This window comes from Lygodium microphyllum, chromosome 15 (genome assembly GCF_053477565.2).
Source record: "Lygodium microphyllum isolate KBCC chromosome 15, Lygodium_microphyllum_v1.1.10, whole genome shotgun sequence".
NCBI classification, from domain to species: domain Eukaryota; kingdom Viridiplantae; phylum Streptophyta; class Polypodiopsida; order Schizaeales; family Lygodiaceae; genus Lygodium; species Lygodium microphyllum.
In genome coordinates, this window is record NC_141149.1 from 136,207,864 (window position 1) to 136,352,042 (window position 144,179).

Consider the following 144,179-nt stretch of genomic DNA (forward strand, 5'->3'; position numbering starts at 1 on the left):
GCGTGTAGCAGATAAGGCTCCTTCAGTTCTTCCTTCAGTTACAATTCTTGCTACATCTGGTAGTGACCTCCCTGCTTATCTCACATGTAATAACCTGTTCAGGGCACATAGAGAGGGTTCATTGGACATATCAGTCGCTTCATTGAACAGTCTAGTGTTAGGAGATGCCATTCCATTCCTATGTAAAGATATCCAGAGTTCCATTGAACTGTTAGTGACGACCTGTGTTCAACGGCTGTATGCTTCCTTTTATGAAGAACTGATACAGTCCAAAGACCAGTTGCATAAGGCAACATCAGAGTTAGCCTCTGCTAAAGACACATTAGCAGATATGTTTAAGCAGATGGAGCAACAAACCCATATGATTGAGACCCAAAGAGAAGAGATATCTTCTTTGAAGATTCAATTAACAGAAGCTCAATCAGAGGTCACTAGAATCTCAGAGGAGAAGGAGAGGATGTCCAAAGAAGTGCAAGAGTTTCAAACTCTTTTCGATGTAAAACTCTCAGCCTTATAGACTGCTACTGACACAGTGGAATCACAAGCTTCCCAAATCAAGCAATTGTAAGACCAACTAGCACAGTCACGGTCTGTTCCTCCAAGCTCTAATGTTTCTCTGATTCCTTCTCTCTCAGAGCAGGACTTGGCAGTTCTCCAGAGACAGGCTACCTTGTGTCCTTTATTCCAAGATAAAGTGGAAAGATTGCAGTCCAGGATGGATCTGTTATGGTCTACATTTGAGCATTTCCAGGAATATGTTCCTCCGGACCATTCTTTCTTTGTCCACTATCAATTGCAAAAGTTGGCCTTTTACATGAAGCTTTCAACGATGGATCTTCCTCTTCTAGAGGATGGTTGGACTGGGGCTTGGTCTCCTAAGTTACTGACAGAAGTGGTCCGTATGGTGTTTGAAGATTCTGTGACGACGGATACCATGTTGCTGTCCCTTATGTATCTACGGGGTGATCTGTTGATTCCAAATGAAGTAGATATGGCATGGTATGTGGGAGACGTGGTTTTACAAGCTGTTTTGTATGTCAACTATTTGGAGTTGCGTATAGATGACATGTTCCAGAGTTACTCCTCAAAAGTGACCACTTGCCCTGATAATTCCTGGCACTTAATGATTAATTCTGTGGTCCTGAATCAACGACAGAACACAGCTTCTACTTATGTACAGAGCACTAACCAACTAAGGGTGGATCTCTTAGCTCACCTTTCAAAAAATAATCCATTTGATTCAACCTTTTTTTATGCCTATCAGAGAAGATCTATCTTAGGTCCCTCTGTCCTAGCCTATTGTATTACCAACAAATGGCTCATCGTTATGATATCTATCTTTCCCTCTATCAAACTAATTCAACAGCAATCTTACCCCTTCCTTTCCAACCTCAATCTTTTCCTCAAATTCCCATATTTACATATTGCTCTTTTATCGAAGATAGAGTATTTTCCCCTTCTCTACCATGCCCTTCTCCATCTATCCATGTACCTTCTACCTTTCCTATTTATCAATTAACACCCTTCCTAACTGATTCTCTAAAATTTTCAGCCACTCCTTCTTTAACCTATTCACCCTTTTATGATTTTGCCTACCTATCTCGTCATTTACTTTTACTTATTCTACTTCCCTCTCCTGCCACTTCTATCTCTCAACCCCCTCAGTTGGTTAGTGAATATGAAGGGTTTGATCAGCAGATTCCCAGAAGAAGAGGATGGAGCTCGAATGATTCTCTTACAGGACCTCAGATTAACTGGCCAGTAATTCTAGGAGATTAGAAGCATATCAGAACTATCTTCATTTTGCTCATCAATATTCACAATCTCTAGATCCTTCAGTGAGATTGACAGCTCATTTTGCTTGGTATCTAGCATACATGCATAGGCATTCCCATAATGATCAAAAGGCTATTCCAAAGCTTTGTATGAATGTCAATGTGAACATTGACTCCCACTAGTTGGATGTCCTGTATTTTCACGCCCTACGTCTTCCTAACAGATACCTTGTCTTGTTAGAAAGGATATGCTGCTTGCAGTTCTTTCAAAATCCTCCAAAGACATTTGTAGATGAATCCTTCTCCATGGATCGTTTTCAAAACCACCAAGCCTTCAAAAGGGATCATCTTCATTGATGCCTTTGCAATGTATCTTGGATGATTCTTAATGATATATCTCTTTTTGGAGGTGTCATTCAGATGGTTGTGTTAGTGTTTGTATGTGTTGTATTAATTGTATGTGATGAGTTCGTGCTGATTAAGAATAACTTGTTCGAGAGCTCTTTTTAAAAGATTGATGGTGGATGAAAAGCCTATGGTGGAAAGTTGAAAAATACCTCTTATATCCTTAACAAATTTGTTATGGTTTTTAAAATGATTAATCAGATGATTTAATGAATAACGGACGTTTTCCTTTAGTAGTATTTTTCTATCAGATACAGGTGATAAGTTGGGGGCGTGGTTTGGATAGATTATTGAAAATCCTACGGAAGAAAAAATTGAGCTGAACTTATATTCTTATTTTCCTCAGGTCGCGAGGACGCTTTCTTTCTAAGTATGGGGATATGTTGAGAGTGGAAAAAGACTGAATTTTTTACTGATTTTTGTTGTTTTTGAGGTCTGAATGATTGATTTTTGATGGATTTAGAGTGATGTATAGTTATTAATGGAAGTATTTGAGAATGTTTTGGATTATATTGATTATGTTTTGGAAGTACATGATGATTCTCAGTGGAGATATGAAGTTCTGTGAGGTTCTGATAGGTTCTGATTGGTTCTGTATACCTTCTGTATAGCTTCTGTTTTGTTCTGATTGTCTTCTATTTGAAGCATGAATTGATGATTGATGAAGATTGAGATCTTTTGAAAGCTTATTGAATAGTTTTTGATAGTTTGGAATGGTTTGAGTATGAGTTATGAGGTTCTGATGACCTTTTGTAGACCTTCTATAGAGCCTCTGTCTCTGCTCTATCTTTGTACTGTAGCTGTTCTGGTGCTGTACTGTAACTGTTCTGTAGACCTTCTGTAAGTGTTCTATATAATGTATGTGTGACTTTGGGAAAATTTTCTAACCTTTGGAAAGGATAAATCTAAGTTCAAAAGAGCTAAAACAAGTGGAAGAAGTAGCTGTTGAAGACGGAAGAGAAGACTAAGTGACAGTGACAGTAGTGAGCTGTGAAAAGACACTGTAGTGGCTCTGGTGACTCTTCATATCAGACATACCTCTTGGGAGGTGCATCCAAGACCTAGGAATGATTATTGAGAGTTATTATGAGAGTATTATAGTGAGGAGATGATGTACTATTGATGGAGAGAGAGAGAGAAAGAGAGTCAGAGATAGTCAATTCTATCAAAACAGTGTAACTATATATGAGAGATTGAGAGAGAGAACTATGAAGACATTGAAGATGAATACTATGTGATTGATTTCCATTCAAAGATGGTGTATTCCTTTGTGTTCTTTGTTATATTGATGGATTATATGAAGATGTTGAAGATTATGGTTGATTCTATCAAATCCGTGGGAGAAATCTACTATGATGCTGCATGAAGAATTGTTGTTTTCTTTGTTTTGATGATCAAAAGAATAAAATAAAAGCTTGTTGATGTTACAAGATAGATTTTCTTGCAAGAGAATTTCCTTTTCCTTGGTGTTCTTGTTAGGGCTCGACATCGGTTAACGACATAGCATCACAAGAACTAGCTACAAGTGTGTAGTCCTCATCGGAGTCATCAGTTTGCATGACATTTATCTCCTTGATTTTCACACTAGATTTCACAGGCATAATGCTGCGATCAGAGGAATTTTTCTGTACTTTGTCTTGCCCCTTCTCTTTGCACTTCTCATTGTGTAACTCATGATATTGTGGGTGTATATGATCCTTTTTGCTGCAATGATGACATGTCATATTAGCATTTCTCCCACGAGACTTGCTGCGTGACTTACCACGCGACTTAGACCTAGACTTCTGCTAGTCTCTACCACAGCCATTCCCACGGTCATTCTTGCCATTACCATCTCTGCCACTAACAGCCAAAGCATGTGACACATGAGAGGTATCCAAGTTTTTACAGTTGATCTCTTCCTACAGAAGAGCACTCTCTACATCAGGCAAGTTCAAAATAGTAGTAGGAGCACATAAGGCAGTGCGGAATACATCCCATGACTCACTTAGAGTCCCAAGCAAAAACAATGAAGTAACCTCATCATTAAAGGCAATACCCTATGAAGTCAAGTTCTTGAGAATAGTATGGAACTGGCTCAAATGAGCAGACATTGTCATATTCTCCTTCATGCGTGGCTGCTCGCCATGCATCCTTAGTTGCTTTATCTACGATTTTTGTATCAATACCTGCCAAACTTGGCTCTTCCAATAGGCATAATTTGTATCATCAAGCTTAGTGATGTTGAAGATAGCACTGTCAGTGGAAGAAAAACTCATCATGCAGTCCAAAACAGTGCAGACAGTTCAAAACTGCTTGCCATTTTTTGCTGTAAACAGCCAAAAATACCACCAAAACCAAGGCAAAATGACCATGAACTGATAGCTAATGATGCTGCCCATCAAGTACCATCAAAAGTGCATAAAATCAAGATGCTTCAGCATGAAAATTCCACATCAGTCCATACATAACTGCTTGCTGTAATAAATAACAGCCAGGTACAATGAGAGTAAACTGTAGGTAAAATCAATGCACCAAGTCAACCATTTACTGTCAAAGCATAACCAGTATCAAGCGGAAATAAATCAGCATATGACAATCATACAAACATCGAGCAAACACCCAAGCATGTCAAACAAATCTATGAGTAAGCCGGCATATCCCCTGTGCAATAGGGCAAAGTGTACACAACACTAGTAAAACCTGACACAAAGAGGTGTATGCTCAGGGAGTGCGAAGCCCAAATCAGCCCAAGTACATGTATGCCGACTACGGCATATCAACCATGCAACATCTAAGAGAAGAAGATCCCAATATCAGAAGACTCAAAGCTCAATAGCATAAACCACCTACTCAATGTCTGTTAAACATCCAACAATGCTTCCACTAGCACAAAAGCCATATGGATCAAGCCAAGAAGCTCAAGAAGGGCATATGAGAGCACCAGACGAAAGATCTAAAACCAGACATCAATAAGACATCATGAGCATATAGGCTCAATAGCCTCCAATTAGAGCATCCATAGACATCAATTGTATCCCAAATACAACTCTAGCAAGCCAAGAAATATCCCAAGTAAGTTCCTAGAAGCCAGATACAAGCCAAGACAAGGCATTAGTAGCAATTGGCTCCAAACAATGTAACTAGCATGTAGTAGTGGCATAGGCTAAGTATGTCAAGATCGGTTAGACATAAGTAACATACATGTCATATGTATATCGAAGATGGAGCATCAAATGCATTCCAAAGCCGATCTCAAGTTCAAATGAAGATCGGAACCAAAGACAAGCTCGATGTCGTACCCTAAATATCAATACTTCATTGCATATTCCAAAGACATAGCCCGAAACCAATAGGGATAATCAAACTGGAGGTAAAATAACATGTCAACCAAGGTAGCATAAATCCCAACCAACAACAAGGTGTCCGCATCCAAATCAAGGCTCAATAGCTCTCAAATAGCATATCCAGGCATAAACCAGGATGACTGTGGGAGCTTTCACTCAACCGCCAAGACCCACGGACCGCTTATTGTTTCAAGCGTTCCAAGCAAGCTCTAATGGCTATCTCTCACCTAACCGACGTGCCGTCGATCCTACGAGTGTTGTGAGTTTACCTTGATGCCCGATCGAGTACCTTCCTCTCTCTTGCACCCCGGTAGCTCCACGATTCTTGATGCTAGCTCAAGCATCCTCAAGTCTCCTTCATCTCCAAGCTCCATCCTCCATAGCCGTGCGCGCAAGAAAAAAAGAGAGAAGAGAAGAGAAGAAGAGGAGAGGAGATGGTGAAGAGCTTCACCCTCTTGATCCCTCACTCTCACACATACTCGCTCCCTCACACTCTCACGCTCCCTCTCTTAAGAGCACACACAAGCAAGGAGGAGAGAAGAAGAGAGGAAGAAGAAGACTCCTTTTGCCACACACCAAAGAATGAGCTTCTCATTCTCTTTTTCAACTTTATATACAAATCCCTAAATCCTTTTTAGGCGGTCATTCCTCTTTTACATGGCCGGCCGTAGCCTAGGCCCTTTTTCCCATTTCCCACCATTCTAATTTATCATATTCCCAACTAATGTCTACACTTTGCACAGGAGCGAGCCTGGCACTCTTTTACACAGATTCGAGGGTGCTTCCGCATTTTAATGGTGCGCCTCTTCCTCTTTCATTGCCTTGGCCCGACACCGAAGCTTCTTGCGGGTCGTGTCCGATCCTTTGAATTTTTCAGGGATTGGTTACCGGTCAAGGTGCCTTTTTCTGTTTTTATCCTGCGCCTTTTTGCTATTTTCTCTTCTTTCCATTTTCCGCTCCTTTGTGCTATGGAATCACAGTTGAAAACACGATAACATTACCCCCTTCCTAGCCAAGTGCCAGTCCCATGGCACTGCGGAGGGACATGGTGGCAAGTTAGGTCGGCTGTTAGGCGGAATAGGTAGGTGGGTGGTTAGGGATGATGACCAGGAGAGATGCCAGCATGCTTTAGGCTCGATGGAGATACTTGGCGTCTGTCACATGGTTGTGGCACTGGTTATGTAGCCGGTCATCTTTTGAGTATGAGAAACGCTTGAAGCAATAAGCAATCCCTTAGGATGATGGTATTGGAGGGATTTATTCTGGAGAAACCCCTCGAATGCTGTCTGGTTTGAAAACCCGCGGTTTTGATTGAAGACCCTTGTCTTTAATTTGAAGGTCTTCAGCTTTGAGTTGAAGGTCTTCAGGCCGGTGGAATCAATAAGCGATCCATAGATCTTGGGGCATTGGGCATGGATCATTGGACGATGAGGTTCCAAGATCTATGCCAATGGCAGCTCTGCCTTGACTTGATTCAATCAGGGTGGCCATCAACAGGCAGGGGGCCAGATGCCGGTACAGAAAAAGAAGTGTTGATATTAAGGGAAGCTGTGGGCGATCCTCCTCTGCGGGTAGCCACATCTTGAAGTGCGAACATAACCTGCAAGAAAAGTTATGCACTCCCTAAGGGGTGTGTCTGTCTTGCTATGTAGTGCGTGGTGAGTGTGGCAGTGGAACTGGGAAATGGGTCTGACCTTGGGTAAGCCCTTGGTAACGTCCCACACTTGAGGACCCAGTTTGTGCTTTGTTGGCGGTGCAGTGCAAGTCTTAGGGTGACAGGTCTGAAAGTCCTGCCCTTGATGTGCCCTAAGTGTGAAGTGGGGGGGGGGGGGGGGGGGGGGGCGCTAGGGAGGATCCTAGGTGCGGTGATTGTGGTGCGTCTTTCTTTCTTCTTCCTCTTTTTAAAAAAATATATATATATAATAGCATGAGGAGGCGTATACATGGAGGCAAGTGGTACAAAGGGCATGACAGGAGTTTACTCCTCGTCATCTGAATGGTGGGTAGGGGTTGGCGGAGGGCGGGGGGCCTTGTTAAGGAATTTTCGACTCAACAAGTAGCCTTTGATGTGGAGGCGGGTTTTGAGGGTGGTAGTAGAAAGGAAGGGGTGGTTGCACTGGGTGAATTTGTTGTCATTCATGTCTTAGAGTAGTGCACCATAGAAAGATGGCAAAAGAGAAGCACGCATCATGAGGCGAGTCATGGTGTTGCTGTCTATGGCGTTGGGGTCAAAATAGAGGAGTGGGAGGTGGCGTTCTTGGGGTGCGTGCTCTTGGTGGACTAGGATCCTAATTAGCCTAAGATAATTACAAGTGGTGATGAATGCGGGGTCGGGACAAGAGGTGAACTCGCTAAGAAATTTATCTATAGAGCTATACAAATCGGGGAGGGTGAAGAGAAGGGCGTCCCTATGGAAGGTGCTATTGGTATTGTAGATAACGGGGAAATCAAACCTGCCGTGGATGGACGGATTGAAGTCTACCCCTACCCTTCGAGGATACGGCATAAAAGTGGGGTTGTTTCTCTCTGAAGGGAGGGTGTTGCAAAATGCCATCCACGCATCAAGGTTGACGTAAAAAATGTGTCTTCTCCAGGTGGGTTGGCAATTATAGCCTTCCACTGATCTAGGCACCTGGAGGACTTTGTCTTGCCAAAACTCGTGGTCCTCGGCTCCCCAAGCAGTTGGGTGAGCCTCACGCTCCGCTAACCACTTGGCTTTGAGCCTTGCCCCCATAGCAATGACGTCCTCTACCAGTTGAATGGGCAGTACCCTATTCAAGGCAGTGGGAAACTCAAAGCGCAAGTCGAAGGGGTCGTGGTTATACTCCTGCTGTTCCCAGATAATCAATTCGGCACGGAATTCGGCAAGGGAATCTTGGGTGCGCAGTAGGAGAGGGGCAGGCTGTCTTGGAGCGGGTCTGGCATTCAGCTTTCTTCTTGCCTTCTCCACCATCTCTTTCCTACGGTTGGTTTGGGCTGCTCTTCTCTCGGCAGATGTATCAGGGGGCTACACTTGGGCTTGTTGTGGCTGAGGGGGTGGTGGGACGTATTCCTCCTCCTGAGGTCCCAGATCGAACTCTGGTTCACCCCCTTCTGCTTGCTCGTCTTCTTGTGCTTTTGCCTCTGTGAAACCGAAGTCATCTATCTCCTGCGCCGTCAGGCCTACCTGTGCAAGATATCTCCTTTGCTCCTCTAGGCTCTGCGGCGGCGGGCCTCCTAGCTGCAGCGGCATGTGCAGGCCTGCTGTGAGAGCTCTGCGCGCTATGGTTAGTTTCCTTTGCAGATGATCATTGGCTTCATCTCCTTCCGATCTGGTGGAGTGGAGCAGTATATTGAGGAAGGTGCGCTGTTGGGCTATCATGGAGAGTTGGGCCGCCTCCGCCTGATTCTCAGCCAGCACCTTGTCTCCTTCGGCCTTGGCTAGCCGGTATGCTAAGTCCCGTACTCTCTACTCATTGTGATCGGCCCATTCTTTTGCCCTTCTTTCCATATCTTCCAAGCTCTCCCCCTGATGGAGGGTCATTGCCATGAGCTGTTGCTGCTGGGCCTCGAGCTCACGGTGCAGGCGGGACTGCTCCTAGCATTCATCTGCAATCTGCGCATTGAGCTAGTCCAGCTTCACCTGCATCTTTCGCACATGTTCTGCCCTTAACTGGTCCAGCTCTGCAGCCTCCTGTCTGATCTTGTCAAGCTGGCTTTGCGCTTCCAGGTTGACTACAGATAACTGATCATTTTTGCGCCGAAGGTGGGCATTCGTTTCCCTCTCCCCATTGAGACGCTCCATCAAGATTTTTCTTCTTCCCTCCCAGGCAGTGTCACGTTCCTTCAGGGCTTTTAATTCTTCCGCCTCCTTAGTGCTTGCTTCCTCCCTGAGCACAGCAATTTCCCTTTGATATTCTGTTATCTGCTTCGTTCTCTCCAACTGGAGGGCGACTTGTGATTCTCGTTCCGCTGCCAGCTCCTTCACGGCTATCCTTCTTTCTTCCCTAGCCCTTTGCAACTGCGAGAGCAGTTCCTTCACATACTCGTTGTATTGGCCTGCTGGAGGTGGGGAGTGGGGCATGGTCATAGTGGTGGCGACATCTTCTATTTTTTGCCTTTTCAGCTCCGGCCTTCTCTAGTTCAGCCGTGGCTGCCCTTTTGGCTCTTGAAGCTGGGGTGGCCACAGCCGCTTCCCTTGCCATCTCCCTTTCCACCAAAAATTGTAGCCAAGTGACCACATTGCTCTCGTCGACTTTTGGGGTGGGCCCTTGGGTGGCGATGGCAAGGGGTGTCGTCATGATAGGAGTGGCTGGCATGGACGGTATGAGGAGGGGGGAAGCTGGCCTGATCAGGTCCTTTCCTTTTCCTTCTGCAGGGGGCAGGGGCGCAATTTTCGGCACACCGGTACTGGGACCAGGTGCCTCAGGTTGGTGCGGACCCTCTGCTCCTTCCTCGTCTCTTCTGTGATGTTCCTCGATGGAGCGACGGGTTGCCAGCTCCAATTCTTCCTCTTCCTTCCTTCTCAGCTCCTCCTCGGCCTTCTTTTTTCTTTCCTCCTCATCTCTCACCGACTCCCTTCGAGCCCTTTCCAGATCTTCATTCTCTTTCTTCTTTCGCTCCTCCTCTCTTTTTCCATGTAGGGCCTTGGTTTGTCATTCCGCATGCCTTTGTGGTGTAGCCTGGGATTCTCCCTCCTCGTCGACGTCCGTTTCCATCTCATCAGACGACCTCTGCTGCTCTTCTGTGTGGGGCAGGGACTGTGATGGTGACTCGCCACTTTCCTCATCACCTCCCTCTTTGTCTTCTCCTGCTTGTCCTTGCCCTATCACTTCTTGGATGATTGCCGTAAGGACACCTCCAAACCCTATGGTGGAGGCCTTGGAGGATGATGCCTTGCGGGTCGATTGGGACGACGGGGACTCTCCTACCACGGCTCTTCCTCCCGTCGCCAGGGCCTTCGCTGAAGCCTCAATTGTCTTTCTCACGAACCCATTAAGTTTCACCTCATCCAGTGATTGCGCCGCAATGCTGTCGAGTAGAGGTACATTGATTCGGGTCATAATGCTGTTGTACCTCTGGCTTGAGAACAGGCGTGCACCATCTTTACCTGCAGCTGAATTTCTTGGTTGGGGATTTCCGCCAGGCTAATTCCGTCATTGGTGTGAACCTTCACTTTATCCATCCCCAACATGGCATAGATGTTTGTTTTTGACTTCCTTTCCACCTTTTTTGGCAGTCCTAGTGCCCTTTCCACCAACTCGGGGGTTAGCTCGATTTGCACTGTCTGGTAGCTTCCTTGTCACGCACCATGACGGTGCCCCTATTTCTGTTGAAGGTACGCAAGAAATCAGCGCACAGGGTGTAATCTATCCTCCAGCCCACTGCGTCCAGGTACTTCTGTAGGTGGCACTGCTCTATGATTTGATGTATCGCTGGTTCTTCGATGACTACGTCTTCCAGGTTGAAGACGTGGCAGAACTTTAACTGGTTGAAAGCTCTTGTTTCCACCGTGAGGCCGTACTTTACTTGTTCCTCCTCCGAGAAGGGAAGGTTGCATGCTTTGTCCTGGCTTGCCATGGTCGCCACCTGCACATTTAGTCAGTTCTATTTTTAGTATTTTTTGGCAACTAATTTGCTGGAAAAACAAAAGCATAGTAGATTTTATTGAACATAGCCTTAACTTTGCCTTTCAGACTTCTATCACCACCTTTTACTTTCGCATTTCAATTTTAAGCGTTTCACACTTGGTTTACTTTTTAGATTTTATTTCGTTTATCCCCTTACTACCCCTTCCCCCCTTTGGAAAAGAAGAATCCATCCCAGGATTGGAGGTTGTGGGGCCAAGGCGTTCATCTTTATTTGTGTAGGAGCCAAGCGTAGAAGTTGGGGTTATATTCCAGTTGAGCAGTGCAGTCCAGATCAAAGGGTCGAATTCCTACATGTGTGATGTACATGAGGAAATCACCGGAGTCGACCCGACTTGCGATGGGAGCTCTTCCTCTGTTAAGAGGCGATCGAGATAGGGGTGCCCTGTGATATGTTCGTCCATGGGTCGACCCCGAAGAGTAGTTAACACTCTATACGAGGTAGGCGCGACGTAGGTGGGATCATACTCGGTCGTTTTGATGGCTCAGCATTGTTCGGCGTCGGTCATTATGCAACATCTGTCGACTTTCCATTGCAACCTAAGAGCATAGCACTGCCTCAAGAAGGGTGATCCCGTATAAGCCAAGTGGGATAACCTTGCGATCTCTTGGTCGGTGATGGCAGATGTTGTCTGTGGGTCAAATGATGTGATGAGACGTTGCTTAATGGCTTGCTCTTTGGAAACCTCGCTAGCGAGCAACTCAGCCGGCAGAGCGAGAAGCATGTGCAAAGGCGAATTCAAAAGTCTCCCAAGAGCAAGGCATATTGCACACGTTTGTTGCAAAGGGTTCTGCTAATAGACCCAAGTCCAGGCGGTCATAGTTGAGGGCCAGTGCAACAAAGGTGGCATGGAGCTATTTGATGCAATCCACCACATCATCTCCAATGTCCTCTGCAAGGTCAGCAGGCCAGCGTTAGAAATGACTTTCGTTCATAGGAGGGCATAAGGCCGACGGGTGGTTGAGGTCTACTAGAATTAGAGGTTCTGACTATACAGAGTTGCGGCTGGGAGTCCTTTTGAGTCGGCAACCTGGCTGTTGGCAAGATGGATGGGTCGGGTTTGGTCACAGCAGCTGGGCTGCTGCAGTCAGCTAGGCTGCGGAGCGGCGGGTTGACTTGGTCGGATGATGCCACTTGTGGTGGTGGCCGTTGTTTGGGCCGATAGGTGTGTGCGACTCTCTTGGGCTGACGCGTAGAGGAGTCGGATGGCTGGGGTTCTGGAGAGCACTGCGGCCCATGGTCTTGAGGCATCGGGGGACATGGGCTGATCAGACTTGAGATCGGCGTAGGACTAGTGCTTTTGGCAATAGGGACCTTAGGGATCCACAGCGAGGCATTCCCTTCATAGTAGCCTTGCACATGCAGGAGGATTTCAGGGACCCATATTTGTTTAATCACGCGGCGCTTCCGGTGATGGCGTCTTGGTTTCCTAGATTTAGAGTTGTAGGTCTTATGCAGACATGCACGTCTAGGCCTAGGCGGTTCTCGAGGCTGTTTAGGTACCCATTGCAAGCAAGGCTGTTGGGGTTTTGCTTTGGTTGCTGCGGCCTGCGGTTTATGGGGATCTGGGAGCGGCAGATATGCATTACCCCCCTCCTTAGTCTTGCCTATGGCTATTTCTATTGGTGGTCCTGTGAACGGTGATGGTGTTACGAGGCCCTTGCTGAAAGCTGTGACAATGCGCACGTTGCCGATTTCTAAGTGGATGCGTTGCGACCCATAATCAACATTGCAGTGAGTCTGCTTTTTAAAGGTTCGCCCGAGCAATGACTCCGCGCCTGCATCCGTGGTACTTGGCAATACGTAAAATAGCAGGGGGACAGTTTCAGACTCGATAGAAATGGCGACTCTGCATGTGCCGAGAAGCGCGTAGGATTGAGCCCCGTATGGGCTTAATTTGGCCGTCGTGAGATGAAGTAATGGTTTGTCGAGTTGGATCCAATGCTTGTGCGTTAAGACATTGAAATCTGCCCCCTCATCAATCAAGGCGTTGAAGGAGCACGTTTGCTTGGCAGTGACCGTGACACGGAGGTAGGCGGGTTCTACAGGCTCCTCCTCATTCTCGTAGATCTCAGTAATTGTGGCCACTCGTATTTTGATAGGCGGTTTTACCATTGGTGGCTCATGCAAAGGATGAGTGGGAGGGTAGTACTTCTTGACATGGCTGCCATTAAAGAAGCCTATTCCTTCACCATCCAGTGTCTCAAGCTTGACATTACCAGTTTGGCTGATTGCCCGAACCTTGAAGGGTCCGAGACCTCTGAATTTCATCTTTTGCTTATGTCCTTTAACTGAGTAGAGGAGCACTAGGTCACCCTGCTCAAACTCCCGTTGCTTGACATGTTTGTCAAACCAGCTCTTGCGTCGGGCTTTCTCGCAGATAAGTGCGTGGGTGGCTAGAAGACGAGTCTCTGATAGGCATTCCAGCTCGACCAAGCATTGCGTCCATGCTTCCTTCCCTTCCCATCATTCTTGGAGCGCTATTCTTAGGCTAGGGACGAAGAATTCTAATGGGAGAATGGCTTCAGTCCCATAGGTCAGCCTAAAAGGTGTTTGACCGATGGCCGTTTTATAAGCTGTTCGATAGGCCCACAACGCTGCCATCAACTTGTTATCCCAGTTGCTTCGTGAGGCTAAGACTACTTTAGTCAGGACGTTGATGAGAATTTTGTTGGTTGATTTTGCCTGGCCATTAGCCTGAGGGTAGTATGGTGAGGACCGCGATGGATGATAAGAAAGGCGGATAGGAGATGGGCTATCACTTCGTTGATGAAGTGTGTTCCTCGGTCGCTAACCAGTTCGATGGGGCAACCGAAGCGTGAGATTACTTGCTCCCATAAGAACTTGGCAATCGTCCTAGCATCGTTTTTTCGTGTGGCTCTCACCTCTGCCCATTTCGTGAGGTAATCCATGGCCACCACGATGTACTTGGCTTGTGAGTATTGCGCCACGGGGCTGATGGGTCCTATGAAGTCAATCCCCCATTTTTCAAAGCGTTGGCGAGCAATAACAGGGGTTAACTCCATTTTATCCTTACAAATCGGGACTTTTGTCCGTTGGCACTCGTCACAATGCTTGACGAATTGCTTAGCATCGCGGAAAAGTGTGGGCCACCATAGCTGGGATTGTAGCACATTTCGTGCTGTCGTGTCTCCGCTAAAGTGTCCTCCTGCAATGCCACTGTGCGCCTCTGAGAGCACATCATGCATCTCATCTCACACACGCACCTACGCAGCAATCCGTCTTGCCCCAGTCTATAGAGTTGGCCTGCAATCAGCTGGTAGGGCTGGATTCTCAGGATCAAGCGCCTAAGCCGTGCCCGTTCTATTGGTCGCTCGGGTAGTCCGTGCTCGAGCACTTGGACTACGTCGTCTGCCCAGTACGGTGTCAGATCGGCCCTAAATAGGTCTCCTTCGCTGGACATGTGGAATAAGTGGGCGTCAGGTAACTCGTCCATGATGCCTTGTCGAGCGGCTTCTCCTGTGGGTATATGGGACATATGATCAGCCATGTAATGTTGTTTTCCCTTTCGTACCACCCGAGAAATCGAACTCTAGGAGCAGGAGGAGCCATCGAGCTATACGTCCTGTAGCACAAGGCTTGTTCACTAAATAGAGCAGGGCTTGATGGTCCACGAAGAAGGTGAAAGGGGTGGCCAACAGGTAATACCGGAACTTCTTCACGGCGAACACCATGGCTAATCCCTCCCTTTCCATTGTCGAATAATTCATCTCCATTTCAGTGAGTTGCCTGCTAGCAAAACTCACTGGGTAATGTAGGTTATGCTCACCAGGTTGGCATAGCACCACCCCCATGGCAAACTTAGAAGCGTCAATGTGTACGTGGAAGGTAATGGTCCAGTCTGGGGCTCGTAGAATCGGTGCAGTTGTTAGAGCATTTTTCAATTCTTCGTATGCCCGTTGGCATGCCTCGGTCCACTCGAAGACAATTAGCAACTTGTACAATGGCCTAGCGATCAGTGCATAGTTCAGTACAAATTGCCGATAGTATCCTGTGTGACCTAAGAAGCATTGAACTCCCTTGCAATTACTTGGGGGTGGAAGGTCAACGATAACCCTGACCTTCGAGAAGTCCGTGGCAATGCCGTTCTTCGACACACGTGTCCTAAGATGCATCCATGCTTCACCCAAAACTGACATTTCAAGGGGTTCAGGGAGAGACGATATAAACGACACCGTTTAAAGACTATGCGGAGTTTGTCTAGGTGTTCAATCCAGGTCGAATGGACACATAGGTCGTCGACAAAGATCTCTAACTCCTTGCGAAGCATGTCCTTGAAGAGGGTGCACATGAGGCGTTGAAAGGTGGCGGGGGCATTGGTTAACCCGAAGAGCATGACTACGTACGCAAAGACGCCCCGCTCAGTGGCAAAGGCGGTCTTGTGCCTGTCTGCAGGATACACTTGCACATGGTTGTACCCTGAGAAGCCATCCAGAAAACTATAGGCTTCCTTGCCTGCCACTCTCTCAAGCATGTGCTCAGTTTACGGCAAGGGATAGTTGTCTCTCTTTGTAGCAGCGTTCACCTTTTTGTAATTGACGCACACTCGGATTTTGCCGTTCTTCTTCATCACAATGACTATGGGTGATACCCAGTCTGTGTGCTCAATTTCGTAAATGAATCCAGCTCTCATTAGCTTGTCAATTTCCTCCTTGACAGCATGGGTGTTTTTGGATTCATGGGGTATGGTCGCTGTTTGACCGGCGTTGCGTCCGATGTCATGGGTATGTTGTGAGTCACAACACTCGAATCTACCCCCCGTAGCTCTTCTAAGGACTAGGCAAATATGTCCATGTATTCCCGCAAGAGAGCGACAAGACTCAACTCTTCCTTACCAGTTAAGTCATCGGCAATGAACACTAGTTGGGGTATCTCCCCTTCCAGGGCTAGGTTAACCTCCTTGACCTTGGCTAGTCCTTCGATCGGTTCGCTTGTCTGCCCTTGACGCTTGGCACCTAGCAGCAGAATCACTACCCTATCCCCTTTTTTGAATTTAGTGAATCGCTTAGGGAGGTCCTGCGGCTTTCGCTGCCCTTCTGATCGTGTATCTTTGGGGTGCTTTGCTCTATCCTGGTGTGATCGTCTGCGTCTCAAGTGGACGGGTAAGTCCCCCTTGGTGCATCGAGTCATGGGCGGCCTAGGGATCTCTGGGTCGCTATCCGAAGTAACTTCCGATTCAGAGTCAAACCCTCCATCTTCGTTGAAAGAGGCAGTCTCCCCTGGTGGAAGCAATTCGGATGGCGATTCGGTTCTAAGTATTGATGTCGTTCCTGCTAGGGCTAGGCCTGCTTGCTCCAGGTCTATGGCCCCCATACATTCCAACCACGCACAATCACATTCCATGCGCATGACTCCTTGCTCTAGTCTAAGGGCCTGCCTTTTCTGTGGCTTGGCGTCTGCTTGTATCTGCTAAATTTCTCATCCATCCGTGTCGTACTCTATGGTATCCACCTCACCCTCGCTCTCACCACTGAAGGATTGGCAGTCTTTGTATTCATCGCAGGAATCTTTGTCGTTCAACTGCCCATCGTCTCCTAGGGCTTGGAATGCCCCGTCTCGTTGGTCGGGAATCAGGGCCCAGTTATACATGAGGTTTAGCTCATGCATTCTAGTCCATTGCCACTTAGGATCCTCTAAGAGATCCTGGAGCAGTTTGAAGTTGGCAGCTGGGTTACCCGCTAGCTGGTCTGCTAGATATTCCAGTACCCCTTGGAGTTCCCTTTTGTTGGATGGTACTTGGAAGGTGACAGGCTTAGGCCTTTGATGGAGGCTTGCTGCCATCATGTAGACAGGTGTAGAGAGTACTTCGTTTGTCTTGCCAATTGTTTTGATGGCCTGCTCATACGCCTCATGGTCTGAGAATGGTAGGTCAAGTGTAGCGAGAATGTACATCCAATCCCGCTCGTCCTCTGGGCATGGGATATACTTAGTTAAGGACCCATAGGGTTCCTTGACCTGAGTGTTCCCTTTGAGCATAGCAGAGATGGCATCTAGGTCGACTGGTGAGGCCTTCCAAGTGTCCATCTCTATTCTTACGGCGTCAGTTCGATTGCCAAGGAAGATCAGGCTGTTACCCCAATCTTCGATGACCCTAGCATTGCGCATCCAGGGTCGGCCCAATAGGATATCATAGTCCACTCCCTTCATGACTATAAAGTCGACAGAGAACTGGACACCTGCGATCTTTACTGGCCAATTCTTCAAGACCCCGAATGGCTTCACTCTCATACCGTTTTTGCTAGCGTGACATTAAACCGAGCAGCTTCGACAGGCGAGTTTCCCCAAGTCCGCAGCACTGCGTGGCTAAGCACACTAACCCCGACTCCGGTGTCTATAATTCCCTTCCTTGTTGTGTCACCCAGGGCTAGGACCGGCAGGACTGCATGCATCTCAGAGCCCTCCCAAAAGGCGTTGACGTGCAAGGATTTAGGCACGGAGTGTAGCGTCAGACTTGGCAATTGTGTTTCCGCATCCTGGTCTGGAGGGTCTGCCGTGGTTTGCTCTTGCGATCCCTCGACCCACTGCTTGAAGTCTTGCCATAGGGCAGGGTGCTGCTTAAGCAGGTCCCCCAGGCTAAGTGTTACAGGCATGGTCACCAACATGGTCAAGAGGTTGTCAGACACTCGTCCTTCTCTTAGCCTAGACTGTCCTGGCCATTGGCTGCGTCCGTTTTGCGGTTCTGTTGCGTCTAGACATAGTCTCAGCGGCCCTGCTTGTGGCGCAGTGGCCTCGGCCGACTTAGGTTGAGGTGGCGACATTGGCGCGCTCATGTTGGAGGGATCATCGATCTCGTCCTCTATGATGGGTTCAACATCTTTGAGATGTTGCTGAGCCTCCCTCACCCATTCCTTCACCTTTTCTATGGCCTCTAATTGCCATTTGGGATGCGGATATTCCCCTATCTTAGCGCTTCCCTTTTGGGCTGTTTTAGGGGCCGAAGTCTCTACCTCTGCATCTGAGACTTTCCTCCCATTAGGTAAGGTCGTAGCACTGTCGGTCTTTAGTGCGACCTTAGCTTCCGATCTCTTCTTTCTCCACCTACGGCTTTTCTTTCCTACTAAGGTCGCGTCAAGATTGCTAGGTCCTGGCAAAGAGATGTCGGCCTGCTTCATTTGGGCTCGGGTCATAACTCGCAGGGGAATAGGTGTGGCCTTCCCATCGGGGTTTTCAACACCAAACAGCACCAATGGGACGGATGGCAAATTAGCTGAACCAGAGGACGACTTCCGCTTTGGGCAGTCTATGAAAAGATGGGTGATTCCGCATTATGCGCACCTTTGGTCAGCTTTGTCCCTGTTTTGCTGCTCTCTTTCAGGGCAGCGTGATGAGACATGACCGGGATGTCCGCAAGTCCAACAAGTGACCGGATCCTGTGCCCTCCTAGGCCTCTACCCCATCCTCATCCTAACGCCATCACCGGCACGGGTCGATAATCCATGAGGACCGCGTTGCCCTCGTCGTCATGCGAGACGTAAGGGTATATGTAGGTCACTTTGTCACTGGGCTCCTCCACGTAGTGTACGGGAGCGTCGCTCGGTGGGTGGGTCACATAAGGACCAGGCGGTCTAGGAATGCCGGTAGGATTTATGTCCATTCTAGGGACAGCTGGTTTCATATCGTTAGGCACAGGTAGGGCTAACGGGGCTCCCCTTCCGAAGAATGGCTGCGGCCTGTTAGCTGGATAAGGTTGGCCATAGGGTTGCGCGTATGGTAGTCTTCGTGGTAATCTGCAGTGTACGGCATCGTGGCCGAACCTACCGCAGTTAGCGCAAGGTCTTGACCTAGGGTCTTGACACTCTGCTGGCAAGTGGTTTCCGCCACAGTACACGCACTGGATGTGCGGGCGTGTCGGTCGTCTCAACATGTCTTGTATTTTGGCTAATTCCATCTTGACCTTAGCTAAGCCTTGGTCTCGGTGGTCTTCCCCTTATCTTGGGATGATGGGTTTGACCGCTCACTAGAGGTTGATGTTCGATCTAAGCTTCGCGGGTTAGTCTCTTCCAGAGTTGAGCTCCTAGAGCTTCGCTCTTTCAGCTGGTCATCGACTCTGATGGCTTCCTCAAAAACTCTAGCCACCATGTCTCGCTGCAAGCTTGAATTGTCTGCCAATGCCTTATATAACTCCTCATCTCTAATTCTGCTAATGAATACAGTTGAAACTGCTCTGTCAGTTGGTCGCTCGCCTAAGGGGATTCTCTTAAAGAGACTTCTCACGTGGGTCACATAGTCACGGATGTCCTCCTTCTCCTTCTGTTTGACATTCATCAAGCGTACTAGCAGGTTATCGCAGTATCCGGGCTCGGCGAACCTCTTGACGAAGAGATCCTTGAGATTATTGAAGTTGGCTCATTCCACGGCATCTAGGCTTGTATACCACGTCCTACCCTTATCGCTTAAGCAAAGTCCGAATGCTTGCGAACGTTGAGTCTGGTCGTTGAGGCCGTTGGCTTCGCAGACTTGCTCAAACTGCTCAAGGAAGCTGTACGGATCGTCATGTGGTTGGTACTTGTCGAGTTGCTTGGCAACAATCGGTATTTTGGCCTGGCTGGTTTGCCCCTAATCCTGCAAGCAAAGACTTCGCTAGTGCAGTGGCACTTTGCTCTACTGCGGTGTTATCGAGCAGCCGTTTCATGAGGAGCTCGCTCAGCATCAGGTCTCCCTCTAGTGCTCTCTCATGGTCTGTTGTTGTTAATCCCTATTATACTCAGCCATGCCTTGCAATGCCCTACGGGCTAGCCTTCTCTCCTCCTCTAGGTCTGCAATGATTGCCTCTACCGTCCTGCCACAGTGCTCGTACCGGCGTGTGCATCGTAACTGCTCACCATCTGCTGTATAGCGTTTGGGAACACGCTCACATCGAGCTCCTCGATTGACCGATGGTCTGAGCTTTCTTCCGTCATGGTCGAATTCTTGTGCCTCACTACGCTCTCGATCAGGTTAACTAGTCGTGACAGATCCTTGTCGTTGACGCTCCTTGCTTGGTTCTATCCTGCACTTCGCGCGTTTGTCTATGTCTTGGGTCCTCTCCTATTGGTGGGTTTTTTGAGCGATTTATCTGAGTGAGTTCCTTTAATTACTGAATACAATTCTCAACTCATGGTCACTCGTGAGTGTGTTGTTCCTCATGCACTTGTGCTCAATCAGGCTTTCAGCTTTCCTAAGTGTACTTCAAGTGCGGAAATTCAACATGAGTGCTGCAAGCAATTTCCCGGCGTCTTACTCACTCTCGCTCGTTTCGGGCCTGATAGGCTTTGTTACTCAAGTCCTGGCCGTTCTAATGGGTTCTAGGGTCTGTGCTGCTTCTCGTTGTTCGCTAGGGGGTAGGTCGCTGGGGAATACTCCAGTGTGTCCCTTGGTCTTGACTCTTGCGTCGGAGACTGCCTACAAGGTGTTAGCCACGTCGTCCTGGAGTGGGTTGCGCTTCCAGTCGCTCGTGGGGGTCAAGTTCTGATGTTTTCCCTTTTTTTTTTTGACTCTGGGAATCGGACGTCCGATTTACCAGTGGTTCGATTCTGGGAATCGGACTAGGTGTGTCAGGGTTGAGTGGTAGTCTCAGAGTCCGAGTGTCCGATTTTCAAAAATCGGACGGCAAGTGTTCAATGAATCGGACAAGGGTGGTCCGATTTTGGGTGGTCTGATTCGTCCGAATGGTCCAATCGGACGGGCTGGTCCGAGTGTCCGATTCTGGTGGTCCGATTATGGGCGGGTCCGAGTCTGGGACTCGGACCGGGCAGGTGGTCCGATTGCTGATGTGGCCTAATTCGTCCGATCGGACAGGGAGGGTCCGAGTCAGAGCGTCCGAGTCTCCGAGCGTCCGAATCGGACGGAGTGGTCCGATCGGATGGCGGGCTGTCCGAGCGTCTGAATCGGACGGTTTGTCTGAGCGTCCGAATCGGACGGGGTGGTCCGAATCGTACGGTTTGTCCGAGTGTCCGAATCGGACGGGGTGGTTCGATCGGACGGTTGTCCGAGTGTCCGATTCTGGGAATCGGACACTGAGTCGAACGCCTGATTCCACCAGCCTGACGAACTTGCGAGCACGGATTTGCCCAAAGATCTCCAGATACCTATTACTATTGACCACGAAATTCACCAGCAATGGAGTTGGAGTGGTGAGGGAGAGATCTATGTACCTGGGGATCGCTGAATGCATTGTCACTCCGTGCCCTGGTCGATCAAACGGTCGCCAGGCTCTCTCTCTCTCTCTCTCTCACTCTCAGCAGGCTGCAAATGAGGATTCTCTTGCCCTTCCAGAACTTATACCCTGCTGGTCATTCCTTGAATACTACAGATCACTCTCCTAGCGTTTCCTACACATTTACATGCGCATTTCCTCCATTTTTCCCTTGTTTTCACCGATTTTCTCCCTGTTTCACAGCAGCAACCCTTTGCCTCTCGGATGTGATTTCCTACTGTTAACCTACCCTAAACACAACATAAATCGAAAGCAAAACACTGAACTAATTTTTCCATGTTTTCCAATCATCAAACAACCAGAATATCCAAAATACTTACCTGTTCTGAAGATCGAAAACAACCAACTTCCTACCTATCTCAAGCTCCGTTTCGGGGATGAATACGTTACTTCGATGCTCGATATAAGGCGCGCAAGTGCTCAAGCTTGAATCCGTTGGTCTCGGCAACGGAACAAAATGTGGGAGCTTTCGCTCAACCGCCAAGACCCATGAACCGCTTATTGTTTCAAGCGTTCCAAGCGAGCTCTAATGGCTATCTCTCACCTAGCCGACGCGCCGTCGATCCTACGAATGTTGTGAGTTTACCTTGATGCCCGATTGAGTACCCTCCTCTCTCCCCGGTAGCTCCACGATTCTTGATGCTAGCTCAAGCATCCTCAAGCCTTCTTCATCTCCAAGCTCCATCCTCCATAGCCGCGCGCATAAGAAAAGAAGAGAGAAGAGAAGAGAAGACGAGGAGAGGAGATGGTGAAGAGCTTCACCCTCTTGATCCCTCACTCTCACACACACTCACTCCCTCACACTCTCACACTCCCTCTCTCAAGAGCACACACAAGCAAGGAGGAGAGAAGAAGAGAGGAAGAAGAAGACTCCTTTTGCCACACACCAAAGAATGAGCTTCTCATTCTCTTTTTCAACTTTATATACAAAGCCCTAAATCCTTTTTGGACGGTCATTCCTCTTTTACATGGTCGGCCGTAGCCTAGGCCATTTTTCCCATTTCCCACCATTCTAATTTATCATATTCCCAACTAATGTCTACACTTTGCACAGGAGCGAGCTTGGCACTCTTTTACACAGATTCGAGGGTGCTTCCGCATTTTAATGGTGCACCTCTTCCTCTTTCGTTGCCTTGGCTCGACACCAAAGCTTCTTGCGGGTCATGTTCGATCCTTTGAATTTTTCAGGGATTGGTTACCGGTCAAGGCGCCTTTTTCTGTTTTTATCCTGCGCCTTTTTGCTATTTTCTCTTCTTTCCATTTTCCGCTCCTTTGTGCTACGGAACCATGGTCGAAAACACGATAACAATGACCAAGCATCAATACATCCAACAGGACACTCGAATGTCAACAAAGAGCATTATGCATAAGCCGTCCTTGATAAAACCTTGCTGCCTAAACAATGTACAACGGTAAACCCCTGCATAAATCGAGCTATGGAAGCTCAAACCAAGTCCCAAAACATCTCAAAACATTGGACAAACATTTCTAAAGTATATGGGTATCAAATACCAAGCCTCGAAAGTATCACATAAGCTAAGAGGATGACATTTTCTTGCTTTAAATCAACTCAGATCTGTTATAGAAAATATTGTGATTAGAATTTGATAGATCTGACATTGCCATCGCGTCCGGAGTGTGCCAAAAGTTAGGCTTTTACCTTGGCTAAATTGGGTTCCGGATACCCGAGATATGAGAAAAATGGGATTTTTGAGTCAGATTTTGGAACATGCGCAAAAAAAACGTGAGCTGATTGTGGGGCTTGTTGGTTATGCTGAGGATAAGGGGGCAAATGGGGGCATACAAGGTGCCCAATGAAGCCAAGGAACACCTGCAAAGAGCTTATGAGGACCGGGGAGAGGTGGGAGATGAAATCTTACCTCGGGGGGAAGAAGCCATGGTTGGCATTAAAGCTCCAAGTTCTAGGTCTTCAATCCGAGCTGAAGTAATGCCGGGCCAAGCTCCATGATCAAGCTCTAATCCAAAGTTTTGATATCAGTTAAAAGGTGAGAAGGATCGAAGCTTCCTTGAAAGTGAGCTATGGCAGAGAGCAAGAGCAAGAAGAGAAAGAGACACAAATGGGAACTCCAACAGTCACAATGTGTGACTGAGCCTTCTTTTATTCAAACTGTCACTAAAAAAATAAAGAATAAAGTGACAGTGACGAGCGCCCACCACCTGCAGTGTGTAGTGGCGGATACTGTCAGCGTAATAATATACGGGCGACTAGGCAGAGGTACTTTTACCCCCAACAAAAATATGATATTAGCTTCTTTGATAACTAAAATGTCTGGAAAATAGAGGGGCTTCATTAGGAAAAACTTGAATTTCAATGGATCTTTGGGAAATCCAGCTGGAAAAATTACACATGGATGGTTTTCGTTTATGTGGACACTTGAGCCGTCGATATATTGCTTGCAAGCTATATTATTGCAACCAGTCGATGTATCGTTCCCCTAATCCTAAGTCTCTAAGGGATCCAAAGGTGATGCTTTTGGCTCTTTGTGGTGCGATGCTAAGGTGCGTTTGCTTGCGTCGACTGCGTCCATCCTCGATGGGTCACTTTGCCTTTGAGGTAATACGTTGAGGACGCTGTGAGCAAGGCTTGGAATTGATATTGAGGCGAAGCAACCCTGTGGAGATAGACGGGGCCAATCGCTTGCCAGACGGCCGCTGGATCATCGACTGTGTAAGACTCTCTCTCTCTCTCTCTCTCTCTCTCTCTCTCTCTCGCTCAATTCTAAAAGGATGATAAGCTGCACGTGTTTCTAAATTCGCTGTTTTTTGTGCTTTTTGTACCCGTATAATATGAACCTGTTATATTCACAGGGCAACAGAAATTGATCAAGGTCCACCATGTTGATGCAAGTAGGGGGAATAGAAGGCAGCCGGCCTACCTTCTTTGAAATGGCAGCAGCCCAACAACTGCCTGCCAGCTTAAGAGCAGCTCTGCTTTATTCTTTGGGGGTGAGTTTGCCAGCTACACGGTCTATGACCAGTAGAATTTCAAATAGTAAATATATTTGCACCATTTAGCTGTGAGTTCTTTTCATATTGAAAGGTTGTACTAGCGTTTCTGTGGTTACCAGTCTGCTGTTGCTCGCATGTTTTGAGTCCTAATACTTCTTTGGTGTGCAGTATCATAAATGAAAATGGCGGTTTGATCAATTAGTACGCACGGAGATTTAAAATAGGAGAATTTTTAGTTAAGAAACTGCTTAACGACTCCATATTCTGCAGATTTTTGCCCAAAGGAGACCTATTCTTCACAAAGTATTGGATCACAGTGACGAAACCTTTGGACTTCTCATGCTTGTGCTTGAAGCCCACAGCCTACGTACAAATGGTATGACCGTATATCTGAATTTATGGTGTTGTTTTGTTCCCATGCTCTACTGAATTGCTTCTTCTTGTGGGCTTGATACTTTGATGGATTCTCCCTTATCATTGGCAAGTTTTGCTGTGCACATGCCTTTATTTCATCAATGGATATTTTCAATGCACACATCACATTGTGCTTTATTAGCTTCATGTGGTTGCCACCTGGAACACTGTGTCATACTCATTGCTGACTCCATTTGTTACAGATGCATCCTTTGCAGAGTCCCTGTATGGGTTACGCAGAAGGCCAGCTGGCATAAAGATACCAGTTAATGATAAAACTGTGGACAGGGCTTCTCTAACAAGGCGACAACGAGTGCTTTCACTTTTGTTCTTGGTAGTTCTTTATGTATACCATTTCATTGGAACAGCTGGATTGAGCAATTTTGCACAAGCTTATATGTGAGGCTGCTGTGCTATAGGTTGGCTTCCCTTATCTCAAATCCAAGATTCAGGGTTTGTATGATGCTCAAAGAGGAAGTATGCTCCAAGCAGCATTATGGGGAAGGGGGGATGTAGACCAGATGGATGATGATTTGCTCAGCAGGGAATCACAAACAACTGAGGCCATTGCTGTGCCTGAACAAGATAGTTCTTGGCATCAGGTTTTGACACAAAGGGCGAAATCTGCTCTTGTTCGACTCTATCCATTGATTCATGCGACTCATGAAGGTAAGCCTTTCATGGTTCAGTTTTTTGGTTATAGATGGACATAAGACAATAATTTTCAAAATTTTTGATTCAAATCCAATCATCTTTTGGCGAAAGAATTGTATTAGTTTCTGAATCTTGCCCATATGTATAATGGGCCATTTAGGTCTCTTTCTTTGGGGTTTTTTTTTTTTGGAAAAAAAGGTATTACCAAAGGTACAACATGAAACTATGTGGGCTTAATAACATGATTGGAGCAGAGAGTAGCTGCATCACACGTACATAACTCTCAGGGTGTCTAGTGAAAGAAACCAAAGAAGGCAAGGGGTATAGCTCTATCGGGGGTTGCTGCCTTGTAGTGGAAAGAAGACTCAAGAGTCTATGCTATCCTTGGCTACAAATGAATATTTGTCTAAGCTCGTGATAGTACTGCAAGTCTCCCTTTTTTTGGTAAGATAAAGTATTACTCAAAGTCCAACACAAAAGTGCATGGTCTCAATAGTAGGAGTGGAGTACACACAAGGTCTCTTAGGGTGGTTTGGGCGAAAGAGGCTAAGATAGGGGTTGTAGCTCCACTAGGAGTTGCCATCCTATAGTATGAAAAGCATGTTGTCGTGTCCCAAGGTATGAAGGAATATCTATCCAAGGTCCTGATAGTACTGAGAATCTCCGGAGGTTCACAAAATGAGTGGGTAATGGAAGACCAAAGCTTGGCAAGAGTGGAGAAATGCACCAAAGTCCTTGTTAATCATTTTCAAGATCGACTATAGCAAAAAGTAAAAAAAGCAACGAGTAAACTGTAGTTGAGGGAGGGGGGTATGATAGTGGTTATTGATTTCTGGTCAAACCCTAACTCTACTTCTCGAAATGCTAAGGGAAGAGCTTGTCAAAAGGCTGTGTAGGATACTCTAATCCTAACCAATGAGTGGGGTATTAGTGTAAAAGACTTTGAAAACATTAGGTATGTAACATATCAAAGTGTTATAATTCTCTTGGCCACGTAGTGGGGAGGGGGGCCCTTTAAGTATCTTAACCTTCATGGAAGACTAAAGCTCAAACCTTTAGAGATGATAGACAAATGGACTTGAAACTTAAGACACATATTGTAGTAATTATGGTGAGAGAGCGTGGCGGGGATAGGCTCTTTAGATGTTGGAATGCCGTCTTTGGAATGGAATTGGCTCGTGGTGTGTCCCAAGTTGGGGGATGTTTGTGTTTGTCTTAGCAAAGGAGACCTTGTGAGAGTGCGCAACGGAAGAAGGAATACGAACGCAGAGAGAGAAATCAAAGAATGAAGGAAGAAATATTGCATTGACTAAAAATGCATGCTGAATACAAAGATTTGGATTGATCAGTCTCTGCACGCAGCCTGAAGCATCAATGAGAGCACTAGATCAGGCTGAAATGAGTGGCAGCACCAATGTCGGAGAGGAACGGGAGCAAGGTGTGTTGTAACCTGCAGAAGAGAGTGAGAAAAGAATGACTGGGGGTCAACTATATATAGCCCCATCTCCTGAAAGTTGGGGGACTTGCTGGCGGCCAGCAAAATTGGTTGACTGGGTCCAAAAAATCGGCCAACTTGCACAAAAATGCCCTAAAAGGGCTATTGGCCACCCGAGAAAGAAATGTAGCCAAACACACATTCTAAATAAACAGACAGAGCTCCTTTGTCTCTTGCAAGACTTTGACAGAAGCTCGCAATCAGATGATAGACTGACACGCTAAATATTGTAGGCTAACATCCCCTCTTAAATCTTGGAAGGGTTTGAAGACCTAACAATCTCATGTGATGAAGCAAAGAAGCCTGGGGCAAAGGCTTTGTGAAGAGATCAACCGCATTCCCCACTGGGGAAAGTAGGCCACCGCCAACTCCGAATCCACGATCCACTCTCAAACATAGTGGTATTGAACCTTAGCGTGCTTTGTGCGAGATGAAACACAGGATTCTTAGCCAAAGCAAGGGCACTCTGGTTGTCCATGTGAAGCTCCGTAGGTCCTATCGGTGGAAAGCCAATCTCCACCAACATGTGGCGGAGCCAAATTGCCTCCATAGCAGTCAAACATAAAGCTTGATACTTAATCTTTGTAGAAGAAAGAGCCACAGTAGGCTGCTTTTTGCTGCTCTAAGAGATGGCTTCCGAGCTAAGGGAGAAAGCATAACTTGTAGTGGATTGTGGCGAATCCACATCATGTGCCCAATCCAAGTCACTCCATCCAGAAAGAGTGACCCCTCTCCATACATGATCCCGTAAGATCGAGTCCCTTGCAAATACCGAAGAACATGCAAGGCAGCTCGCTAGTGATCCTTTGTAGGTGTTGTCATGAAAGACGACAAAGCCACCGCAAAAGAAATATCCGGCGGAGTGTGAATAAGCCAGATAAGAGAGCCAACAAGGCACCTATAACGGGTAGCATTTGGTAGGGGAACTCCATTGGCCACAATCTTGGACTCAGGGTCCATGGGGCAAGAAATAGACCGACAGCCGGCCATACGAAACTCTGAAAGAAGCTCGGAGATACACTTATGCTGGGAAATAAAAATGCCATGTGCCATCTGATAAACCTTCAATCCAAGAAAGAAGTGAAGGATACTAAAACTGGCCTTCCTTCTCGGATAGGGTGGTAAATAACTTGATTAAGCACTATTTACAGCAATTAAAAAATTCGCAAAATTGAAATGCACACTTTACTATATAATCTTGGACATCGGACATCCTATTGGCCCCAAATTTGGCGCCCCTTTCGGTATTTATTTAACTTAATTGAAGAAAAAGTTGATGTACAATGGGATTCTCCCAATCCCTTTCGGTATTCTAACTGCTCTTGCTGTCCAAAATGACTAGTAAGTATTCAACCTGATTTGCCCCTTGGTTTGGGCAATCAATTGTAAAAATAGCTTCAGCCTTGTTGAATCCAAGTCTTGGAGCTTCCAATTTTTGGCATGCTTCCCGAGCCTGCTGCTAAATCCTAATTTCTATTGCAAATTAGGGTTTACAGCAAAGAAATCTGAAATTTCTTAGCCTTTGGTGATCTCAATGCTGTAATCTTTGGAGCAAGGCTGTAGAAAGGTTGGGAGATGAGAGAGAATATTGAGGAGAGAGGAAATTCAGACTTTCTTCGTGAAGAACCAAGAAAATCTGTCATTTATTACTGCTGCCCTGTTTCAGCAGCTGTTACTAAACCCTAATTTTTGTTGTAAATTGGGGCTTGCAATAGAGAAATTTGCAATTTTGCAAGCTCCAAGGGTCCAAATGCTGAGATCTTTGAAGCAATGTTGTGAAATGGTTGGGAGACCAGAGAGAAAGCTATCGAGAGAGAAAATTCAAAGTATTGTCGCGAATAATGACTGAAAATCAGTTAAATGCAGGTTACTAAGCCTTCTTTAGAAGAGTCCAAAATGCGTGAGAAGCACAAATAGTTGATATCTGTGGGGCAGCAAGTGCAAATGCATGGCCAACTTGGTAGTGCCAATCCATGGGGACATGGGCAGCAAGGCAATTATGCACATGCCAGCATGGGACGGCAAGGATACTTTGGTGGTGGTACTATCTTCATGCTATGATTGGACAGACACTGCATACAGGAATGTATGGCACAAATCCCTATTGTATGCTGTCACGAGGATGTGAAAATTCGATGCTTTGCTTATGTTTAATTGACATTTGATTAAAGGATTAATCAAATGTGTAATTAAAAGATGCACATGTGCTGCACATGTGAGGTGCAAGCTACTTTCTCACAGTTGAAGACCAAAGGACCCTGTGAAAAAGATGGGTGTCAAAGGCAAAAGTTGTAACAAGTTACACTTGTTAGATTCTAGGTGAATTTTGGTGTCAGTTTGCCCCTAGGACCATTAATTGGCCATTAAGTGTCAGTGGTGACACTAGGGACTAGGCATTAATTAATGGATTAATGCTTGTCCAAGGGTCAATTAATGCATGGGACCACTTTGGGTTGCAAATGGCCTAGCCAATTAATTTTTGGATAGGCAAGGTCAATTTTTTGGGCATGGATTAAGGGCTGAATTAATTAATTCTGAAAATTAATTAAATGGCTGGAAATTGCTGAAAATGGATTAAGAAAGCTGCTACTTGGCAAAACTTTCCCATGCAAGTGGGGGAAAGGTTAAATAGGGCTGAAGGGAGAGGAAAATCTCGTTTTTTCATTTTGGAGCTGTTGGGAAGAGGTATTGGACTGTTGCTGCCAGCTTTTGGGGCCATTTCCCAGCCATTGGAGACCATTTTGGTGATGGAGATTGCATATTCTTGACCTTGGGAAGCTGACAATTGCTGGTGATGCACTTTCTCTTGAAGATCACAGTCTCTAATGCTTCATTGTTGTTGGTGCATCCGTTTGGGGCTGTTACAGCAGGGCAGCAACTGATTTTGATTAATTCTTCGCGACAAATCTCAAAATTTTCTCTCTCTACAGCATTCTCTCATTTCTTTCAGCCTATGCTCAGCCATTCTCAGCAGTTCTCAGCCATTCGGAGGAGATCTCAGCAATTTTTGGTGGGCTGATCTGTAATTACTGCAGTAAACCCTAATTCACAGCAGAAATTAGGGTTTAGCAGCCACCTTGGGATCCGTGCCAGAGATTGAAGGCTCAAGGGACTGAAATCAGCAGCTGATAATTGAAGATTATCAAGGGATTTTAGGAGTGAGCCCATCCTGAATTGATTTGGGGCAGCATTTGGCCAGCCAAGGGTCAAATTGGAGAAGAAGTCGTGGGTGAAACAAGGGGCAAATGACCCAAAAGGGTTGCTGGACATTTATGACAGCAAGAGCAATTGGTTAGCAGGAGGAGATTGAAGAATCTCAAGTTGTACTCCTTCCAATTGAATGAAAGCTAAAGAAATACCGCAAGGGGCGCCAATTTTGGGGCCAACAGGGTGTCTACTGTCCAAGAATGTTATGGTAAAGTGTGTATTTCATTTTATGTGCATTTATTTATTGCTGTAATTAACTCTTAAATTAGGTTATCACCACCCATTCCAAGAAGGAAGGCTGGTTTCATATGCAATAGCCAAAGCATGGCTCACAACACCCAATGTATCTAGGTAATGCAAGTGGAATGCCTAATTCCATGTATGGCAGCATAGGCATAATGCTTGAGGCACAAAGCAGGCCATATGGATATGTATCGGCATCCCCAGGTACTGTTGGAGCACAAGGATTTGGTGCTGGTCATGTAGGTGCTTCAGATAGTGCTGGTTTTAATGTAAATACAGCCAATGCATCCTTTTTGCTGCAGCCCATTTATGATAACTTGACTCCCATAGGTCCCCGGAAGGACTATGATGAAGGTTGCAAAAGTGTGAAGTTTGAGCCTTAGTGGTGCACAAGATAGGCTGAAAGCACTTGTTTTTATTCAACAGTTTGATGCAGCCTATTCTGGAGGCAACTTCACATAGGCATCTAAGATACGCAAGGCAGCCACATTTTTGACGGGAAATGCATTGTAGTGGTGGTTTACACCTCTTATTCAAGGGAAGTTACCTACCACTTGAGTCCAATTCAAGCAAATGTTTTCTTCAAATTGGTGGACAAGTACCTTTGAAGTAGACATTATGACAGCTTGGAATCAGTTGAATTCCAAAGTCTGCAAGAACTTGGATCAGCATAATAAGAAGTTTTGGGATGCATTGTTGCCAGTTACTTCTTATCGCACAATATCCCTCCATGAGCAGGTGGAGAAGTATATTTGTGGTTTGCCAAAGGCTATTCCGGATTTTTGCATTAAGTCCACAGTTTTCAGCATGTCTCAGCTTATAGAAACTGTTACTACAGTCGACACATGCTGCGTGGAAAGGATGCAAGATTCCATGATGATGAAGCCAAGTCACATGTCAAAGAGGCAAAGGTTGAGAAAATGGGCAAATCTTAAAATAAAGCTGAAAATCAGGGCAGATCTGAAAATAGGGTTGGAAAGAGGAACAGATCGTAGAGAAAGAGTGGGAAAAGTGATGCACGACGTTTAGGAGCTGATGGCTGCAAATAAATGCTATATTTGTGAATAGGAAGGGCATATGGCACGCAACTATCCTAATAAATATCAAGGTGAAAAGGATGATAATAAGGGAAAGAAAGGCAAAACCATTGTTGGTTTAGTGCTTGATGTAGTGGCAGATCAGCCTAAGCAAGATAGTACTGAACTTTGCAGGACATGGGGCAAAATCAAAGATTGACATACATTGATTTTTCTTGATCTAGGGGCATGATAAAATTTCATCTCTCTTGATATGGCAGCTTGTTTAGGCATCAGAGAGGATGAGATGGGGCCCATGTGTGGGATTGGTATGGCGTGCAAGGGACATGCAGAGTTGGTCACTCGTATCATTGGAAAGCTTCGTTTGCACATTCAAAGTTATGTGGACAACGAAGAGTTTTATATTGCTCCATTGGAAGGATGTGATGTCTTGCTTGGTATGCCTTGGTGTCATCGCGTGCATGCAATGATTGATACTCATGATATGATTGTGACCCTCTTCCATAGAGGCAAAGTTCATACTTTGGATGTAAAATTGAAAGGGGAATCTGTCCCTTTTGTATCTGCTTTTGCTATTTAAAAATCATCTTTCAGCTTACTAAGAGAGCAGTTGATCATCATAGGCGTGCTTTGCACTTTGCAGAGGGCGATTATGTATTGCTGCGATTGGAAAAGGCACGGTTGAGAAAGATGAAGGGCAACAAGCGATTGTATCCAAAGTTGTCTATGAGATACTATGTGCCATTTCAAGTGTTGAAGAAGATCAACGATGTGGCGTATCGGCTGAAATTACCTCCACATCGGCGGATACACAATGCCTTTCATGTTAGTTTGTTGAGACCTTTTCATGGTGATGTCCCAGAGGATATGTTTCCTGAAATTTAGTTGGAGGTTGAAGAGCTAGATGAAATACTGGTACCAAAGCAGATTTTGGCACACAAAGAGAGGAAGATCTCAAGGGTAAGGGTTCTAGAAGGTACTTGGTGAAGTTTTAGAATTATTCACCAATGGATGCCAAATGGATGGAGGATGATGACTTGGCAGACCATCTGTGAAGAAAACTGCTAGGGTTTGTACTGAGGACATACAGAGTGTACGACCACGACAGAAACATAAAGAGACAGACACAGACACAGAGGGCAAAACTCAAACCCTAAACGCAAAACTCAAAACTTAAACCCTAAACGCAAAACCCAAAAACTCAAACACAAACAGAAGAAGGGAGAGAGAGAACACAACTCTGAAGTGAATGAATGCTGTAAATGAATGTAAGAGTGTACAATGTGCTCAAGGGCAGAGCAATGTCGGAGTGTGATGTTCACCGGAGACGGATCCCAAATCTGTGACCACCAGTCAGAGTTTAGGAGTGCTGAATAGTGAATGGCAGCAGGCTGGCCACCAAAATGCAGCAATCTAGAGGTTGGAAACCGGTAAATGCAGTAGTGTACCACGGATCGAAGGCTGGAAACAATGTCTGATGTAGTTGGCGATGATTGGATGATCAGATTGCAGTAGATGATGATGTCGCTAGCAATTGACGTCAGCATGGATGAAGGCGCCAGCAGTAGGAGTAAACACGGATGGAGTGGCAGCAGTCTCGAGGGTTGGATAGCCACGTGGGAGATTGATGGCTGAAATTTGCACGTGGAGTGAGAAACCTGCACAGACGGGGATAGGTTGAATGTGGGCAGCCTGTTTATTTATAGATGTGGAAGGGCAACCCAAAAATTAGGGTTTTCACTAAACTCTCTTAAACCGCTCCCCGTTTTTGGGGTTTCCATTGAACTCTCTCGAATCACTCCCCGTTTTAGGGGTTTACTCTAAAAGAGCATTTTTTAAGTATGTTTTGGGGCTGTTTAAGAGGCTAATCAGCATGTAATGCATGTTTTAGCTCAACACCCTCTCTGAGGCCCAAAATTGAGCTGAAAGATTAGACCAGCTATTGCGATGTTTCTTGACTCCAAGGCATCCTACCCCAAAGTAGCAAAGGCATCAGACAAAGGGTGCATGTCGGCTGCCCAGTGGCTTACCAAGACTACAGAGGCAATGGTTATCTTACCAAGGGAATCCAAGTAGTCACCTGAGAGAGGACACGGCATTGGACAAAGGGTGCACGTCGGGTGCCCAATGGCCTACCAAGCCCTACAAAGGCAAATGAAACTACATGAAACTTTTTTTTTGGTGAATAAGTGAGGTAAATTTTTTGGATGCGGCAGATTGAGTAATAGTGACCCAGAAGATGAGAGTAGGGAGGGTATACCCAACACATCACAAAACAGTACAAGCTAATCCATCCACTTAGGGTGTCAATGACGAGGAAAAATAGGTGATGAGGTATCCATGTGATGGAGGATGGTGATGTGGTAACAACAGCCGCCGGTGGAAACAGCTTAGGATCCACTCAAGTGGTGCTTTGCACAATGAGATGCAAAGTATGCTACATGCTGAAGAATGCTCATGCAGCGGGTGCCACTTGGATAGTGTTTCTCATGGAAAAATGTTCACTTGCCGAAGCGCCCTAGTACAAAGATGATGAAATTATGCAATGCAAAGGGTAAGGTACAACAGTGGGAGGAAGCCGACGTCAAAGACAAAGTGCTGAAGCTTGTGGAATACCAAGAAGGGTAGGAATCCCCTCTCAACGTGGATGTAGATGCTGAAGAAGGAAGAGGAGCCTGATGTCAGTCTTCGTATGGTACCAAGAACCATAAGGAATGAAAGAAGATGAAGTGGATGAAGCACCCTACTAGAAGAGCAAGGTAGAAGTCACCTTCATGATAGCATTGAGAGAGATGTTGCACGATCCGCCTCGGGAGGGGAAACTGCCATGCTGGAAGAAGAGCAAGGACTTCTAGGATGATGAAACCATGAAAGGAACGGTGCGCATCCCCACGTCTCTAGCCTAGGTAGGACCAAAGCAATTTGCAAGTTAGCCCTTCATTGAAAGACAAAACCGTGCAAAAGAGATGAGAATCTGCAAACATAGAGGTAAGTGATGAGATGCTCCAAAGCAAAACATAACAGAAAAGAAATCTTACTCAAAATAAATGCAATGAATGTGTATGTGTGACTAAATGAGTCGGAAGACAAAAGAATAGAAAAGCTAAGGACAATGAATCCTATGGGTCCGACTCTAAGAGTGCAAAAAATGAATGCTAGACTGAGCTAGGGTATCTGAAAGGACCTAGAGACATGCTAGTCTAAGAAGGTGGCCACCATTGCGTACGTCCAGTAGCAGGGTTTTTGCCAAGGGAACGCCTGATGAGATGGGAAGGAAGGTGAGATAGATACATGAAGTGCAATGGGATCGGAATCTGCAGACCGATCAGCCAGTCCCTTAGGGGTAATGAAAGAGATGGGATGTTGAGGTTGTACTTGAGCCACATGTCTAGTAGCAACGGCGGGTGCTAAAGGAGCAGATGAAGTAGGAGCGGAAGGTGTAGCCCCATTGGACTGTGTAGTCGCAACGGTTTGTTGAGACTTTTTAGGTGGAAGACCTTGGGCCTTGAAGCAACACTTCTCGTCCATATGGCCTGCTCTCTGGCAGTGTGTGCAAAATCCGTTTTTCTTAGGGAGCTGCTGCCAGATAGGTCTAGATTCTTTGGTTCCATTTGAGGAAGAGGAGTCTCCCTTTGATTGGCTTGCCTTCGTATCTTGCGAGTTCTTGCCACTGGTGGTTTTTCCTCCCGAACAAGAGACAACCAACCCCCTTTGCTCTGAATAAGGTTGTGATGAGATTTCTTGTGGACTTGATCATGCAGCCTCGCGTAATGCAGGAACTGGCACTCAAACTCATAGAAGGTTGGTAATCGAGGTTGGGAGATGATGTGTTGAATGAAATTGAAGTACTTTGCAGGCAACTTATTCAAGAAGAATGCAACTTGATTGTCATTTGACTTTGGAGAGCCACTAGTGGCGAACTCGGCAAGTAATCGCCTATATTCAGCGAGCTTGACTTTCAGATCATCCCCTTTCTTAATAGGGAACTCTTGAAGCTCAAAGTCGAGATTGATGCCCCGAGTACGATCATGACCTGCATAGCAGTCGAGAAGGTGACTCCAACGCTCTGACACGAGCAGGAAGTGCTGCAACTGAGAGTGAAACTCAGGAAGCAATCCCCGCATTAACTCAACATTGGCTATGGCATTGTGGGCTCTCCATTGACGGATGTAATCAGGGTGAGCTAGTTGAGGGTCCGGTATAGGCTCTAGACCAATGAGAGGTCCCAAAGACCCTGAGACTCAAGCACTTGTTGCATGAAATTAGACCAAGTGGTGAAATTTGACCCGTCAAAACGTGTCTTATCCGTGAAGGCATTCTTGGACGTTGCAACAGAAGTTGTAGTACTCGGAGATGGATACTTTGTAAAAGTGTAGTGGGGATAGGATGGGGGAGTGTAGTACACTTGGGAATGGGCCCCAAAGTGCCCACCAGGCATGGGGATAGTGTGCAAGGTGGATCCATAGGTAGGGATGGGCTAACTAGGCATGGACATGGTAACCACATGAGGAACCCAAGGAGGTGGAATGGGAACACGGGAAGTAGATGGAAATTCCTGTGTAGGTGTAACCCAAGGAGAGTGTGAAGATGCACCATAAGCCGAGGATGGAAACCCTTGCGTATGAGTGGTCATATGAGATGTGAAGTTGGGGATAGTGAGGGGGATGCCCATCACAGTCGACCCAGGAGTTATGGGTGCGCTCATATGCTGAAAGGTGAGAGACACTGTGTTAAAGGGTGGCATTCCCCCTAACGAAGTACCATGGAGCAAAGAGGTAGAGAATGGGGTGGAGAAGGAAAAGGTGCTAGGAGTGGAAATGGAAGATCCAACCCCTAGGGTGTGTGATGTAGATGTGGAGTATAATCCAAGGTTTTGAAAAGATGGTGGGATGGGAGGGAAGTGAGAAGTGTATGTGATATTCTTAAATGAAACAGAAGTTGTAGATGTACTTGAATTTTGTTTGCTTCGTGAGCCCCCTCTATTGAAGTTGACATACGCAAAACCATCCGGATCCTGTACCTCAAAAGAAGAAACATGCGAGGGTTTTGATTCATGCAACACAAAAGAATTGTACAAACTTGACATTGGACGTGGCTGAGATGATGAAGATGGATTGCCAGACGTTTCGAATGCCGTATGTCCTCCACGATTGGAGAGGTGGCCAACCTCACCAACCGGTCCGAATGTGGTAGCAAAATTCGTAGGAGGGGTGTAAACATCACCGTAGTTGTTGCAATAGTACTCAAAGTCCTCCTTTGTCATGTTAGTAAAATCTGGTGAAGGTGGAGTGTCATCCTCCTCATCGAGTCCATAATGCCGTCTCAGGGCTTCGAATGATGGAGAAGCTTGATAAGACATCATAGGAACTGGAGAAGGTGTCTGGGACATTGTGATTCGGTTATGAGTTGTATTGTGTGCTTCGCACAAAGACTAGCTCTCCACAATATCCGTAGGATACTCTTTACAAGAGTATCGGCTACTATACCATGTGAAAAAAACTGCTAGGTTTTGCACTGAGGACACACAGAGTGTACGACCACGACAGAAATACAAAGAGACAGACACAGAGGGCAAAACTTAAACCCTTAACGCAAAACTCAAAAACTCAAACACAAACAGAAGAAGGGAGAGAGAGAACACAACTTTGAAGTGAATGAATGCTGTAAATGAATGTAAGAGTGTATAGTGTGCTCAAGGGCAGAGCAATGTCGGAGTGTGATGTCCATTGGAGGCTGATCCCAAATCTGTGACCACCAGTCGGAGTGTAGGAGTGCTAAATAGTGAATGGCAGCAAGCTAGTCACCAAAACGCAGCAGTCTGGAGGCTGGAAACTGGTAAAGGCAGCATTGTACCACGGATTTGAGGTTGGAAACTGCGCAAAGTCTGCTGTAAATAACAGGCTGACACAATGTCTGATGTGGTGGATGATTAGATCGTAGTAGATGATGATGTCGCTAGCAATTGACGTCAGCATGGATGAAGGCACCAGCAGTAGGAGTAAACATGGAGTGGCAGCAATCTCGAGGGCTGGACAGCCACGTGGGAGGAGGCTGATGGCTGAAATATGCACGTGGAGTGAGGAACCTGCACAAACGGGGTTAGGTTGAATGGGGGCAGCCTATCTATTTATAGATGTGGAAGGGCGCCTCAAAAATTAGAGTTTCCACTAAACTCTCTCGAATTGCTCCTCGTTTTAGGGTTTCCACTGAACTCTCTCGAATCGCTCCATGTTTTAGGATTTTACTCTAAAAGAGTATTTTTTAGTGTGTTTTGGTGCTGTTCATGAGGCTAATCAGCAAGTAATGCATGTTTTAGCTCAACACCATCCTTAGTTGTTGCAGCTTTACCTAGATGCCTTTCAGTTAGAGCCAACTTTAGTTCGGGCTCTGTTAGGTTCAACATAGCAAGGGTCCGGAGTATTGCCTGATGCTCAAGGGGAAAGTAGCACTTTCATTTCTCTAGTTATGGACAGCTCTCGTATGTAGTGGATCTCGGATATATTCAGCATGCATCCAAGTTACTGCGCTGATAGTATGTTTGCCATGAGGTTACTACTTAGTATACTAGTCACTGTGAGATGTATGCAGACGAGCTGGACTATACTTTTGCATCAGCTTATGATCAATTTGGCATGAATTTACCTCAATTTTGAGGCAAAAATCATGATAAGTTTCAGTCCAGTTTTTGATCAGCTTGAGAACAGTTAATGGTCACTTTTTGGATTAGCTTTGCCTGAGTTTTTGCATTGATTGCTGTTCGGTTTTTGCAATGAGTTTGGGGTCACATTTGCAGCAGTTTGTGATTAGTTCTTAGATCAACAAGTGATCAGTTTATTATCAGATTATGCTCAGTTTTCAATGGTTTACATCTGGTTCCATGGACAACAACATATGTTATGATGCCATTGATGTTATAGCCATGGTTTATGCTTGGTTATGCTATGCTATTGTTTGGTTTTGATAGATGAGTTGAGCTTATGAGAAATGGATATATCACATGATAATCTGGCACTGTTTTTGAGATTCTCTGTGAGTCTTATGCTATGTTATGTTGGCTGGTAATTTTCAGCATATGTTGGGTATATGGAATGGTTGAACAACATTGTGCAATGTTGTGTTGACTATGATGCCCTATGGAAATTCTAGTGTAGTACTTTGCTTTCGATGCATTTGGCATTGCAATCGAGGACGATTGGAAGGATTTCAAGGGGGAGGGTTGTCATAAGGACATGTATTTTTGAAACCTCACTTAACATGTGGATTAATTTTAAATTACATGATTAAGTAAATGTTGCACATGTGAGGTGCAGTTGGGATTAGAGTAAATTTACATGATTAAGTAAATGTTGCACATGTGAGGTGCAGTTGGGATTAGAGTAAATTTACGAGCATGGGACCCGAGGAAATTACGGGACCCAAGCATATATACTTGGTGGTATCTGGTGCCAATTGTTGGCCTAGGTCATTCATTTGGTCGTAAGTGTCAGATGGTGACACGAGGAAAGTGGTGTTTAATGATACCTAATACCAATTTGATGGTCAAAGATGGCATAGAGACACTCGAGAATGAAAGTTGTCGAGTCAATTTAATTATTGGCTAGTCAGATTATTTTTCAAGGCACCGAAATAATTATTAGATTTATTTTCAGTATTTAAAGACTGAAAATTAATATTTAAATATGGATAATGCTGAAAAAACCATTTGGGAAGGTTGCCGCTTGTCAAAACCATTTGAGAAGGCGGCCACTTGTCAAAAATGCCCATTCAAGGTTGAAAAAAGTCTTTAGAGGTTGGAGAGAAGCATTTTTAGGGTATTCAACTTGTAAGAGAGAGGGAGGAGATGCTGCTGGTCTGGTCTGCAGCCATCAGAGGACCTTCTGAGGCAGCCAAGGGCAGGAGAAGACCAATCAACAATCGGTGACAACATCTACAGGCTGTTGAGATAGCTCAGTAAATGATTGGTTTTCTTTAGTTCTTTGCATCTACAAGCTATTGTGGCAGGGCAACAGCTGCATTTGACTGATTTTCAGTCATTCTTTGCAACAAAACTCTGAATTGTCTCTCCCTACAGTTTTCTCTCTCATCTTCCAGCCATTTGACAGCCTTGCTTCGAAGATCTCAGCATTTGGACCCTTAGAGGCTGAGAAATTAGCAGTAGCCTCGGGAAGCGTGCCAAAAATTGGAAGCTCCAAGACTCGGATTTTTTCAGGGTTGAATGTGAATTTCAGCTATATTAGGTGGTGAACTAGCCAACTATTGAATTTGGGGCATTTTCATCGTCTATGGAGTGGGTGAAGGCCAATGAAGTGCTTGAATCAAGGGGCAAATTAGATTGAAGACTTGCTTGTCACTTTGGACAGCATAGGGAGCTTGGATTGTGAAGAGGATTGGGAGAATCACATTTTTAAATAAACTTTTTCTTCAATAAGGCTAAAGAAATACTGAAAGGGGTGCCAATTTTTGGGCCAATCAGGTGTGCATTGTCCAAGATGAGTAGGTAAATTTGTATTTTCAGATTTGCATTTGTCGTCTGTTGCCGTAATTAAGTTGTAATTAGGGATTTACTACCCATCCACAGAAGGAAGGTTGGTTTCATTGCATGCCATCCATGTATTCCATATATGCCTTGCAAATGCACATCACATCCAAATGTACATTTCATGTATTCTATACATGTTAGCAATCTTGCAAATATATAGTTGTAGAGCCTAGGTGCAAACCATTGATGTGAATACCAACTCACCGTGACTAGTACACCCAATAGCGATCCAATGGGAGAAATACTATCAGCGTATAGCCTCTAACTTTAGTTGTCTCAAAACCTCCACTAGGTTCTAGGCCTTTTTTTCTCTTGAGTATTGCGATGCTTTATAGTTTTACATTGTTGCAATTTCAACTTAACTAATATGCAACATTGCATCCAGTTGACTAGCCCCACATATGTACCTTACATGCGAGGAGCACTAGATACATTAGGCACCATTCTTATTTGCATACTTTGGACCATTGCAATGTGACTTTGCATGGGAATTTACATACTATCAGGCATACCAAGATACAATTTCCTACACATTGCATGTATGAATAGCTGCATTTTTTCTCATGCAAGCATGATTAGTTGCATTTTTTGTCATGACAAAACTCTATACGGACCATTCACATAATTAGCATTAATACCATGAGTTCCAAACATAGGGGCCTGGATATATGCATCGTCAAACTTGCCAGTTTGTATCCCAACATCATGCCGACATTGCTATACATGGGGTTATGTATATTACTAGCCATACCTTGATACATTGGGCCTTGCATGCTGTGCATTGTTTGTTGCATACCATAAGGAGTTGTGCCATATATCTCCTCATATGGTCCTTGACCCACCATAGCATGGAAACTAGTGTTACTGGCATAGTACCCTGGTTGCCCCATCATTGCATACGTGCCATGTTGTCCTAAAAGCATTGGATTGACACTTCCAAGTTTGCCTTGCGTCTGCATCAATTGCCCCACTGGCATCTTGGAACATCATGTTGTTGTATTGGCTCTTCCTTTAGTGTATCTTGCTATCGCGAAGCTCTTGAAGACAATTTCCTCTTCTTGCCTTTGCTACCCTATTTTAAGGAGCTCAAAAAGTGCATAAAACAAGGATCTTTTGCCAATTGCACAAGCATTTCAGCTCTTGTCCTTAGTTGATCTTTACCTTGATCATTAAATTCCTCTTTCTCTTGGTGGTCATTAGCCTCTGTAGGCCTAGAAGGACCCACATTTTGGTCTAACCCAACATTATTAGCTTGCTTTCCATGCTGTAAGTTTGTTCTAAGATTAGGCATTGCATTTTCCCTTTCATTATGTGCATTTTTATAAATGAGATGCATCATCACTGCCTGATCCCATCTCACTATTTGCAGACATTCTTGTTGTAATTGCTCAGCTGAATATAATTTCAGCACTAGAGCAATGCTTCTAACCTTTAATCAGGTGTCTTGGGCCCACCAAGTCAAGGAATTTGATGATATCCCAACGAGATGGAACCTTGGGCTGCTGCCACTTGCTCTTGGAGGGATCCAAATTGCTGTCACCTATTGTAGGAATGGTTCATCGCGGCTACAAGCTACATCAACAGCCTCTCCTTGCTCTCTTATAGCTTACTTTTTCCCCACAATGGTTGGAATAGACTTCCATCAGTGCTTAAAAACGTTTTTTCCACTTGCATGGGTAAGTTTTGCCAAGTGGCAGCCTTCTAATCCTATTTTTCAGCATTATACAGCTTATTAAAATATTTTTAAAATATTAATTTTAAAATTAATTTAATAAATTTTCTAGTGTTTAGAAAAATAATTACACTAGCCAATAATGAAATTGGCTAGGCCAATTTGTCTTTCAAGTATCCCTGAGTAGTTATTTATTCTTAGATTGGCATTAATTAATTGATTGATGCCTAGTCTCTAATGTCACCATTAACATTAGTGGTTAATAAATTGATCTAGGCCTAAATTTGTCATGAGGCATCACTTAGTACTTGCCATACATAACTTATTACAACTTTTACCTTTGGTTTCACATTGTGAAGTAATTAACTTGCATCTCATATTTGTAAGTCACATTTGTACATTTGATTAACTTTTAATCAAATACTAAGCAAAGCAATAAAATTTCATGTCTTCATGATAATAGCAAGCTTGTAAATTCATTATAGCCCTTTCTCCTCGAGCTCTTCTTCCATTTTAAGAACAAAAAGTAAGCCATATGGATGTAGTGTTGTTTATCAATGAAGAAAGGTTAATTTTCCTTGTTTCTATTCACATATTGTAAAGAAAGCAATTGTTTTTATTGCATAGTAAGTGATGTATGTGTGTATGTACACTTACATAATCTTGTGGGAGTGAACTCCTCACTCTTTGGTTGATTATAATTGAGCTCTTTCTTGAAGGACTTGGTTTGAGAAATACATTTTTTTTTTTTTTTTTTTGGGAGGAAGGTTATTTATCATCAATCCTCAATCTTGTCTCCATTTCCATGGCTGGAATTTTTTGAATAATTGTCACATTATTTGTTTTCTTTATTTCTTGAAGTATATTGTTTTGAAAACAAATGAATATTATAATTGTTGAGTGTTCGTTAGTTGGGGCATTTACAAAGATAGTGTGGATTTTGGAATCATCCAAGTTGGTTAAAGAGGGATTTGACATTTACATGTAAAAGCTGGAAAGGAAATATAGGCAATAACTTTAATGGCTACTAGCAGTGGGCATTTTCTTTCTCTCTTGGTGATTTAGTGTCAATTATGTGCCTTTTGAGCATTTGACTTTGATATTAACTGTCATATTATTTTGTCCATCGGCTGTTGTAAAAGTGGGAGCCCTTATATCATTATAAGCATGTAAGTTAAATGCCAGTGTTTAATATTTTCTTTTTCTCTTGCGACTTTCTTTAGATAGGTCTATCGTTTATATATCAGCTTTTGTACCTGTTGGACACTACAAGTTTCTATACACCAGCATTGCAGATCCTGGGTCTACAAGTGTGCCGTGCTTCAGGACAAGAATTGGTATTTAACTTAAAGAATGCACGTTGCTTCAGTATTTGTATATCACGTTTTAGCAAATTCATCATTACTGTATTTTTTATATGTGAGAAATACTTTTATTGCTAGAATTAAGCATATTTCAAATCCAAGTCTACACTAGTTTTCCATTGATGGTCATTTTGCAAAAGCCATCTTCCTTAAAGAATGCATGCTGCTTCAATATTTGTATATCTTGTTCCAGCAAATTCGTCAATGCTGCATTTTGCATTTTTGAGGAATCGCTTTTTATTGTTGAAATCGAGCATATTTCAAATCCAATCCTACAACAGGTTTTCATTGATGGTTATTTTGCAAGTCTTATTTTTCAGATGGATGCCTCTTCCCGTATTGCAGATCGAAGGAAGCGTGAACTTGAAAGTCTTCGTGGTCCATGGTTAGCACAGGTATGGATTGTTTGGACTTGAAATTTTCTATGAAGCTAGGCAATTAATGATGTTCCTTCATTCAAACCTCCTATCAAGGAGAGATGGGCAAAAAGAAAAGACCAAATGCCCAAAGTTCTCTAAGACAAAAAGTACCCACAAAATGCAAATGCCATGATGGCGGATGGGTCAATAAAAATACCACAAGGATGCAATGTTGGTTGGGTCAATTTCCAATGAGAGAGAGAGAGAGAGAGAGAGAGAGAGAGAGAGAGAGAGAGAGAGAGAGAGAGGGGTGTGTGTGTTATATTAACGTCCTGTGGAGGCCAAAATCGACCTAAAGGACAAGATCCTGTACATCATAGTTTGTACTTCCACTTTGGATGCCAAAAGGCAAAATCAAGTTAGAAACGGAAAAAAGAAAATTTTATTAGAATTTCTTTATGTGGTTGAGATGGCGTACGTGATAGATAATCTTGTCTTTAGCTTTTTTGTTTGGTTGGTTTGTTCTTTTATTCTTTGACTTTGTTATTTGTTTCTATTAGCTTCTCTTTTAACATTGTATTCTCTTGTTGTAGCTGTTGGACCATATCCACTAGGTATTGCACCCAAGGGAAAGGCTCGGTGGTGGGCTTGTTGAAAACTAAACTAGCTATGGAGAAGAGAGAAACAAGAAGAGAGAGAGTAAACTGTGTGAGCTGAAACGATAGAGTGTACTTATTGAACTAAAAAAGATACATTGAAAGTACAACCTTAGGTCTAAGGTAGACCAAACCTCTAACTCAATTGAAGTTAGCCAACTCTAGAATTAACTCTAAATGTGGTGACACAACTTCTTAACTTAGTTGCGTCCACACTGCAAATTGACTGACTAAAACATTGGGGACTGCCTATGGAATTGCCACATTCTAACATCCCCTTACACTGCCAATGTGATGGAAGTATGGGAAGATCAATCACCAAAGGGTAGCAAGTTCAAGAACTTAAAAAAATCCTTAAACTTCTCAGGAGGAAGTGTTTTGGTGAAAATGTCGGCAACATTCTTATGTATAGGAATATACATCAAATTGATCTCTCCTATATAGCATTTCTTTTTTTTCGTAAATCCTATATAGCATTTCTCTTTGACATAATGGTAATGTACCTCAATGTGTTTTGTGTGAGCATGAAACAAAGGATTTCATGCCACTGCAATAGCAGGCGTAGGACCCCCCAAAGAAATCTATAGATCAATCAACAATCTATATAGCCATACACATTCCGCTGTTGTGATGAAGGCTGCCCTGTACTCAGCCTAACAATACGAGGTAGCCATTGTAGGTTGTCTTTTACTTAGCCATGAAATGCATGAACAGCCCATACAGTAGTGTCCACTAGTAGTCTACTTAGTGTTTGAATCACTAGCCCAATTTGAATCCTTGTAAGGTTGTAATTGCAAGGCTTCCCCCGAAATAATAAAGCATATGACTGAGTACCTTGCAAATATTTAAATATCTGCTTGACAGCTTAGTAGCTTGTTAATGTATTGTTCATTGGTTGTGCATAAACTTGCTCACTTGAGATATTGCAAATTGTATGTTAGAATGTGTATTATAAAGGTAAATAAGACAGGGAATAGCCTGGATATAAATTGCAATATCAGGCATCTCTTCACTATCATGCATGGACAGCTTGAGCCCAAGTTCCATAGGAGCCTTATCCACATACTACAATTGTGATGTGATGATTCCATGTTGATTTTGGCTGAATTGAATCCCTCAATAGTGTAAACAACCCATATCTAACATAGCAAAAGTATGTTTTAGCCTTGAATGTGTAATTTTATGTTCTTTTTGTTCGGTGAGCAACATATCATGATAATCAACCTTTGATTTCTTTCCGTGCCAAGCCTCAAAAAGTGTGATAGTGTTTAGTGCCTTTGTTGGTGCATAATTCAAGGCATGATTTGCGCACTACAAGCCCTCTAACCAAAACTTATGTGGTAGCCCTTTGCTCTTAAGCATACATTTGGTTATTTCCATGAGTATGCAATTCTTTCTTTTAGCCACTCGATTCTGTAGAGGTGTCATCCTTATAGTGGTTTGATGTGTAACGCCATGCTCAAGCAAAAATGTCTCAAATGCACTAGATATATTCCCCCCAACCCCCCAAAAAAAAGAAAAAAGAAAAACCTGTGCGCAGAGTTTGCACTTTCAAATTTGTTTTTGCTTTCAATTTTGCAACCAAGTGTTTGAAGTGCATAAATACATTCAATTTTGCCTTCAAATCGTACACCCAACTGTACATAAATGTAACAAAACAAATGACCATCAAGTGCTCTAGTTTGCATAGGAACACACACATCAGAGCGCATGAGCTGCAATTTTTAGACAGCATAACTGCACCATCCTTCTTAAAGGTAAACTTGTGCATTTTGCCAAGAATGCAACCCTTACAAGCATGGGGAGGTGAAGTACCTAAAGTAGGTAAAGCATCAACCATCTGACATACCTAAAGAGTTGTGAGACTGCCAAAGACCATTTGACCATAGTGAGCATGCCAAATCCTTGCATTTTGCATAGCAGACGTAAGAGTGCTAACTGCTAGAGCATCATGAGAACTCCTCTCATATGTGTCCAACAAAAATAGGCCCTTACACAAGGTACCTTACAATTGAAGAGTGTAGTCAAGCTCTATCATCGACAATACACTTGTCATCCTCAAAGATGACCTGAAATGCATGCTTATTGAAGCTGAAATGGATAATAAATTCTTTGTAATACCAAGCATAAATGAGATATCTAGAAGCATGAAATCTAAACCATTTGCAGTAGTGATCATCATTGAACCAATGCCCCAAACATTATAACTGTTGTTATTAGCACATGTAACTCGTTTCCTTGCAAGGGCTGAATGCAATGATGCAAAAAAACACTTCTGTGAAGTGATGTGCTTGGATGACCATTATCAAAATACCAAGTATGCTATGTTTTAGCAACATTGAATGCACTATTAGCCATGGATGTGTTTGCATGTCAAGAATGCATAGTCCTGTACAAACTTGGATGTAGCATCCTCATTCGAAGACTGAGTGTTGGATGTCTCCTAGATAGCCAAACTGGAGTCCTTCTTTGCCAACCTTTTCCTGCATTTATCTATGTAATGTCTTGGTTTTCTCACAGTAGTGGCATTTTTTCCTTTTTCTTTGTCTCCTCAGTGTCTTGGGCAGCCTTGTTAGATTGCTGTCCTGTATGAGCAAGGCCATTAGTGATGACAAAGCATCTGCTTCCATCGAATCCCATGTCACCTGATCTGTTGTAGGAGAAACAGTGGCAGCAATAGGAGCAGCTACTGTCCTCTAGCACTAGGCTGAGGTGTTTGAGGTGCAAGCTTACTCGGTCTTGTCAAATCACCTATGACATAGTTTCGAAGGATCTAATGAGTAGATAGTGTACCATAAAATTCTATAGAGGATAGTCGGTGCCATCTAGCTTGTGGTTCTAAGTGAGGACTCCCAAAATGCTGCTTTGATCTCGGGTATCTTGATTTGACATTGCGCCAAATTAATGCACAAACTTAGCAACCAAACGCTTCAAAGTTGAAGTGTGAAATGTACTCAATTGAGTACCAAGATTTCAACATGGGATACTAAAGTAAGTACAAAACTATCAATCTTCTTGAAAAACGTATCCACTCTATATAAAATAACACCCAATCTGCAATTTATAACAATTCAATGTTGTACAACTGCGTATACCTTGAGATGCATGCCAAACATTAAATGCGGCAACTTAATGTTGAAAATCGCCACTTTTCAATACAGTTTTCCAAATTTGAAGAAATTTCTCTGCCCAATGCTATATAAATAGCAAGGCAATGCTGTTGCAACACCTGTCCATTGCTTTGGGATATATGCTACACAAAAGCTCCAAATCTTGGTGAAAAATCCAAAAGGAATTTTAGAGATTTTATAGGTACAACTCGAAATTCGGATGGAATGTCACCTCAAGATGCATGTTCACAGCAACTGGCAACTTCAAGGTACCTTGGATATGTGCCGCATGTGAAAATCACAAAAGTCCCAAATTTCTTGCGCATATCTCAAGGAAATTGCACAATATTGATACTTTAGGTGAAGATGTGTACGTAGGACTTCGATTCGGGCAAAAGCCCCAAGTTTTTGATGACTTGGTGGTCTTGGCCAAAGGTGGTGAAGATGTGTTGGGCTGATTTTGAGCGGGCATTGGATAGTAGAGGTTGAAACGGCGGTAATCAGGGCAACACAATGGCTGTAGGATGTGCAAAAGGTGGCGGTATTGCAAGAGGCATGGCTGCATAGCTATAACTAGGTGGATTAGAGTGTGGTGTGGCTTGGTGGGACTGATGGGCGGCTGCAGGATAGGAGGCGGTGCTGGTGGCAGAGGTGCAGTCAGCGAGCAACAATGTGTTGTAGGTGGCTTTTGAGCTGTGCGGTAGTTGTTGGAGCTAGGCGGGCTGGCGGATAGACTGCACAAGCGACATTGGTGGGATTGGCTGCTCAGGTAGAGCATATGCAGGAGTAGGGGTGACGTTTGTATGGTGGCAGCATGCAGGATAGCTGACAATGGCAGAGCTAGAGGCTGGTTGTGCGTCCTATCAGTGGAGTAGAAGACAGATGCGGAGCTGTTGGCGGTTTAACCAGCTATTGGTGGGCAGCAATTCGAGTTCGGCAGCTCCTCTTCTTCTTCCTCTTCCTTGGGGATTGAGTTGTTGGTTGAAGGACTTGGGACAGAGTAGCATTGGTTAACAGTGGCTGAATAGAATGTGTGCGTGTATGGTTTTGATTTCAAAAGTTGGAAAACTAAAGCGGCACTGGAGGAGATAGAAACAAGAGAGTGACAGTAGAACTATAGAGTGTACTTGTTGAATTGAAAAAGATAAAGTGAAAGTACAACCTTAGGTCTAAGGTAGACTGAATCCCTTTTCATGATCTTGTGAGAGTGAGAACTACTTATCCTCACTCTTATATTGATTATAACATAGCTCTTCCTTAACGACTTGGATTGCATAGAGAGAAATTTCTTCAGGAGAGAGGGCTCTGTCCATCTTTAACCCTTAATCTTGTCTCCATTACGTTTATATTTCCATGGATGCAAATTATTGTATTCAACTTTAACTATTTATTCTATCTCTTTTTTGAAATATTAAGTTTTGAAAATGAATGAATATTATTATGTTGAGCATATTACATTGTTCGGTGCGATTACAATGATATTAGAGCCTTGGCTTAATCCTCACTCCAATATTGATAGTGCTTATAATTATAAGTTTATTTGTTTTTAGCCCTTGCAAGGAGTGCTTGAGTATATTTTTTTCCCTTAGAATCCCAATGGAAGATTTGATTGCTGTCCTGCAAGCTATTCAAAGGTTTAAAGAGGAGAATCAACATATTCACGAGCAACTTCTTAAACTAGAAAGAGTTGATAAGCCAAAAGAAGTCAAGAAAAGAGTGCATTTGCTAGCCAATCAAAAAGCCAAATTACTTTTGGAGGTGTCGTGGAATAAGAGAATGGTTCCATTCTAGTTCAAGACAAAGAAAGAGATCTTGAATGGTTCCATTTTTTTCTTGAAAGTCATCCGATGTCTTTTTTGATTGACCCTAACGAAGTAATGAAAAGTCACATGCTTTTCTTGGAAGATCTTGTTATTGATAAAATCGTCAACATTCTTTATCCTCGCCACTATCTTCATCCCCATTGACTAGTCATCAATAGAAAGTTCCAAGGAGGTATGTATTTTAAACTTCGTACTACTCTTAATAATTAGCATTGTTCTAGTCTTAGGGAACTCATTAACCATATCGAGATATGGAAAATGGAGCATTATGACAACAAATCATTCCAAAAGAATGATAAGAAGAGAGTGGTTGTTCATGAGTATTTAGCCCTAAAAGAAGGACAAAAATATCAGCAAAAGTAGCCATCAAATCAAAGGAAGATGAAACTCTATGCACCTTCAAATGCTCCTTAATTATGCTCCAATCTATACACACAAGCCAAATTTTAGAAGATCCCTATATTCTAGGAGATTCCTAAATTTTAGAAGCCTTGGATTGGTCTAAAAATGTTAGTTCTAAAACATAGGATGACATTCTAAAAATAGTAAGTTTTGCTTATTAAATTTGGTTGTTTTTATTCTTGACAGTACTCAACGAAAAAAGAGAGACAAATATCAGGGCACTTTTCACACAAGCTTTCAAGTGTCTTGCTTGTCACATCTCATGACACGTGGTCGAATACTTGTCTTGTGCTACTCCACATTTTCCTTTTGTACTAGCTCTTCCCTTCTCATTTCATTTGAAAGGGAACTTATTTTCCTGAATTTTACACCATTTTTCTTGGCTGTAAACTCTTACATAGTAGTTGAGGAGTGGCCCATTCATCTATATCATTATCCTCAAGTCTTCCACCATCAAATATCTCCATATTCCCTCTTTTTTAACTGCTGTGTTATTGGACAAGCTTGTAGATTCATTATAGTCCTTGCTCCTTGAGCTCTTATTGCATTTCTAGAACAAGAACCAAGCCATATCAATGTATTATTTATCAACCATGGAGAAGAATTGATTTTTTCTCTTTCTACTCATGTCTTGTAAAGAAATCTCTTGTTTTTATTATATAATAAGTAATGTATGTGTGTATGTACATCTTTTCATGACCTTGTTAGAGTGAGAACTACTTTTTCTCACTCTTTGGTGGATTGTAAATTAGCTCTTTCCTAAAGGACTTGGATTGAGCAAGAATAAATTCGTTCTAAAGGGGAGGGGAGGGGGTTGCTTCATTTTCAACCCTCAATCTTCTTTACATTACTTTTACATTTTCATGGTTGTAAATTGGTATATTCAACCTATTTGTTCTCTTCATTTCTTAAAATATTAAGTCTTGAAAGCAAACGAATATTATAATTATTGAGCTTACTACGCTGTTTGGGATGTTTACATTAAGATGTAGATGGCAGTCTCTGAATGCATTTCACAGCAGCAAATGCAGCCTCAGATGGCCGGATCAGTGTGAATGGAAGAGGAAGATGTAGATCAACAATAGCGCAGATCAGGCTGATGATGTGGCAGTTGTACAGATACAGAGTGCAGCAAAATACAGATTAGAGTTGACATGGTAGATCAAGGTGGTGCAGTCTGTAGCTAAATGCAGCCTCTAGGGCGTTGTGGACAATAGGGCGGTGTCAAGCGTTTTTGTTAAAACGCAATTCAGCTTAAACATATTGGGAATCTTTCCTAGATGAAGAGTTAAAGGTTACAATGGCATGGCTTGGGAGTTTTTACTAGCACAAGATGCATTTCAGACTTTGGTGGACACTAGTGAATGTTGGAAACATTGATTTGTCAAAAATGAGGATATACACGAATGTTATAAAGTCTCCGACACAAGGAAGAATTCTAATTAAGTAAGAAGTGTACAAGGTTTATTAACTCTTAAATGCATGGTAAAGATGTGTGTTTGGGTGTAGGCTTTAAGCCTCAGAGAGTATTAGGAGTCGCGTTTAAAAAAAAGAGGCCTTAAAGGGTAAAAATCCTATCGTTTGGAAAAGCCTGTAAAGCTTAAGGAAAGCTTCAAAAAGCTTTTGAAAAAAGAAAAACGCGAATGGATGAAAGCAAGAAACGCAGATTGCGACGAGGATATAAAAGCATGCAAGAGCTAGTGATTTGGGAAGCTGATTAGAAACATAAAAGCGTGGCAGTGATCTGATGACTTCATCAAGCTGATACGAGGCATAAGCAATCATTATTGTGGCACTATATTATAGTTATTGATATGATGTCGAATTCGGATGAATCCTAATGTTGACCAGCTTCGGGCTTAACCTGTGACAAGTTTTCAGGAGTTATAGAAGGCAAGGACTTTTGATATGGAAGTTTTGGTGCTCTATACATTGTTTGAAGTTTGCGAATTGAAGGAGAGCATGTGGGGTTGCTTGTCATCTTTAGAGCATGAATGAAGGGTGGAGTTGAGAGAAATAACATTATTGACAAAATCAAGAGTTGCTCCATCATCACCAGCTAAGTATTGTCTTGTGGAACATATAAAGCATACTACCTGCCGAACAAGGAGGACACTTGGACGGGAGATGAAGGAGACATAGAGTTAGATCTTGAAGTGGACGTATGGTTGATCAACGAGTCACAACAAGAGTTGATGGCCGAGACCGAGGACTATGTATGGCAGCGAGCAAGTTCGTCTCGAGTGAATCTCAAATGGTGATTATGAAGGCTTAATACGTCTAGGAGTGGTCGTTAATATTCTCAGGGGAATTGGAGTAGGCGTGTCTTAAAGAAATTGGTCATTTGCATTAGGCTGTAAAGCATCAATGATGGAGATCAGTTTGTCATCACATGAGGCATCATGATGAAAGAAATTTTATTTTTGGCCTGTTCTATAGGGATAGATTAATCAAGGAGATCGAGGCAGACAGTCATTACGCGCAGTGAGAGATAGAGAGAGTGCAAGAGAGCAGAGTGGAGAGTGAGCACGTTTGTAGGTACAATGAAGAGTGTACCACTTTATGCGTACACATATAAAATGCACGATGGTCCTTTATTCCCAACAACCTCCCCCCTAAAGGCAATGTGCCTTAAGAGGAGAAAAGAATCAGCTAAGTCTAGGTATGTACAAAGCTGAAATAAATATATCTATCCAACTCCCATCATCTGTCAGCTATGAGCAAACTGCTCTGCTGGAAGACCCTTCGTGAGAAGGTTTGCAGGGTTATCATTTGTATGCACTTTGACAAGCTCAATGCTCTTGCTGTCAAGTATATCTCTAATGAAGTGGTACTTCACCTGTATGTGCTTTGTCTTTGCATGAAAGATAGGATTCCGTGCTAGCATGATAGCACTTTGACTATCACAATGGAGAACAGGTAACTCTGAGATGCCAAGCTTTCCCACCAGACGTGAAAGCCATAAAGCCTCCTTGCATACCTGAGTGGTAGCCACATACTCTGCCTCTGTAGTAGACAATGCAACACACTTTGGTAGCCTGGAGATCCAAGAGACTGCTCCTCCTGTGAAAGTAAACATATACCCAAAAGTGGACTTCCTGTAGTCCGCATGATCAGCATAATCTGCATCCGTAAAGCCAATAATAGATGCCTTTTGCTTTCCAAAGCAAATGCACAACTCCTTTGTGCCTTTGAGGTATCTCATAATACCTTTTACTGCATCCCAATGCTTCTTGCCAGGGGTTACCATGTATCTGCTAACTACTCCCACTGCAAAGGCAATGTCAGGACGTGTAGCAACCATAACATACTTCAAACTGCCAACTGAAGCATATGGTATCTTGGCCATTTTAGCCTTCTCATCATCAGATGTAGGGTTGTCCTCTGCACTGAGTTTCACATATGGAGGCAATGGAACCCCAATTGTTCCCCCCCCAATATTGAAATGCTGCAATACTTTGGAGATATACACCTGCTAAGATAGATAGAGTAAGCCTTTCGATCTTTTTTTGAGTATTCGCATGCCAAGAATGCGATTTGCATCACCAAGATCCTTCATGTTAAAGCTGCCATGAAGACTTTGCTTCAATGAATCCAAGGCATGAGTATCCTTGCCAGCAATCAGCATGTCATCAACATACAAAACCAAGATAATCAGGCTGCCATCTCCTGCCTTCTTGGTGTACAAGCAGTGATCCACTTGGCTTCTATGAAAGCCTTGGGACTGCATGAATGTATCAAACTTATGATACCATTCTCTTAGTGCTTGTTTCAGCCTATACAAACTCCTTTTGAGTTTACATACCATTTTTTCTTTCCCTTGTTTAACAAACCCTTCAGGTTGCTGCATATATATGTCTTCATGCAGATCACCATGTAAAAACATAGTCTTTACATCCATCTGTATGAGCTCCATATCTTGAACTGCAACCAAGCCCAAAATGGTTCTCAATGTAGTCATCTTGACTACAGGGGAGAAAATCTCATCAAAGTCAATTCCATGCTCCTGCTTGTACCCCTTTGCAACCAATCTTGCTTTGTACTTGGGTGAGGAACCAGAAGTGACCTTCATCTTGTAACCCATTTGCATGGAAAGGTTTTCTGCCCTTTAGGCAACTGTACCAAGTCCCAAGTGTCATTTTTTTTAAGAGATTCCATCTCTGACAGCATGGCTTTATACCATTTCTTGCTGTCCTGTCTGTCCATTGCTTCCTTGAAGTAGGATGGTTCACCACAGTCTGTCAACATGACATAATCAGCGACATTAATTGCACCAGGAACAAATCTGTCAGGTTGTCTAGTAGCCTTAGACGATCTCCTAACCCAATGGTCATTGTTTGCTGGCTGTTCCTACAAATTTCCATTTTCAGCATGCTGTCCTAGCATTTCAGCCTGCAAATCAGTATTAACAGCTTGCTGTCCTGGCTGTTCCTGCACATGTAATGGCTCATTTTCATGGGCAATAGCTGGCTGATCATTTCCAGCATCATTTCCTATATTCACAGGTTTATTTACAGCAGGTATTTGCTACTATACAACGAGCACATTTTGCTGTCCAAAAGGTATTCCTTCCCAGAATGCAACCCAACGGACCTCCTCAGTCTTTTCAGGCTGTTTGTGCATGCGATCTTCCCGGAAGATAACGTCATTGCTGTGTACTACTTTCCTTTTCTCCGGATCTTAGAATTTATACCCCATTTCACTCTCATCACCATATACTAGGAAAATGCATTCACACGACTTTGGCTCAAGTTTGCTGCGTTTTTCTTTACGAATGTGCAGAAAAGCCTCACAGCTAAACACTTTCAAATGAGCATATGAAGGTGGCTTGCCCGATCACGCTTCTTGGGGAACTCCCTCCCCCAAAGACGTGTTTGTTGACCGATTAATTAAGTTAACGGCTGTTATAACAGCCTCTGCCCAAAAACCATGGGGTAATGCAGCATGAGACAGCATCGTACGGACGTTATCCTGTATGGTCCGGTTCATACGGTCTTCGATTATGAGGGGTAGTGAGATCCCTCTTTATCCCTTTGCTGTCACAAAATGCCTGAAAGGCCTTAGACACATATTTTCCACCATTGTCAGAGCGAAGACACTTAAGTGTCTTATCTGTCTGATTTTCAGTCAACACCAAGAATTTTTTAAATCTGTCAAGCACTTCATCCTTGCTACGAATAGGGTAAACCCATACCTTCCTTATAGCATCATCGACAAAGGTGACAAAATATTTCTTTCGCCCTAAAGATAGTCCTGGCATTTGACATACATCCGAATGTACTAACTCTAGAGGAGAAGATTTCAAGGAAAGAGATTTTTTATGTGACGTCTGTGCATGTTTGCCATAAATGCAATGATCACAATGCTCAAAATCAGCATAACGAAGAGAAGGCAAGCAACCTAAACGAGAAAGCACTTTCATTACTGTTTGACTCATGTGTCCCAACTGGCCATGCCATAAAGAAACGCTTGGCTGCTCGGGGTCACGGAAACAACATGGCCACGCACACTAGATACATGAAGTGGATACAAAGTATCACTCTTGCAATCTCTAGCAATAACCTAGATCCCTTATAGATCTTCCATTTTCCATCACCAAAGGTGGTATGAAAACCATCATCATCTAGGTGCCCTGTGCTAATCAAGCTCTTCTTGAGCTGAGGTACATGTCGTATATGCTGAAGTGTAAAGACAGAGCCATGCTGAAACTGTAACTGTACACTGCCAATACCTGCAATCTCACATGCATAGTTGTTCCCAAGATGGACAACACCATGTCGATCCCATGTATAGGCGGAAAACCACTCATGATGAGGGGTGACATGAAAGGTAGCACCTGAATCAAGAATCTAGGTATGCATGCTATCATCTGTATCTGCAAGTAAAGCATGTGCACCAAAGTGTGAAGAGACAAAGAGTACATCACTCCCACTGTCATTGTCATGAGTGAATACATTCACCTCTTCAATTTTTACACTGCTCTTCATAGGCTGACTGTCATTCTTCTCTTCCTTGCTATTATCTGTCTTTTTGCCTTTTTCTTTCTCTTTCTTCCATTTGTAGAAGTCACGTTTAAAGTGACCCTTCTTTCCACAATGATGGCATTCAACATCTTTGCCACGTGATTTACTGCGTCCCTTGCCATCATATTTGCCCTTTTGCTGTGATATGCCCCTAGTATGCAAAGCATTGGAAGACTTACTGGATGTATTGTTCTATTGATTCATCTCTTCCATAAGTAGAGCACTCTCTACATCAGCATACAAAAGGATCACATTAGAATTGCTCATAGCAGTCTTGAATGTATCCCAACTCTCTGGAAGAGTGCAAAGCAAGAAAGTAGCCTCAAATTCGTCATCAATCATGAACTTCAAGGCAGCCACTTGGCTGAAAATGGAGTTAAACTCACTCAAGTGAGTAGACATTGCTGTACCCTCTTTCATACGCAAATCCATAAGCTTTTTCAGCCAATACACTTTGCTTGCAACACTCTTCTGTGCATACAGTTGTTCCAGTCTAGTTCATATAGCATATGCAGAATCCAAACCTTCAATGTTGAAGAGCAAGGCATCAGAAATCGATAGTTCTATGGTTGAGTGTGCAAGCTCATTCAACTCATCCCAATCGTCCTGATCCATGTCCGCGGGCTTTGCCCCTTTGGTTTTGATCGGCTTTGTCTGCTTCTTTTGTAACAGGATATTGTAGCACTGTTTTTGCCAAACTGCAAACTTGTGTGCACCTTCAAGCTTCTTTATGTGCATCAGATTACTGCTGTCATTGCTGCCAGCCATGATTTTCAGCCCAAATGTGACCAAAAAACCAGTAAATGCAGGCCCAAACTGTCACCGAAGTGACCAAGGTACAAACAAGTACCAATCAGCAATAAATGACCATGCAGAAGTACAGATTTCAGATCTGTAATTAAATTTTCAGAAGCACCAAACCAAGTGCTACAGCATTATCCAACTGATTACAGCTGTTCCAAGGGCATGTGCATCACATTAGATGAGAAATCCCAAAATTTCAGCTGCAATTTCTGTTGTAAGTAACCACGGTCATAAAATTTGACATGAACAGTCAAAAGCCCCAAAATTTTGTGCTCAAAGCATCAAACACACATCTGCATTTGCTCTGTCATGCATAGGACTGTCCAATTTTGCCAAAATAAAGCATTTTCAGCAAAACCCCCAAATTTTACCAAGTGTTGATGTCCAACTTGCGCGGAATTCAACTTGCATGTACATAAAAAGACCAAATGCAGAAATTTTGCCCAAATTGCAAAAGCTCCAAATTGCACGGTGTCCAATGTGCATCAATGTCGAGAAATCGGGTAAATTTCAGCCCAATTTGCGCATGTACATGAAAAGCCCCAAATGTCGGTGACAAAATGTCACAAAATTTCTGCAATTTCTGAGACAAATATGTTTGCTTGCATCACATTCCTCAAATCTGGGAAAAGCCCCAAATTTTGTGGGTTCAATGTTGAGAAATTTCACTAAGATGAGCCAAATTTCGACAATTTTGGCGAAATCCCCAACTCAAATGCGAACAATGTCTGCAATTCTGACGCAGATGCCTTAATTTTTCACAAACAGTACTCAGTTTGGAGAAGCCCTAAATTTCTGGGCTAGAATTGCACAGATCTGAGATTTTGTGCTTGCGTGTTCGAAACCCCGTCAATGGGTAAAAGAAATTTAAAAAAAGATTAAAATTTTTAGAAAATTCAGACGGGTCCGTTGACCCACAAGGCGTCGCCGTGAGCCTCGCTGACAGTTCCATCCGTCGCGCGCCTGCTGTCGCCATGCAGGTGTCGCTCGTCGTGTTATGCCTGCAATCACCGTGGTCCACGCTGTGACCAACTGCAGCCCGTTACTTGCCATGCAGCCAGCTCGGCCAGCAATCCGCCAGGGACTCCTGCTCGCACCTGATTATCCACGATGCCTGCAGCTCACGACTAGCTCGACTTTTTACTGACGCTCTTTACCTGCGACTGCAACGTGGAATTGCTACTCGTTTCCTGTTTGTCGACGGTCACACACTCAACAGCAGTACACGAGCTGCCTTTGACCTCGGAGAGCGTGCATTCTGCGCTTTGATACCAGTTTGTAGGGATCGATTAATCAAGGAGATCAAGGCAAACTTATGCGCAGTGAGAGACAGAGAGAGTGCCAGAGAGCAGAGTAGAGAGTGAGCACGTTTGTAGTTACAACGACGAGTGTACCACTTTAGGTTTTTAGATAGATATATATATATATGAAAGTACAATGTGCTAAGGGTGTGTTCATACCCGTGCACATATAAAAGGCATGATGGCCCTTTATTCCCAACATGTTCCGCAATTGGACTGATAGATTGTAGCCTAGTAGATGAGCAACAATGTTGATGATAGAGAAATTGGCACGTGATGTTAGCTTGCAAGCATATTAATGTAGTCCATGGAGTGTTAATGGACTGCTTCATACTTTGTTTTGGTGGGCTGGAAGCCACTTATGTTTAAGATTTTGAAAGTTAGAAGCTTGTTAAGAAGTTCAATTATTACGTATTACAAGTTAAGAGAGATTTTGGTAGCTATTTTTCTTCATATTGATTTTTTTTTTGAAAGTCTTACGATATGTTTTTGCCAGAATGCATTTCTTTTATGCTAAAGATTTTATCTATATAAGATTCTTGTTGTCTTTGATGTACTTCCAAAAGAATTGGAAGGGAGACTAACACCAAGCCACAAAGATTTACCATTGCTTTTTTTTCTCGTGTGACTTGGGTTGTGTGACAGGATTATTCTCGATCGCCACTCGTGATATAGGGGCAGCAAATGAGCTTGTTCGACAGCATTAGAAGGTGAGAAAATACTAAACGCAGGCTGGACAACAATATGTAGCAGTTGCCACAAATGGTAGATAGTTGGTGGCAGATTGGAACTAGGCTTGAGCAGTAGTAAAAGGGTGGAAGAACATGTACGAGATAGTAGACAACAATAGGGAGCAGCTAAGCTAAGATATGGTCCATGTACAATGTGTGGATAGTAGATGTATGGCACCTTCAAAGTGCAAAAACGAGATTAAAGTTGAGTGGTGGATAGTGTGTTTATTTATAGAGGACCGGGTCCTCCAAGTATGGCACCTGCAAACTGCAAAAGTAAGATTAAAGCTGAGTGGTGGACAACTTGTCTATTTATAGATAACTGGGTCCTCCCAAATTAGGGATTGGCTTATGGGACATAGACTCTTTCTGGGAGATATTTCTTTCAATGAAAGTTTTGGTAATTTTATTAATGAAGCTTGTTTTGGGGTCATTTGAAGTGGCTAATCAGCATGTAAATGAATTTTACCAGCCCAAGCCCATATCTTTCTCTTTTCTTCAAGGCGTTCCACCTCAAAGTAGTTAGGGCATCGAGCAAAGGGTGCACATTGATTGCCCAATGACTTACCAATACTACAAAGGCAATGGCTATTTTACCAAGGGAGGTTGAGTGATTGCCCGAAGAGACCAAGGCACCAGACAAAGGGTGCTAGTTGGTTGCCTAGTAACCTACCAGTATGTGCAGTGACGGATGAAACCACAATGGACTTTGTCTTTGCTTCTTTTAGGAAGGGCTTTGTAACCTTAGTTTGATTTAGCATTAAGTGTGGATTTTCAATCAATTTCTATCCTATTGAGTAATCTTGGTTTTCAATCAAATTTCATAATTTTTTTTGTAAGGGCTTTGTAACCTTAGTTTGATTTAACATTAAGTATGGGTTTCCAATCGGTTTTCGTTTGTAGGGAAGAATAAAGGGATGGTTAAACACATCACATCACAAAACAAACTAGCTATCTTGACCACCATTGAATGTTGGTGATGAAGAAATTCATGGAGGGTATATAATGAAGGAAAAAAGATATGTGGAAGTAAGGGGAGACTGCCCTAGAAGACTGCAATGTGAGTTGCTGCAAATATGGAATATCTAGAGTCGACCACTCATTGATCGAAAAAGGATAAATACGCATAGATAGATGGTTACAAGAATAGAATACCAATGCATGGTTATACAAGAGGCAATGCAAATCATCATGCTCATGCAAAATGCTATGCAATAGTGCCGCTTAGATAGTGCCCTTGTAGGGAAATTGTTCACTTGTCTAAGCATCCTTTTACAATCATAGTTATCTAGAGAATATGGATAATGTTACAATGTATAAATAAAAAATGAATGTGTAGTAAAGACGAATTAACATCCTGTCACCTTCAAGAGAAGAAAGCCTCCCTCTCTCCCTCTTTCTTTTCAATGTGAAAGAGAAAGCCAGAGGGAATCACTCTCTCCTCGTGAATTGGAAGTAGGGGAGGGTGCTGTCATGCCAATCCTGGGTAGCCAGTACGGAAGAACTGGTTGATTAACCGCTTCGGTCAATATGTTTGTAAAATCATTGGATATAGATACAAAGTTCAAACTCTAGGCGGATGGTGTGTAGCTCAATCTACTCTCTGGTGAAGTGGAAGTGAATATCAACATGCCATGTACGTGGACTGATGATCAAGTTACCAACTAGTGCTATGGCACTCTAGTTGTCGTAGTAGAGGATAGTCGGTGAAGAACATGGGAAGTGAATAACCACTAGTAATCCCCTTAGATACACAGGCTCTCTGGTGCCATCAAAGAGGGCTCAATATTGTGCCTTGGGTGTGGAAGTAGCTACTATCTCCCACTTACAACTTGACTAAACTTGACTAGGAAATGAGAGTTATGCCCAAAGAAAAGATGTAGCGATCATGAGAATGTTGGGTGTTCGAATCTCTAGCCCAATCCAAATCAATGTACCTCTACAAAGGCATACCATGACCATATGTTAGACCATTGAAAAAAAATACACCAAACATATCTCAATACAGATATGCAAGCAATCCAATGTGACATTTTAGGTGCATTGAAATATTGATTGAGTATTTAGATAGAATATGCAAGATTTGGCCAAGTATGAATAAACTAAAGAAGTTTCCCTACAATAGACCTATAGATGTGCTCACCAAATAGCTCATCTAGGAAACCCTTAGAAAGCTTTGCAGTGGGATTAAGAGGTGTTGTCACAGGTCGTGTTCCATTAGTGCAATACTGCTCAACTAACTGAATGATGTATTGCTGTGAGACAAAATACTATTCTCAGGTCAAACTACCTCCATCCTTAAGAAATAGGACAATTGATTAAGGCGTTTGCTGTATGGTTTATAAAGTATATCCAAATGTATTGAGAAAAGTCATCCGCTATAAAAAAGAAGTACAGTACGCCATTAAGGGCGGCAATGGATGTCGGCCCACAAAGATTAATATGGATTAATTCAGAGGTGGCTCGACTATTTGTGTGGTCTACTCCGGGAATGGAGTGCGGTGCAACTTCCCTAGTTGATGGGTTGGACAGACATAGTTTAAGTGTGGAAGGCCCTCAGTTGTTTGATGGTGTAGCAACTCATAGAGCGAGTCACATCCAAGGTGTCTAAAGCGATAATGATAAAGACACTCATTGGTTGTAGGCTTGCATGTGGTGGCTAAAGCTTAGAAATAATGGAACTTTGAGTCCTTGGCTAGGATGATTGGGAAAGAAACTAGGTCATTATGTGGAGGCCACTAGGCTGTGCCTTGCCACAAGCAATCACTAAAATAGTTTGAGTGTCTAGGACCTTGAGTATGGTCGTTGTAAAGAAAACTGCTTGCTCCAATTGGGAAAGTTGTTGAATGGAGAATAAGTTCACCCCAAGTTGAGGAACATAGTATACATCTTCTAGTAAAGCAAAAGATTTCAGCCCTCATTAATATCAAACTGACACGACCTAGACCATGGATCTAGACCAAGGAGTTGTTTTGAGATCGGACATTCTTGGCTATAGGGGCTTGGGAGACTAAAATGTCCTGGATAGGGGTCATATGATGGATGGCTCCATTATCCACGATCCAAATAGGAGATGATGTACTCGGTCAGGTAGAGTGGGCCTTCATGTTTGCTAACATGCGAATGTGGACTAAGCTCAAAGCCTTTGATGTCTCCACGGAGATGAGGTGAGCCTCATGTCCATTAGACCAATTAGACATGCCCTTTGGAATTGAGAACGAGGTTGGCTATGAATGTCTTACTAGTGCCAGTGTAGGTTTGGCTTCTCCACTATCTCTAATTTTGGTTACCACTATCCTATCTCCCCTGTTGGGATTTACTTAATTGAGAGGCGGGGATTCGAGTCTTTTATTTTGGTTACACATCTTGACCCTTGTAAAAATGGCTTTTTGACAATGTTGGCAATACCAGTTTTTCTTTATTGCATTTTGTCACGCGGGTTTTAAGGACAAATAGGAGGTCTTGGGTTTTGCACTTGTTTGGTTTTAATGTTGATCATAGTTGCCTCTGTACGACGTACGATAGTGTCGATACGATACGTATCCGTACGAATTTGTACGTTTTTCAAGGCCTATTTGGGCCACTTGGTTTGCACGTCCTTGATCCTGCGTCTCACGTTTCCTGTGCTCCCGCCTTTACTCCTGCACATTTCCCCTGCCTGCGTGACACTTTTTGGCGGGGGGTGGGAAGCCTTGGATACCTCATCCCACCCCCTTTTCCAAGCCCTCTTTGGATTCCTTCCAGCTGGCACCCCTTGTTGAGAAACCCTTCACCCTTTACCTGCAATTTGCGTTTTTTGTGTTTTTGCGTTTAGGGTTTTAGTTCCAAAAAGGGGCGCCATCCTAGATTGACTGTGCCTATTTATAGGCCACTCTCTCATTCATTCCTTACGACTGATTCACTCAATCCGTCACCTCTTGTCTCCATCCTCTCCACTGCTACACCCCTTTAGGAGGATATTGTGGTTCGTGGTTGTCTTCATCATCTTCCTCGTGCTACGGCACCCTTGTTCCCTTGTATCACATTCACTCCATGATTCAAATCTTCAGTCTACTTCTTCTTTGACTTCAGCGGTAGTCCCCCCACCTCCCATCTCAGAGGGGGAACCTATTGCAGATGAAGTTCTTCACCCATCCTCTACTTTCTTGGGGTGGTTGTCTTCGACCAGTTATCTCTTCTACTGATACCCAGGATCTTCAGGTACGACCTAGATCAAGACCTCGGAGGTTCAGTTGCGCCTTGGTGACGATTCCTTCGTATTTCTTCTAGCATGGATGCACGGAGCTAGTGGCTTCTCTCCCGAGGATGAGTTTCGGGTTTTGCAGTTCACTTTGTCTACTGTTCTTTACTGCAGGTTGCCTTTTCGATGAAAATCTTGGATCTTAGGGATCCTCTACATATTCTTCGTCCTCTTCTTCTTATTTTGGTCACTTGGTCAGCATGGAGTAAACTCTTGAGATCGAGTATGGGCATATCCTTATGGTTCTTGGCACTACACAAAGTCCGACATTCCTCCTATGCATTGTATGTTTTCATCTTTTTTCTACTAGGGCGCTTGGGCAAGTGAACAATTTTGCCATGAGGGACACTATCGAAGTGGCACCTGTTGCATGAGCATTCTTCAACATGTAGCATTCCATCTCTACCTCACTTTTCTCTTCTTCCCTCTTTTTTGGGCTTGAGAGGGGGTGTTGAGAAACCCTTCACCCTTTATGCGGAGTTCACTCAGTCCGTCACCTCTTCTCTCCATCCTCTCCACTGTACTCACATCCCTTGAGGAGGACATCGTGGTTCGTGGTTCGTAGCTGTCTTCATCATCTTCCTTGTGCTACGGCACCCTTGTTCCCTTGTATCACATTCACTCCATGATGCAGATCTACATCATTCCATTCATCAGAGTTTCTTCTCTCTTCTTTTCTCTTCTGTTCTCTTCTCCATGTTTGCCGAGTTCACCCTGTGTTCCTCCCTGCAAACCCTACTGTCTCTTTGGTGCGTCATCTTTTGACAACCCTTTCTTTGACCGTTGACCCCTCTTTGACTGTTTGAACTTTGACCCTTCTCTCATCTACAAAAGATGCTCCTCTCCTCCATGCTTCCACACCAATTCAGCAAGCACTTACCATTCTCATCTTCCTCTCTTGGATCTTGATTCTTGAATGGACTTGTGATTTGTCATTCTCGAATCTCACCTCCCATCCCCTGTTTCTTCTCGCACCCTATCATAGCATTTGTTGGGAATAAAGGGCCATCATGCCTTTTATATGTGCATGGGTGTGAACACACCCTTAGCACATTTGTACTTTTATATATATCTATCTAAAACCTAAAGAAGTACACTTGTCATTGTACCAAACATTAAGTGTCGTGCTCACTCTCCTCTCTACTCTGCATACACACTCTCTCTCTCTCTGTTGTGAGAAAGCATTGCATGTCTCGATCCTCGCGCTCTGTCATAACAAACTAGTATCAGAGCAAGCAAGGAGTTCATGCTTCTCGAGACGAAGCACGTCGCAGGTTGCAGGAGACGTGGTTGAGATGACTAGCAGGTTCAAGCCACACGCTGCAAGAAACAGTCAAAGGCTAGTAGGTAAGTCCTGAGGTCGTGGGCTGCAGAAGGCGGGCTGTTGGAGAGTAGGCGATAGGCGATAGTTGTTGCAGGAGAGTCGACGACTTGCATGACGGGTCCTTCGACAGGCAATTGGACGACGGCCGATAAGCGACAGTCGACAGGCGATTGGACGGGCGCGTGGCGACCTGCGTGATGGGTCTGCGGACGAGCGTGCGACAGGCCGTGATGGCAGGTTAACGGACCTCATCACGTTACCCTTCAAAGGACCACAAAATTTTTTTTTTTCAATTCAAAATTCTCCTTGAATTTATCCTTGGCCTGACCGGCCTTCATGCGTGTAAGCACAGTTAAGAATTTTGGGCAGATCTGTGCCAAAAATTTGGGGATTTGTCTAGATTTGATGCGAGCAAGACACAACAATGATATTTGTCCAAATTTGATGCGAGCAAGACACAACAGTGATTTGTCTCAGAAATTGCAGGAATTTGTGACATTTTGCCTCCGACTTTTGGGGCTTTTCATGTACATGCAAGAATTAGGCTGAAATTTACCCAATTTCTCGACATTGATGCACATTGGACCCCATGCAATTTGATGCTTTTGCTGTTTGGGCGAAAATTGTGCTCCATTTGGTCATTTTATGTACATGCGGGTTTAATTCCATGCAATTTGGATATCTAGCACTTGGAAAATTTTGGGGGTTTTGCTGAAATTGCTCTATTTTGGCAAAATTGGCCTATTCTATGTATGTCAGAGACAGTGCAAATGTATGGTTGATGCTTTGAGTACAAAAGATTTGGGGCTTTTGACCGTGCGTGCCAAATTTTGTGCCCATGGGTATATGTACAACAGAAATTGCAGCTAAAATTTGGGACTTCTCATGTAATGTGATGTATTTGTCCTTGGAACAGCTGTAATCAGATGTGGAGTGCTGTAGCACAAGGTTTAGTGCTTCTGAAAATTTATCTACAGATCTGAAATTTCTGCTTTTACGTGGTTATTTATTGCTGGTTGGTACTTGTTTGTACCTTGGTCACTTGTGTGACAGTTTGAGGCTGCATTTGCTGAATTTTTTTGGTCACATTTGGGTTGAAAATCATGGCTGTCATCTCATGCACGTTAAGGAGCTTGAAGGAGCAAATCACTTGGCAGTTTGGCAGAAATAGTTCTATAATATCCTGTTGCAGAAGATGCAGGCAAAGCCGATTAAGATCAAAGGGGCAAAGCCCAGAGATATGGAACAGAAAGACTGGGATGAGTTAAATGAGCTTGTACGCTCAACCATCAAGCTATCAATTTCTGATGCCTTGCTGTTTAATATTGAAGGTTTCTTGATCTCGATCTAGCAAAGGTGACCTCCGCCCCCCCCTCCCCCAAAAGGAGGTGAGCAGCCCCAGACGCCAACATCCTCCAACCCCCGGCAGTCTAGCCCCCCTTCCCCTCCTCACACAACCACTTGTTCATCCGTCAATGGTGCCCGTCACACTTTCTCGAGATAGACACAGCTGCTACAATGACAGTTTTTCTGCGGTGGGCCGTGGTCTTACTTGAGAGTTGCGGAGCGCGGAGTGTTCCCAGTATCCTTGGAGGTGGCAATCTTTGTGGTACGCAAGTTTAGGAGCGGCAAGGTCCATCTACTAGCGCCACCAGATGGACCAAACTACGCATTTTTCCTTTAGGCCTCTCACACAAGAGATTGGATGAAGACTCAAATAGAGGAGGAGGTGAAGAGCCAGGTGGCAAACCACATGTCCTAGTGGATGGGAGAAGGTGGATTGACACTTTTCTCTCAGCAGTGGCCGGGTTGCATGATGGATATGAACTAGTGGCTTGGGGCCGAGGTCCCTCATTTGAGCATTATCTTTCGAGTCCCCTCGGAGTGGAGAGCGTCGATGGATGTGATCGAGTGGCCCTTGGCATAGGCGGCCCATTTCTACCAGCGTACGGAGTCTTGCCTCTCAGTGTGGTTGATAGATGCTCCGGTGGTACCACCAGGCACATCCATCACCCCCATGGTCCGCCCGAGGGCTACCATGGGGGAATGGAGTTCACTTTCTAGGCCGGAAGCAAAGCGTATACGTATGCCTCATAGTTCCTCTTCTTTGTCAACAGCTTGAACAACGAATAGATGCTTGTTCAGTCAGTCATAGGTCTCCCTATGAGTTGACACCTTGCGTCCTAGAATGTGAAGAGCCCTCACTATAGTGGGGCACGTGGTTCCAGGAAGTTGATTGTTTGGCTGGAGTTGTAGCCTCCCCTTGCCCGATGGATCGACATCTTATTTCTTCAGGAGCACAAGCTCACTCCCATCTAGGCCCAGTGGATAGGAAAGGTACTCCCGGGCAGCTTGCACATTTACTAGGAGCACGCCATCGGTGCCCACGGGAGGAATGGAGACGTATGCACCCCTATTGGCCTGAGTCTCATCGCCTGTGTACGAGACCACGAGACGATAGTGGCAGGGCGGGTTCTATGGATCAGATTGGATATTGGGGACTCGTGCCTTGGAGTCCTCAATGTTTATGGATCAGATTGGATATTGGGGACTAGTAGTAGGAGCACACGATGCTTGGAGGAACCTTGCCTTCCACATGAGGGGGAGGTTGCTATACTTCTCTTGGGGATACAGGCGGCTAGGTGTAGTCCTACTGGAGCGGTTAGATAGGTTCTATATGGGAGAGTGGGGATGCTCTCATGGAGGCGAGATTGGGCATCACGTTGTCCGATCATTGCTCGGTTCTCCTGACACTTCATCCCCCAACATCTGTCCTAAACACACGATCTTGTCGGATCCTTGACTTGATCTATAGGAGGGAGGAGATGAAGAGATAGATTGAGCAGATTTGGACCAGGGAGTGGGTCAGGAGGGACTGGATCGTAGAGGAGGTTGCAGAGGTGCTAGCCGAGTCGTGCAATATCTACTAGGAGATAGTCATACAGGGCAGGCAGGAGAGCTGGGAGGAGGAGGAGAGTACTCCGGCGAGACCTTGCAGCCACGCAGAGATTATTACAAGAGGCACCAGGGGATCCCACCCTCCACGCGCGGGAGGTGCGCGCGCGAGCAGCCATCGCTGGCCTAGAGGACATGCGCTCGGAGTTCTCTTTCCGCACCTCAATAGCCTTCTGGGCGCGGAAGGGGGACACGATGTACAGGGAGTGTTTTCAAGTGTATTAGTCTCGCACCTCAGGAGAGCAGATACACAGCCTTCGGGATCAGTATGGGAGGAATTGTTCTAGCCCACACAAGGTGATAGAGATTGCCATTGACTACTACAAACACCTTTTCCAGCAGGAGATAGCCTTAGCTAGAGGACAACAATGTGGACGGCACGTTTGGGATCACATAACATCCCTTGTCACAGAGGAGATGGGACACTCCCTCCTAGCCCCCTTCACAGAGAAGGAACTAAGGAGGCTTTCTATACACAGGACGGGCAATAATGCCCGAGAGAGGATGGCCTCTCTAAGGCTTTCTTCACTACCGACTGGGAGGTGGTGAAGAACCCTCTATTGAAGGCCTTCTAGGAGATTTTCACTTTTGGACAGATGCCACGGAGTCTTTCGGCAAGCCTAATCAGTCTTCTCCCCAAAGGGGAAGACCGGTAGGAGCTTTCCCAGTGGAGATCAATCACCTTATTGTCAGTGGTCTATAAGGCATTGGCAAAGATGATTGGTAGGCAACTACGCCCTCTGCTTCTAGACAATATTCATGATACACAGACAGGCTTTGTCTAGGAAGGAGCATCCTAGACAATGTATTCACCTTCTTTGAGGTGACAGAGTGGGCTCAACATAGTGGGCAAGGACTAGCCGTACTACTCTTGGATTTCGAGAAAGCTTATGACCGGGTTGACTAGGATATCCTTGAGGGTATCATGGTGAGGTTGGGCTTTTCCCAGACATGGATCCGTGGGGTCTCCACACTTTACAGATTGGCTACCAGCAGGCTTCTCATAGGTGGTAGGCGCGGGGAAGAGTTTTGGCTGGAGAGATCAGTGCGACAAGGCTGCCCCTTATCCCCGTACATGTTCCTACTCTTTGCAGAGGCAATGACTCACTTTCTCAGGTCACGTGTAAGCGGGGTACGCGGTTTCCAACTTCTAGTGAGAGAGGAGACTGAGCTGTTAGACTCAGAGTATGCAGATGATACAACGCTCCACATAGAGGATGATGAGTTGATGCTGGAGGGAGTGAGACTGGCCCTTGAGTTGTTCTGTACTGCAGTGGGAGTGAAAATCAATTGGTGAAAGTCGGTTGGTTTCTTCATAAGCCTGGACTCTAGCACGGAGTGGAGCGTTCACCTGGGATTTAGATGGGTGAGCAGAGGACAGACCGTCCGTTACCTAGGGTTCCAAGTGGGACTCGACCTCACTCTCGCCCAACAGTTTCTTCTAGTCCTCGACTCTATTCAGAGGAAGCTGACCTACTGGAGTACTGCACACCTCTCACTAGCAGGCCGAGCCTTGGTGGTTAACCAGGTGCTCCTAGCGACGGCTTGGTACATCGCCTCGTGTTGGCGCTCCTCATTCTGTGTAGTGTAGCTTCGCCGCCTAGTGTGGAACTTTCTTTGGTCCGGGTCAGACTGCCATAGGGATTCCAGGGCCAAGGTGGCGTAGGCGACCATCATTCGGGATGGGTCAGAGGAAGAGCTTGGGATCATAGACCCAGAGTATCAGGGTATAGCCCTCTTGGGTAAGCTAGTAGCTCGCGGCCTCACACCAGGATGGCAGACCCGGAAGGTCCTATTGGAGGAGGGTCTTAAGGATTGTAGACCGAGGCTTGTTGGTGAGTGGAGGCCGTCCTTGAGATGGATCTTCACGACAACCTAGATCAACCCCCCAGATCCCCCTTCCTACACAGCTTGCTCCATGTCTGGCAGGGCTTTGTAAGGCCCTGATGCAGAGCCCCCCAGGCTGCCAGGAGGAGGTAGACCGTTAGCTAGTGATTTGGAATCCCCAAGTCAGAGATCCAGAAGGGGCACAAATTGGCGAGCACCCCCACATCTAGTGGGCTGGTTGGGGAGGCCAGCCTGGCTCGTACCATCAGGACATGGCGGGAGGTGTACAAGATGGTGGACGAGGAGGTGCTACAGCAAGTATCAGGCTGCCAGAGAGGAGTGGAGTTGAGGAGAAGAGAGATAGACGCAGCAATACCTAAGGAGTGGCTTGCTCCCCCAATTCGTGAGCCGATAAGTCTTAGGGAGGTATGGGTTGCTAGGTTTTCACTTGTAGGTATCCCCCTACAGGTGGCAGGTAGAGTGGGCGGCGCTCCTAGATCGGCGCCCCATTTGGGAGCTTCTTCAGCATGCAGCAGGGGGGTGTCTGGCTCTTGACAGAGGGCAGCAGGATGAGGGGATAGCTGTCCTTTCATGGAGGAGGATTTGGATGATTGGCCTTTTCGGGGAAGACATGGCGGTTGGACCCTTTTGTCTTCTGGGAGGAGCTCAAGGAATGACGCCTCTAGATCTGGGAGGGCAGGCCACTTGATGAGCTGGAGTGGGATCCGGGAGAGTGGCCATGGCCAGCCACTGTGGTTGCCAAGAAGCCATCGAGGTTCCTGGAATACACTGCCAGGATTGCTAGTCACGTACTAATGTGGGAGGACATGGATTGGGCATTGTCATGTAGCAGGCACTGGGCAGAGCACATCATCACGGAGCCTATCCGACGGATCTTTTGGCGCTGCCTATGGGATATGTGGGAGGGTATCATATTTCTTATGGCTGGTAGCACATGGAGGCTTGGTGGTGGGAAATTGTCTTGCCTAGATGCAGGAGGGAGGTTTTAAGTGCTGCACATAGGAGGCGCAACTCGTGTGGAGAGGAGTATGCCGCATCCTTTGCCATATAGCACCCATCCTTGGATGTATCTTATGGGGAGCTTTTTGCTGGCAGGCAGTCAGCCAGGGCCATCACCTTCAGTATGAGGCCAGGATGTAGGATACGATATTCATTACCGAGGTAGGGTTGTGCGCAATGGTTGGTTTGGAGGCTCTACCCATCTGCTAGGTACTGAAGCCCACAACAGACCGCTCTGAGGTATGGGAGATCATAGGGAGTCTCACTGGATGGCATATCTGGAAGGCGCGGTATCAGGAGGCTTTTGGCGGAGAGAGACTTTTAGTATAGCCGATCTTAGCAGAGCTCTGGACCTCCATCATCCACTCCCTCTGAGGCCGATGGCATTAGGTGCAGGGCGAGTCCAGGGTTTGTCAGGAGCTCCGTTGTCATTTTATGCGCACTTGGGGCGGCCAGGACCTGTTTTTCGTGATGCAGGCAGGCAGCCCCAGATAACGATACAGTCCCCCTCCATGGCTTCTTGGCCCCATCTCCCCTAGACCCCCTTGAGAGGCTTGTACATCTGATAACTCTGTGACTCTGCATTAGCATTAGCTAGTCTGTTGAGCATGAGCACTTCCTTGTATTCATGGGTTTATTCTAAAGTAATATAATCAGTCACATTTTATTTGCCAAAAAGAAAAACATTGAAGGTTTGGATTCTGCCTATCCTATTTGGACTCGACTGGAAGAACTGTATGCACAGAAGAGTGCCACAAGGAAAGTTTATTGGCTGAAAAAGCTTATGTTCTTGCTTTGCACTTTGCCAAAGAGTTGGGATAGATTCAGAACTGCTATGAGCGATTCTAATACGATCCTTCGGTATGTTGATGTAGAGAGTGCTCTACTCATAGAAGAAATGAATTGGCACAACAATGCATAGTAAGTCTTCCAATTCTTTACATACTAGGGGTAGATCACCGCAGAAAGGTAAATCTGATAGCAAGGGACGCAGTAAATCATGTGGTAAGGATGTTAAATGCCATCATTGTGGCAAGAAGGGTCACTTTAAATGTGGCTGCTGCTACAAAAGGAAGAAAGAGAAAGGAAAGGGCAAGAAGACAGATGATAGCAAGGAAGAGAAGAAAGAGAAGAAAGAGAGTCAGCCTAAGAAGAGCAGTGCCAAAATTGAAGAAGTGAATGTAGTCACTCATGATAGTGACAATGGGAATGACGTACTCTTGGTCTCTTCACACTTTGGTACACATGCTTTACTTGCAGATACGGATGATGACATGCACACTTGGATTCTAGATTGAGGTGCTTCCTTTCATGTCACCCCTCATCTTGAGTGGTTTTCTGACTATATAGGGGGTCGACATGGTATTGTTAATCTTGGGGATAACTATGCATGTGACATTGCAGGTATTGACAGTGTGCAGTTGCAGTTTCAGCATGGTTTTGTCTTCACACTTCAGCATGTATGGCATGTAACTCAGCTCAAGAAGAGCTTGATTAACATAGGGCAGCTAGATGAGGATGGACTTCTTACCACCTTTGGTGATGGGAAATGGAAGATCTGTAAGGGATGTAGAGTGATTGCAAGAGGTTGTAAAAGTGATATATCCGCTCCATGTATCTAGTTTGCGTGACCATGTTGTTGCTGTGACCGAGCAGCCAACTATTTCTTTGTAGCATGGCCGGTTGGGACACATGAGTCAAACTAGAATGAAAGTGCTTTCTCGTTTGGGTTACCTGCCTTGTCTTTGTTATGTTGATTTTAAGCATTGTGATCATTGTGTTTATGGTAAACATGCACAATCGTCTCATAAGAAGTCTCTTTCGCTGAAATCTTCTCCTCTAGAGTTAGTACATTCCGATGTATATCAGATGGCAGGGTTATCTTTAGGGGAAAAGAAATACTTTGTTACCTTTGTCGATAGTGCTACACAGAAGTTATGGGTTTACCCTATTCGTAGCAAGGATGAAGTGCTTGAGAAGTTAGAAAAATTCGTGGCATTGGTTGAAAATTTGAGTGATAGGACACTTAAGTGTCTTCGCTTTGACAATGGTGGGGAGAATGTGTCCGAGGCCTTTTAGGCATTTTGTGATAGCAAAGGGATAAAGAGGGAGCGCACTGCCTCTCATAATCCATCCTAAAATGGAGTTGCAGAGCGTATGAATTGGACCATATAGGATAAGGTCTATACGATGCTGTCCCATGTTGCATTACCCCATGGTTTTTGGGCAGAGGCTGTTATGACAGCTCTACACTTGATTGATTGGTCACTAAAGAGTCCCCCAAGAAGCGTGGTTGGGTAAGCCACGCTTGTATGCACACTTGAAATTGTTTGGCTGCGAAGCATTTGTGTACATATGTAAGGAAGAATGCAACAAACTCGAGCCAAAGTCCTGTGAATGTATTTTCCTAGGATATGGTGATGAAGGTGAAATGGGGTATAGATTATGGGATCCTGAGAAAAGAAAAGTAGTACGCAGCAATGATGTTATCTTCTGGGAAGATTGCATGCACAAACAGCCCGAAGAATAGAGGACGTCCGTAGGGTTGTATTCTGGGAAGAAATACATTTTGGATAGCTAAATGTGCCCGCTGTACAGTAGCAAATACCTACTATAAATGAACCTGTGAATGCAAAAAATAATGCTGCAAATGATCAGCCAGCCATTGTCCATAATGATGAGCCACTAGATGTGCAGGAATAGCAAGGACAACAAACTATTAAAGCTGATTTGCAGGCTGAAATGCCAGGACAGCAATCTGAAAATGGAAATTTGCAGGCTCAACAGCTAGCAAACAATGATCATTGGGTTAGGAAATCGTCTAGGGCTACTAGACAACTTGATAGATTCATTCTTGGTGCAAACAATGTGGTCGATTATGTCATGTTGACAGACTGTGGTGAACCGTCTTGCTTCAAGGAGCACTGGATAGATAGGACAACAAGAAATGGTAGAAAGCCATGTTTTCAGAGATGGAATCTCTAGAGAAAAATGACACTTGGGATTTGGTGCTGTTGCTTAAAGGGTGAAAAACCCTTCCACGCAAATGGGTTGACAAGATAGGTCACTTCTGGTTTCTTGCCAAAGTACAAAGCAAGATTGGTTGCAAAGGGGTACAATCAGGAACATGGAGTTGACTTTGGTTGCATGCGATCATATGGAGAGGGACACAAAGAAGTCCAACTCCCATCATTGGACACGCAAGTATTGCAGGAAGCGCTATACAAGTGGTGCAACTCGGCTTCTCCAACATCTTTTCAAAACGGGGTGGCAAGTTGTTCCATGCAAGGAGATCCCTCAAAACATCGCAGTGCAGATTCTTGGCAAGATGAGAGGGGAATCCACAAGAGGAGGAGGAAGTGGCTTTTTGGCACCAACTCCTATGCCTACTAACAAGGACGTATCTTCAATCGATGCGGGAGAGGCCTCTACCATTGGTGGTGGGGGCTCCACATTCTCATCCGGCTCCGATAAAAGACAAAGAGTGGAGGCTTATGTGGTGCCGAAGAGATAATCTTCTCTCTCTCAAGCTTCCGGTCATGTGCGTGGATCGGTTGTCTTTCTTAGAGAAAGGCAACGACTTACGAACATTGGAATTGCATGCTTGGTGATTGAATGCAATCTTGTATTCAATGTCCTAAAGCAAGAGCAATGGAAGAAGATGGTAAAAGCCATTGCCAATGTGGGTCCATGTGAAGAATGGATCGATGTTATATACAATGACAAAAGGACGAAAAAGATTGATGAAGAGAAGGAGAGGATTGATAGAGCTCTTGATCCCATTCAGGCTGCATGGATATAATACGGTTACTTCATTCTGATTGACAGATGGAGTGATCGAAATGAGGCATCATCAACATACTTGTCTCATGTCCACTGGCACTTACTTTTTGCGGGCCGTAGATATCGGCAAGAGGGGGAGGAAAATGACGGGCGCATTCATCTACCGCTACATTCGAGAAGCTATCATTAAGGTATACATTGTAATTTACCTTTTAAATTTGTTTCACTTTCTTTCATTATGATAATATCATGATTCATAATTGAAATTTGATTTATGCTTAACTATCTATCTTTCTATTCTAATAATTAATTTATCCCTAGTATTTATGATCTATCATGATTCTCTCTTTTGAGGATATTGGAAAGCTTAAGTGGGTGAAGACGGTGGTCTGCAAAGCTATATCAATAGTCACATTCTTCACGGTAAAGGTAAAGGTGCTTGCGATGGATTGTGAGCATAGCAGACTGGAGTTGAAAAAGCCTTTTTCAACTCGCTTTGCTTACATGTGGTTATTGCTCAAGCGCCTTTATGAGGTGTGATCCCCCTTGCACTAGACAGTGGTGTCCACTCTATGGAATGAGTGGGATGAGCATGAGATAGAGGAGGCTAAAGCCATGTAGCACTTGTGCCTTAATGAGCAGTTTTGGCAAAAAGTCCGTGCTGTTGTGATTGTCCTGACTCCCTTTTATAGAGTGTTACGTATGAGTGATTGCGAGGGGTCCACCATGGGCCTTCTTCTTCACTTCTTTAGAGCGGCATTGGTGGAGGCACGTGCTTGTACAGTCAGTGTGCTCGTGGGCGAGGAGTTCGAGTAGGTGGTAGCAGGGGCATGGTCATTCGATGCCCTCCATCATCGAGGAGGGGTGGTTCGAGTGGCTTGCCGAAATATATAAGACTAGGCTCTAGTAGCTCACATCTTGTGCCTCATGATGACATTCCCCTCTTGCTTATACAGCCGCCACCTAGGAAGCCAACATTTGATGATGATAATAACCTCATCAATGAGGATGAGTATGAGTGTCTCATCATCGGATGCCGAGGAGTCATCTTTAGACTCTCTTGATGAGCACTCAGATGGTTGTGATGATGATGATAGTGATGCCTCATCATAGATTCATAGATCTTTTTTTTTTGTATCAGATATACTAGACTGTAGTTGTATCGCATGTTTTGTGTAGTCCATGTGACCGCGATGGTCATCCTCATTTATTCATCTTATTTTGTAATGAAATGGCTATTTCCACTTTAAACATCTATTCTATGATCTATCACTTAATGATTTATGGTTTTTGTTATTTAAAAAATCATCTTATAATCACTTAATGATTTATGGTTTTTGTTATTTAAAAAATCATCTTATTTTTTTTCGTACTAATATGGTATGATACCTTATAAAATCATAAGGTACCATTTAGTACCGTATTTTATTGTACCATACCGTATCGTACCTTTCGTACCTAACAACTATGATGTTGATTTTGTGACTTGTCTTTGATTTTGATTTTGAGTTTTCTTGCCTTGTCGTTGGTGCCCCTTCTGGGAAGAGACAATGAGACCTCTCTTTGTGGAGGAAACACTGCGAAACTAGTCGAATAGTCTAGTATAATGGAGTAGGTGATACTCGAATTCGTAGAATGTTGGGATAGTGGGTTGTGGGATCACTTGTTGTATGAAATGGAAGTATTTTCTAGGTAGCTTGTTTAGAAACAATGTAATCTAGTCGCTAGGGGACTTAGGAGGCCTTGTAGTGGAGAATTCATCAAGTTGTTGATACTCAATAAACTTGACCTCTTAAGGTCATCTTGATTAGTGATTTTAAAGTTTTGGATACTCATGGTTAAGATTTATGCAATGAGTTGTATCGTAAGTTGCATAGTGGTGAGTCACATGTTCCCACTACTTTGAAGTGAGGTCAAAGTGTTGTAGTTGTGAGTGCAATTTAGGTATAGACATTGCATTAGCTCGACGATAGTAGAGGCATTTCTAGCCTTGCATAAGCAAGTAATCTCTGTTGGAACAAGGCACGAGTGTGGTCAGGGTTCTAGCCCATGGACAAGGTCCCACAAGTTCTGAGAGTCAAGAACATGCCTCATCAGATTTGCCAAGTAGTATATATAGTTAGACTTGTTAAAATGAGTCTTATTAGTAAAGCTACACTTTGGTTAATGAGGGCAAAGAACTATCAGGTCTTTGAGTGTAAGGAGGATAGCAAGGGTAGTGAGGGGGATATTATAAAGACGTGAAATTTTATTGCTTTGCTTAACATTTGATTGAAGTTCATAATGTGGGACCCAAGGCCTCGAGATATCAGTTGGTGCGAAACGCAAAAGTTGAATGCGTTATGCGTGATAGGTACTAGGTGGTACCTTGTATTTGGGCCTAGAACAATTTATTAGCCACTAATGTCATTGGGTGGTGACATCAGAGACTAGGCATTAATTAATTAATTAAGGCCAGTCTAAGGGTCAATAATTTCCTAGACATACTTGGGAGATAAATTGGCCCAACCAATTTAATTATTGATTGGTGAAAGTAGTTTTTTAAGCACCAGAATAATTATTAGATTATTATTAGAAATACTATTTTGAATGTTAGCTTAATAAGCTGGATGATGGTGGAAAATGGGTTTAGAAGGCTGGCACTTGGCAAAACTTGCCCATGTAAGTGGAAAAATTATTTTTAGGGGTTGATGGAAGTCTATTCCAGCTATTGTGAGAGAGAAGAAGAGTGTTGGAGAGGAAGGAGAGGCCATTGAACTTTTCTACAGCATTGGAGACTTGCCGAGAAGCTGGAAACAGCTGTTTGAAGGCTTATAACAGTAGGTGGCAGCAGTTTGAGGGCTATGTCAGCCAAGCAACATCATGTTCAGGGTGCTTCATCAGTGGAGACAACTTTCATGGCTGTCTAGATAGGGTTGTAGCTGATTTCTTCCATTTTATCCAACCATTTGAGTGATTAGAGGTTGAGATTTTGGTTAATTTGTAATGTAAACCTAATTTATAGCATGGTTGTCTAGATAGGGTAGTAGCTGATTTCTTCCATTTTCTCGCGATGGAAGTTTGAATTTTCTCTCTTTTTATTCTCACTCATCCTTCAGTCATCTCTCAAGTTATTGTAGTAAAATCCAGCCATTTGAGTCATGAGAGGTTGAGATTTTGGTTAATCTCTACTGTAAACCTAATTTATAGCAGTAGAAATTAGGGTTTTGACAGTTGTCTCGGATGTGTGCTCGGAATTGAAGGCCTAAGATTTGAATTCTAGCAGTTGAGATTGAAGAATTTTAGGGAGATTCAAGAGGAGCCAGCCAATTGCAATTTGGTGCTAAATTTGCCTCGCAAGGAGCACAGGGTAAAGTTCAATTTTCCAAGCAAACCAAAGGGGAAAATTGGTTTGAAGGCTTATTGATCACTAATGATGGCAAGTAGTAGCACTTGATTAGCAGAAGAGATTGGTGAATCTTAGTTGTACTCCATTCATTTGCAATAAAAGATTAAAAAATATTGATAGAGGCGTCAGTTTTAGGGCCAATAGGCTGTCCATTGTCCAAGATTTTATAGGTAAAGTGTGCATTTCAATTTATATGAATTAATTACTTGCTGTAATTATTGTTAAATCAGATTGTTACCACCTATCCGAGGAGGATGATTGGTTTTAGGAGGATAGGGTGGGTAGGCAGAAAAAGTCTAAGAGGGGTGCAACGGTACATGTGGAGTAGACAAGGGGGATCTCAAACTTTGCACAACTATCAGTTGGGGCATAGTAGGATAACCAAACGGCCCACCAGAAATTGCCATGGGGGCAAACTATGATATCAATTGGTTGACACTTGGGTAAGTAGGGGTAGGAGCCCCATGCTGTGAGTAGCCCAACGGTGTGTAAGGTGGAAGTTGAGCCACTCTCAAAGTTAAATGAGCATGACCTAGAACTAGAGGTGTAGAGGCCCTAAAGGTTATCTATGCTTGAAGAACCCCCTGGGTGTGTTGTGTGCTATGACATGTGTCTGAAATGAAAATGTGAATGGTGTGAAAGGTAATGGTAATGTAATGAAAGAAGTGTGTGAGATGGGTGGGGTTTAAAATTGTGGTGTAAATGATAATGAAGATGCATTAAATTTATTTTGACTTAAAGATGGAAATTGAAATGATGATGGTGATGTAGAATGCAAAGAAAAAGGAACACCATACTCATTCTAACTCAGAGAAGCAAATCTTCAATGGGACTTTTGCCATGATCAACATATGGCACTCTAGCTTCAATGTGATCTTTTTCATAATGTTGCAAGGGAGGAGATGTAAAAGAAGTAGAAGGGACAAAAGTCGAAACTTGTGTACTTGGTACCGAAGTAGATGGAATGGTGTGAAAGTAAGGGACATACTCTGGATCTCTTTCTCCAAGAGGGGAGTCCATCTCTGATGGAGCTATTGATCTTTGCAACATAAAAAACTTACATACAATATTTAAAGAGAGAGAACCATATACACCTTTTTCAAGTATTTGTTAAATTCCTATGTTAATAAAAACTCTTTACTCTTCTTGGCTTTGTGACCCATGGTTAGTTGTAGATCCTTGTCCGTAATGGGATAAGGATGTGTGTCTCCAATGTAGTCAAAAGGAATCAAGATTTCCACCCATGTTGGAACCTTACGGAGTTGGTTGTGAAAGCCACTCTTGCCCTGTTTTCGACAAAGGTTGCTTTGGAGATTGATTCGGTGTGGAAGTTTTTGACAAACACTAAGTTCAAGGTAAATATAGGTGGCTAGGCAAAGGTAGCCTTTAACCCCCAACAACCTCCCACTTAAAGGCGAATGTGCTTAGAGTGAGGAGAAAAATACAATACGTACATATGAGTATAATTGGATGAGGGAAGACATACTCTCATCCTATGTCCATCATTTTCCTAAGGAAGGCATAACATTCCACTAGGAGACTTTTAGCGAGTAGATCAGCAGGATTCTCTTATGTAGAGATCTTAACAATCTCTATGTACTTGTTGTTAATCATATCTTTGTTGAAGCGATAATGCACCTCAATGTGCTTGGTCTTTCCATGAAAGACCGGAGTACATGCCAATTGGATGACACTCATAGAATCTGAATTCAAGGTAGGAGTCGTAGAAGTAATACCAAGGTTTGCAAACTAGGCGGTCTAACGATAGGGCCTCCTTGCAAGCCTCAGCGGGCTGTAATGTACTCAATGAGATAGCCAGATCAGTGTTTTAGAGGGAGGTGCCAATCAACAAAACATAGATCAGGCTGATGACATGGCAGCTATATGGATGCAGTCTGCAGCAAAATGCAGATTAGGGTTGACATGGTAGATCAAAGTGCAGTTTGCAGCAAAATGCAACCTCTAGGGTGTTGTGGGCAGTAGGATGGCAGCAGATGAGGCTGTTCGACAGCTGTCGAAGGTGAGAAAACAGTAAACACAGGCTGGACATCAATCTGCAGCAGTCACAGCTGGTAGACAGTCGATTACAGGCTGGAATCAGTCCTGAGTAGCAATAGGGAGCAGCTCGGTTGACATATCCTCTATGTATGGGGTGTGGGCAGCAGAGATTTGGGACTCGCAAACTGCAAAGACAAGATTAAAGCTGAGTGTTGGGCAGCCTTTCTATTTATAGATGGCTGGGTCTTGCCAAGTTAGGGTTTGGTGTATGGGACACAGACACTCTCTAGGAATGTGTTTCTTTTAATAAAAGTTTTGGTAGTTTTATTAATTAAGGTTGTTTTGGGTTGTTCTAAGTGGCTAATCAGCATGCAATGCATTTTCAACTCAAATAGCACTCTTTACTTTTGCATTTTTAGGATCCATTTTAGGTAGTGACACACACACAAAGTTGTTCTTGGCATTCTTGACATCTGTCTCAGCTTCATTGTGCCTTGGTTTTAGAGAAATAGAGGCTTGAGGCCCCTTTATACCATTCTCATTTCTATATACAGTCTCCTTCATTGAGCATTCATTAAATGTGCTTATGTTGTGTTGTACTCTTTGCACTTCTCTCTATTCCTTTAACATTTCCTTAAAAGTGGTAGGGCTAGGGCGGTTGGACGGAGTAGGGATGGGATTGTAGGTGTGGTAGAATAAGGGTGGGGTTTGGGATGCAGGATGGGAGGGAGCAAGTGTGATAGGAGTGGAGTGGTAAGGAAGTGGGAGAACAAGGATTGGGGGTTTGGGGTGGGAGGGAGGGAGGGATGGAGGCAGGCAGGAGGGAGATCGCACTGTAAGTGAGGAGTTATTTGATTCTTAGGTTTCATTTAGTTTTTTCTTTTTGGCTGATGCAGGCTTTTCAAAGGGCGGCACTCAAGATGATCTACAATACTTTGGACTATGCACAGACTGGTCTCATAGCTTCCGTCTTTTTGTTTAAGGTACATTAATGACTTCATCAATTCAACATGTGTAGATATAGTCTGCAAAGATTCTAATGATCAATAGTCCTCACATGAATATCTTTCTTGTGCAAAGCTACTACTAAGCGTGTTATTGCCGGATCTTATAGAATGAGTACATTCACGTTTTTGATATTGTTATATTCAAGTTTTCAAAAGATCCAGAAATAAGTGGAATTTTACAATACAGATTTGGTATTTAGTTTGTTTGAACTAGTCCTGTAACAAGGTTTGCTGCTTTGTTTAAAAACATGGCACTACTTGAATTCAAGAATGAAAGATCTCGAACTGTAGGTCACCAAAAAGCCATTCCAAGCTGCTCTGTCACCTAAATTAACCGACATCAGCCTTCCGAAAAACCTGCTTTTTTGGGAAGAGTCACCAAAGCTTAGTTTTCAGATCCGCATTTTGCAGACCAGTAGTTTTTGATCTTGAAATTTTCATTTTCAACAGCAGTAATAGAAGCAGCAGCAGAGGATGGCCTTTGAGGAGTAATCTCCACCAGTTCCCTCTCAGTCAAGGCGTCATCCATCTCAGTAATGCCTCAGTTTTCAGATCCGCATTTTGCAGACTAGGAGTTTCTAATCTTGACATTTTCATTTTCAACAGCAGTAATAGAAGCAGCAGCAGAGGATGGCCGTTGAGGAATAATCTTCTCCACCAGTTCCCTCTCAGTCAAGGCGTCATCCATCTCAGTAGTGCCAATTAGCCAACTTGACCAGTAACTTCATGACAAGCTTTGGGATAGCATAAAAATTGATTTTCTCAGTAGTATTTAGTCATAGGCATGGGTGGGTATCAGAATTTACAACAGGTATAACTGACTTTGGATTTGGTTTTCACGCTCAAAACCTTGGAACTTCAGAAACATAGCGCAAGGGCATCCATCACCAATTAGTGGCATGCTGGCTATTTGTAGGGTAGGAGTTGATTGTTGAAAGTGGCCTTCCGGAATCCAAAGTGCAGGCAACCATATTTTGCCAATCACTAATTCAGCATAATAGCGAATTCAGCAAGAAAAATCCACACATGACGGGAACTAGAGTGCTTTGGCACTGCACATGACACATAATGGCCCCAAAGCTTGCATGTCCTTTGCTTTTTTTAAAGGTTGCTGATGTATGCTTGAAGTTAGTTACAAATGGCTGTATTTTTGACAATTTCCCTTGGTACAACCAATCCATGGATGCACAATGACCTTTCACCTTCAATATTGGCCTCCAACTAATTGTGCAGTGTTCAAAAATGCATACGATTCCTTCAGCCTACCAAGCCCAAAAATTACAGCTAGCATATGAACCCAATTTTGCAGAGCATTTGCCTTGACAATTGTCTTGCATAGTTTCCGTGCAATCCCACATTGTTCCTCTCACAAGCAGAGGGGTTTCTTATGATGAAATTGTGAGAATATCACTTTCTTCACAACAACATTGTCTCAAAAATACACAAGGCTTAAGATCTCAAAGAAAAAGAGAGGATCTTCGCTTGTTGTATTGTAGTAACTTGTTTTGATGAAACTCAGATAAAACACAATATCATGGAGTTATAGAGCTGCTCGATGGATATTCCATGTGGAGAGGAAAAGGTTGGTTGCTGTTCTTGCTCCATACATACTGTTAGCTCATGTTACATAGCTGAAGCCTGTAACTTTTGCAACAAATAAGAGAAGAATGGCTATATCCAAACTTGGGCTGCTTAAATGAGAGAGAAAAAAAGATATATTAACGTTTGCAATAGGCCGGCCAAAATGACCTATGAGACCATGAGTTACAATCATGTGTATGATGGTACAACTATCTAAGCAAAACATGGAGCACAAAGCAAATAAGAAGGAAACTAACTAAGGTTGTGTGTAAAACATAGGACTCAATCTAGTAATAGTGAGCTCAATTGTACAATCTCATGTGGATATGGAGGGCCTATCTCTAGCCCGAGCAATAATCTCTTGTATTTGTGTATAAAGAATGTCGTTGTATTTGTGTGGGACCCTAGGCCATTTGGATTGGATCGGCTAAGTTGAATGGCTCGATCAATTAGTACTTCTTGTTTGTGTGTGAATTGTGGCGGTGAGAGAGTCTCATGTGGATTGGAGCTATAACTGTACTAAGGTCTCTTGAGTCTCCCTTGTAAGCAAGTTTGTGAGTTGCTTCTAAGAAGGGCATGATATCTTGGAGCAGTTGTACTCTTGAGAAGCATGTTACGAAGCTGTTGTGTCTTAAGGAGAAAGAGGCCAAGGTATCACTAGTTGGTGAAATCCACGACTCTCGATAGCGGTTCATATCCGTCTCTAAACAAACAGTGGAAATGGCTGCAGACCTCATAATAAGTTGTATAGTGGCAAATATAACGCTCCTTTGTCTTTGGCTCTAATTGGCACATCTAGCGTATGCGCTCCTCTGGTGGAATGGATCTATATCTACCAATCTCAATCTCTAGATGATACGAGGAGTTGCGCAATTGGCCAATTGTACATTTGATCCCATGTGAAAGGTGGGCGTCCATGTATCTTTGGCAAACAATATATCCATCATTTGTAGTATGAAGAGCTGATATTTGTGCATGCCAACATGAAGTATCACCCTGTTTGGCAAGCTGTTCGGAGGACACGAGCCAACCATGCATATTTATATCTAGGCAAGTCCCATAGGCTGGCCTTTACCACAATTGATGTAGCTACTAGCTCAGCTCTGATAATCTAATGTGGAACTGAGGTCTTACATTTTGATCATCCCGAATATCATGGACACAAGGGTCTCTCCATCGACCTCCATCTATCATAAGTGCGTCCTGATCTACTCTGTAGTGGTCAAGACTAGGCCTCCATATTTGTACTCCATAGAATAGTATGGATGTGGCCAGTCTATTGAAGAACCACAACTTGGTGTGGGATTCTTGGAACTGTACTTGTGAGCATATTCTCTCTTAACCACCTAGTGTTGTGTATCCGCGTGTAAGCCTAGTGTTTGTTGCCTCTTGCATAGAAAAGGTGGACCCTATGAATAAGACTCCCAAGTATGTATAAGAGTCTACATACTCCACTCGCGTCCATATGTGAGTTTAGGTGCCGATCTCCTAATCCAATGTGGCATAGTATTAAATACTATCACCTTGGTTTTACCAAGATTCACTGAAAGCCCATTGCATAGGAGTGTAAAGCAAGTGTCTTTGTAGTCCGTGTGAAGAGTCAACTATCAATACAATGTCATCTGCATATAGTAGGAGAGCTATCCAGGTGCTAGCTAGTGGAGCTTCTTTCTCTCCTCCCTATGAGATATAATCAACAATCCCATGAATGGACATGCCAAATAATGTTGGAGAAAGGGGGCATTCTTGCTTCAACCTAATGATGGAGTAAAACAGGTGTTGAAAGGCCCTTGGATGTTCTTATTCTTCCGACAACCCTTTCTTACACTGCCAAAATATCCCAATTGAGTCCACAAAGCAATAGTAAATTTGCCAGCCATGGGCTCTTTCTTCCTCAATGATCGCTCAAAAAGCGAGAGAGAGAGAGAGAGAGAGAGAGAGAGAGAGAGAGAGAGAGAGAGGAAATGAAATGAAATGATATATTAATGTTTCCAAAGAGGTCAAAATGGCCTATAGAGAGAAGCATTCATTGCATTAGTATCATTCAGCTTGCACTTTGTACATGTCAAATTAGATCAATCTCACAAGGGGGGGGGGGGGAGAGAGAGAGAGAGAGAGAGAGAGAGAGAGAGAGAGAGAGAGAGAGTTATATTAACGTCTACAACAGGCCAAGTTGGCCTATGAGACCAAAATGTTGCATACAAATGTCTGGGAGATTTCAAAAGTCCCAATGAAGCTAACATTTATGCTATGTTGAACTAAATTGAGTAGGTACAAAATGATATATGGACTAGATACAATCTAGAGGTACTCCTAGTGCGGTGTGGAACTGCTCCTGGGGTGTTCATCCTAGGATGTCCCGCATGGGTCGGTCTAGCATGGAGAGGCTAAAGCGGCGGGGCAGGGCCCTCCGATGGCGGCGTAGTATCCCTTGTATCTTCGACCAGTGTCTTCTGCGGGGACGGGGGCCGGCGGGGCGTGGGAGCCGGGCTTTACCTCTCGCTGTGGCTATTTCTAAGGTGGCCCCCGGGGGTCGGGAGGTCGGTTGGGCTGGTGGGGGCTCGGTGGTGGGGAGGGCAGCTGGTATTTGGTAGAAGTCGTTGAGTGTGCCTTGGTTGGTGGCTCCTTGTCTTTGCTCCGTGGTTCGTAGGAGGTGGTCTCTGTGGCGTCGTATTTCCAGTAGAAAGAGCCCCAGGCATCTCTGGTCTTTGAATTCCATCACCTTGGAGAGTGGTCCGAATCCTTCGTTGAATAGGCAGTGGAAGCATCCCCGGATTTCGTAGTACACTGGGCATCTACAGATATAGTGTTCCTCTGTCTCTGGCTCGAGATGGCAGAGCTGACAGATTCGGTCTTCTGGAGGGAGGGGGTTGGCCCCGTATTTGCCCATTTCGACCCGTAGTTGGTGTGAGGACGTGCGGATCTGTCCGATGGCACTTCTGACCCCGTGAGACAGGTGTGTGTCCATGTAGCTTGGGCGGGTGATGAAGCCGTTCGGGGAAATATGCAAGAAGTGTTCTCGGTAGAAAGCCTTCTTGGTTCCTAGTTCCGACATGGGGGTCACCCATGTCCTGGCGGTGTCTGTTTGGATGATATCCATTTTGATGATGCGATTTACCTCCTCTCGGCTGAGCTCCAGGTGTGGGCAATCTAGGCTGTATTGTAGTGGGGAGAGGTGGTCCATGTGCAGGCCATGGAGCCGTAGCCAGGTCTCTGTTCGGGCATACTAGCACTCAGTGTCCCCTTGTGTTGCTAGCTGTTTGGATGACTTCAGGGCGAGTCTGGGGTACCGGTGCCGGGGCAGGTCCCATATTCGGCGCAAGAAGGTCACGGTCTGGAAGAGGGCCTCAGCCACGAGGGGCGGTGCCCCCAGCTCTGAACGGATGATCTCGTGTGGTACGGAGGGCTTGCTTCGGATCATCCGTGAGATCATAAGTATTAAGGGTCTCTCCATCTGCTCCCATTCCTCATAGGTGGCCTCCTCCTTATGCAGTGGCTGATCCTGTGGGGCCCTCCGCGTGTGGTAGAGATTGGATCCCCATATGGGAGCCCCGTACAAGAGGGCTGGTGTGACCAAGGTGTCAAAAAGCCAGAGCTTTGTCCGGGGTTCCTGGAACTGTATGCAGGCACATTGGTTCTCCATTGACCCGAGGGCTGCATAGCCTCGGGTTAGTCTATCTTCCGCGGCTTTTCTCAGGGTAAATTTCGGTCCAGAGAATGTAATCCCCAGATAGACGTATCTTTGGACCACGTCCACGGTTTCTCCGCCGTATGTGAAGGGGGGTACCGACCGTCGGAGCCATTGGGTTGACGTCTTGAACACCATGACTTTGGTTTTTCCCAGGTTCACATTTAGGTCTTTGTCTTGGCAGAAGGCGTGTAGTGCGTCCAGCTGGCGCTGTAGCCCTTCGGGTGTGGTGGAGATGAGGACTATGTCGTCCGCATATAGTAAGATAGGTATCAGTGTCCCTCCCAGGCTCGATCCCTCCTCGCCCAATCTATCTATGTACTCTGAGATCTCATCAATGTAGAGGCCAAATAGGGTGGGCGAGAGTGGGCATCCCTGCTTGACTCCGATGGTGCTGGTGATCTCCTTTGACAGCCCTCCCGGTGCCCGAACTTGGCCCGTTACCGATTCGTATAGTGCCAGTATCCCCCATTGTATTTTGGTTGGTACCTCCAGTTCCTGTAGTCCCTGCGTGAGCCTCGCTCGTGGGACTGTGTCAAAGGCCTTGCGGAAGTCCACGAAGCAGCAGTACACCCGTTTTCCATGTGCTCTGCCCTCCTCTATGATGGCTCTCAGTGTGAGGATATGGTCAAGGGTGCAGAACCCCCTCCTAAACCCTGCTTGTCCTGCTGCTCGGTGTTGGTGCTGCTCTGCCCACTTGCTCAGCTCGTGATCCAGTATGGATCCATAGAGAGAGAGAGAGAGAGAGAGAGAGAGAGAGAGAGAGAGAGAGAGCCAAATCAGCTTCTTGAGTCATTAGTTGCTTCTTTGTCACAATTCGAATTTGAGTGATTGGTAATTAATGTTTGGGTGATTAGACATATAAGCTATTTACTAGACTAAACTCAAGCCACGGAGCTTGCTCTACAACTTAAGTGAGTTGCTTACTATGCAAGACTTTTAGTGTAACTTAACTCTAAGGTGCTAACTTTCCATTTAATAAAAGTTTCAATTTGCACTTGTTCATTTAGTGAAAGTTTCACGTTGCATCTTGTTCTTTTTGTCCGGCCCTTGTACCACAAAGCCTATACACTTGTCCATTGCATGCTTGGTATGAAAGCCTTCATTGGCAGTGCATGCTTGGTATTAAAGTTTTCATTGCTAGTGCACTGGTCATTCATCATGCCAAGAGCTAGGATTACCAAAATTAAAGTTCATTTTAATTAAAAATCTTGGTGAAGTTTAATTTTTAAACTATAGTACATTTTTCATTTTGGTGACAATTGTATTGGCACATGTAGTTGCAAGTACTAGGCAAGTACATAAACATGCAAGAGCTCAAGTATTTGTCACTAGTTTAATGAAGTCACAGGAAACGACCATTGGTTCTCTTGTCCCTATTTTCTGTTCCCATATCTATTCCATGCTGCTTTATAGTCATAGGGAAGAGCAAGTTATAGGTGTCCCTATCCTTGTTACCCATTCTATGTGACCATGGTTTGATAGCCTTTTAATACATCTTGAGATTGCATCATTGAACTCGTAATTAAAATCATTTTATGTGTGTAGTTGACACTAACACTTGAAACATCCTCTTGTCGGAAAATGTTACCATTCTCTTGAGACTCATGGCACATACTTTACCTCAAAATGCTAGCTATGCATAGAGCATGTAAGACAATGAACCTCTGCATTAGATCTCCTCTCTCTTGTAACATTGTATCTTGCGCACTACCAAACATTACTCTCATTAAATTGAAAATTATTCATACAAAAGTTGTCTTTTTCATAAAGTTATGAGTGCTGCTGATGTAAACACATACTCTAATTGGTAAAAACAATGAACTCCAATAATCTCTAATCTTAGAAGTCCCTAAACCTATGCACATTGACACATGCAACCATATAAGCATTGATTAAACATACTCATGTAGATGTATATTGATACTATGCCAAGGACATCCTTATCATTGTTGGCTTACATTTGAAACTCCATGCTAGATGCAAGTTGAAATGGGCATTTCCATATTCTTCTTGAACAAGACTTTTATACTTGTAATCAAATTGTTATTTTCTCATATATATCTACCCTTGAATAGGGATATATAGATAGAATGAAATTGGAATAAGAGCATTGAATATTTTTGGGAATGCCATGTGACATAGACAAATTGATAATATTTTCAATATAAGATGATATAAGGGCAAAAAATGGGAATCACAACTATGATACTGTGCCTATTGTATGATCAACAAGGCCAAGAGCTTCTTGAGCCATGGTGCTATCTTGTTCTAGATCAATCACCTCCTAATTCTCAGTCTTCTATTTCCTGTCAACAAAGATAGAATAACAACACGATGTATTTGTGTTGGGGGAGACTTAAGGCATGGGTACATGAACTATTATACTATATGTTGGTCACCTAATATTACATTAATTGACCTTCTTTTTGCTTTTGCTAAGTGCTTTCACAGAGCTAGGAGCTCATGAAGCCAATATGGCATGCAGACTCGAGCTGTTATTTACAAAGATTCTGGGTCAATGCTTAGTTTCATGTGCATGAACACACATTTGCACATACACATTGAACAATGAGTACCAAGAGAGTGTTGGAAATGCAACATCCGCTATGTGAGAATGATGAATAAAAATACAATCCTCAAGGTACTATATTACCATATCCTAAGAGGGTGTGCACTTGAGAAAAAACTCTTCTCCTGCTAGAAGGCTAAAAGTGCTCATGGATAAGGAAGCATTGCAACATAATAATCAAAGGAACATGATAATTGTAACAAATCCCCTTTGAGTGAATGATGTGGAAACATGCAAGGAATGACAGATTAATTCCCAAACAATAATAACCCTAAAGCCTTGTGGAAGGTTTCAACCTTTTCTCTTGAAAGAGCCTTAAAAAATACATGTGCCAAATTGTCTTGTGTAGGGGTATAAGCCAAGTCATTGCATGGAGCGTCTCTTTGACATAATCATAATGCATCTCAATGTGCTTAGTGCGAGTATGAAACACTGGGTTTCTCATAATTGTCATCTAATTGTCACTATAGATTGGAGTGGGTCAATGTTGTTCTCTAGTGAGATAACCAAAATATGTTTGAGTGTCCCATAGTCACATGGAATGTGGGAATGGGGAGCAGGGACAAGAGACCCAAGAATGGCCATTCCATGTGAGTGTGTCTGAGCCATGTATATTCCAATATAGCTGTAAATATTGCCTTGTAGTTAGTCTCACAATTGGATGGTGCCATTGTAGATAATTTAGAAATGCTTTCTTCACATCCAACTGATACACATGCTAATTGAAATGAGTAGCTAACACTATGAATAGTAATGTTGTGTGAACTGGGGCAAGGGTCTGTCCCATGCTACTAGGCATACCCTTTGGCAGTGAGCCTTGACTTGTAGCAATAAATGCTACCATTAGATGTATGTTCAACTTTGTAAACCCACTTTGTGCTTATAGCACTTGCTAAGAGTTAAATCACATAACTCCTGTGTGCCATTTCTATCAATGGGATCCAACTTTGACTATATGGCTGCCATCCAATGCTTATCCTTTGAATTCATTATTTGTAAGCGATAGCTATAAGGGATTGTGCAACCAAGTGGCCTTGTGTGTGCCAAGATGGTTGCTCTAGTTCTACAGGGAAGTGAAGTGGGTTATTTGCTGTCCCGTAATGTGTTCAATAGTCATCTACGAATTGTTTTTACTTCCCGAATAGTAGCCCTCTCATTGGCTACTACTGTTAGAAGTGGATGCAATGATGGAAGCATAGAAGACTGCTGTAATAGATTGCACAACACGAGAGAAAAGAGAGAATAAAAGAAAACAAAAGAACACTGCGAAGGGAGAACTTACAAATATGCTTGGGAAATGTAATCCATATACCAAATATGAGACAACCGAGTACAACAGTCGTTGCCTATGTGGGCTTTGGCACATGATTTCTCTCTCCAAGAGGACATGCACTAGGAATCTATAAGTGATGAATGATTTGGTTGAGGAGGAGGGAGCCATATAAATAGGTAATAAATAATGTCAATAATGCATTAGGTTGGTCAACCAAAAATACTGGTTGGCTAGTCATAAATACTATAAATCACATGAATAATGACAAAAAAAGCCTAAAACTACAATGTTAAGCCCAAACTCACTCATGAGCTCACTAATTTGCTAACACCCTCTCTCAAATCATAGGTGATTTGACATAATATAATGATACAATGATAAGGACTCATTGTAGTCCATACAACAAAGACCATTAGAATAGGACCATAGATACCCAAGCAGTGGGTGATCAAGCCACCACCAAGGTGTTTTGGAGAGAACCTAATGTCAATATCAATCGTACCAGCTCTTGAACATAGAGAAGAATCATCACAGCTCTTCAATGTCTGTCAACAATGCCTTGTAGTAGCAACATGATCATCTTGTCATCAATGCCTTTGAGCATACATGACCATCTTCCTTGCCTTTGGCTAGATTGCCAAAGTGTCCCCTTATGTGAGCTTTGACTAGGAGCCAATATTGCTCTATGTTAAGTAATAGCTCATCATGAACCTGGATGTTAATCCTACCTCTGGGATTTTAAAGCTAGCAAGACTTCAGTCGATGTGGAAGGGAAGTAACTTTGTGGATCCTTTGCATCTTTATACCTGTATAAATGAAGCTCACCTGCCCAACTGTACCACCCCCCTCGTTCTCTTTGGCACTAGAGTGTTGTGAGGGATGTTGCATCACTTATACTAGAAAGCAGTAGAAGAGGGGCAACCAACCCTTCTCTTGGTCTGAAGAAGATGACCCCTTTCGCGCCTCTTCCTTGAAGCTGCTAACGACTTACAACCCTTGTGCAAATGCCCCTTCTTAGCATAGTGATAACACTAGGCTTCAACATTTTCTTCTTGTCACCAACCCTCTCTAAAGCTACAAGTGTGTGAGTATGCCCACCATTTTGAGATGGAAGTCTTCCTTGTAACTTCAAAGAGGCCTCATGCTCAAGTAGCATTGAGGACATATGTATAAAGCTCACAGGCGTCGATGACATCTAGGCCTACAAACCATTGGCTACTCCATCAAACTCCAGAGGGAGCTTGTACAACATAGTCCCAACAAGATGAGCCTTTGGAAGGGTGGATTGCATGGGTCGAAGCTAATCCTGTGTTTGTGTAACACAAAGCAAGGATGATTGGATAGTATTCTTATGCTTAAACTTCATCTGTTGGAGTTGTCATAGAGTTTAACTCCATGCATGGTCGAGAAAGCCTCATACAACATTTGAAGCTTCTCCCATACTATTGAAGCTGTATGAGGACATGCATTTTTTGCAAGCCTCACTTAACATATGGATTGATTTTTAATCACATGTTTAACTGAATGTTGCACATGTGAGGTGCAAGTGAGGTTAGTACAAATTAGTGAGCCTAGGACTCAAGGGAATCAACTGATGTCAAAGGAAAAAGTTGCACTTAGTTATGTCACATGGATACTAGGTGGTATTTGGTGCCAATTATTGGCCTAAGTCATTTATTTGGTCATAAGTGTCAATTGGTGACACTAGAGATGTGGTGTTTAATGGTATTTATCACCGATTTGATGGTCAAAAATGGCACAATGGCACTTAGGAGATGAATTGGCGTAGCCAATTTAATTTTTGGTTGGCTAGACTATTTTTTTGGGCATTGAAATAATTATTAGACTGAAAATTAACATAATAATGTGGCTAATGTAGGAAATTCATTTGGAAAGGCTGCCACTTAATAAATTTTTTGTTGGGAAGGCTTAGAGAAAGAGAGAATCATTCATTCTTGCTGGAAACACATCGTGAGGAGCTGGAGTAGCCAACGTGAGCTGAGTTTCAGCCATTACTAGTAGGGGTTTGTAGATTTGGAGCAGCTTGACAGCTACACGAGATCCTAGGCCGTTGGGCAACAGCCTGAGGTTGAAGGCGTTAGCACATCATTTTGGGTCTCCAAGTGCAGACGACAATGTTTATTGCTGTTGGGACAGGGCAGCAGCCTCATTTTACTGATTTTTAATCATTTCTCCCGAGAAAACTCTGAATTTTCTCTCTCCTCAGCATTCTCTCTCATTCCCTGACCATTTCACAGCCTTGCTTCAAAGACTTTAGCATTTAGACCCCTCGAAGCTGAGAAATTTCAGTTTTCTCTGTTGTAAATCCTAACTCACATAAATATTTAGGGTTTAGCAGCTATCTTGGGAAGCATGCTAGACATTGAAGGCCTGAATTATTCAGGGTTAAAGGTGATTTTCAGCTGAAATCAGGTGGAGGATCAACAACCATCAAATTTGGGGCATTTCCACTCTTCTCAAAGTGGTTGAAGGCCAATTGATTGCCTGAATTAAGGGGCAAATTGGATTGAAGAGTTGCTGGTCACTTTGGACAGCAAGGGAAGTTTGGATTGTGAAGGGGGATTGGGAGAACCCCATTGAAAATCGACCTCTACTTCGACAAATCTAAAGAAATTCTAAAGGAGGTACCCGTTTTGGGGCCAATTAGGTGTCCATGGTCCAAAGATTAGTAGGTAAATTTCTATTTTCAGTTTTACAATAAATGTTAACTGCTGTAATTATGTTGTAATTAGAGAATTACCACCCATCCACTAAAGAAAGGCTGGTTACATAGTTCCATTGCTGGGATACCATCAAATTCTTTGAATTGGTGGGCATGTGGTACTTGATTGCAACTTGGGATTATTGCAATCTTGCTGAAATTGTTCTCAGCAGTGAATTACAAGGAGCATGTCTTCACAGAGTGATATGGGATCAAGTGGAGAGGATGCATCACTCCTTGCTCATTCACGGGGTGAAGGGGGAAACACAATGATTGATGTTGGACATGGTTCTCAGCATGGACAGCAAGCTGAAAACATTGAAAATGACCCAAATGTTGATGGTTAAATCTATGCATCAAGAGGTTGAAGAATTCGATGATAGCTTCGAGGATTAAATGAGAACAGCAGTAAAACGCTTTGTTGAATTGGCAAAGGATCCTCAGTTTACTTGATTCTTGAACGCCCCAAGGAAGGACAACAAAGGCAAATAGAAGAAGACCTCTTCTAAATCTTTAGGACAGCCGGAAGAAATAAAGGAGATGCCTAAGACTTTTTTGGAAGAGCCAAAAGAGCTTGATGAGCACAAAGAGTTGGTACCCGTGGGACAACAGGTGTAAATGTATGGACAACTTGGTGGTGCCAATCCATGGGAGTATGGACAGCAAGGTATCCATGCAAATGTAAGCATGGGGCAGCAAGGATACTTTAGTGGAGGTATCATTTTTCATGTTATGGTTGGACATGCATTGCATATGGGAATGTATGGCACAAATCCCTATGGTATGCAGCAACCAATGCATGGTTCATAGCACCCAATGTATTTGGGTAATGCAAGAGGAATGCATAATCCCATGTATGGTAGTAGGCATGATGCTTGGGGCATAAAGTGGGCCATATGGACAGGATTTGGTGTTGGTCGTGCAAGTGTATCTGATAGTACTGGTTTTCATGTAAATACAGCAAATGCACCCTTTTTGTAGCACCCTGCTTATGATAATTTGGCACCCATGAGACCGCCAAAGGACTATGATGAAGATGGCAAAAGTGTGAAGTTTGAGCTTTTCACTAGTGCATAAGATAAGCTGAAAGCACTTACTTTTATTCAGCAGTTTGATACAACCTATTGTGGAGGAAACTTCATAGAGGCATCTAAAATATGCAAGGCAGCCACATTCTTGAAGGGAAATGCATTGCAGTGGTAGTCTACACTTCTCATTTAGGGAAGGGCATCTACCAGCTGGGTCAAGTTCAAGCAAATGTTTGCTTCAAATTTGTTGATAAGTACCTTTCAAGTAGACATTATGACAGCATGGAATTAGTTGGATTCCACGCATTGTGAGAACTTGGATCAATACAATAAGAAGTTTTGGGATGCTTTGCTGTCTGTTACTTCTCATTGGTCAGTACCCCTCCATAAGCATGTGGAGAAGTATGTTTGTGGTTTGCCAAAGGGTATACAAGATTTTTGCATGAAGTCCAATGTTTCTAGCATGTCTCAGCTCATAGAAACTTCTACTACACTTGATGCATTGTTGTGTAGAAAAGATGCAGGGTTCAAGGACATTGATGCCAAGTCACATGTCAAAGAGGCTAAGGCTAACAAAAAGGGCAGATTTGAAAGAAAGGCTGAAAATCAGAGCAGATTTGAAAATAGGGCTGGAAAGAGGAATAGATGGTTGAGAAAGAGTGGGAAAAATGATGCATGAGGTAAGGAATTGATGGCTACAAATAAATGCTTTATTTGTGAGCAGGAAGGGCACATGGCAAGGAGCTGTCCTAATAGGTAGCAAGCTGAAAAAGATGATAACAGGGGAAAGAAAGGCAAAACCATTGTTGATTTAGTGTCTAATATGGTAGCAGATGAGCTCAATGATGATAGTATTGAACTTTGTAGGACATGGGGCAAAATTAGAGATCAACATGCATTGATTTTCTTGATCTAGAGGTACAATCAAATTTCATCTCTGTGTAGAGATCAGAGGGGGCGAGGATCGAGACATGCAGTGATTGCTAGTAGCAGAAAGACAGAGAGTGAGAGAGAGCAGAGTAGTGGGGAGACTGAACACGATTTGTGGGTAAAATGACAAGTGTACCTCTTTAGGTTTATATATATATATATATATATATATATGAAAGTACAAGTGCTAAGGGCGTGTTCACACTCGAGCACATTTAAAAGGCACGAGAGCCTTTATTCCCAACAATCTCCCACCTAAAGGAAATGTGCCTTAAGAGGAGAAAAGAATTAGCTAAGTCTAGGTATGTACAAAGCTGAAATACATATATCTATCCAGCTCCCATTATCTGTCGGCAATGAGTAAACCGCTCTACTAGAAGACCCTTTGTGAGAAGGTTTGCAAGATTATCATTTGTATGCACTTTGACAAGTTCAATGCTCTTGTTGTCAAGTACATCTCTATTGAAGTGGTACATCACCTGTATGTGCTTTGTCTTTGCATGAAAGACGGGATTCCATGGTAGCATGACAACACTCTGACTATCACAATGGAGAACAGGTAACTCTGTAACGCCAAGCTCTCCCACCAGGTGTGAAAGCCATAAAGCCTCCTTGCATGCCTGAGTGGCAGCCACATACTCTGCCTCTGTAGTAGACAATGCAACACACTTTTGTAGCCCGGAGATCCAAGAGACTGCTCCTCCTGTAAAGGTAAACACATACCCAGAAGTGGACTTTCTGCAATCCGCATGACCAGCATAGTCAGCATTCGTAAACCCAATAACAGATGCTTTATGCTTTCCAAAGCAGATGCACAACTCCTTTGTGCCTTTGAGGTATCTCATAATACCATTCATTTCTTCCCAATGCTTTTTACCAGGGTTTGCCATGTATTTGCTAACCACTCCCATGCAAAGGCAATGTCAGGACGTGCAGCAACCATAGCATACATCAAACTGCCAACGTTGAAGCATATGGTATCTTGGCCATTTCAGCCTTCTCATCATCAGATGTAGGGCTGTCCTCTGTACTGAGTTTCACATATGGAGGCAATGGAGTAGCCCTAGACGATCTCCTAACCCAATGATCATTGTTTGTTGATTGTTGAGCCTACAAATTTTCATTTTCAGCTTGTTGTCTTGGCATTTCAGCCTGCAAATCAACATTGACAGCTTTGACTCTGCTTGCAAACTGCAGCAGGATGGTCACTAGTGAAAGCTCGGCTACCCAACCATGGCTGGCTGCACAAGCACTTAGTGGGGATGGGCCAGCCACTTTGGGGGATTGTTGCATCAATCTCTTATCATCTGTCCCCTGCTATTTTGTGAAATCATAGAGACTATTGTATAGTATTGACTATTGCAAATGTACTTAGTGAATGGATCTTACAAACCTTTACGATACACTTTTTCTGGTTCGTCTTTCAGATGGGGCTATGTTCTTAATTGAATGTAGTTCTCCCTTGTTTAGCATTGTGGGGAAATGTCATTCTCACATATAGCTTAATGACTACAGTAATGTTACTTTTGAAATCACTGTGTTCTATGGATTGCCATTGCTCTTGCCATGTTTGATGTCTCTAGGTGAAGGTAATGTTAGATAGGAGAGGTGTCATGAGAATATTGAAGAGCTGTCAGTTGCAGAAAGATTCCGAGTTTTTAATTTAATTATCTATCCAGAGGAAACTTCAGAAGAGTCTTTGAGCTTTTTTGTTGCGCATGGTCTTTGTAGATGATGGAGTGGTGGTATCAGTCTGCTGAAGAAAGAGTGACTGCCCCTACTGTGTATCCAGCCCCCCCTCCACCTCCTGCGCCAAAGGTAAGTTTTCATTGAGATAGATCTAGTGCACTTGAATTATGACAATGTTGGAAGTTTTTTCTTCTCTGACTTAATTTTTTATAACTATGAAAGGTAGCTGAGAAAGGCATCCCTTTACCAAAAGACAGGAGGGTGTGCCCACTCTGTTTGAAATTGCGTACAAATCCTGCACTTGTAGCTTCCTCTGGATTCGTTTTCTGTTATCCTTGTGTCTTTCCATATGTTTCTCAAGTAAGTTCTCTTAATCATGACAAAGAAGTGATAACGAGTTAACATCTGTAGTTGTGAATTGAAGGTTTCATCTTTCTTCTGCATGCAGTACAATCGATGCCCTGTGACATTGATGCCAGCTACAGTCGATCAAATTAGAAGGCTATACTATGACTCATAACATGTAACTATGAGCTGCTGTATGCACAAGAAACTGGAGGCTAGTAGTTCGAATCATAATGGATAAGGAATGGCGCTCGAAAACCCACCCTATCCCACATTAAAATTAAGTTTGTACAAAAGGTGCATCACATTTAGCTCATCTACGTACAGGTTTTGTATGAATCGAACAATTGGACTATATACTATTATTATTGTATTTTGATTTGTGCAAAACCTTCAAGCAGTGCATGCTTTAGTGCTTGCAACACAGAAATGAAAAAAATCTATGTTTGAAAAACTACTTTCACGAGCATCCTTTTGCACCTTGTGGCTTGATCTTTGTCATTTTTGACGTACGAAGTACTTTATTTTGATATTATACTTGAAGCATCATTGAGAACCTTTCATGTACGATTGAATCACGTTTTGTGGAACTTCCAAGAAAGCCTTTCCTTGGACAAGGACATGTCTCCATGTATCCCTCCTACCTAATGAAATCAATATCATAGCCAACTAAAGAAACAAACCTTTTTTGTAGGCTGCATATAGCATTCAAAGTGCCATGTAATTGTTTCTTCATTAAACATCACACTAGCATAATATGGTTGTGCCCACTTCCCCGCACGTAATGCTCTTGAGCAGAAACTTTGATACCAAGTGTGATGGATCTTCACCAAATTTCAAGTGAAAACTTGTAAAAGCACAAGTAGGTATAGTAGGAAGGGACATCGAATGTATTAATAAAGAATCTTTTTATTCATATGTAAAATATAACGCAGCAAAGCTTTGGAATACATCCTCAAGTCATTGCACATGTTAGGGTTCATCATGGATTATGATCACTTATATTGCTTGAATGTGCTTTACACTATGTGGATTACATGCTTTAATGTGGGAATGCATTGTTGGGTGATTATGTTTACCAAAGTCTTTCTCGCACTGTTGACACGATTGAGGATAATGTATTGGATAGTAGTGTGGATACCAAGGTAGTGCGGTGTTCTTTTTTTGGATTTTATGAGAAAGGGGTTGTTTTTTATTGGTAGAATTTTGATGCTTGCTAGAATTCATCAATGGTTTTTTTCCTTGATGCAAACAAATTGTGTTGATGAAATCTGTGTTGGCCTTAGGGGCTTTTATTAAGTGTTGTTGCATCCTTCTAAGATATAGGAAGATCTATTGGCAAAGTCCTATGTTTTGTGACCATCACTTAGTTCATGTTGTACATTGGAGGCCTACGACATGTTTTTAATGTTTACTTTAGCGTGAATGGCCTATTTGGATGGAAGTTGAATTGTTGCATAGTGGTATATTGGCCATTGTTGAAGGATGCCATGGTCGTCATTGGCAGTGATTTGGTGCCACCTAAATTGTGAGCTGCCAATTGGAACCGTTTATGTAAATTGTGGGACATTGTCTACAAGAGGCCTAATTGGTTGCATATGAGTTGTGGTGGTATGCGCCGGATACAGGTTTATTCGAAAAAGAGAAATTGTTGAGGCTCGAGCATTCCTTAGGATTCCTTGCACACATGTGTGAAGAAAGGGTGTATCTCCTCATGATGGCATTCTTCGGATGTTCCTTCCCTTACTTCTAGCAGAGAGAGAACTAATACTATATCTATTGATCCTCGTGAGGCACTAATAGGCCTTGCTTTTGATTGTCAAGGCAAGGTGATCACCTTGTGGGATTGTAGACATCCTCATTCCACCCAAATGAATGGAATTAACCCTTCCTCTTGGAAATCTACTTGTCCAGGGTAGGATGGTTTTTGTAGTTTTGGTAGATTTCCTTCATGATGGGATTTTGGAGGCATTGGCAAAGGAAGTTTAGGCGAGGTATGAGCAGCTTCGTCTTTGAATTTTTTGGGTTCTTATTGCAGATTGTCACTTCAAATGTTTGCGGTATTTGTTCCAGTAGGAGGCAGCATGACATGTGGTGTATGCTGCATGAGAATAGTTGAGATGTGTTATGTGTTGTTATGTGTTGTTGAGCACAAAATTCATGATGCACTACTTTGGGTGTCTTTATGGTGGCATACGAGAAATTCCAATAGCTTATTAAAAATTATGTCCATGGATGTTTTCTAGTGGTTGAAATTGTTTGTGAAGGGAAAGTTTTATGGCTGTTTGGCCTTTATGCGCCTAATGACTGATTGCATCATTAGGCCTTATGGAAATACCTTCATGATTGTCTCTTTGGGAAGTCCAAGTTTGCTTATGGGTGATTTCAATATGTACATTGACTCTGTGCAATCTACTTCGGAGCACTTTCTGATAGATGCCTCGAAAAACTAGGTTGGAATGTTTTTGTGATGGATGTTCTCAAACAGGATCTTTTGTCATGGGTTTCTCCATTGGCTTTGGGGTTTACATTTCACTCAACCCAACACTTGGCTACGTGGTCTCAATTGGAATGTGCATGAGGCTTCCTTTTTATAAGAAATTTTGAAAGTGCAAGTGTTTTAGTAATATGTATTATCAGATCATTTTCCTTTATAGTTTGATATGATTAGGTAGTCATTGGATGCTTTCATTGATCCTTTGAGTAGGTTGCCCTTGCCATTTAATTGTTCATTTTTAAGTCATGCTATCTTCAAGGGATACATTCAGTAAGCTTCCATGGCTTCCTCTCCTCTCTCTCTCTCTCTCTCTCTCTCTCTCTCTCTCTCTTATAGATTCATCTCGTGTCCTTTTTATTGGAAGATTTGGCCCCTCCTTTTTGACATTTGACATGTTGTGATGGGGACTAGGATGCATCCTTTTGATTGTGTCAATGGGAAGGCTAAATGCCATGGTCTGCCACAACTTCATATGAAGATTCTATTTCACTTTCTCAAATTTTGGGGTTTTCTGCATATTTGGGTCTCTCCCAATGTGCTTTTTTGTTATGCTGCCTTGGGCATCTAGCATCATATTGTGAGGCTTAAGGGGCTTCTTCATTGGTAGCTTGATCTTGTTGAGCATGCTGATATCTTTAATAGAGATGATGTGGTTTCTTGGCATTGGGCAGTTTCTTCAATGACCCTACCCTAATGCTTGCACTTCTTTTGTGAATAATATACATAGAGAGAGAGAGAGAGAGAGAGAGAGAGAGAGAGAGAGAGAGAGAGAGAGAGAGAGAGAGAGAGAGTGTGTGTGTGTGTGTGTGTGGACACACGATAAACAAGAAAGTCAATAGCAAACTTGATAACAAGCTAATATTCTAGCATGGTTGGCATCTACCTTGAGAAGAGAGACAATTTTGCAAAGAATGCTAGTTATGGAAGAAGACAACTAGGAGATGAAATAACATGCAAAAAAGTTCTCATACTTATAAGACTCTAATTAACATTCACGTTCCTAGAACAATTGTGTGAAGTAGTAATTCATCCATAAAAGAACCAAACTATCCCACACCCTAAAGTTATTGGATGATCCTCTTATGAGCAAAAAATTATGCATGTGCATGCAACATTCATAATCCATGTCGGGTATGATACAAAATCACAACTAAGCCTTATTATTGAATGAATGCTATACTTGTTACAAATATTTGCGTCAAGTATTGGCTTTGGGGAAAATTTTATTATTGAAATTGGAACTGGGCAAAACATGAAATGGATTACAAACCTACAAAGGTTGCATCATCTGATCACTCAGCTATACATGGGCAATCCTTTATGAGCATCACACTTGATATTATTGTTAGAGAGCGAGTAGATGGAGATACATTGAAATTACTGTTCTTGGTTAGTGCTGGCAAGTTTGGCCAAGTAACTATAGCTATGGAAGTTCAACTTGAATATCTTATAATATTGAAGATTTTGTAGATGGTCTCATAAGAGGTGAAGCACCAAGTTTTATCAAAGCATTAAATTTTGTTTCAAGTATAAATCCATGAAAAAATTGGGTTAATGGTTGCAAGTATCTTTGTCCCTCAATGCCTTTGAATTTACTACATGTTTACCTTCTTATGCTTGTCATATGAAACTACTTCTCAAACTTGTAGAGTACTATATAGGTTACATACTTATATAGCATGGATATTTGACTTTGGAGGAGAGTGAAGTAGTAGTACCAAAGCTTCTAACCCCCCTCATTGATACTTATGATTCCAAAAGGGTTGATATAACCACCCAAGGCCCCCATCAAACCTTGAAGCATAAAGCTTCAGCATAGAAGATCATATGTAAGAGCCTAAGAGCCATTTGACCCTTCAAATTTGTTCCCTATTTGTGTTTTTTGTGATGGAATTTGATAAATGGAATATATATGAAAGAGACATTGATAAATCATAAAACACTTAGTTTATATATGTCAATTTTTGAGAGTTGTGCTTACATGGTTTGGATAGTGTACATATTATTTATGAAGTGTTAAATGAGCACACAAGCTGGATATTATCGATAGATTGTGTTCCACTTGACACATTGTTTGAATAGCTAAATCATTGAAAAAGAGACATGTACTTGCAATTGAAGAGTTTTGAAAAAACCCCTTATTTATACTTTGTAAAAGTAATGTGACCCCCTCTTAAAATTAGAAGGTGTACAATGAAAATTTTATTTTATTTCATAAACATCTTACAAATGTCATATCTACAATTATATGATGTATAATTATAAGATGCACTACAAAAATTTTATGTTGTACCCTTTTACAACTATAAATAAAGATTGATTACTTTCATCTATGTTTTACTTTTTAAACTTAAACGTAGATGAACAATACATGGGTTGAAAACTTATATGTACTTTGTATGGCCATCATTGTGTGCCTTTTTGTCCCTTGGCACCCCTATAGTCCTAGGCTCCACCCTACTTTTTATGTTGGATCCCACGTAAAAGGTAGGGGATCTCTCTTTCTTTTCACCTTGGTAACCATCCTTTTCATCCTCCAAAATGGGATCCACAAGTGAAGTTACAAAATTGCACTATTTTCCAAAACTTCCACATTAGCACACCATATTAACTTTTACCCAAAAAATACTTTTTAAAATTTGCACAAAAAGGGATTTAAAAATCTAACATGGTATACGACTATATTTCATGTTGAGATACCCATTTTGCAATAGAATGCCTCCAAAATGATGTATCTTTTTCACACTCCATGCATGTGATACTTGGGACCCATGAGAGGTAGTTATACAACAACTTGATACTCCACTCATTCTCACAAAGGGCACATTGTTGGGTGGGCTAATTTTAACCCCAAAAATTGACTTTTTTCTCTCCCTCCCAAAAAGCAGTTTTTTTCATTTCTAAAGGTGTCTAGCCATATTATATATTCAACGAAGCATTTTCATTGTGCTCTTAGTTTTTTCAAAGTAGTATTACACTTAAAAAAATTAGTAACAACTTTCTCTTCTAATTTACATTTGCTAATGTAACTACCTTCTATGAACATAACTTGTAACATGCTTATCTAAATGAATATCGATAGCACATATTTTAGTAGCCCATCAACAAGTAATCAAGATTACTACCATTCGAGACTCCTTATAATAATGGAACACTAGTAAACTCGAACTATTTGAGTCTACCTTACAAGGGAAGCTCTAGCTCAAGCCCACAAGGATAAACCTAAATAACAAGGAACCCAAATATAACATATTGCAGTCTCCTGTCACCCTTCTAGCATCAACTTTTGAGATGATTGTGTTGCTATCATCCCTCAAGCTGAAGAGAACCATTCCCACACTTGGTTCAAAGAGAGTGAGAAATGAGGGGGAGTGATGCACATTAACCCTCTATCGATGAGGTATAGTCTCAACTCCAACCCCCTAAAACATCACTAGATGGATTCTAAGACGACATACTACAATAGTCATCATTTGGCCATTCCTAGCTTTGCCTAATCTAACTCGAGTTATGATAGAAGCCTCTTAGCTAACCGAGACCACCCTACCATTGGAAAGATCCATTAGGGATCTAACCCTCCCCTTCATTAATTAGCCATTTTAAACAAATTCCATTCATGTAATTTAGGCATGAACATGAACACAAAGAAAAATAATCTTTTTGAAAAGTAAATATCTGGTCAATTTTTTATTGTCTCTATTTTAATAATTGTTCTAGTCCATATTCAAAATTTGTCCAAAGGCTAAAACAAACCACCAAGTTTTTCCTCAGCAATAGTGGAACCTTCTAGGAGATCCACCTAGGTTCGCAAGGGATAGTCTAGTCCTAACACACCTAAGGATTTATGACCAAATCCCCTTAGCTTCTTGGCACCTCCTAGCCTACATGAGCCCCTATGGAGAGACCTCTTATGTTTGGCATCCGTCCTAGCAATCTGGAGTGGTAAAAACAACTCCCTTAGTATAGGGCTAGTGCACCTATCCTTGGGGGAGGCATGGTGCACTCAACCATAAGTTCAACATATATTCTTTTGAGAAATCACAACATTTCAAATAGTCTTTCAAGTATTCTTTTAGGAAATGACAACATTCCAAAGATCTTTCAATGCAACAAGTAGTATGACAAATACTCTCATGTGCAAGTGCCCATATAGGCCCTAAGTTCATAAAAGATCTTTCAATGCAACAAGTAGTATGACAAATACTCTCATGTGCAAGTGCCCATATAGGTTTCATAGTTTTGAGTCATGATATTTGGGTCACTTGCTAGGTTAACTTGCCTAATAAATATAGAGGAAAGAGGCCTGAAGAAGATGATTTTGAGAACACATTGGTAGATGAGAACTACATGCCCATTGACAATGTGCAAGAGAGTGGAGATTTAAAGATTGAAGATGAGGAGGGTGGTGATGAGAATGGTGAAGATGAAGAGGATAACAAGGGTGGCAATATTGCCTAGTATCATGACCATAATTTTGTGAGCAAGAAAGAGTAACATGGAGCAAAGGAACCAAATGACACAATATGGGCAAGGTAAAAGGCTCATTATGCTCTCCATTGTAGCACTATACCTCCACAATAACTTCTTACTCTTCCCCCAATAGAGTAGGTCTCATAGGTACTAGTCCCTAGCCGATCCCCTCCCCCTCCCCCCCCCCCCCCCCCCCCCCCCCCCCCAAAAGAAAAAAAAAAAACAAAAAAAGCTACCTACACTCGGCCCATGGGCCACATAAGCAACACAACCTTGGTAAGCCATCTAATGAAGAGGACCTTTTGCAATATGAATGCTAGGGAAAAGATTGGATGAAGGAGAAACTATCACTTGAAAGCCCTAAGAGAGATCAAGAAATATAAGAAGAGCGTAAAGCTACTAATCTAATGAGCACTTTTTCTTGAATAGTGAAGGAGGTCCTGTAGAATCATAAATCACAAGCATATGCTCTTTCTCCATAACATGATGACAAAATAGTAAAGCTATTTCTTGAATAGTAAACCTACTAATGAAGATGGACGTGGATGTTTGGGTGTCCCCCAAGGGTCTCCAACCTCCTTCTCAACCATCTTTTTAATCTTTATCACCATCAACAACATCATCATGTTTGTCATCACCATCATGAGCATCATTAGCATATGCATGTTTGTCTAAGGAGGTTTTTCAATGTGTAGTGGATAACACAACACATAGACCCACCAAGGTAATAGACTTCTCCTTATTGTGGTTGCATTTCATTGATTATGAACTAAAAGTTAAGGCCAAATTTTTATCATATGATTGGGTGATTTAGGTTTTTGAACTTAGGCACAATAGATCTTGTTGCCATAGCCTTTGAAAAGGAGACTAATATATGTCCTTTTTTTTTCTTAAACAAGTACCCGTGACAATATCAAGATCATCACATTGCCAACATGAAGACCATTACATGCCAATGATGAGGATAATGACAAAGATGAGGAAGATGATGGGGACAAGGTAGTTGTTGTCCCTAGGGGAGGGTTCCACGGTGCATTTGGGGACCAAATGGTGGAATTCTTTATCGTTGTCATCGTCATCGTCATCGTCATCGTCATTGTCATCATCATCATCATCATGTTCATCATCATCATTATCATCATAAAAAATGTCATCATCACCAACATAAACATCTACGAAGGGGTAATTTTGTACCCCTTTCCCAGGGTCATCAACATCAATGTTAACATTCAACGAGGGGTAATTTTGTACTCAAATGCATTATGAGGAGGCACAGTGAGTATCCAAGATGGTGCTATCACATCTTGCAAATGCTTCAATGTTTTTCTTGCCCTAACTTCTGATATCTTGTATCTTGAATATAAGTTGATTAATGCTCAATGATCCACTAGTATTTTTTCCAATCAATTGAATAAGAAAACAAATATAGGATTTTAAAAATTGAATCGTGGGCTTTATTAGGTTTGATCTTAGCCTCTTTTATAAGGTTCACAATAGATTTAGACTCATTAGTTGTCTTTGGGGGTACCTTAGGAGGATTATTTAGATCTCTAAAGGCCCCAATTGTGGTCTACTTTGAGGTGTCAATTATGTCTATAGTGCAAAACTCTATAGGGCCAATGAATATTTTAGTGAGACTAGAGAATCTATAGTTTGTATCAATGAGCTTATCCACATCCTCCCACAACTAGTAGACTAAAATCCCAATTTAACATAAAGGCCAAAACCATCATAAGCTCCTTCCTTTGCACCAATATTAATTGCCATAAATGACCCCTATAGGGCTGCAAGGACTATGGCGCATGCTCTCTCTTAGCTTCCTCTGCCTATGCTTTGATGTGCTTCTGCGGCTTAAGGTTTGGGACATCTTTAAGAATGCCACAAACTTGACTCTCTATTTTGATTTGGAGAGTAGGGGGACCATCGATGTAGTTGAGAAGGGGAATGAAAGTATTATTTGTGAAAGGAGGGAGTCAATCATTTGCTCAAAGTCAATTTCTTTCACATTTCACAATTTTTGCAAGGAAGAAAGTAGCAATTGATTTTTGAACAAAAAAATGTGTGAGTTTATGTAATTTCGAATTTCTTTCTCATAACAGATTCTCCTTTTTATAGACACATCAAAAAATGGTAAGAGTCAATGGGAAGGTTGTTCGTGAGAGGCATGGAAAGCCATAGATTTCTTTCCTAGATGTAGAACAATAAAAATATAACATGAATGTAGACATCCTGAGAAATGGAGATCTAAGGTACAAACAAGTCTAAAACCTCATACAAGTTGTAGATGAAGAGCAAAAAGCTAAAGAACTGGTGGAAGTGTGCTCCTTGGCTAAGTATGTGGAGAAGTTTGGGGGCAGAGTTTATCATCCAAGATGTACTAATTTCTTGACAAATTATGATGTAAACAAAAGAGTAGGGATTATCATGGTGAAAATAATAGAGAAACTACAGAAGGTGGAGATTCCTCTCTCGAAAAAATTGGTGTATTGAGCTTAGGCCTACCATAGCACCCTTCCAAACCAAAAGAAAGAAAAGATATGGCTTAGTTCAAATTCACAAAGCACAAAATGAATAATGATAGCATCAATCCCCAATCCTGATTTATAGCTGCATGCTAAGTTTATATAGACATTGTTCTCTAGTGCTTGCCACAATGTTATAATGAACATGATCCACTTGACCATGTTTGAAGACTTGGTCCACATGGCACTTGAAGGATGCAGACCTAAACTCATACATAAAAAACATGACACATGTAGTGGCCAAGTTACTTATGGAGGCTGTGGAGTCTAAGGAAGTCATTGGGGGAAGTAAAAAATCGACTAGAGGAAAAGCTACAGGAGGAGCTACCACCCATGGTGGCTTTTGGTGGTGTACTAACTGCAATTATGGAGGAAACTCTAAATGATCCAAATGTAGTCAAGCAACAGTGGGTAACAAACATAGAGAAGGTCATGTCAACCTCCTCAATATAGGAAGTAACCTCAAAGTAGAATCCAATACACAAGAGAAACCAAGTCAAAGCAAAGAAGGGGAGAGTGCGCAAATCACCCACGGCAGAAGAAAAGTACATATGCTGATGAACAAAAAGATTGAAGAAGAGAAAAGAAAAATGATAGAATATGCACAACAAGTAGAGCTCAAAGCCATCAGAAAGGAGAAAGAGAAGAAAGATGGAAACATAGAAAAGGCATGGAAAGAGGACCAGGAAAAAAGCAAGGGTTTTGCAAAAGGGGGAAAGAAGAAAGACACCACCAGAAGTAGGGTAGAGAGGAAAAAATACCCTCAGAAGAAAAGGATGCACTAGAAACAGCCATGGAGGAATCTTGAAAGGCAAAAGAGGAATGCCAAGCTAAGGAAAGACAGGAGAACGAGGACTAATTGCATCATGATTGTGTAGATCAATTGCCCCTTGCTCCATCTGTCCTTTGATCCATTGCTTCAGTTCTTGCCATAGTGTTGGATGTTGCCTAAGAAGATCTCCTAGGCTTAGAGTCATCGGGGTGGTCACTAGTGTGGTGAGGAGGTCATTAGCTGCTTGCCTCTCTCCTAGCACTGTGTTTCTTAGAGTCATCGGGGTGGTCACTTGTGTGGTGAGGAGGTCATTATTTGCTTGCCTCTCTCCTAGCACTATGTTTCTTGGCCAATGGAACTGACTGGTTTAGAAGATCTCCTAGGCTTAGAGTCATCGGGGTGGTCACTAGTGTGGTGAGGAGGTCATTAGCTGCTTGCCTCTCTCCTAGCACTGTGTTTCTTGGCCAATGGCACTGATTGGTTTGTTGGCCCATAGCATGTAGGCTCTGTTTAAGCGGCACTGCTTGTGGCACAACTGTGCCTCTCAACTTTGGTTGTGGAGGTGAGACTGGTGTGCTCACGCTTGAGATACCATCTCTCATATTCCAATATGGGCAACATTCTTTAGGTGCTCCTAGGCTTCTTTTACCCACTCCCTGACCTTTTTGATGGCCTCGAGTTGGCGCTTTGGGTTGGGGTACTTCCCGACCTTTGCACTCCCCTTCTTGGCTATCTTTGGAGTAGACGTATTTGCACTCCCCGTTCTTTTTTCCAGTAGGCAACGTCATGGTTGTATCTAATTTGTTGGGTCTAGGCAGTAATATGCTAGCTTGTTTTGTCTATGCATGTGTCATGACATGCAACGGGATGGGTGTATCCTTTTCATTAAATGTCTCAACTCCAAACATCCCCAATGGTACCGATGGCTCGTTTGTTGCACTAGGGGATGGCTTTCGTCCAGGGCATTTGGCAAACAGGTGAGTAATTCCACACTCTAGGCATCTAAGATTGGCCTTTTCTTGATTAGACTACTATTGTTCGGGGCAGTGTGAGAAGATATGTCCTGGGTGTCCACAAGTACAACACGAGATTGGTTCTTAGGTTTGCCCTCCAAAACTTTTTCCTTTACCTCTACCTAACACCATCATCGGTATAGGTTAGTAATCCATAAGGATTGCATTGCCCTCTTCGTCATATGATACATAGAGGTGCACATAAGGCTCTTCATCATATAGCTCCTTCACATAGTGGAATGGGAGTGTCACTCGGTGGATGGGTTATGTAGGGTCTAGGTGATCTAGGTATGTTTGTGGGGTTTATCTCCATCCTAGGAATAGCTGTTTTGGCATCACTAGGTGCCGAGAGAGCCAATGGGGCTCCCCTTTCAAAGAAGTTTTGCGGCCTATTTGCTAGGTAGGGCTGTCCTTATGGTTGTGAGTATGGGAGTCTCTTCGGTAGCCGACAATGCATGATATCATGACAGAACCTATCGCAATTGGTGCACGGTCTTGACCTTGGGTCTTGATACTCAGCTAGCAGCTGGTTTCCGCCACAATACATGCATTGGACGTGAGGACGTGTTGGTCTTCTTATCATTTCTTGTACTTTAGCTGACTCCATCTTCATCTCCGCTAGCTCTTGACTTGCGTCCGTGCCCTTTCCTTTATCATGAGTGCTTGGGCCTGATCTTTCACTTGACTTTGAAACTCTCTCAAAGTTTTTAGCATTTGTCTCCTCTCGGGTCAAGCTCTTGGAGCTTCTCTCTCTTTGGGCTAGTTGTCCACTCTGATTGTCTCGTCAAAGACCCTAGCTAGCGCATCTCGCTGCAAGCTTGAATTGCTTACTAAGGCCTTGTAGAGTTCCTCACTTCGTATCCCATTGATGATTACTATGGAGACCACTCTTTCGATAAGTCACTCACCAGTTGGGATCCTTTTGAAAAGACTTGGCATGTGGGTGACGTAGTCTCTGATATCCTCCTTGTCTTTTTGCTTGACATTCATCAGCCACACTAGAAGGTTATCGGAGTACCTAGGCTCAAAGAATCTCTTAATGAAGAGACTCTTGAGATTGTTGAAGTCAGTCTGCTCAACAACGTCCAAACTCGTGTACCAAGTCCTACACTTATCTCCTAAGTATAGACCAAAAGCTTGTGAGCACAATGTAAGATCGGTGAGGTTATTAGCATCCCAGACTTGCTTGAACTACTCTACAAAGCCATACGGGTCATTGTTGGGTTGGTACTTATCTAGTTGCCTAGCCACGATAGGGATTCTTGATTAGCTCTTAGAGCCCTGGTTGACTCCTAATCCTGCAAGCAACGAGGTTGCCATTGTAGCATTGCTATGCTAAGTTAATGCGTTGTCTAGCAATCGTTCCATAAGAAGATCGCTCAATGTGAGATTGCCTTCCAACACTCTTTTCCTTCTTGCATTAGGTCCTGTCCTATTTATGCTTGCTAGGACTAGCACTCACTGAATCAAACACATTTCTATGTTCTGTCGCAAGCTTTTGGCTTGCTGTTTCTGATTGTATGCCACTATGCCTTGCAAAGCTTTCCATGCTAGTTTCCTCTCCTCTTCGAGGTCCACTATGATAGCCTTGGATGACCTATCATGGTGGTCCATTCGGGGTTGCAAGTCATACTTGCTCACCATCTGTTGGATTTCATATGGGAAATCCCTAGATTGAGCTCTTCGTTGAGTCTACGGTTTGTGTTGGTTGATTAAATCGGGTAGGTTCACGCCTTGTTAATCTCAGCACACAAGAAGAAAATGAAAAAAGTGGAAAAGCGCAAGTTGGGACCTAAAAGAGGTGGCCGAGAAGGAAATTAGACACAATGGAAAAAGTAGGAAAGGAAATGGCCAAAAGCGCAAGGGTAGCCTCGAAAGCTAAGTCAAAGGTAAAAACACATTTTTAAATGCAAGTCGCCCCTAAAACTTTTTGTAAAAGAGCGCCAGGCTCCCTCCTGTGCAAATTGTAAAGGTAAATGGACTGTAGGAAGGAAGTTAGGAAGATAGGAGGACAATGGGAAAAAGGGCCGGGCCATGTAAAAAAGGGCCATGGCCGCAATCAGGTAAAAAAGGGGATAAGGGGATGACCACCCAAAAGGGATTTAGGGTTTTGTATATAAAGTTGAAAAGTGAATGAAGAGCTCATTCTTGTGTGAGAGAGGGAGCGTGAGGGAGTGAGTGTGTGAAGGTGAGGGACCGTGGTGGAGAAGCTATCCATCTTCTCTTCTCTTCTCTTCTCTTCTCTTGCTCATGGCGGCTATGGAGCTTGGAGCGTGGAACTTGAGGATTGAGATTGCTTGAAGCTTGCACTTGGATCCTGGAACTACCGAAGTGCTCGGGAGAGGAGGCAATTGGATCAGGTATGGAGGTAAGCTCACTATACTCGTAGAGAGAGATAGTGCGTCATCTATGTGAGAGGTAGCCATTAGTGCTCTGTTTGAAACTCTTGAAACAATAAGTTGTCATCATCGATGAGCCGGATGAAGATGAAAGTGAAGAGGAAAATGTATTTCATGTGGAAGCAAACCCTATGGTTGAAGAAATGCATGATGAGGATGAAGGAAATAATGATAAATTTTATGATATTATGGAAATCTTTCCTTTTGATTCGGATGGTTCTTTATGTGCAATTTCTCATGATGTATGAGCCGGTTGTAAGGGAGAAAACACCCTTAGACTTGAAGGGCTAATCTATGGAAGAGTGGTTCACCTTTTGATTGATACAAGCAGTACCCATAGCTTCATTAATACCAAATCTTTACATCGGTTGAGATTGCTTCCTCAACAAATGCAAGTGCCATTGAAGATCCAAGTTGCTAATGGAGCTTTTGAATCAAGTAATGAAGTATGCCTACATACTCCTATCACTCTATCTCCTTCATGTACTTTAGAAGTGGACTTGATCACTTTGGAAATGGGTCCCATAGATATTGTCATTGGCTGCGATTGGTTGAAAACCATTGGAAAATTTTCTTTGGACTTGGAAAACATGCTGATGGAGTTCAAATGAAATCGACATCATATAATATTGAAGGGAATTGGCCAAAAGCAAATGGAACTCACCTCTATGAAGAAGATGTGTAAAGAAATCAATGCAGTGTCATGCATATTTACTCTATTGCTTGCAAAAGTGGATGAAGAGTAGCCATCAAATTAGCCATCATGTTCTTCAAAGCAAAAGGATCCAAGAATGGAAGAGCTATTGGAGGAATACAAATATTTATTTTAGCAACCATCATCTTTGCCTCCAAAGAGAGGTAGATCACCCTATTGACTTGCTACCCAACACAAAACCATCAACAAACCTCCCTATCGCTTGTCAAAGTTTGAAAGGGAAGAGGTGGAAAGACAAGTTAAAGAGTTGTTGCAAATGGGTTTAATTCAGCCAAGTCAATCTCCGTTTGCCTCTCCTGTGCTCTTGGTAAAGAAGAAAGATGGGTCTTTTCGCATGTGTATTGATTACAGGGAGCTTAACAAGTCCACGGTGAAGAATAGATACCCAATTCCTTGTATTGATGACCTCTTGGATGAGCTCAAAGATGCAAAGGTCTTCACCAAGATTGGTCTTCGTTCAGGCTATCATCAAATTCGAATGAAGGAAGGGGATGAGTATAAAACAACCTTTAGGACTTAAAGGGGGTTATACTACTTCTTGGTCATGTCATTTGGGCTTTCAAATGCGCCTGGTACTTTTCAAGCACTCATGAATAAGATATTGTAGCCTTTCTTGTTCAAAACAATCCTTGTATTCTTTGATGATATCCTCATTTATAGTAAATCTAAGGATGAGTATTTGATGCATGTGTGGGAGGTCTTTGACACATTAAGAAGACACACATTCTTTGCCAAAATGCCAAAGTGTTCTTTCATGGAAGATGAAGTGGAATACTTGGGTCACATTGTGGGAGGGCAATGCATTCGTGTGGATCTTAACAAGGTGAAATGTGTACAAATTCTACTTCCTTGAGGGGTTTCCTTGGATTATCTTCATTCTATAGGAGGTTTATAAAAAAATATGCTCACGTGGCAGCTCCTTTGACTGATAGGATAAAGAAAGAAGCTTTCTTTTGGGACTTCATAACCGACAAGAGCTTCAATGAGATGAAATCTCTATTAGTTTTAGATCCTATTCTTGTATGCTCGGATTTCTCTAAGGAATTCATTATATGTGCGGATGCTAATTGAATAGGAGTTGGGGTTGTTTTGTATTAAGACCATGGAGTTATAGCCTACGAAAGTTGCAAGCTTGATGACAAGGAGCGCCAACTACATGTCTATGAACAAGAGATGTTGGCAATTTTACATGCTATCAAAAAGTGGTATCACTATATATATGGTAACCATTTCAAAGTGAAGAGCGATCACTGTGTGTTGAAATACTTCCTTTTCCAACTGAATTTGTCCCTAAACAAAGGAGGTGGCTAGCTACTCTTCAAAGGTATGATTTTGAAATATCCTACATGGTTGGAAGAGATAATGTTGTAGCGGATGCTTTATCACGCATGTGGGCATGTTCTTTATCTTCAATTTCAATTGTACATAAGGATTGGATTCATGACATCCAAGAAGAATATTATCTTGATGAGCAAGCATCAAAGATGATGGATAAATTTCAACAAGGTAAAGGAGAAGAGTATCCCAATTTCAATTGGCACAACTTTCTTTTATGGTATCATGGTAGAGTTTACTTAACACCACAATCCTCTTTCAAAGACCGTATTTTGCATGAGATGCATTCTTCACCTTTAGCAGGCCATCATGGGCTGTTCAAAACATTTGACAACATCCATAAGAGCTTATATTGGAAGGGCATTTGGCGGGATGCCAAGGATTATGTGAGGCAATGCCTTCCATGTCAACAAAATAAAGACTCATCTCTTCTACCCAGCAGCTTACTTCAGCTACTCTCTATTCCTCTGTCAACAAAATAAAGACTCATCTCTTCTACCCAGCAGCTTACTTCAGCTACTCTCTATTCCTCAAGGCAAGTGGATTGATATCTCTATGGATTTTATTGTGGGATTACCTACAAGTAAGCATGCATGGGATATCATTTATGTGGTAGTTGATTGGTTGACTAAATTAGCCCATTTCATCCCAATGAAGGGCCAATTTACAGCAAAGCAAGTGGTTCAACAATTCATGGAATGTATTTTCAAGCTTCATGGTATGCCAATGAAGATTGTTTTCGATCGTGACACCAAGTTTATGGGCAGATTTTGGAGGAGTTTGTTCTCTTCAATGGGGACTCTTTTGACTCCTAGTACCGCATATCACTCGCAAACAGATGGGCAAACCGAAAGAGTTAACAAATGGCTAGAAGTTTATTTGAGGCCCTTTTTCCATAAGACACAAAATGCATGGGACCAATGGCTCCATCTTACGAAGTTTTGTTACAACAATACTTACCATATGAGCATTGAAATGTCTCCTTTTGAAGCTTTATAAGATTACAAAGTACAAGTACCCTCCGCATTGTTTCATGAAGATGTGAATCCACAAGCCCGTGAGGAGTTGGAAAATATGGAGGCTCTTATGAATCAATGCAATGACAATATTCATAAAGCTCAAGAGAGAATGAAGGTCTATGCGGATGAGAAAAGAAGACGTGGAGTTTGAGGAGGATGAATGGGTATTTTTGAAGGTTCCCAAGTCACGTTATGCTTCTCTTAAAGGAGGACACAACAAACTTACTCATAGGTTTTATGGTCCTTACTGTATTGAAAAGTGAGTTGGGGATCTTTCTTATTAACTAGACTTACCTTCAAACACAAGAATCCATAATGTCTTTCATGTGTCTTAGCTTAAAAAGTATCTGGGTCCTCAAATTCAAGTTCTTGCAGAAATACCTCCCTTGGATGATGATGGTTTGATCATCTATGAGCCCGAGAAGATTATTGGCAAGTGGGAGAAGGTTCTAAGGAACCATATTCTTGTGGAATACCTTGTCAAATGGAAGGGTTTGCCTATTGAAGAGTCTTCATGGCAACAAGCATCATATTTGAAACAATTTCCATGGCTTCAACAAGAGGACAATTCATAAACATGGCAGTAAACTGCTTGCTGTATTAAATTTCTGTGAGAAAGTAAATCGTCTTATCGACATCAAAATTTGATTTTGAAGGCATGATTGGATACTACATGTTGTCCTCTACATTTCTATATCTTGCACATGGAAATTGGCCACTTCTAGCTCAAGGTATGGCCAAATTTGTATTATAGCCTATTTTGGACAATTTACAGCACTCAGTTCCCATTTATGTGGCCCATCTTCATCAACTTCTTTGATCTTCATCAACATGGAGCTTTATTTTAGCATGATTCCAAATGCTTCAAGCTATCTTTGTAATCATCCTTGTAATTTGTTCCCAATTCAACTTTGAGGACAAAGCTCTTTTATTCTGGGATGGCTTGTAATAAAGCATAAGTTACCTTAGTCTAGGGTAGGCTAGGGTTAAGTATAAAAGGTGGAGATGTAACATGTGAAGGATCCTTTTGCCATTTTCAAGAAATATATGCTTTGAGGTTCCTTCCTCCCACCAACTAAGAGGATGCATACTCTTAGCCACCAAGATATGGGGTGCATACCATGTTCCACCTTGACATGAGGTGAGTATTCATGTTGCAGCATACATCTATGATTCTCAGCCTTCCATGGCAATACTATTTCATGCCTAGCTACCTTGGCTATGGCTTCCTTGCAAACATAGTGTATTTCTTGTATTTCTTTGCAAGTATGGTGTATTTCATGAATTTTCAATTATTTGATTTGTTGTGAGAACTAGTATATTACAATCGAGTTAATTTTTATCATCCCTAGAAACTCATCAAGCAGAATTGGCCCGTCTGATTTGAATGACTGAAAATGGAATGAGGAAATTGGACCATCCGATTTGGCAAAATCGGCCTACCAAAAATCGGTCGTCGGCCAATTCGATTTGGCTAGTCTGATTTTGAGAATCAGACAAATTAAATCGAACGAAGCCCAACCCAAAATCGACCAAAGCTGATAATCGGCCCGTTCGATTTTGAGAATTGGATGACTGAGAATCGGCCAAGGCTGTATTCAAGAAAAAAATAACAAAAGACAATCAAAAACCACAATTGATTGACTTTGCCAATCAATTCATAGACCGTATCCCAATCGAGTATAACATGATGCAACAGAAATCCTGATAGACCCAAGAGTGGCCAGTAATCGCGCTTAGAGCCAAACAAGGCTACGACGAAGAAAGCAAAGTGAAGACGATAATTGTTTCTTTGCATTCACACACCACTCTGATATGAACACTTGGAGCACACTGAAGAAAACTCAAAGCTTGATTTCGCATAGTGCATGGAAGTGAGCATGTACACACACACAGAGTGAGTTTAATTGAGGACTATTTGTAAATAATAAGGAACTCACTCAGACCTAACAATCAGAATGAACCTACAGGTAGGAGAAGACCCTAAAATGTAGTTGGGTGATCAATAATTCCAAGTATAGGACCAAGCATGGATAGGACACAGGAGTTAGACGCTGCAAGGACCGACACCATTGGAGGAGTGGATCTACCCAACTTGATCAATCTCATCGACAAGCTAGTGGAGCATGAGACTGCGAATATGGCAGAGTCAAGCACCAACCACATACATAGTGAAGAGCTTGACCTAGGTGGTTTCCTGATAGAAATTGAGTGGCTAGTCACCAATTACAAGCTACAGACCTGGACAGACCACCACATGGAAATGCACGAGATTTTGACCCTATCAAGCAAAAATAGGACATGACTAGACGCAGAGAGGGAAAGAGCGCTAGAAGGCGACCTCACATTGAGTGAGCTTCTTACAAAGCTACTACTAGACAACTCATCAATAGAGCAAAGCGCCGCTGCAATGGCAACCTCATTGCTTGCAGGTTTAGGAGTTAACTAGGGCTCTAAGATCCAATCAAGAATCCATGTCGTGGCTAAGCAACTAGACAAGTACTAGTTGAATGATGACCCATATAGCTTTATAGAGTAGTTCGAGAAAGTCTGTGAGGCCAACGGCCTCACTGATTTTACTCAGTGCTCTCAAGCTTTTGGTCTGTGATTAGGAGATAATGGGATATGGTACATGAGTCTAGACGCTACTGAGCGGACTGAATTCAACAACCTCAAGAGTCTCTTCATTAAGATATTCTCTAAGCCTAGGTACTCCGACAACCTTCTAGTGCGGCTGATGAGCATCAAGAATAAGGACAAGGAGGACATAAGAGACTATGTCACCCACATGTGGAGTCTCTTCAAGAGGATTACAATTGGTGAGCAACCCACCAAAAGAGAGGTCTCCACAATCTTCATCAATGGGATACAAAGTGAGGAACTCTACAAGGCCTTAGTAGGCAATTCAAGCTTGTAGCGAGATGCACTAGTTAGGGTCTTTGATAAGGCAATTAGAGTGGATGACCAACTCAAAGAGAGAAGCTCCAAGAGCTTGAACCAATAGGAGACAAATGCTAGAAACTCTGAGAGAGTTTCAATGTCAAGTGAAAGATTAGGCCCAAGTTCTCAGGATAAAGAAAAGGGCATGGATGCAAGTCAAAAGCTAGCAGAGATAAAGACATAGCTAGCCAAATTACAAGAAATGATGAGATGACCTACATGCCGTCACATCCAATGTGTGTATTGTGGAAAAAACCACATGCCAGTCGAGTGGTAGGACCTAAGGTCCTGACGTTTCGCCAACTACGGTAGGTTCCGGTCACGATACCTTGCATTGTAGGCTACTGAGGAGACTTCCATATTCGCAACCATATGGACAGCCTTACCTAGCAAATAGGCTGCAATTTTTTTTTGAGAGGGGAGTCCCATTGGCTCTCCTGGCACCTAATGATGCCAAACAAGCCATTCCTAGGATGGAGCTAAACCCTACATGCATATCTAGACCATCTGGACCCTACGTAATCCATCCACTAAGTAATGCTCCAGTCCACTATGTGCAGGAGCCAAACGACAAAGAGCCTTATGTGTACCCTTATGTGTTGTATGATAAAAAGGGAAATGCAATCCTTATGGATTATTGACCTATACCGGTGATGGCGTTAGGTAGAGGTAGAGGCAAAGGCTTTGGAGGATAGACCCAAGAACCAATCTCATGTTGGACTCGTGGACACGTAGGACATATCTCCTCACATTGCCCTGAACCCATGACTAGGCTAATGAGAAAAAGGCCAATCTTAGATGCCCAAAGTGTGGAATCACTCACCTATTTGCCAAATGCCCGAGATGAAGACCACCCTCTAGTGCGGCAAATTGTACCATTGGGGCTGCTTGGAGTTGAGACATTTAATGGAGAGGACACATCCATTCCGTTGGATGTCATGACCCATGTGTAGACAAAGCAGGTTGGTATATCATTGCCAAGGCCCTCCAACTTAGATGCAACCTGAATTGAAAAGAAAAGCCGTAGGAAAAGGATAACGAGAACTCATGCTAAGGTCATGCCAAGAATTGAGAGTGGCATGATGCCACCTATTAGAAAAAGGGTGATAGAAGCAAAAGCAAAAACGTTGGCTCCAAAGATGGCCAAGAAGGGAAGTGCAAAGGTCGGGGAGTATCCCAATCCAAAGTGTCGACTCGAGGATATGGAAAAGGTCAATGAGTGGGTGAAAGAAGCAGAGGAGTACCTGAAGGATGTTGAGCCCATTGGAAGATGAGATCAATGATCTCTCAAGTGTAGGCACACTAGCCTCGCCTCCACGACCAAAGTCGAGGGATATGGCTGTACCACAAGCAGTGCCACTGAAATAGAGTCTACATGTTATGGGCCAGCAAACCAGTTAGGCCCATTGGCCAAGACACATAGAGTTAGGAGAGAGGCAAGCAATCAACAACCTCCTCACCACGCTAGTGACCACCCTGGTGACTCTAAGCCTAGGAGATCTACTTAGGTAGCATCCAATACTATGGCAAGAGTTGAAGAAGTGGGTTGAAGGACTAATGGAACAAGGAGCAACTGATCTACACAATCATGACGTGATAACTTACATACCGAGTCTGAGGCTGCACTCAGTGCCCAAGTCCTTGCACAATAATGCTTTTTTAGAAGGCACTGAAAGGCATGCAGTCTTATTGGTCCTAGCACTAGGAAACACCACAAGAAAGGAAATTGTAGATACGAGAGCAAGAGTTAGTGTGCTAATCCATGTAATACTCCAGGACTGGGGCAACACACGTGTTGAGAGTGCTAGGTTCAATGTCACCCTAGCCAATAGAATGAAAGTGCGGCTATTTGGAGTATTAAAGAACTGGTCCTTGAAGATTGCAAGAATCCAATCTTTGTTGACTTTATAGTCATAAAGGGAGTGGACTATGATATCCTGTTAGGCCAGCCTTCGATTCACAATGCATGGGTCATGGAAGACTTGGGTAACGGTATAATCTTCTCAAGAAATCAAACAAAAGTAGTAAGAGTAAAGATGGATGCATGGAAGACCACACTAGTTGACATGGATGCCATCTCCACCATGTTGAAGGGTCATACGCAGATTAGAGACTCTTACTGGCCACTCACAAAGTATATCTCTTGCCCAGAGGATGAGCGAGATTTGATGCATATACTTGCTATAATTGATTTGCCATTCTTAGATGAGGAAGAGGAGTACAAGAAGCTGTGGAGAAAGAGAGAGTGCCCAAGAAGGAGCCTACAGTGCCACTTTGCATGATGCCTAGAAGCCCTTACAAACAATCCAAACATGTCACGTCCCATGTCCCTAGCAATAGGCCAGAACTCCAAGAGGTCTTGGAGTACCTGGCAGGCAAGTTAGCCGGTAACCTTGCCACTAACTTCAAACCTCTCAACAATCTCTTGGATGAACCCAAGTGGTGGTGGACTAAGGTATACAACTTGAACTTAATGTACAATCGGGCCTTAGTTGCCAATAAAAAGAAAATGCCACGCCAAGACTTAGGATATGATGAGCAATCGGATGAGGATAGTTCTCATGAAGAGCCAATATGAGGACTGTTACTCCTTCAATGCTGAGAATTGTTACCTACTATACAAGCCTCCATTGCTAGAATCCCTTCTCAAGGTACGAGTGGCCACTATCACGGAAATCAAAGATGAAGATGAGAAAGCCATAGCTTTGGCTTATCTACGCATGATTGTCACTACTAACAAGCAAAAACACATGCCATTGATGCATTGATTGATGAGGGTGTTGACTTTAATATCTTGACTCATGATCATTGGACTCAAATTGACAAATCACAGTTGCAGCTCACTAACACCAAACTCAGCCCATTTGGGGTTTGAGATCATATGCACTTCTAGGAAAGTGCAAGGTTGTAGTCTCTAACAAGTTTGAAAGCATGCCAATTATCTTTTATGTGTTGATGAACGCGAAGAATGCAAGCACAATCGTTGTTAGGATGTATGTTTAAAAAGTAAACACTTTGCAACGTCAACTATGACTCAGAGTGTATTCACCTTGCTATTGGCAATGCACAAATAGTCACAGCTTTCAGCAAGGGCAGCATAGCTCCATCAAAGCCTGCAAAGCCATCGATAGAGCAATCCACCACCAAGTCTAAGGAGGGGTGTTGTAACTTGTCACAACTTGCCAAACCTCAAAGCTAGCAAAGCCAAGGCCCATGCACTGCAGTTCGAATGGATGCCTAAACATCAAGGGCCACCATCCAAAAGCGCACAATCACGACCTAGCAAGGCTAGAAACTCATATTCAAAACTTAGGAGGTAGAGAAGGAACTATAGGCATCGACAAATGATCAAGAAATGACGGGTCTCCAAGATCTTATTGCAAGCACAAGGTTATTATGAGGGTAACACCTAGATATGGGTACCTAAAGCTAAGATGGCCAAGGGCACTAATCAAATGCCACCCGCAACCTTGACCATACCAAGCCACGTGACAAAAAATACCCCAGTGCCACAAACGACTGAGGTTGCGAAGCCCATAGAACCTCAAATGCATGAGCTGGCAGAGACTCAACAAGTCTATCGACCAAAGCCATAGCTTTCCACTCACACTCTCCATCAACCTTGTCCTACTAGTGCCCCTAAGACCTCACTAGTGTCTAGTAGTGCGGCACCCCCAACTCTAATTAAGCCCATCACACAAGGAGCCCAACCTCACTCTTGGGAACAACTAGAGCCTTAGCCATTAGCTTCCAAATCATCTAGTTCTATCAAAGCTTTACCCACCAATAGGTCTTAAGCCGTCCTACGAACAACGATCGATCCTCACACTCAAAAAAGTTACTATATGTATATTCTCTACATCATGTGTGTTTAAGGTCATGTAATAAATATCCTTATCTGTGATTTTTTTTTGAATAAAACATAACCCTTTTCTATTCAATCTGTAAATAATATCTTTATATTGCACCCTTCTGTGAGTAAAAAATGTATAAAAATGGTATTTTAAAAATACCTTTTTTTGAACCCACGTGATGCTACATATATTCATGAGTAACTTACCCGAGTCCTCACATTGCCTAAAGATCTGGCCAAGAACACAGGAGACGACTTGATCACCTGCATCAAGCATTTGAATGCCACATTCACTCTACTTGCTACTAAGAGCTATGAGCATCTGGACCTAGGCCTGCTTGATCCATCCTTAGCCGTAATGGGAGCTCACGCTCAACCACCAAGACCCATGTACCGCTTATTCCTTCAAGTGTTTTAAGCAAGCACTAATGGCTATCTCTCACATAGCTGACGTGCTATCCCTCTCTATGAGTGTAGTGAGCTTACCTTGATTCCCGATCGAGTGCCCTCCTCCCTCAAGTACACCGATAGCTCCACAATTCATGATGCAAGCTCAAGAAACCTCATGCCTCCACCTCCAAGCTCCATCCTCTATAGCCATGCAGGAGACCAGAGAAGAGAAGAGAAGAGAAGAGAAGAGAAGAGAAGAGAAGAGAAGAGAAGAAGAAGAGATGGGATGATGGCAGACTTCACCACCACGATCCCTCACCCTCACATCCTCACTCCCTCACTCAGTCACACTCCCTCCCTCAAGCACTCACAAGTAAGCAAGAGGAAAGAATGAGAAAGAAAAAGAGTCCACTTTGCTACACACCAAAGAATGAGCTTCTCATTCACTTTTTTTTAAATATACAAAGCTCTCATCCCTTTGGGCACCCATCCCCTTTTTTACATGACCGGCCATCATGGAAAGGTCCTCTTTTCCATTCCCTTCTAGTTGCCCTTTCTTTTTACCCATGCCCTTCTACCCTTTACAATTTGCATAGGAGGGATCCTGACGCTTTTTTACAAAATTTTGGTGACTCCTTTGCATTTTTAAAATGTGCTTCTACCTTTGACTTGGCTTTTGAGGCCACCCTTGCACGTTTAGCTATTTCCCTTCTTGCTTCTTCTATTGTGTTTGATTTTCTTCTAGGCCACCCCTTTTAAGTGACCCAACTTGCGCTTTTCCACTTTTTTCACTTTCTTCTTGTGCTGAGGTTAACATTACCCCCCTCCTAGTTTAGTGCCAATCCCATGGGTAGTGGTTGGAAGGTGGGATTAATGTAGCCAGATGGCTTTTTTTTTGGAGTTTGTATACAAGCCTTTTGGGGGATGGTATTGGGTGGATCTGTCTTTGAAATTCAATATCGTGTTGGACGGATCCCTCCCTAGAGAATGGCGGGTGGACAGTTCTATCTTTGAAATTTAAGATGGTGTTGGATGGATCTGTCTTCTTGTCCTCCGTGGCTGCTATGACGTGATCTTGACACAGCTTTCCCCCACTCCCATCAAGTTGCCTCATCCCTTCACCGATGTCCATGTAGAGTGTACTACTTTACATAGGAGAAACATGCGTGCCTTATAAAATGAATTACATTGTGCCTCGCTTTGCTGTCCTTGCGAGAGCGTTCAGAGGTTTTCTCTCATCCTTGAGATAGCCTTGCTAGAAGGTTTGGTGCTTATCTCCATCCTTGGGAGAGCATCCTTCATCCCCTTGATAGGACCTTCCTCATCCTTGAGAGGATCTTGCCAAAGTAGTTGAAGCTCCCTCTATCTCTGAGCTTCCCTTCTTTTGCACTATGCCAAATGAGCTTCTTCATTCACTTTTTGACTGGGGCTGCCTCAGACTTATCCGGCCTTGTTTCGTCTACATGGTGAAATGCTCACATAGGATGACCCCTCTCTTAGATGAGTGCTAGTTCCAGGACACTTGTGGTTTTGAGTTGATGAAGGTTCAATGATTTAAAATGGTGGACGTGTGAGTCGATGATGATGGGGTCTCGGGGGAATTGGTGTTGGGAAGAAATGGATCACCTGGTTAAAGTGGTGGAGGCCGGGAGGGCATTGCATGGATGATGGGGCCTCCGAAGTTAGGGGGTTGGGGCCTTTGTTTGTACTTGAAAAGAAAGGAAGGTGTACTACCTAGGGGTGTGCCTACTTTGCCGTGTGGTGCATTGTGCTTGTGCTAGTGGAACTGGGAGTTGATGAACCATAGGGAAAAGCTTGTGCCTAAGTGTTATCCCTCACTTGAGGACCCAATTTGTGCATAAGGGAGGTGTAGTGTGTGTAGCTTAGGGTGATCAGCCTAATCATAGGCGAATGTTACCTCCCTAGGCATGTCCAACCCTTGATGTGCCCTAAGCATGAAGTGGGGAATCAAAATGAGGCTAGGGGGTTAGGGATGGAGCCAGCCGACCCAAGCCACCGGATGCACCTAGCTTGAGAACCCCTAGGTGTAGTGACTGTGGCCTATGTAGTGTAAACTGCTATTTGTTGTGATTTCTACTCTTTTCATATTTTAAAAAAAAAAATAGATATGATGGCGCTCCTAGGTTGTACCCAGGTCCTCTTCTGATGATGCATCATGGGGTGGCCCAAGGGATTTGCTAAAAAAGGCATGACTTTACATGTAGCTCTTGAGATTAGCCCTTATGTTTAGAGGAGTGGTTGACAAAAAGGGGTGTCCACACCTGGTAAATCGGCTATCGTTCATGTCTTCGAGCACCTTCATACAAAAAGAGAGTAACAATGTAGTCCTCATCATTAGGCGTGGACCATGGCACAACTATCTATTCCTAGGTTGAGATTAAAAAAGAGTAGAGGTAGGTGGGTCTCCTTGGTGGTTGGTAGTTGCTTTAGTAGAAACCTAATGGTCCTAAGATAATTACATGTTGTGATAAAAGTGGGGTCTAGATAGGATGAGAAATCCTCAAGGAAGCATGTGATACATGCTTGAAGGATGGAAGTCTCTTGCCTTGAAGGTTATGCACTTCTCGGGATTCTCTGCATTGGCATTGTAGATTTTGGGGAAGTCATACCTACCATGCTTCTCCCTATTGTAGTCTACTCTGTGCTGCTTGCGAGGGTAGGGCATGTAGATAGAATCCTTCCTTTCTTTAGGGAGTGTGCCATAGAATGCCATTCATGTACCAAGGTTTGTGTCCCCCGAGATCCTCCTCTGCCACTTGGGTTGTGCTTTAAAGCCTTGGACCATCTTGGGGATCTGGTACACCCTATCATGCCAGTAGTCTAGAGATTCTCACCTCCATCGAGTGATAACGATGCTCCACTCCACAACCCATCGATTTGCCAAGTTGTTGGCCATTTGAATTATTCTATCCACTACTTCCACTGTAGGAATCGGGTCCAAAGCCCGTGGGGGTAGAGGAATGATAGTTCAAAGGGTCGGGTTTGGAGTTCTCCTTGCTCCCAAATGCTCACCTCCTAGGGTCAATTGATAGGATAGCAATCCTTGCATTGTGGCATGGGTGTGGGGCTGTGCTCTAGTTCTCTACTATGCTTGCTCCATCGATTCCCATCTTCTTCTCCTAGAGACAATGACATGCTATGGTACTTGGCTGCCTTCTAGGTATTCTTGGGAGTCATTTGGTAGCGGTGGGCTAAGCTCCCATTCATGTTGCTCTTCTCCTAGCTCCTGCTCAAAATCCTGCCCTTCCTCTTTTTCTGGAGGTTGCTCCTATGGGGTGTGAGCTGGGGGTGGATGCGGTAGCTCGTGATCTTCAAAGCCTAGCTCCTTTAGCTCTTTCATGGAGAGGATGGCTTGCCTCAAATACTAGCATTGTTGTTTTCTTGTTAGGTCAGTGCCAGTTGGGAGAGCTTGCTCGTGCAGGCCACACTTTAAGACTTTGGTGGCCAATTCTAGCTTCTTTTCATCCTCTCCACAGAATCCTCACCCTTTGCTTGTGTTACATTGGGCACTGTGCCCAAGAAGGCTTGTTGTTATGCTTCTGAACTTATTCCTACGGATTCGGCTTTGGCCTCTGCCAACACCCACTCGCATTTCGCTATGGCCAAGTGCTCAGCAAGTTCTCGCACTCATTCAAAGTTGTGCTCTTCCCACTTTTTGGACCTCTCTTCCAACTCCTCCTTGCCCTTCTCCATGCTTTGAGATATCATCCTTACCACCTACTACTATTCATTCCACACATCTAGCATGTGTATTTTTTCATTGTTCCGATGGTTCAACTGCTCCTCAGCTATCCTCTCGGCTTGTTGCAGCACAGAGAGCTACATGGAAGTTTTTGACACTCTCTTGGATAGATCTTCATTCCTCCATGCGTGGGCATCTTGGTTTCCTTCCTGCTGTTGTCTTTTAGATTCAGCCACGGCTTTTATCTCTTCCACCTCATGTTTTGGATTTTTCAGCTCCTCCTGCAGCCTTTGGGTTGCTTTCTTAATGGCTTCTTCCCTCTCTTTCTCCAACTGTTTGATCTCTCTTCCTAGTTTGCCTTATTGATCCAACTCTAGGGTAGTCTTCTTTTTCAAGTCTTCTATTTCCTTTTTGTATCTTTGTGCTTAAGGATTCTCTTTCGATCTCCAGCTCAGTTGGTTGCCTCTCTCCTCTCCTCCTTGGCCTTTTCTAGCAATGCTAGGAGCCCTTTGACATAATCATCATACGTTGTGGTGGCAGGCATTGTAGGGGATGTTGTAGTCGTGGAGGCCTCTAGCTTCTGCCTCTTGGGATGTTGCCTTGATTCAACATCGACCAAGACTAGTCTTTTGGCTCCTGTAAGGGGGGCCTCTGCTTCTGAATCTGGAGCTATCTCCTGCATATTTGTCACACCAAAAACTACATCATGGACATTAACTTGCTCATATCCATGACGGGTGTAGTTTCTTGGGCAATTGGGGCGGTCAGAGCATGGGATGTGAAGATTGGGGGGAGGGGGTGCATTGGGGCCTTTTGCCTATTACTATTGGGATTGCTTTGATTTCTGAGACCTTGGCAAGTATTGCTTGGCTCTCCTTCCCCTCAAGGACTCATGGTGGTTGGTCCTTCCATACCCAAGGTCTTATCCACTGACTTGTGTATGGCCTCGGCCTCGGCCATACACAAGCCTTGGCCATGTCTTCATCTTCCTTTCTTCTCAACTCTTTTGCCTCTTGCTCTTCTTTTATCTTCCTCTCATCTTTGGCCCTCTTGGCCCCTCCTTAGCTCGGCCTGTTCCTCCCTTGTCATTGCTTCTTTCATCTCCTTCTATAGCTTTGATGGGTTTCCCTTCTTCGGCACCTTCAGCTCTCTTTGGCTGGCGGATTGCATCTCCCACTCTTCTCTGTCACTTATAGTCCTTTCATTGGATTGTGCTTATTTGTGGTGAGGCAATTGGTCAACGGTTTTCCCTACTCCCTCTTCACATCCTTCTATGTCCTTCAAGGCCTCGTGGATGATGGCCATTAGGATTCCAGCAAACCTGATGGTGGATGCCTTGGAGGAGCACTTCTTTCGGGTGGCTGATCTTGCTATGGAGGCTTGGTATTCCCCTCTTGCTGTGGTGTGCTAGTGGTTAAAGATTTTGTTGAGCTTTCAATAGTTTTTTGCACGAAGACGTTCCAGTCTAGCTCATCTCGGGATCCAGTTGTGATGCTTTCCAACAACAACACCCCAATTCTATTCATAAGGGCATTGTACCTTTGTATGGAAAAGAGAGCATGAACCATCTTTGCTTGCACCTTGATCTCAGGATTTGGGATGTCCGCTAAGCTTATCCCATCTAGTACGACAACCTTGTTCATCCCCAACATGCTATACTTGTCCCTCTTTGGGTGTCTCTCTATCTTGCTAGTCAAACCTAGGGCCTTCTCCATCACTACAAGGCTCAATTGCACCTCAACTTGGTGGGCTTCTTCCCCTTTCCCGATCATCACCATGCCACAGTCCCTTTTGTAATTGAATCTCCTTAGAAATTCTGCGCACTTGCTTTTGAGATATCAATCTCCACTCGTGATATGCCAGGGTGATCGTTGTACATTTATGTCACTGACTTGTTCGCTGCAGATGCGATTGGTACACCGCCCATGAATAATAGCTAGATGACAGCTATCCTTATCTACTATAGTTCGTGGCTCAGTTAATATGCAACCTTAGTTAGTTGAGTTTGGTTTGAGACCCATATATAGGGTTCTTCTATTTCTTTGTACTAGAGTTCTTTTGGCTTACACAACTAAGAAGAGGAAAACTGTTTTCAGCCTCCACCTTTGTGTGTATTCCCCCATTGTGTAAGCGAGAAAGCTACAAGTGAGACTCCTTCCATCTCTCCCACAATCTTGACATGGTATCAGAGCCTTGTTCGTGGTAAGGAGCTCAAGAAAGCAAACCAAGTTCGCGGTGTTGTGGTAAGAGGACCAGTGTTGCTTTCATTTTTCTGTTTTGGGAGCAAGTCTCTGCAGGTATTAGCACAACTGGAAAGTGCAAGAGTGCATTGTCTCAGATTGAGAGACCCTTCGCGGTGTAGCAAGAGGGCAGTATATGCTGCCGGACAGGGATTTAGCCCTTAGTTGCCCTGTTTTTTTGATTCGAGGCTATTTCGGTGCCTGTTTTGGAGGCGGAAGTTTTCCGCACATACTCAAGAAAAGGCCCTGTTTTTTGCTGTGCGACCACTGTTCTACAGATCAGTGAAAAGTTACTGTAGAAATTGCATCGTATGCCTGTGCACAGAGACATTGGGAGTTACAGAATCATCCTTGTTGCCTGTTGATGCAAATCGTCACTAGGAAGTGACTGTGTGGTCAAATACCACTCTCATCAGTTTTGCAGATTTTCACTTGCGAGGCTGAAGCTGTGTTTTTTTGCAGTGACAGAATTTTTTGCAGTGTTCTGTAATGGCGTCTGATTCTCTTTCACAGATTGTCACTGAAAAGCTTGACAAGAACAACTTCCAAGCATGGAAGTTTAGAATGACGAATTTCCTTATGGGAAAAGGATATTGGGAATTCATTGCAGGAAATGAAGAAGAACCGGTTCTTCCTGATGTTTCCAATCAACAGCAAATGCAAGCAATTAAAGGATGGCATGAGAGAGCCAGGAAAGTTATGTACTAGTTGTCTATCAGCATTTCAGACTCTATGATTGTGCATATTCAAGATGCAAGTACGCCAAAGGAGGCATGGGATACTTTGTCAAAAATGTATAGCACAAATACGCAAGCCAGGAAAATGCAGCTTAAGCAAGAGTTGCACAATGTGCAAAGAGAAAGTATGAGCATCAATGACTACCACATGAAGGTGAAGAAGATTGCAGATGCACTTGCTTCCATTGGGTCGCCAGTGGAAGATGATGATTTAGTTTCTGTGACCTTGAATGGTCTAGGAAAGGATTATGCACAGTTTCGAACATCGATTTCCGTCCGTGAAAGATTTCCTGATTTTGAGGAGTTGATTGCTCTTCTAATTTCTAAGGAGCAGAGAAATGGTGGTGCATCTTCTTCAGGAGGAACTTCAAAAGAAGCTGTCTTCTACTCAAATGCTGGAAGAGGTAGAGGCAGAGGTAGAGGAGGCCGATTTGGAGGCCGTGGTAGAAATCAGAATATGCAGCAAACTCAAGAAAACCAGTTCTATGGAGGAGGACGTGGTAACTCTAGAGGTAGGGGGAGCCAAAGAGGTCATGGTGGATGGCAAAGAGGCCAAAATGCAAACATCAATGTTGAATGCTACTACTGTAGTAAAATGGGTCATATGGCTAAAGACTGCTATAAAAAGCAGAATGACATCATGAATGGAAAATTGCAATAAGGAAATTATGCATCTTCTAGTAGACAGGGTGATGACAGAAATGAGTATTTGTTTATGGTGCAGCGCATGACCAATTCTGTGACAAGTGCAGAAGAAAGCAACGATGTGTGGTATGTTGACTCAGGTGCATCAAATCACATGATAGGTCATGCAGAATGGATGCAGGATGCAAGGAAAATGGAAAAACTAGGATTTGTGGAGACTGGTGATGATACTACACATCCTATTGTGCAGATTGGAAAAATTCCTTTGTCTATGCAGGATGTAAAAAAGAAATAGATATCGGATGTATTTCATGTCCCGAATATCACCAAGAACCTGGTTTCTGTTGGTCAAATGGTTGAGCAAGGCTTGCAGGTCAGGTTTAATTCTCATGGATGCTTTGTTGAGGATATGAAAAATATAGGTCACTTGATAGCAAAAGGAAAGAAGAAGGGCAGAATGTTTACATTGGATGCAGACATGCCTGAATTGAGTGCAGCAATGTTTGCACATGGGACCGGTGTAGTTGCAGATATTGATATCTGGCATAAACGCATTGGTTATGTTAATGTACAATGACTTAAATCAATGCAAGCCCAAAATATTGTTGCAAGATTGCCTAAATTCAAGGTTGCAGAAATGCATAAGGTATGTGAAGCCTGTCAGTTTGGAAAACAGGCAAGGAAACCATTTCCTAGACATGTTCAAGAGAGTAAAAAGCCATTGGAATTAATCCACTCTGATGTGTGGACTACTAAAGCTGCATCTCTTGGAGGTTGTCATTATTTTGTCACTTTTATTGATGACTATAGCAGAAAAGTTTGGGTGTATTTTAGGAAAAAGAAAAGTGAAGTTTTTGGGCATTTCAAAACTCTTAAAGATATAGTTGAAAAAGAAACAGGCTTGCAAATAAAATGCCTAAGGTCAGATGGAGAGAGAGAGTACCTCTCAAATGAGTTTGCAAGGTTCCTACAGGAGCATGGCATAAAGCAACAATATTCATGCAGTCATACCCCACAACAAAATGGAATTGTAGAAAGGAAAAACAGGCATATTGGAGAGGTATCTCGTGCCATGCTCAATGAAAAAGACTTGCCAGATTTTTATTGGGCTGAAGCAGTTGCTACAGCAGTCTACATAATGAACAGGACTCCCACGGCAGCAATACATGGGATGACTCGAGAGGAGAGGTATACTGGTAGGAAACTAGATATTTCTCATTTGAAAATTTTTGGTTACATTGCCTATGTTCATGTGCCAGATGAGTTGAGATCCAAGTTGGATCCAAAAGCTGAGAAGTGTATCTTTATTGATTACTCTCTGCAGAGCAGAAAGGGTATAGATGCTATAACCCTTCTATTCGTAAGTTTACAGTGAGCAGAGATGTTGTTTTTTATGAGATGAGTAGCTGGTATAAACCAGTAAATGTGATTGATGATGTAGATGCACAAAATGGTAATGCTGCATAGAATTCACAGCAGCAGTCACAAAATATTAGTGGACCTGAAGTGTCCTCTAGCAGTGGCTCACATTCTTTGCCATGGACAGGCAGATTGAGATCAGGAGAATCTCCTCAAAACAATGCAGATAGTGGTATGCAGGTTTCACGAAAAGGAAAAGAGAAGGTAGATCAGCCCATGTTTGATGTGAATGCAGGTCACTCTTATGTGGATGGTGAATCCAGTGGCTCAGAACAAAGCATTGATGATGAGTTGGGTATTCCTTCTATTATTACACATGGAGTAAGGAAGACCAGGGATGTTTTGAGAGCACCTGGGAGTGAACCTATTTTGCGCAGGTCTACCAGAGCTAGGTATCCTGTGGATAGGCTGAAATATGATGGATTTACAGCCGTTCACTATGCCTATATGGTCAAAGTGATACAAGAATCAGAACCCACTTCTTTTGAGCAAGCCATGGGAAAAGAAAAATGGGAGAAAGCCATGGAGGAAGAAATGGATGCCTTGGAAGCAAATGCTACATGGGAATTGGTACCTTTGCCTAAAGATAAGAATGCAATTGGTTGTAAGTGGGTTTATAAGGTGAAACACAATGCAGATGGTTCTGTGAATAGATACAAGGCAAGATTAGTAGTCAAGGGGTATGCACAAACATATGGCATTGATTATGAAGAAACATTCAGTCCGGTTGCAAGGATGGCAACCGTAAGAGCAGTCATTGCTATGGCTGCATCAAAGGGATGGTCTTTACATCAGATGGATGTAAAGAATGCCTTCTTGCATGGTGATTTGCAAGAAGAGGTCTATATGGAGCAGCCACCAGGTTATGTGCATGCTGTTCATCCTGAGTTTGTTTGCAGGTTGAAGAAAGCCTTGTATGGCTTGAAGCAAGAACCTAGAGCATGCTCTGACAAGATAGGACAGTATCTTGTCACTATTGGCTTTCAGATTTCCAAGGCAGATTTCTCACTTTATGTGAGAAAAATAGAGAAAGATATTATGCTACTTGTCATTTATGTTGATGATTTGATTATGACAGGTGATAGTGACGAAGATATCCTTCATGTGAAAATGCTATTGAAGCAAAAGTTTGAGATGAAGGATTTGGGAGAGTTGCGTTATTTCTTGGGCATTGATGTGATTAGATCACCAAGTGGGATACAGCTCTTGCAGAGACAGTATGGATTGGACATGTTGTCCAAATATGGGATGACAGGCTGTAAGCCTATTTCAGTTCCTTTGGAGCAGAATGTGAAGCTGAGCACAGATGCAGGTGAGCTTCTCGAAGACCCTACTATGTACAGATGCATAGTAGGAAGTTTGATTTATATGACTATTACCATGCCAGATTTGAGCTATGCTGTTGGATTGGTAAGTCAGTTTGTGCAGGCTCCAAGGAAACCGCATTTGGATGCGGCTAGATGCATACTCAGGTATGTGAAGTCCACATTGCAGTATGGACTATTTTATGAGACTGGGATTCAGATACAGTTGCATGGATACACTGATGCTGATTGGGCTGGTAGTATTTTTGATAGACGATCTACCAGTGGATATGTGTTCTCTTTTGGGAGTGCTGCAGTCACTTGGAGCAGCAAGAAACAGCCTACAATTGCCTTGTCGAGCACAGAGGCTGAGTACAGGGGTGCATCAATGGCTGCATGTGAGGTAGCTTGGTTTCATAAGCTACTTTATGATATGCATCAGCCTACAGATGGGCCAGTTGTCATTTATTGTGACAACATGAGTAGTATACACTTGGCAAATAACCCAGTCTATCATGCTAGAACAAAGCACATTGAGGTGCATTATCACTATGTGTGGGAGAGGGTTTTGCTAGGTCTTATTGATCTAGTTTATGTCAGCACAGAGGATCAGGTAGCTGACATATTTACGAAGGCATTGGGCGGCGCAGAGAAGCTGCGCAAGTTCAGAGACCTGCTTGGTGTGCAGGAATTGGGATTGAGCTCGAGGGGGAGTGTTGAGATATCGAGCTCCACTCGTGATATGCCAGGGTGACCGTTGTACATTTATGTCACGGACTTGTTAGCTGCAAATGCGGTTGGTACACCGCCCATGAATAATAGCTAGATGACAACTATCCTTATCTACTCTAGTTCGTGGCTCAGTTAGTATGCCACCTTAGTTAGTTGAGTTTGGTTTGAGACCCATATGTAGGGTTCTTCTATTTCTTTGTACTAGAGTTCTTTTGGCTTACACAACTAAGAAGAGGAAAACTGTTTTCAGCCTCCACCTTTGTGTGTATTCCCCCATTGTGTAAGCGAGAATGCTACAAGTGAGACTCCTTCCATCTCTCCCACAATCTTGACACTTGCTGTAGTCGACTGCCTGCCAACCTTCTCTACATACTTTTGTAGGCTGCACTAGTCCACAAGTTGGTTTATGGGCGGCTCTTCCATGATGGTGACTTCTAGGTTCATGATATGCTTGAATGTGAACTAGCTATAGCCCCTTGTTGCCAATATCAAGCCATACTTTTCTTGCTCTTCCTCCGTGAATAGAAGCTTGCTACCTTTATCTTGCCCTATCATTTTGGGTTCTTGTCATATATCATGGCCCACCATTAGCTTTCTTAGTTGGCTTCCAGAAAAAGGTAGATAAAGCATACATGAAAGCTTCTTGAGAATGTGAAATACTAAAATATAGATTAACGTTTCTGCTTCAAGAAATCCACACGATACAAAAGCATCCTTGATAATTTTTCCACATTCTAAGTCTTGTCATTTCAACATTGATTGATGCTTAAGGCGTGTTTGTTTTCTTCTTTTCTAGTTTTCTTTTTATGCTTTTTTCCTTTCCACCCACCCCCTTGGGGAATTAGGTGAATCCTTCCCAAGGAGAGCGAAGGGCTATGGTTGTTTAGGTGCCTTTGAGTGGGACATGACCTTGGAGAAGCCAGGTATAGAATTGTGGGTTATATTCCAAGTGAGCATGGTGGTCCATAACTTGAGATTTGGTGCCTACATGTGTAATATGGGTTAAGACATTGGTGATAAGATTGGCAAAGTTGATCCTTCTACTAGCAATGTGTAGCTCTTCTTTAATAAGGATGCGATCTAGGTAAGGGTGGCTCATGACATGGTCTTCCAATGGTTGATTCTGAGTGGTGTCCAACACCCTAAAAGAAGTAGGGGCTACGTAGGTGGGATCATACTCAGAGGTTTTAATGATGCGCCATTGCTTTGCAATGGTCATGATTTGGCAACCTTGTTGTTTCCACTGAAGTCGAAGAGCGTACCATCGATGTAAGAAGGAGGAGTCATTGGCCGTGAGCTACTGCAACTACGCAATTTCTTGGTCCGTGGCAAGGACTTTGCTTTTGACATAAGAGGTGATTAGGTGTTGTTTGCGGGCTTGCTTAATGGAGAGCTCGATTGCAACAAGTTCCTCAGTTGCTTGGGGAGTTTTGATGAATATGAATTCAGATTCCTCCCATGAGCAAGGTAGCATGCACACTTTCATTGCTAGAGGCTTGTCTAAAAGGCCTAAGCCTAGCCGATCGTAACTCTTAACAAGCATGGTGAACGTGGCATCCAAGCATCTGAGGCAAGAAACCAAGTCATCACTTGTATTGGCTAGGTTAGTGGCAGGGTTGTTAGAATGGACCTTCATTGTTTGGTAAGAGGGTCTAAGGTTGATTGGTGGTTGGGGTTTGACTAGAAAAAGAGGTGATTGTTGCAGCTTGGATGGCTTTTGCATTTGTGGATTGGTCTCTTGTTCAATAGGTTGAGCTATGGCTGCTAATGGTGCTTTTGAGGTTTGAGGTTCACTAGTAGGCCTAGGTTGAGACAGTTTTTGAGTAGTGGCTTGCGGTTGTGGCCTATAGATTGTTTTAGATTCTATGAGCCTAAACTTTGGAGGCTCTATGGGTTCAATAGCGTGGGTCTCTAATGGCATGGGTGCCTAATCTCTCTTGATGTTTTGTGTGAGGGCGGCATTTGAGTAGGACCTTTGGCCATTTTGGCTTTAGGTACCCAGATCCAAGTGTTACCCTCATAATAGCCTTGTGCTTGCAATAAGGTCTTGGGGACCCATCGCGGCTTGACCGTACGTTGATGTCTATGGTTTCATCTTGGCCTCCTAGGTTTCAAGTGTGGGTTCTTAGCCTTGCGGGGTTGGGGATGTGTGTTCCAAGGTGGTGGGTTTTGATGTTTAGGCATCCATTGAAGCCTTGGTTTGTAGGCCTCATATTTAGCTCTAGTGATTCGCTTGTCTTGGGGTTTGGCAAGTGGTGATAGGTCATGACCCCCTTCCTTAGACTTGACGGTGGGTTTCTCTACCGGTGGCTTTTCAAACTTTGAAGGAGTTGCACAATCACCCCTTGCTATGCTAAAAGGGGTGACTATATGCACATTGCCTATGGTGAAGTGAATGTGCTGGGACCTGTAGACATTGCAATGACCTTGCTTTTTAAACGTGTGTCCTAACAGTGAGTCCCTACCTACATCTTTAGTGTTTGATAACACATAAAGGATCATTTGTATGCTCTTAGACTAGATAGAGATTGTTATTTTATACTTTCCCAAGAGTGCATATCATCGGCCCCCAAATGGGGTGAGTTTGGAATTAGTGGGTTGCTGTAACTACAGTGATCGTTATGTTTAGGTAAGTTGGTTCTATTGTTTCCTCATCCTCATCTTCAATCTCCATAATTGTAGCCACTCGTACATTGACAGGGGACTCTAGCATTGGAGGCTCATGTAATGGGTACGTGGGAGGGAAATACTTCTTGATGTACTGCCATTGAAGAAGCCTATGCCTTCTCCTTCCAAGGTTTCGAGTTCCACATTACCGATTCTGTTGATGGCGCGGACCCTGAAAGGCCCTATCCCTCTAAACTTCATCTTCTATTTATGATCCTTGATAGAGTACAAGAGTACTAAGTCTACATGTTTGAAATCTTACTGCTTGACATGCTTATCAAACTAGCTTTTGCATCTTACCTTCTCGCATATTAGCATGTGGGTGGCTAGAACTGGAGTTTTTGATAAGCATTCTAGCTCAACTAGGTGCTCTTGATGCCTCTTTTTCATCCCATAAGTTAACTTGAAGGGAGTCTTTCCCACAACCATTTTATAGGCTGCGTGGTAGGCCCATAAGGCTGCCATGAGTTTGTTATCCCAGTTGCTGCGCGAAGCAGAGACTACCTTGGTTAGGATATTTACTAGTATCTTATTCGTAGACTCAGCTTGGCCATTAGCCTGGGGATAGTATGGTGAGGATTTCCGATGGATGATTAAAAAGGTGGATAGGAGATGAGTGATCACTTCATTGATGAAGTGCATGCCTTGGTCGCTAACGAGTTCGATGGGACATCCAAATCTTGAGATTACCTATTCCCAAAGGAACTTGGCAATGGCCCTAGCATCATTCTTTCTTGTAGCTCGTGCTTCCGCCCACTTGGTGAGGTAATCTGTGGCAACAATGATATACTTTGCTTGTGAGTATTGTGTTGCATGATTGATTGGCCCAATGAATTCAGTTCTCCACTTCTCAAATGGTTGCCTTGCAATGATTGGACTCAACTCCATTTTGTCCTTGTGAACTGGTACCTTGGTCCTTTGGCACTCATCACATTGCTTTACGAATTGTGCTGCATCTCGGAAAGAGTGGATGCTATGGATAGCCCTATTCATGATGTCTTGGATTCCTTGTCGTCTTCTTCAGGTTCTTCTACTTCAAATATTGTTTGCTTCCATTGTGGGAAGCTTGGGCATGTTCAAAGAAAATGCTTTAGACATATTAGAGAGTAGCAAAGACAGAGACAGACTCGACATGAGCAGAGAGTTAGAGATACAACAAATATAGTAGGTGTTACCACTCTTACTAGTGGTGAGGTACATGCAGTTACCCATGATGATGCAGTTGAGCATGTACTCTTGTCATCTTATTTCCCTACATCTTACTTGCTTAGTGATCAGGCCTATGCGTTTGATTGGCTTTTGGACTCTATGATATATTTTCATGTTACCCCTCATAGAGCATGGTTCTCTTCTTACATAGAGGTTGACGGATGTATTGATTTGGGCCTTGAGCAGTCTTATGCTATTGTTGGTACACGGGATATACACCTAGCTTTGCCTAATGGGACTTCTCTTATACTTAGGGATGTTTTACATGTTCCTATGCTCAGTAAGAGCTTGAATTCAGTCAGTCAGTTACATAATGCAAGATATACTATTTCTCTTCAGGATAGGTCATGGAAGATCTATCGTGGTTGCTTGGTTTTGGCCAAAGGTTCTAGAGTTGGTTCTCATTACCTAGTGCATGTCTCTCATGTGGGAGATTCTATGATTGTAGTTATCCGGATACCACATGCATTGTTATGGCATTATCGCCTAGGCCATATGCACCACAGAGAGATGGAGATCTTGTCTCGTTTAGACTCATTGTTGCCTCCTATGTCACTTACAGATCTTGATGCTTGCCCTGATTGTACTCTTGGTCCTTGTAGAGACCCCTTGGCTTATGGCAATTGTATGAGGCATGCTCCTTTAGATCTTGTCCATTGTGCAGCATATGGACCTATGCCTTTCTTGTCACTTAGTGGAGTGTCGTACTTTGTGACCTTTGTTGATCATGCTATCCACCGTGTTTGGGATTTTCCCTTGGTGCATATTGAGGATGCTGCAGTTATGCTTGACATGTATATGGATTCTGCTGCTAGTAGGCCTAGGTGCTTGTAGATGGATTATGAGAGTCATGCTCTCTCTCCCAGCTTTTGGACCTCTTATTAGTAGTATGGCATTGATTTCTTGTGCCCATGGTATTATGGGATTGCTCATGGCATGTGCCTGACCTTACAGGCAAAGGTTGCTTCTATGTTTACCACAATTGGGTTGTCTTATGGCTTTTGGGTTGAGGCCCTTATGACGGTAGTCTATTCGGTTAATAGGACATCGTGCTTGACCTTGGATGGTATTACACCCCATGAGGCATGGTATGGCATGTAGCCCTCCTATGATTACTTGAGGATGTTTGGCTACCAGGCATCGGTACGTACGCCACATGAGCCTATATCATGTAGATGTATCCTCCTTGGTTATGGAGATGGTGAATTTAAGCCCTACAGATTATGGGATTTGGATGCCCAATAGGTCATACACAGCTGTCATGCTATCTTCTATGAGACACAGAAACCTCTCAGGCCTCTTGATGAGCATTCAGTATGCTTTATGGCTGATTTTATAGCAGCTATAGTGCCATTACATAGCAACTTGTTTATTCTAAAGATGAGGCACTTATTGGCCCAAATGACATAGCTATGCATAGCAGTCTGGGTCAGGATGTTGGTGGTCAGTTGCTAAATCCCTTGCAAGCTCATGAGAGCCATTTTCTTATAGTTTTGCAGGCTGGACAGCCAGTCATATATCAGTCTTCCACTTCACTAAGGCCACATGTAGTCTTGAGACCCCGTTGGATGAGTGTCTAGGATGTTGGCTCTCTTTCAGTGATTGACACTCTAGAGAGTTTGACTGCTCTTCATTGTCTTGTATGCGCTACGGTGATGCTATGCACGACTCTGATGCTTTACAGCTGTGCAGTGATGAGTTGTGCTTGCTTCATGAGAAGCATTCTTGGATTGCTCCATTGTATGGAGCTGTGGGATAACTTATCTCCTGGATGTCATGGACTCGGAATGCTTGACTCTTCTTCTGCAGAGGTTCCTGACCTTCTTGCATAGCTCACTTTCCGATTGGGCATTGGATGAGATGTTATGATTCCTCACCTTGTCTTTTTTTTTTCTTTGTTTTCACTCCCCAGACACATTGGCCTTTTAGTGGGAGGTTGTTGGGGTTAAAGGCCTCTGGGCCTACCCGTGTACATTGTGACCGCCCATTCTTTATTCATATATAATATGATAGTGCAATAAGGTTGTTAGTTTAGTTGGACAACACCTACATTGTGTGTGCTCTTCTCTCCCGCATCTTCCTCTTCTCCTTCTCCACTGCCATTGCATCCCCTTTAGGACATGCTGAATAGATGGGCATTAGGTAGTTTGTCCTCTTGCAATGCCTTGTCCAGTAGCTTCTCCTCTGGGGATGCAAGACATATGGTCGGCCATATCGACGATAACCTTGACTTTTGAGAAGTCGGTGGCAATGCCATTCTTTGATACCACATGCCTGAGGATGCATTCATGCTTCACCTAGAACTGACACTTTAAGGGGTTCCCGATATAATTGACACCATTCAAAGACCCAAAACTGGCACTTTAAGGAGTTCGCGATATAATTGACACCATTCAAAGACATCTCAAATTTTATCTACGTCTTCAAGTGGAGTGAACACATAGATCATCGATGAAAACCTCTAACTCCTTCCTAAAAGCATATCCTTGAATATAGTACACATGAGTCTCTAGAAGGTAGCTAGCATGTTAGTCAACCCGAAGGCATGACTATGTAGGCAAAGACTCCCCACTGAGTGGAAAAGACTGTCTTATTGTTAGGGTGCATTTGCACCTGGTTGTACCCCAAGAAGCCATCCACAAAACTGTAGGCCTCTTTACTAGCCACTCTTTCAAGCATGTGTTCGGTATACGGCCATGGATAATTATCTCTCTTGGTAACAATGTTCACCTTCTTGTAGTTGATGCACACTCTAATCTTCCTGTTCTTCTTTAGTATGATGACTATGGGTGAGACCCAGTCTATGTGCTCAATCTCATAGATGAATCTTGCTCTCATTAGCTTATCAATTTCTTCCTTGATAGCATGGGTATGCTTTGGATTCATGGTATATGGTCGTTGCTTGATTGACATTGCAATGGGTGTCATGGGTATATTGTGAGTCACTACACTCAGATCTACCCCCTTGAGTTCCTCCAGGGACCAAGCAAAGATGTCTATATACTCTTGCAAGAGAGCAATGAGACTTGCTTCCCTCCCTTGGCTAGGTTATCAGCTATAAAGACAAGTTGGGGTATCTCCCCCTTCCTGGCAAAATTGACCTCCTTGATCTTGGTGGGTCCTTTTATTGGTTCACTTGCTTGCCCCTGGTGTTTGGCTCCCATCAAGATCACTACCCTATCGCCTTTCTTGGACTTGGTGAATCTCCTTGGTAGGTCTTGTGGCGTTCTTTGCTTCTTTGCATGTGCGTCCTTAGGTTGCTTCCTTTTTATCTCCTTTAATCTATGCCTAAGGTGGACGGGTAAGTCCCCCTGGGTGCGTCTAGTCTTGGAAGGTCAAGGTATCTTGGGAAAGTCCATTGCCTTGGTCTTCTATGACTCTCGCATTGTGCATCTAGGTTTGGCCCAGTAGAATATCATAGTCCACTCCCTTCATGACTATAAAATCAACCAAAAATTGGACTCCTGTGAATTTCACTGACCAATTCTTTAACACACCACATGGCTTCAGTTTTGTTCCATTAACTAGAGTGATGTTAGACCTAGCCGTCTTGACTCGTGGGTTACCCCAGGTCTAGAGCACTGTATGTCTCAACATACTGACTCTCGCTCCCGTGTCTACAATTCCTTTCCTTGTGATATCACCTAGAGCTAATACCAACAAGACATCATGTGTTTCAATGCCCTCTCAAAAAGCATTGATGTGTAAGGATTTTGGCACTGAGTGCAACATTAGACTCGGTATCTGCATTTCTACATCGTGTTTGTGCAAGTCGATGGCACCTTGCCACCCCATTGATCCTTCAACCCATTGTTTTAGCTCTTGCCATAGCGGTAGATGCTGCCTAAGCAGATCTCCTAGGCTTAGCGTCACAAGGGTGGTTACCAGTGAGGTGAGGAGATCGCTAGCTACTTGCCACTCTTCTGTCCATGCACTTCCTGGCCAATGGCCTTGGTTGATTGGTTGGCCCATAGGGTTTAGGATTTGTTTATGTGGCAGTGCTTGTGGTGCAATCGCATCTCTCAATTTTGGTCGTGGAGGCAACACTTACATGCTTCTGCTTAAGGGATCATTGATCTCATCCTCCAATATGGGCTCAACATCTTTTAGCTATTTCTAGGCTTCTTTCACCCACTCCTTCACATTTTTGATAGCTTCAAGTTGGCGCTTACCTTCACACTTCCCTTCTTAGCCATCCTTGGGGCTGATGTTTTTGCTTCTACATCTGCCACCTTCTTTCCTGAACTCAGCATTGTGGCACTCTCTATTTTCAACATGACCTTTGCGTATGGTTTCTTCCTCCTTCTTCTACGACTCCTCTTTTTGATTAAGGTTGCATCCAAGTTGCTAGGCCTTGACAATGATATGCCAGCCTGCTTTGTCTTTGCACGGGTCATGACATCCAATGGGATAGGCGTGGCCTCCCCATCAAGTGTCTTGACAGCGAACAACCCCAATGGGGCTGATGGCTCATTTTTCTAGTTAGAGGAGGGATTTTGTCTACGGAAATCAACAAAGAGGTGTGTCATTCCGCATTCAGCGCATCTGTGATCGGTCTTGTCTCAATTTGCTTGCTCCCATTCAGGGCAAAGCGAAGAGATATGTCTTGGGTGACTGCAAGTTCAACATGTGATTGGTTCTTGGGTCTGCCATCCTAAGCCTCTACCTCTCCCTTTACCTAACGCCATTACTGGTAGTGGTTTGTAGTCCATAAGGATTGCATTGCCCTCTTCATCATATGAGACATAAGGGTATATGTAAGGCTCTTTGTCGTTTGGATCCTCCACATAGTGGACTAGAATATCACTTGGTGGATGGGTTACGTAAGGTCCACGTGGTCTAGCTATGCCTGTGGGTTTTATCTCCATCCTAGGAATGGTTGGCTTGGTGTCATTGGGTGTCGGAAGAGCGAGTAGGGATCCCCTTCCAAAGAAGTTTGGCGGCCTATTCGCTAGGTATGGTGGATTATATGGTTGCAAGGACAGGAGTCTCCTCGACAGTGTGCAATGCATGGCATCATGGCGAAACCTACCACAATTGGCACAAGGTCAGGACTGAGGGTCCTGACACTCAGCTGCTGGCAGGTGGTTCCCACCACAATACACACATTGGACATGAGGGTGCATTGGTCACCTCATCATCTCTTGTAGTCTAGCTAGCTCCATCTTCATCTTTGCTAGCTTTTGGCTTAAGTCATATTGGCTTGAGTCAGTGGCCTTGCCTCTATCCTAAATACTTGGGCATGATCTTTCACTTGTTGTTGATGCTCTCTCGGAATTCCTAGAAGCAGTCTCTTCTTGATTTGAGCTCGTGGAGTTTCTATCCTTAAGTAGTCGTCCACTCTAGTGGCCTTTTCAAAGACCCTCATCAGCGTGTCTTGTTGTAAGCTCGAGTTGTTGGTCAAGGACTTGTAATCCCGGATGTCTTCGTTATCCCTCTGCTTCAACCACACTAGTAGGTTGTCGGAATACCTAGCCTTTGAGAATCTCTTAATGAAGAGAATCTTGAGGTTGTTAAAATCAACTCACTTCGGCAGCATCTAGACTCATGTACCAAGTCCTATCCTTATCTCCTAAGAACAGATTGAAAGCTTGCGATGCACAAAGTAAGACCAGTGAGGCCGCTGGCCTCGCAGACTTGCTCACTACTCTATGAAGTTATGTGGGCCATCTTTGGCTAGTACTTGTCTAATTGCTTCGTGACTATTGAGATTTTAGACTGGCTCTTGGAGCTACGAGTAACCCCTAATCCTACAAGCAATGAGGTTGCATCGCAATGGCACTTTGCTTGGCGGAAGCATTGTCTAACAGTCACTTCATGAGAAGCTCACTCAGCGTAAGATCTCCCTCTAGCGCTCTTTTCCTCTCGACATCATGACCTATCCTATTTTTGCTTGCTAGGGCTAACACTTGGATCTCTTGCATTTCTATGCTCTACTGCAAGTTCCTGGCTTGCTAGGGCTAACATTCACTGAGATCTCTTGCATTTCTATGCTCTGTTGCAAGTTCTTGGCTTGCTGCTCCTAATTATGGTTCATTATACCGTGCAAAAATTCCCGTGCTAGTCTTCTCTCCTCTTCTAGGTCTGCTATGATATCCTTGGACATCCTACTGTGGTGGTGTGTTCGGGTCTGTAAATTGTAATTAGTGACTAGCCATTGGATTTCTGTCTAAAATCCGCCTAGGTCAAGCCCTTTGTCCCGTCCATGGTTAGTGCTTGCCTTTGCCATGTTTGCGGTCTAGTGCTCCATCAGGTTGTCAATGATATTGATTAGGTTGGGTTGATCCACTTCTCTGATGGAGTCTGTCCTTGCTGCGCCTAGCTCCCCTGTTGCATTTTCAATTGGGTCCTACGCTCGGGGTTTCAATTACCGAGCTATGTCTCTGGGTCTTCTCCTACTAGTGGGTTCCTTCGGGTTATTACATATGAGTGAGTTCCTTGTTATTTACAAACACTCCTCAACTTAACTCACTTGGTGGATGTGTGCATGTGCTCTCTTCCATGCACTATGTGAAATCAGGCTCTCTGGCTTTTCAATGCATGTTAAGTGATAAAATTGATGTGGGGTGCAAATGCAAAATGAAGAATGCAACACATGCTATTCCACCTTTTCATTCGTAGCATAATATGGCTCTAGGTGCATTTCTTGGCTGCCCTTAATAATTTTCTAGGGTCTCTACTGCTACCCTTTACTCGGTTAGGGTACTTTTATGGTCTACGATTTCTCGTGTTCTTGGCTTCTATAAGCTAGGTTATTTATCTCAGGGGGTTTTGGGGTCGATTTTGGCTGGTTCTTGTTAGAGGATGGTAAAATTTCCCTATTTCTATTCTACCTTGTTGGTCTAATTCCCAGAGTCGAACGATCTGACTTTGATGGTCCGCGACCCAGATTGTCCGAGTCAGTTGGCCAGTCCGACTTTGCGAGTCAGACGGTCTGAGTCCCCAATTAGGTGTGTCCGACCAGCCACCACGAGTGGTATGAATGGCGAGTCTAGATGGGGCCGTGTCCAAATGGTGGGGTCATCCATTGACCAGGTGGCCACCACGAGTGGTCGGAATGGCGAGTCCAGCTGGGTCATCCACTGATCGCGGCGTTTGAATGGTGGGGTCATCCACTGATCGTCGTTCGAATGGTGCTACTTTGATGGACTTGGTCCCAACTGGTTCGACTCGGACTGTCTAGTTGAACGGTCCACCGACTGGTCCAACTCTGGGAGTCGGATGCCCTATTGGTTTGACTGCGATAGGTGCAACCCTAAATGCCAACGCAATTGATGCTGGAGATCCCCAGGGTTTGTTTCCTAACTTGTAACCCTCCAAAACTACTGATTAGAACACGAGTAAGGCATGGAGCTACATGGACTACAAGACCAGGCTAGAAATCAGTGCGCTCGATTCGTCCTGTACTACCTGCAGCTCTCTCTCTCTCTCTCAAGCTCTCTCTCTTACACTGGAGTGCAAAAATGAGCTCTTCCTTGGCCTCTTGGTTATAAACCCTTCCCTGTCGACCTTTTCAATCATTCTCCTAATGATATAAATCCTTTGAGCACTCTTTTTCCTTGATCTGTGCCCTGTTTGGGCCTCTTTCACAGCAGCAAAATCCTAATGTTCCCTGCAATTTATTGGTCTTAATCTACTCTAAATTCAACAGAAATTCAAAACAGAAAAATGAAATGCTCCCTCCTACTTGCCTAATCATCAACAACACAAAATACTTACTTGTTTTGAAGATTAAACTCCCAAATCTCCTACCCACAAAGAATACCAGTTCGGGGGTGAACTCTACTTAGACGCTCGATTCGAAGCGCACAAGCACTCAAAAGCTAGAATTTGTTGGTCCTGGCAATGGAACCAAAATGTAATGGGAGCTCACAATCAACTGCCAAGACCCATGGACAGCTTATTCCTTCAAGGGTTTTAAGCGAGCACTAATGGTTACCTCTCACATAGTCGATGTGCTATCCCTCTCTACGAGTGTAGTGAGCTTATGCCCGATTGAGTGCCCTCCTCCTTCAAGCACACCGATAGCTCCACGATTCGTGACGCAAGCTCAAGCCTTTACAATTTGCATAGGAGGGAGCTTGGCGCCCTTTTACAAAATTTTGATGATGCCTTTGCATTTTAAAAATGTGCTTTTACCTTTGACTTGGCTTTTGAGGCTGCCCTTGCACTTTCAGCCATTTCCCTTCTTGCTTCTTCCGTTGTGTCCGATTTCCTTCTAGGCCACCTCTTATAATTGACCCAACTTGCACTTTTTCACTTTTTCCACTTTCTTCTTGTGTTAAGGTTAACATTAGCATTGGATGTCTGCTCCATGCCATGCACTTGGGAGGAATATGAATTCGTGATGGTAAAAACTCCCACAGTCATAGAGGAATTGGTCGCCAATGCTGAGATATCTTGAGACCAAGCCTTCAAACAACGGTTGATCACCTCTTATAGCAAGAGTAAAGTTACTGCTACCACAAGCCAAAGCTTGGACAAACCTAATGTAAATAATCATAAATAAACATCACAAAGTACTTAGCATCACCTAATGATTGATAGGGCATGGAAGCACAAACATGTGAATGCATAAGATCCAATGGCGGCTCACCCACATATGTAGAGCTAGAATTTTCATGCAGGTTTTGAGTTGTAATGAAGGGACTTGAGAGGAGAGAGAAAGAGGAGAGAGAGAAGGCTGTAGGAAAGAGAGAAGAAGAGTGTAGAGGAGAGAGAAACTCTAGATCAGGAGAGAGAAAAAGACTAAAAATGGAGAGAGAAAGATAGAAAGAAGGGGAGAGATGGCTGGTAGCCATGAAAGGATAAGAGAGAAGCTTAGAATCATGAAAGGTAAGTGTTCTATTATTACCAAAAAAATGATAGTTATACATGTGTCCTTTCTACCTTTTGTATGCCCCTAATTCAACTCCTTATATCTCTATCCCCACTGGATGTTTTTGTCCTAAAAAAAAAAGATGGGACTTATTATAAATTTTCAAGTGATGGAAAGGGATGAGGTACTTTAGATGAGTTAAAGACTCCTTAATCATAAAAAATGGACATGAGAGTTGAAGACTGATAAACTAAGGACCAAAGCTGTATATAGGCATTTGAAGTAAGCCATGAAGACAAGACTTTGGTCACCGAGTCATTGAGTAAAAGCTCTTTTGGCAATGACCATGTAGACCCTGATGTACTAAATCAATAGTATCTCTTGATAGACTAATCTGATCAATGTATATAATAGTTCCAAACAAATCTTTTTGTGCATTTTTAAATTTTATGGCTTGTAGTCCTCTCTCATTAAATTAGCACCAATTCTAGTACAAAACATAGAGTAGTCTTGTGAGTGACAACAGAGCTTATAGACTGACATTGGTCTAAAAAGAGGTTTCCTTTTCAAATATAATCCTCTATCCTCTAGGATCAAAAGGAAAAGTGTCATCCAATCCATGCATTAAATTTGTGACCACCAAGCCATAGGTATCATCCATGAAATCACATGCATGTACTTTTGGATGTACAAAAGTATAAGCAACCAAATCAAGCAAAAACCCATGGTCATGGTCTTTCTCATGCTAGTCATGATTTGCATAAGCTTTCTCATATTGAGCTTCAATCAACTACCCAACATAACCTTCAAAGGCCTCATAGATTGCTATTTTAAACCCTTTATCTTCCTCTTGACTTGCATCAAAATTTTCCTCATCATAGCTATCTTCATCCTCTTCATCTAAATATTTGATTGCCAAGAATATTTTTGCATTCTTTGCTCTATATATGTCTTTTTATTGGAGCACATTGGTTTAGTACATCTATAACATAACCCTTGAGGATGCAATTCCCTTATCTCCTCACTAGTTAAATGTCTAGCTCTATTGGATTTAGACAAAATTTTACCCACATTATCAATATTTAGATTAGTAATAGATCTATCATACTATTGTCCATGGTGGTGGTGATGATCATATAGTTGAGAATCAAATGATTGTTGCTCATAATCATACTTTTGCATGTACTTTGGTCCATGTACACAATGTTGCCTACAAGAAATGGATTCAAGATTATGGTATTTATAAGCTTTAACAG

At 43.2% G+C, this 144,179-nt stretch overlaps 1 protein-coding gene across 1 annotated transcript; it reads left to right on the forward strand.

The window, feature by feature from the left end:
• The first annotated feature begins 23,772 nt into the window (after positions 1-23,772).
• Positions 23,773-95,981, forward strand: LOC148025117 (peroxisome biogenesis protein 12-like). Its single transcript, XM_087694830.1, has 11 exons — positions 23,773-24,039; positions 24,180-24,317; positions 24,591-24,696; positions 24,938-25,068; positions 25,154-25,403; positions 42,809-42,918; positions 43,266-43,340; positions 79,586-79,672; positions 95,222-95,308; positions 95,402-95,539; positions 95,628-95,981. The coding sequence occupies exons 2-11, from the start codon at positions 24,207-24,209 to the stop codon at positions 95,697-95,699; spliced, it is 1,167 nt and encodes a 388-aa protein (XP_087550956.1). The 5' UTR covers positions 23,773-24,039; positions 24,180-24,206; the 3' UTR covers positions 95,700-95,981.
• The last annotated feature ends 48,198 nt before the right edge of the window (positions 95,982-144,179 follow it).

Bases quoted from the DNA above. Each gene is read 5' to 3' on its own strand.
- LOC148025117 (XM_087694830.1), top strand. From the start codon at position 24,207: ATGTTGATGCAAGTAGGGGGAATAGAAGGCAGCCGGCCTACCTTCTTT. The intron at 25,069-25,153 runs GTAGTTCTTTAT...GCTGTGCTATAG, and splicing joins TGCTTTCACTTTTGTTCTTG to GTTGGCTTCCCTTATCTCAA. The intron at 95,540-95,627 runs GTAAGTTCTCTT...TTCTGCATGCAG, and splicing joins TCTTTCCATATGTTTCTCAA to TACAATCGATGCCCTGTGAC.